Source organism: Epinephelus lanceolatus, chromosome 3, assembly GCF_041903045.1.
Source record: "Epinephelus lanceolatus isolate andai-2023 chromosome 3, ASM4190304v1, whole genome shotgun sequence".
Classification (NCBI taxonomy): domain Eukaryota; kingdom Metazoa; phylum Chordata; class Actinopteri; order Perciformes; family Serranidae; genus Epinephelus; species Epinephelus lanceolatus.
Window position 1 is genome coordinate 26,737,541 of NC_135736.1, and position 106,367 is coordinate 26,843,907.

The 106,367-nt window shown below is 40.7% G+C and overlaps 1 protein-coding gene across 1 annotated transcript; it reads left to right on the forward strand.

Moving 5' to 3' along the window:
- Nucleotides 1-5,997: 5,997 nt before the first annotated feature.
- On the forward strand, nt 5,998-95,481 carry nr3c2 (nuclear receptor subfamily 3, group C, member 2). The gene is made up of 9 exons (XM_033624305.2): nt 5,998-6,416; nt 8,009-9,835; nt 59,292-59,419; nt 68,764-68,880; nt 77,324-77,665; nt 79,516-79,660; nt 85,627-85,757; nt 94,276-94,433; nt 95,246-95,481. Exons 2-9 carry the CDS (start codon nt 8,028-8,030, stop codon nt 95,399-95,401), a joined length of 2,985 nt encoding a protein of 994 aa, XP_033480196.1. The 5' UTR covers nt 5,998-6,416; nt 8,009-8,027; the 3' UTR covers nt 95,402-95,481.
- Nucleotides 95,482-106,367: the final 10,886 nt, after the last annotated feature.

Genomic DNA, 106,367 nt, shown 5'->3' on the forward strand with positions numbered 1-106,367 from the left:
ACTATCTTTAAGAAAGCATCGTATTTTATAAAGTGATTAATTGTGTTAAATAACAGTACCTGAAAAGTTATATAGAAATTATAGCTGTTAAATGAATGCAGGGGAGAAAAAGCATGATATTTCCCTGGAGGTGCCCACTGACAAAAATATGGAATCTGCTCAAACAAGTTGCGTGCAATCAAATCAATTCCTCAGTGGGACGAACATCTGTCAGCAAACATTTGCAATGATTTTACAGTTTTAATCCATTCAGCCACCCAAACCCAAACACAGTGAAGTCTCACACACCTTTGTGGCTACAAAGTTACTTTTCAAACTGTTTTTTGATTTAAAACACACGCAGGCTGCCAATAACGACACTGTCTGAACACGGTGTATTGACAGAAGTTGTTTAAAACATTTAAATATCAATGAATAACCTGCAACGTATTCATAAAAAAAAGTTCTGTCAAGCCCTTCCAAATTTCTTTCGCAACAAAATCAAATGCAGCCAAATTTCAACACCAAAACACGCTCAAATGTACAACAATGTGATCTGAGTGCTCGCTTTTAACACACTCACCCTACCTTTAGGTGCTGCAGATTGGGGAGAATGTTTGCCAGCAGACACCAGGAATATCAATTCATAATGTACTTGACACAGTTTTGTTGAACAACACATTATTTAGTGATAATTCTCTGCATGTTAATAATCTGATCTGAAGCCAGGCTGTAGCCTATACGCAGTGTTCCCACTGAATATGTATTTCTGACTACACGGAGGATAAACATGTTATTTAATCATCAATGTGTTTTCAATCGTCATTGCTTAAGTAGGATGAACAAACCCCAGGTGGTGGACACATAGTACGAGAGACTTTCTGCAGGGAGGCAGGCTGAATGCATATCATTCAGCATTTAAACGATACGTGCCAACCGTGTAGTAGGGCAACTTAAGGTGAACGGCAGTCTGTGTCAAAAGTGGGACTGGAAGGTGGCCTATTTACGTTTGTCGAGCCTCATGAGAGACACAGGAAGACTTTGCAAAACACGGTGTTTATTTTCTATCACACTTGGAATTTCTTAAGTTTATAACGCAAATAAATGATGCAGGAATATCTCAAAGTAATCTATCTACCTATGGTGATACAGCTCTTCCCCAGTCAGTTAAATATGAAATGGTATAAAGTGTAAATTTTCACACTGACACAATCACATTTGAGTGATTCTGTCTGTAATTATACCTCTGGATGTATTAATTAAAATCTTGCAAGTTGGTTGTGTAACTCTTCCACTTTGCATATATTTGACTGCTTTTACACCAGTAATACTATATCTGTCATATTAGATGTTGCACTCACTGCTTATCTTGGATAAATAGGTGAAAAATGTAATCTAATGTGTTGCCTGGGTGAACATCTAATGAAGCACATAAATTAGAGGCTAGATTATTGATCATATTTTAAAATGTACATCAGGATAGAAAAGGAGATTTTGTTTCCTTTTGCATTTGCTGCACTCAATCTCTGTTGATGAATTAAAATGTAAAGGAGTTCATTTAAAAACAATCACTCATATACGTTTTTATTAACTCTTCCTATAGCCCAAGGCTTTTTCCTTTTTACAGTCTGCCTACACTGACCATGGCTGTAGAGTTCAGATGTCAAAACATGCTAGTTTCCATAGCAACCCTGGTTAAAATTCAATAGCATATATTTCCATGTCTGACCTTCATAGGAAAGAGTGTTATCATCCAACTGTGGGGTTACTCAGTCTGTGTGTGCCAGATACATCAGCATATACCCAGCCATGCTAAAGTCTGCCTTAAACAAACAGAATGAGACCAGGCTTCTCATCAAATAATACTTAACTAGAAAACTGTTCACTGCAGCAAATGGACGCATTTTAATGAAAGCAGGCCAGTGATGCTTGCACAGATGGGCTCAAAGTTGCCACATATAGGCATGAAATGTACCACATACAGCATGAGTGATCAACAACAAAAAGTATTGGCCAGCATGGTGGTGGTGGTGGTGGTGGTGGTGGGGGGGGGGGGTTGGTGAGGATGTGTGTGTCTTGATCTCATTCCAGCAATCTACTATGTTATTGGACAGCTGACCAAAACAATTTAGGGGGAAAAAAGCTCTTAGAGTAAAACAGGAATATACACGGAACAAGCAGTGATTTCTATTTTCTGTTTTTTTTCTATTTTAAAGCTGCTATGATCATTTTTTAAAGTAACAACTGATCAAATTAATATGTATACGTGAAGAGCAAATAGCAACATCAGAGGGTGTAAAACGAAGCAAACGCAGATAGACAAAAACTGTTGTTCTTTCAATGGCCACTAGAGGCTGGCTCCAGAGGCAAGTCAATCCCCTTTTTCACCCATGTTGAAATGCCCAACTTTACAGCCGGAATAAACATGTTTACAGCCTGGTACAAAAAGCGGTTTTGGTCTCTATAGCTAATTTCAACACTGATGACAACTGTACAGGGTGAATTTGTATAAGGCTTAAAGTTACACGTATTTATAGGGCAGGGCCGCTTTGAGTGACAGGCGTACTTACTGTGCAGCGTCGCTTCAGTCTTCAGGCCAGCTCCACAAGATCGCTCCTCCACAGCTCCACCCTCTCACCCACACATGGTCACTTCTGGCTCAAAAAACCCAAGATGGCGATGGTCAAAGTGCCAGACTCCAGGCTCTGACATCTCTTCATTTAATGCATGTATAGGTCCTGTTTGTGCATGTCTGTGTATTGTATACAACAACAGAGTGACAAAAAAATTAGTTTCCCCTCAGGGATGAATAAAGTAGTAAAGTAAGTGTTCTTGTTCTTGTAACTTGTTCTTCAATGGGTGACATTATGGTAACTTTTTATATAGTCCTGCCCTTGTAGGGATGAACCCACAGACAATTACCATTAACTCTGCAGTTCCCCTCACCTCTATAGAGCATGTTACCATCAATCTCAGAAAGATGCAGCAGGCAACTGTTTTCAGTGGAGAAGCTCTGTTAAACCTGAACTCTACCTGAGCAGCAACAATTGACAGAAAGTCACAAAGTTGGCAACTAGCAGATGAACTTTGTTAGCAGATAGATAGAAAGAAATTTCCATTAGTAGTTGGTGGGGAGTAAAACTAAGCTAAAAGAAGAGTGAATATTGGACTTGCATTCAGCAGGTGGCCAAAATATTGACTCCCTGTGAATGTTAGCGTCGGTCTGTGTCTGTGGGATGTGTAAGGTTTGCTAAAAAGTTGACAAGATCAACTTTAAAGGTGATAACTGTTGTGTTAACAGCTTGTTTTCACAGCACCCCAGTTGCCAAAAAGTGATATTGCATGTTCCAGATGTTATTTTCCCCGAGGGAAGAATTCTGGGAGGAGCACTTGATGAGTGCAGACCCCCGCCAAGGCTAAAGGCTCTATCCTCCTATGGTAACAAAAGTGAGAAATAAATTGTGTATCCGCCCCATGATTCGGATCCACAAAGTTTCATGAAAGATGGGCCAGTAGTTTTCATTAATCTTGCTGACGACGAGACAAACAGACAGACAAGTAAATGAACTGCAGATAACAGTATGTTGTGAGAATGACTTGTTAACACTGAAACATTTAAGTCAAATCAAAGTTGTGGGGAACCAGAGGGAATGGCAACCAAGTGGCTCACTTCAGGGACAGCTACATGATCACTTTATAAGTGAGTGAGACTCATGAATAACTGCTAAAGTGGAACAATAAGCAGCCCAGGGAGGATGGTGGTGACGGACTTCTTCCCTGATTAAAACTACCTCTGTAATTACCACACACGATGGGGACAGGGTCTTCTGCTGAGCTGACGAGTGTTTTGTTTCAGTGTTAACATGCTCCAATTCACCTGTCCCCACGAGGCCCAGCATGCACCTCTCTGTTTTGCCTTTGGCCTCCTCAGCTATTGGAGTTGTCTGCTGTGTGTCTAAACCGGAGAGGAAGCCCGCTCCTAATCATAGCAATCACTCATCCAAAAGGATCCCCGCCCTCTTAAAAGACAGCTATTTTTAGCCCCCATGTATATACACTGTTTTCAGGCTTGTGTGATTATCATTGATTTGACTAAAATGACGGTGCTTGAAAGCTCAGTGGGACTCGAACGGAGCTGCCTTGAATCTTTACCAATGAGGGAGGCAATTATTACTGATTTCATATCAGCCGTGTTCTGCTGTCAGTCTGCAAATTCTTATGACTCTGTCACTGTGGAAAAATCTGTGATGCAAAGCTAAATTAGATTTGCTCATGATGTGTTTGACTGGCACCCATTATATGCAATGGACAAATGGGAGCTGCATGAATGAATGGGGGTGGGAAACATTGGTTATATCTCAATTCTCCTGCTTTTTCTGAAAGCAGGTCCCCCATTCATGGGTGATTAACAGGCAGATCAGGGAGGTGGGCAGTGTTGCTTGGATGGCTTTGACTAATCTAACTGCTGCTGCCTCGCTTGGGTAATGGCTACAGGCTGGCTTGGAGAACTCAGACAAGCAATAAAGAGAAACATTCAAAACCACTGTATAAAGCTCTGCTCTCAAAGCCTAAAATCCTGCATGCACACTTTCATGCAGCCACTTCGAAACACTACAGAAAGTGACTTGCCTGACTGACAACTCCAGAGATTAAACTGATTATTGGCTGTTGCTGGAGTGAAACCAAAGTCTACAATGACATCAATGCCATGGCATATCGGCAGTAAAAATGTAAATAACAGCTTAATCCAAATAATAGAGTTTGTTGTCGGTGGTGTCACAGATAAACATGGGCACATTGTACTTTCTCATGAGTGCACCAAAAGGACATTATCAGTGAGCTTGTCTAATCTGAGTTACAGTATGCCAATGTGTCTGTGTGTTCTGATGGCTTTTAAACTAATTATGAGTGTTTATGTACTTTATCCATTAGTACTTCAGGGATATTTTGGTGCATACAGTGCCGGACCTATCATTCGGCGCCTAAGTCAAGCCACTAGCCATTATTACTGCTATAAACATTTTATATTTATTACCAAAAACAACAAGACCTAATGAGAAATAAACAACTTGGCTAACAAACACTTACTGCCTATGAGAGAATACAGTCACCCCTTTTCCCTCTAGGTGGCACCCATGGCGTCTGCCTATGTCGCCTATAGAAAGATCCGCAACTGGGTGCATGCTTGAATATTTGAATAACCTGTATTTTGCTTCAATTTTAAAAATCCAAAAATGTCTACCAATGCATACTGAAGCATTAATTTTAATGTATATGTACACCTCTCGCTACACGTCTATTTGTTTATGATTTTGGTTTCAACTGCAGATTAAAGTTTGGCCAACCAAAAAGAAAAAAAAGACAATATCAGCTGAATGTCAAATCTGTTTCCAGCACATGATGTGGGGAGCAAAGAATTATATCATAGTTTGACATGGAGTGAATGAAGTGACATCTTGACCACTCAATAGATTTGCTTTCCCAGCAGCAATAGAAATATTGCTCCACCTAGTGGCGGCTGCCGTCACACTGTTACAGGGCAACATCCTCTCCTACAGTAAGAATGACTCCTCTCTCAGTATTTGCTGGGGTTCTTATAAGATCCATGTGAAGTGTAAAAAAGTGAGGCCGGGAAGGCTTCTGCTCTATCTCCTCTTATCTAAAAATTGTGGGTGCGCGTGCATGCTTGTGCACGAGCTCCGTGTGGCAAACGCTTTCAGAGGTGGCACTAGAAAAGATGAAGGAAGAGCGCGGGGGGGGGGGGGGGAGAAAAAGCAGGATAAAGTCCGATGAGAGGAGAGGACAGAGAGACAGAAGAAAGTTGCAGAGGATATTTTAACTGAATTAAAGCAGACTGCTGCTCGCTGTTACCCTCTGAGTTTATTCCCAACATCGCTGCGCTGAGCACGGTGCCCTATTTCCAGGCGGCTCTGTCTACCTGCGCTGAGCCCCTCCCCTCTTCCTCCCCTCCTCCACCTCCTCCTCCTCCTCCTCTCCTCCCCCCCCTCCTCGGAGTTTGTGTTGCACTCGTTGCAGTAGGAGGGTCCATGTGCACAAATGACGTCGCTCTGACTGAGTCCGACCGACTCCTTTCGTTTGTTTTTATTACTCTTTTTATCTAGGGCCCAGAATCGGTAATGTGCAAATTTGTGGCCATAATGTGAGATCATCTGCCGCTGTCGTCCGACCCGTCGCTGCCGTTCGTCCTGTCAGGAGCACTGGCTCCTCGCTGTTGAGGATTACTAGTGATAATACGCAGTAGACTTCTCCAGTGTGTGTCTAGCTGTCAAACTGACAACTATGTATTGGAAAGAGTGAGGGCAGAGCGCATTTGTTGATATTTATTGACTTTGTTTTTTTGCGTGTCTTTTTTCGTCCTCTGGATTATCGCTGCCCAGCAACACGGCCACCTGACAACTCTGAATGTCGTAATTAAGGTAAGGAAGGACGGAGCTCCAGTGTTTGACTGTACATTTTAATTTGGGCGCTTGGGTCTGAGGTGATACTGAAAGCAAACTCCCCTACTGTGACTGTTCAGTCAGATAATGCAAGCATCCTCGCTCCGGTCGCCGTGTGGGAGAGACATTTAATAACTTTACACCGGGACCGTTAACCCTGGCTGTGCCTGCTCCATTATAAAAGTCGCCAAGAAGTTCATAGGCACTTTGTGCACCAACAAAAATAACCACAATCACCACCATCACTATCAGTATTTGTGGATTTTATATCGCTGTGCGCACCTGTCAAGAGGTGCTGAGAAATATCCAGTGCTGTCAAATTCTCTCCAAAAAATGAGTTAAATAATTAATATTTTCCTGCTCCTGCACTTCATCCGTCGTGCCATTTTAAAAGCTGTCAATGAGTTGACTTTGATCACAACTTAAACAGCAACTATACAGCAAAAATCTTCTTTTAGAATTTATCCTGCGCAAACGCAAAATGGAGAGATATGCGAGTTGCATGTCCTACAGAGGCAGAACAATCACGGCAGGAGCAAGACAGGAGGAATTGTCACTATGACATGTATTTTATTTGTTGTGTTTATGGATGTGCGCGTAACGTGCATGGGATATTTTGCAGGCAACGTGAATAACTTGAACTCTGATGTCTTTGGCTGCTCCACAGCTGCGAGCCCCTTTCAAATAGTGCACCGTCGCACCGCAAGACATAAACCTTCAAACACCACCAAAAGCAATGCCTTATCACTGCAAGCTGTTAGGCCAAGTGTGTGATTATATCCAGGATTTTTGTTGCTTTTGCACATGACGGATCCAGCCGCTAAAGCAACATTTTAAGTTATGTCGCAGCAATGTTGTGGCTGCAAGAGCAATAACTATTGAGTGACAGCTTTCCGACCAATCCATGAATGGGTCCGATAAAGCTGGTGGACTTCTGGCTGAGTTGTCCAATGGAGGAGCAGCAGAGGTGGGAATTTAAACAAAAAGCCCAGGCGACGTCACAGCGATACATTAACCCTTGCGTTGCAGTTCTCTCCAAGTTATCAGACTGTACATCCCTGTAGTGCAGCGATAAGGAACGTTATCTGTGAGAGAGAGGAAATACTGTACAGACTGGCTTTGAACTGCTTTATATTAACATATTGTTTACACAGCATCTAGTTTGTGCTTTTGTCTTGTATTCTTTCAAAGTAAGCCATTATAATATCAAAATAAGTTTAATCTAGTCTGTTATTTGTAGATATAATCATTCTACATCTTCACACAGCTCCTTTTTCTGTGCCCTAACTTTTATGCCTCATTAGGTTTTTATCTGCTGAAGCAGAAGTTACTGCTTTGGCATCTATCCAAAACCTAAAAGACCATATTTACACTGTAGATTTAAGATTCATTAGCATATTCTTGAATATATAATAAAGCCTCACAAGACCTCTAATCTCTGCCTGAAGGTAAATACCTTTTATGCACCTGCCACTCAACTATTGTTACGGAATCAATGCCTTGTGTGCAGCATGTAAAAACAGCTCTGTGAACTTTTCTCATTCGTTTCTTTTCTTCTCTCCATTTACCAGGTGAATCAATGAGCCAGCAATGGAGACCAAAAGATACCAAAGTTTCTTTGATGGAAGCGATACAGAGAACAGATGGTCGCAGGTCCCCGGCACCATGGAGAACTGCTGCAGCACAGAGGATTCAAGTCTGACTAGCAGTGATATCCTGATGGACATAGTCAATGTCAGCTGCCCTGCTGGAAGCCCAGCCACCGACTGCAAAGACAACAATACAAAGAAGCAGGAGCAGCCAATGCTTCGGCTCAGCCAGAACCAGCCATTTGTTCTCCCACACTTCAACAACTCTGTCCATGGTCATAAGCAGGAAATGGACTCCAAGGAGCTTTCCAAGACTGTGGCTGAGTCTATGGGCCTGTATATGAATGCTGCCAGGGAGGCAGACTTTGCCTTTAGCCAGCATGGGGGTAGTACCAGCCCTGGGAAGATGTATCCAGTGTGTGGACGGGCTCTAGAGGAAGCCCAGTGTGGTTCCACAAAGAGCCCCAAGTTAAAGCCATTTGGTTTCCCGCAGCCCAGCACCACTCCCAGAGAATGCAGTGCTGGGACTCCAGTTAGTTCAGCTACAATGCTGGCCTCATCTCTGTCCTGCAGCCCCCAGACGTCCAGCTCCATCTCTAGCCCCGGGGGCAGCAACAACATGGTGTCTTCAACCACCAGTCCCCCTACGTGTTTTGGACCGGTGTGCTCGTCCGTCAGTAGTCCTGTCAGCCAGACGTCTTGTGCTGCTACTCTGGCCCACATCAAGCGCAGGAATTCAGCCACATGTAGCCCCGTGGAGTCCAGCACAGTGGGCTCACCACCTCTCACCAGCCCACTCAACGTCATGAGGTCCCCCATGTCCAGCCCCCAGAGTATGAGTAGTGTGAGATCGCCTCCGTCCTGCAGCACTACCTGTAACATTAGGTCATCCGTCTCGAGCCCCACAGGTGGCAGCTGTACCGGTACTGCCAACAACTGCAACACTGCGAGGCCCTCCATCTCCAGTCCGGCCACAGGGGGAACCATGGCTGTCAGCAGCCCACAGAACCCCACCTCAGGTGGGTTTCCTGTGTCCAGTCCTGCTGGTGGACTGGGTTTGGTGCAGAATGACACCAACAGTCCAGAAGCAGTAGGTCTGACCAGAGATACGGACTTCAAGAACTTTGAATTCCCTAAAGTAGAGATGGTAGACGGGGAAGTGTTCAACGTCGGCTTAGACCAGATGGGCATGGTTAAGTACATTAAGAACGAGCCTGGAACTGACTTCAGGAGCATGTGTTTAGGCAGCTCCAAATGTAATGTGAGTAGCACACCTTTTATCACACAGATTAAGAGTGAGCCAAACAAAAATGAGGGATGTATGAACCAACAGCCCTACGGTGAGCAGTCACCATCTCTTGGTCTCTTTCCTGCATCTGAGACCACCTATTTGTCCCTGAGGAATAACATTGATGAATACAGTCTTTCTGGTATCTTAGGACCCCCTGTCTCCTCTATAAATGGGAACTATGAGCCCGATGTGTTCTCCAACAATGTCCTGTCTAAAGGGGTTAAGCAGGAGACCACTGATGGCAGCTATTACCAAGAGAATAACAGCATGCCCACCTCGGCCATTGTTGGAGTTAATTCCGGTGGACATTCATTCCATTACCAGATTGGAGCGCAAGGAACAATGTCTTTCACGCGGCATGATGTGAGGGACCAGTCCAACCCTTTGTTGAATCTAATTTCGCCTGTAACAGCGTTAATGGAGTCATGGAAATCTCGGCCGGGCATGTCACAGGGGTCACTGTCAGCCAGAGGTGAGGGATACCTGGGTCAGAACTGCATCACGGACAGCATGTCAAGGTAAGGAGAGTGAAGATCTCTCTATGTAGTCTGAGTGAGTGCCACTCAGTGTATCTTCATCCGATCTGTGGCTTGAGTTGTGATAAATATGAAAGAGTTCAGCTTTACATAGAGAAGCAGTTTTCATTTTTCCTAAATAATGTTTTTTTCTGTCAGTATACCTGTATAATAGCATGCCACTCTAGAGGATCAGATAGATGGAGCGCCAGTTTGTTACAGTCAGACTCATGTTGCACAAGGGACTTAGGGCGTTTGCTTTGAACTGTGCAAAAATAATAACAGCAGGGCTTGGGAAAGGCAGCGGGATGCTGGCTGGGGGAACAGGAATTAAAGGACGGGGTCCAGGTCATTGTTATAGTAGCATGTGATCACAACATCATCCCTGCTAGCACTGCCCTGTGTTCTACTGTAACACAGAGGCAAAGTTTACCTCTTATCGGGGGCCCGTGTGTATGTACAACAACAAAATTTATTGGTCTGTTATCGGGAGGTCTGGCTAAGACCTTGTGTAATGCAAATATCTGTTTTTATGGGCCCTGAGCCATTGGAAGCGTCATAAATTATAAATGATTGATCACATGCTTTTGTTGCCAAACTGATGAAATAAACAGTTGCTTTTGTGAGGGTGGGGGCTGAAACAAAACAAACAGGCCAAAGGGAAAAAAAATTATAATAGCCGCCAATCTGGCAAAGTGAAACTTTGACACAGTTGTTGTGTTTCCAGTGTATTCTGGTGTCCTAGTTGCATGTGAAGCCGAACAAAGCAAAATATCAACAACACAGTTAATAACAGTAAAAACATTATGCAGACCGTGAAACACAAGGTAACATTGTCTAAAATACAGAAGTATGTATAATCACCTAACTGTGAGAAGTGATGGTGTTTCTATACTGTAAATCAGGAGATAGGTTTGTGGTCAGGTGAATCTGGGTGTGATATGATTCACCTGACCACAAATGCTGGTTTATATTACCAGCATTGAGAGTCCACTGCTGTTCTTATAAACTACATTGCTATCTCTCTTTATGCATGGGATGTTATAAATTCACACTTTTTTATGAGCTTGTGCAAAGAAGCACTAAACCAAGTCATAAATGACTTCCTGTTTACTCGCTTGCTGTAAGAGAGGTACAGCGTTTGAGCTGCAGCTGGGATGTCTATGTACGTTGCTCCGCTATGTCCGACTGTGTGACTTGACCATGACAATGCCAGAACGACTTTGGAAAGTGACGTTGCACAGAGTCTCCGAATGGAAATTTATTAGATCAAAAGCTTTCCTGATTACATTTGTAGGAACCAGCTTTCGCAGATCTCTCTGATTGCTCTGCTGTTTTCAGTTGTCTATTTTCATTTTATTCAGCTGTTGTCATTCAGATTGCGGGGAGAAGTTTGGAGGAAGGAACTCGAAAAAAAGAGTCAGTTTATCTGTGTTACATCATCACTTGTCTATTCACGTAGGTCACCAGCCTCAAACTGATTTACTGTAGGTCGCAAATGCAAAACACTGCTGATAATGGGAGTTGTTTCACTAAACATTAATGTGAAGAGTTTATGCATCTATCATAACCTTATTATTCAACAAGATATTAGACTAAACTCTTTTGGTCAACTGTGGCTCAACTGATGACTGAATTAACTGCTACAGTTCTCCTAATTCACTGCTCATAAAAACACACTAGTTTGATTGCCCTTGTTATAGTATATTTCCCATGGCAGACATGTGAAGTAAGCATGTTTTGTGTGTGAGTCTGTATTTATTGACCCTGCATCTCACCCACAGATCTGACCTGATTACTTTATCATCAGTGTTTTTTACGTCTTCTCTGTTTGACATGTTTACTCAGCTTTATATGTACAGCACATGCGGGGCTAGAGAGTAGATAGTCCGCCTGTGTGTGTGTGCATGTGCTATAACAAGGTTCGCAGCTCTGAGGAGACTGATACAGCCCCGTTACCTTGGAGGCGACCCATATGGCAGGAGCCAAAGCGATGTTGACGGGATCACTGCCACCTTGGTCCTAATGAGATCCAGCTTAGCCCTAATGTCAGACAGGATGACAGTAAGAGGTGGGCCACATGGCAGCCAGCCAGGCAGGCAAGAAAGCAGACAGACACAAACACACATATACATACATACATACATACATACATACATACAATTACCATGTAGGCACATACACACATACACACCACACACAGAGACATCTCGGGTAGAATGCAAGAATCTAACATTTTTCAGAGGTTTCTGCCTACTTTCAGTGTCCTGTTACAGCAGTAGTATTGTATTGATTGACAGCTATACTTAGACATAAACATAGGCTTATTGTATCCTGCCTGAAATCTGAAAATGCACTGCAGGAAATCTGTGGTACTGTCGAGCTTTGGACTGACTACACGGTGCCCAGGCCCAATATTTCATAGGCAAAAATGTTACGTAACCATTAAAAAGCACAACTAAAACTCTTTGATCCGCTGAAGCCTTGGATGACAGAGTGTAAAATCCCTTGGCTCTTTTTTTTCTCACTTTGGTTTCCTCTGTAAATGGTTTTAATTAAAAATGGCTGCTCATCTGAGCAGTCTGGATTACTTTGTGCAAAAACGTTTTAACTCAGATTCACAAGAGAGGAGGAAAAGGGGGGGGAAACGAGTCACCCTAACCAGAATTGTTGTATTTATGTGATGTTTGATTTAAACTTAATGCTGAGACAAACTTAGTGGCCAGAATGGTGTATTGTACATGATTAGAGGTTTGGATGCTGAGATTCTTTTATTACAAAAATGCTAAATTCCCATATTTATTCTTCTCAACACTATTTAAAAAGCTGTGCACCGTAGTTATGAAGAAGTCTGATTTGTATGAAAAATGAAAATATGGAAATTATCATAAAATGACCTACATTTGTGTGCTGGATTATGTTTGCTCGCTGCCTAAATCTCCAAATCTCTTTTCACCCTATTTAGGGCATTTTTGTGCTGGTTTTCATAGTAATGTTTCACCAAATAGAATTACTCTAAAACTTGTCAGCCCCCTGACCTAATAATTTCATAATCTGACAAATGGTGAAGACTCAAAATAGAAGCCAACAATGTTTTTTTTTTTCATTAGATAAGCTCTCATTAATTTTTTTTGAGTGTTTTCTATAGCGATTGGAAATGTAGCACTTTGCTATAGGCTGACATTTTCCTTGCTTTAAGCTCGCAGCCAGTTGCTGTAGATCAACAGAGTGTCCATCATGAGGAAGCACCAGATTCGAGCGAGGAGAATGCTTTGCACTGGACTCTGGCCAACCCTCAATGTTCTGCAGGGGGATGAAAAGGCATACTCCTGAGAGCACACTAATAAGGCTTTAATTGTATGTTCCTCCACTAAATTAATGGATGGAAATGATTTGATTAATTCAGACACTGCTGGATACTAATATCCAATTAAATCCCAACACCAGGCATGCACAGGGGCTCCCAGTGCATTATGGGTTCCTGACTATATAAAGCAGGCAGCTGCTTGTTTGGGTTGTGAAAAGGATGTTACAGGTGAAGGTGTTGGGGAATGGCTGTGGGTCTCAGCTGTCTACACTAATCTGGCAAAGATGTTGCTTATGGTGCATGCAAATGTATTAATTATGTGCATTCCCATGTGCACTGTCTAAACTTTGTGTTATTCCTTTAATTACTACCATATATTCATCATATAATTCTGCTGAAGTTTATCCAAAGCACACATGGTGACAAACTTTAAGTCACAGGTTCACTCTTTTTACTGTAAGATAAAAATCTCTTTTTTCATTAAGTTCCTCGATTCAATGAGATTAAATTTAGGCAGCTTTAGAAAAACATACAAAAACCTTCCTTAGCGTACTCCTTTGAGTGTGTAGAAACTCTTGTTGATGATATCGTGAGTGCAGACCTCACAGTAATTGAGTATGAGTCATTTCGTGCACTCTTAAGCGAGATGTATTAATATGGTGATGGTTCTGCAAAAGAGTGTTTAACAAACATAATAAATCAATTACTTTTGTGACTGAATGTATGCGACTTCCAGTCCATATATTGATGAAGAATAATGCAGCATGGACGGCGGGAGCTGTCCACCTTTAATGAATAAATTGGGTTCAACCAGTTAAAGATTAAAGTCATCATGTGCTCACAGTACACAGCACATTCCTCAGATTGTAGTGAGGCTTCATTTCAAAAGAAGACATGAATTTATTTAATTTTTTCATTTATCAATATGTGTCTCAAAAGGTATTTTGTGAATAATCCAGACTATGTGGTGGTTTGTTGAGAGGACACTGGGTGAAAAGTTCATGTTTTTCAGAGTGATTGAAACTGTACGAGAATTTAGAACGCTCATCTCAACCAACAGTTATTTTCAATAAAATCTATATAATGTAGGTAGTGCAGAACTCAAGAATAGGGCTGTAATTAACAATTAGTTTCATTATCAGTTAGTAACTGAATAGCTGTTTGGTCTGTAAAATTGCAGAAAATGGGGAAAAATGTCGATCAGTGTTTCCAAAAGCCCAAGATGGCGTCCTCAAATGTCTTGTTTTGTCTTTTTATTGTCACAGAGGAGTAAAGAAACCAGAAACTATTCCTATTTTAGAACAAAGGAATAGGTTTCATTTCAACATTAAGGGCGGAAACATAAGAAACGGGGAATAGGGGGTCCTCTGCCGGAAAATTTTGAGCATCAGACACTTAATTTTCTGCATTCTAGTGAATTTTTCTTGTACCAATTTGTGCCTATACTGCATGAATATATGGTATGAATGTCTTCAATTTTGTCAAAATAAAAGTCCTTGGCTACTTTCATATTTTTAACAAATGCACTAAATATTTAGGTGGATGTGCCCCTTGCATCTACCCCAAAATCTAGACCTAGAATTTGGTCATTTTTTCTTCAAAATTGACTCAAAGCAATTAATGAACTATCGAATTAGTTGGCAATTAATTTGATAGTTGACGACAAATCGATTAATTGTTGGAGCTCTACTCAAAAACCCTGCAATACAATTGTGTGACACTAAGAACATCTAACTAGGAGGAACCTTTTCAAACACCATATTAGTTGCGGGATTTGCCAAAACAGTACAGCCAGAAATGGCTTTGAAATGGTCAATAAAAACTATGCTATACCACAATACACATTTAAACAATGTTAAAAATTATCAAAGTGTATCCCTTTTTACAATGTATGTGTTATACATGAATTGAAATATACTGAAAATGTCTTCTGAGCTGCTGTCATAGCACTTTGGGACAAGCACATGAATAAATCGTTGTCTGTGCACGGGTGTCTTTGGCAGTTCAAACTCTGCCTTTCAGTGCAACAGTCCAGTCCAGCAGCAAGTGATGAAAATCAGCTTGTTCTCCCAGGCACATATTAGCCGTGTTTTCACATCAAGCACGGAAACTTGTCGAATTTCAGCCTGTGAATCAGTTTAAAGAGAAGAGTGTGACATTGTCTGGCTCATGGAGGGAAGAAAAGTACTTGTATACTGATTGAGCATTGAAAATACATTTGTGGTATAATAGGATTTGTCATGCCCAAGGACAGCCTTGAAGCACCTGAACCAACCCGCTGCCTTTAACCATATCTCTTAAAATTAGACAAATAGTTGAACGAAATTATTTATATTTTCAGTGTTTCTCCTCTCGTGTGGATGGCATGAATATATGCATGGAAAAAAAGATAAATGTCTACTGGAAAAAGTCTAAATGAATAAAACACCTGAATGGATAAAAAAATATAATAATACAAAGAGCCCACAAGAATCCAGTTCTTTTCTATCTTCTGGGCAGCCAATCACTCGTTGGTGTGGGTGGATTGGAGGCTGTGTAAAGCAGAGTGGTGAGACTGTATTCAAGGTATGAGTAGTAAGAGCTGGTCAGACTGGTGAAATTCTACTGTCTGCTGGTTCTTAAAATACAAGAATTTATCCTTAAAAAATGAATGCTTGGTGATCATAAAAGCTCCTTCTGAGACATTCAAGACCTTGGCTGCAAGGTAAAAATGCTCTAGCAGAGAGAAAGACTTTTGAATTTCTTTAGGTAAGGGGGGTTAAATGGCTGCATGAGGCAGGGAGTTAGTAAACTGCTCGCAGATTGTGCAGAGATATTATCTGTGGTTGATCTTGATCTCATTAGAGATATTTTCACATTGCTCCTGCAGTGATGAAGCTTAATGCTGTTTCATAGCCTCTTATTGGAATTCAGTTTATTTTTATTTTTTTCTGGGCTATGCTGGCCAAAAAAATCAACACAAATTGATCTCGTAGACTTCCTCAGTTTGGTCAGAATCATTAATGGAACTCAGAGACTGACATACTCGTTCAATTTTTGGCATGAAATCACGCAGATCAGTCATTAGTTAGTAAAACTACACAGATCTTTCAAAATTGGGCCATTATTTAAACATCAAGTGTGCAGGATTTCGAAGGATATGCTGGCAGAAATGGTTTAAAATATTCATTTGAAACTAAGATTCGTGTTTTGTTACCCTAGAATGAGCCCTGTATATCTACATGTGGAGCGGGACCTCTTCCAGGTCCTTGCCATGTTGTTTCTACAGTGGCCCAGAACAGACACACTTGTTCTAGATGGGGCCATTGGTGTTTAAGCATCAGCCACCATAGTTCTTCTACATACTTGGCACACAGGAGAAGTTTCAGTTGGCTGCATCTGCAACCTTACTGCTAAGTAAGTATTTAAAACAATTTGTTTCCTTAATAATCTCCTAAATCAATCCTCCTGAGGAGTTGGTGGAGACCAAATCAGAGCTCTGTGTCTGCTGGATGTGTAAATAGGCATTTTTTTGCTAACAAGTTCACCACAACAACTTTATAAGGTGATAATATGTCAGTGTTGTGTTTTTACAGCTTGTTCCACTGGCCAAAAAAATCTATTTATGCAGTTTTAAGGGGAAAGTAAAGGTCACTGTCAGCATTTTGGCTTTTAGAGCAGATTTGGTTTTGCTAGCAGCTCTGTCATGCACCACAATACTGTTGTGTTCTCAAATCTTGTCCAAAATTATTCTTTTTTTCCCTCCTGCTTGAGGATAACTACAGTAGCTCAAAGTTTTGACTCATTTTAATGTCACGCTTGTCAGATTTGACTTCTTAGATTTTAACACAAGGAGAGAAGAAAGCTTAAATACGAAATGTAAGGAAGTTACAGATCTGATCTAAATATCCGACAAATGCTATCTTAACAGGTATACCCACAAGGGCACAGTGAAAGCCAGCTCTCTGTTGCAGCTTTATGAATGAAAATGTTTTTTACTGTGCGCTATTAGAGCGTAGGAGTAAATGCCTACAGTGGATGTAATCTTTTTAAAAGAACATTGTGTGGCACAATGATCGGATGCTTTTGTTGCACAGAAAAGAAACCATGTTAAAAGTCTCCACTCTGCCTCTCCCACGTAGCGCCATGCACACACACACACACACACACACACACACACACACACACACACACAAGCAAGCACACAACACGGCCGCCGCCAACAACAACAACAACAGCACACATTCTAGGCCGGACTTGACACCCCAATAAAAGTGTGGTTACTGCTGGCTGGGGCTCCTGGGATTTGAATGCGTGTCTTGTCCTCATTTGAACTTCTTCCTGAAACACAGTCTGGTGACAGAGGGCCAGATTTCCGCTAGGCCAGTCCTGCAGTTGGAGATCTACTCTCCATTACCTACCGCTGACATTCCCTTCTGTTGTTGAGGTCATTAACAAACTGCATAAAGGAGGCGGAATCTAAATACCAGAGCTGCAACAAAGCATAGTGTACGCTTCTGTTTGGTGATAAATGCCTTGATTTTTACAGTGTGCTGCTGTGTGAAATAATATAGCAGAATGGCAGCGCTTTGTTTACATTGTAGACTTAAAGATCTCTCATAAGTGGTCTTAAAGATCTCCTGAGTCATGAGCTTAAAGGTTTTGTGCGGAGAAGCTGAATATAATGCACCATCATCTAAGATGATATAGCAACATGCTGGTATCAGTAATATAGAGTGACTACAGGGAAATATGTACATATTAAATCACAAATTACAAACAATAACGGGTCACAAGAGCCTATCAGTATTGTCATAAATAAAAAAAGAATTGTTTGTAGAGCTAAATGCAGGCAGATGTCTAATTCATTGGTTGGACATTATTCACTCAGAGCTATAAAAAGCAATGAGATCTATATTTCATTTTTGGTGGAGAGGAAGCAGAGAGAACACATCTCGACTCACTCTCCCAGTGTATTATTGTCTTCCCCTTGTATCCTGATATACTTGACTGAGCAAACAAGGCATGCCTTTATCATTCATTAATTAGTTTTCCCAACTATTCATGCCAAAGTGCTTACGTTTAAACCCCCGTGTTTGTCTTGTCAGTTCCTCTGTGGAAAGGATGCCATAAAGGAAGAAATGTTCAAAAAATGTTAATTGTTCAGCTTGAAAGGTTCCCAAAGTAGGTCATGCATAGTTGGCTCAAAAAGAGTGAAGGGTGTGTGTGTGTTGGTTGAGGGGGGGTTATTCCGGGCCCTTTTACATAACACTTTTTATTCTCTCGCAAACACACGGACATGCATCCACAAACACTTTTACGTCAGCAGAACCCATGATTCAGAGAAGTGGCGCTGCCGACTATGACTTTAAAACATTAACAACTTTGTTGATAACTTAATTCATAACCCAAATGCCCGAAAGGCTGTGTAAACAGTAACAAACGATCTGTTAAGCGAATGGAAAACAGAGAAAAAGAAAGCCGGAAGTCAGCCTCTTTTATAGGTTGCCCAAATGGTTCGGAGGATTTTAATGCAGTGACCTTATTAATATTACTTTAGCAATTTAAATTTATTTTTTTTCCCGGGTTGTGCTTTAGTTAATGCATCCATTTGCTCTGCTGTCTAGATGTTAATTCTGTGATAACATTTTTTAATTATTAACTCAAATAAATTATTTAGATTTATCTAAATTGGGTCTGCTTTTAAATTACCTCTTGATTTAATAGCATGTGTAGCACTAAAACCAATCTTCTATTAAATATGTCCCACAGATACTACAGCTAACACAATGGATGTAACAAAGTACATACTATGTGTACTATATTGTATACCTTTAGGGAAAACATGTACAGTCTATCTTGCTATATATGTTCAAATCCCAGAAACGTCCAGTAATGTTCACACACGTTTTAGCCCTTAAAATGTATAATTAATTAAAAACTGTCATCATGGTGGTGACCTAGAAAACACACATTTACTGAGCATCTCCTCCTGCCCTGCTGTGGGGGAAAAACTAAATGATTTGTGGCCTTTGTAGAGCATTTCTTTTATTCCATTTAAAGACCATCCCACGGATTCTCTGTTATTTGGGGTACGGCTCCTCCAGTTCCACGCATGACGTATAGTGTCACACTGGCCCAGCAGGTAAAGGGAGGCGACCGAGGATCAAGTGACAGCTCAAAGAAAAAGACATTTTATCATACTGAACCTGACTCTGCAAAAAGGGTAAACGTGTTTGGCAGGAAGTGTAATATGATTTCTGTTTCCAGTAGAAGAGAGAAGAAAACTCATAATTAAATGGGATGTTAAGGGGTCAGCTTTCTCAAATTACACACACAAAAAACAACATACTTCTTTCTCCCTTTCTTAGGTTTCGTCTAGTCATGCAGCAGATTTTGGTTTCACTTGTCTATGTTTTTCAGACGTCAACCTCAGACTTCTGCCACCAATATAGTGGAGGTGAATGAAATTTTGTTTGTAGAATAAATGTCTCCATTACCATAATGGTGATGATATTAATTGTGAACAGCTTTCACAAACTTTCTTGCCCCCATGAAAACTGTTTTGCAGCATCCTATGTGGATCATTCAGAGTAACTATTTACCTCTGCTGTGTTGGGGCTGCAGTAGAGATCTCAAAGGCAGATAGTGTGGGATTTCTAACCTCAATATATTTTTTGGTACCAAAGAAAATTTCTGAAAACGGTCAATTACTGAAACCTGGCACTGAATGTCAGATTTGTAGCTAATCATGTTTACTTACTCTTTAACCAGACAGTTTCTGATTTAATTTTTTTAACAATTTTATACTATTTCATTGAGGCAAAGTTCTTGTATGGCAGCATTTGTTAAAACAACATTACGTGTTTCAAACGTCTGAAAGTATCATATAAATGAGTATCAATTATATCAAAACGAGGTCTCAAAACACAGCCAGTTTAAACAAACATTACCTGCATAGCTAGCCGTAGCCACCTTGATGTCACGCATTGGTTTTTGGACTGCCATTTTGAAGTCTCTAATCTGGCGTTTTAACCAGCACCATCTTAGATTTTTTTTTGAAGCCAAAGGTGACCATATTTGGGTGAGGGGGTGGAGATAACCTTACCGCTAGCTGCCAGCTTTGTTAGCACAGTGCATCACAGTCTATGGTTAACTGAGACTATGCTAATGCTAACTTATGCTAGTGAAAATAGGCTTAAAAACATATAAACAAAATGTACTCACTGGAAAAACTAAACAACTGACTCTTAAGGGTCTATTAACACAACCACTAAATAAGACTTTTTCTAGGCGACTAAAATGTTACAATTAACCTTCATGAAATGAAAACACACTGAAATAGCGACAACTACAGATAGGCCAATAAAGACAGAGTGCAATGTGTCACACTCTGAAAACTATGCCCACTGAGGGGGCTGAAATGCTAATAAAATGGTTTAGCTCGGTAAAAACATTAGATATCAGTATGTCAAAGGATTATCTTAGCACCCCTTATCTACCAGAGAAGAAAAGTTAAATTGACAAACTTAATATTGTCACTCTATCTTGCTTATCTTGGAGAAATGACCCCACTGAACAGCCAGTAGTGAAATACTTTAATATTTACAACTACTTGATCGAATCACTAAGTAAGATCATCATTTAAGCTTACAAGACCAAAACTAGGCCTTACATGGTTTAGTTAGCTTCAACCTCTACAGTTTGTCAGGCCAAATAACAAAGTACTTGCTGCACGTCGGCATACTGAGTGTCAGGATCCTACAGTCTTCCTACATATTCCTGCTGGTGCAGATTTTCTGTTGGGCAGCTTATAAAAACTTAATTATGGATTCTTTACCATGCTGGTAGGGCATCCCACCATGAAGCAGCTTTGAGGTATTTTTGTGTTGTTTGCTAGCAGACGTAAATGACAAGGGGGCACCTTCACACCAGAGGTTGTGCTAGACTTTTTCGTCGCCGGTCATTTTGACCGACAGGGTCGTAAAAATCCGGTCATAATCTATTTTTACCAGTCATTTTAATTTTCATTTTTAAATGATAATAAAGATATTCAAAGACATTTAGTTTTCATTCGTTCGTTTTTAATAAATCCAACAAGCAAGTTATAAAGTGTGCGTTAATAAGGACATGAACGAAAAGAACAGACATCCACACACCCGTGCCGCGAGCGTTTCTGTCAAGCTGGATAGAGTGGATCGTAACAAACAGGGAGTCGGACACAGAAAAGCCAATTTTCAAAATAAAATAACAACAGCACGGGGAATGTGAGGAGAAAATACCGTGTTTATAATTTAAAATAACACAACAGTGCATAACCGAACACATTTTTCAATACCCTAATCACTTCATTGCAATTTTAATTTTGTGTCACCGAGCCTACAGACATAACTACATGAATTAAATGGTCAGAACAATATGCCCTATTCATTCAGTGTTTATCCAACATGCTCAATACATGGACATTCAATGACAAATTATCATTAACTTATTATGTTATAAAAAACGATTGAAATATGGACTTACCAATGTTTAAAATGACCTGTTTAAGTGAAAAAACGAGTACTGACGGGAACAGACGAGTGGAGTCGATGTGGAGAAATGCGCTGCCTGTGGTGTGGACAGTCAAGTGCGTGGCACTAACGCGTCCGGTGTGTCCAGGCTGTTATGTCAACAACGCTACATGAAGCAGATGAATGACTTTTTCTCTGCAGTGTGAAAACGGCAGCCACTTAAACTGAGTGTAAACTCCGCCGCCAAGTGGGCAGGGGTGGTAATTGCAACCGGTCAAAATGACCGACGGCCTTCAGATTTTCCGGTCATTGTTGTAAAAAACCGGTCAATGACAGAGAATATCTGGTTATCGCGACCCCTGCTTCACACAATACAAAGTCAAGGAGGCGCGATGTATTGTTTCCCTCACTTAAATGTGCTCTGTCTCTAAACTCTGTGAATCCAGGGTTATGCTATGATTACAGTACCTAACCAGCGCAGCGTTGTCACCATGGTAACCACTTGTCCATGGACAGCACCCACCTTTCACTCAGAGCAACCATGTCCTTAATTATGCATAACTTTAAGCCTTAATGAAATTTAAATGGGTGAGTTAACTAAGAATTCTCACCCTGTACAGTTGTCGTGAACCGGGAAATAAGCTGTTTTTGTACTAGGCTGGAAACGTGTTTATATCTGCTGTTAAGTTGGGCAATTTAACATGGGTGTCCATGAAGGTTGACTGGCTTTGGAGCCAGCCTCAAGTGGTCATTTGAGAAACTGCAGTTCTTGGCACATCTGCGCTAGCTTCATTTTTTGTTTCTGTTTTGTTACATTTAAATCGACCATTCCCAGAACAATTAGCACTCACTGGTGTGCTGCTAATGGGGATCCTTTACATACAGAAAAGAAAGAAAATGTCACATTTTCAGGGTGTTCGTGACATGTGCCTTGCCATCATTTCAGTATAATGAATGGTGGGTGGTAATTGTTTCACAGTGAGTACAAATAACTTGTTTGGAAACTTGGCCTGTCTATAAAGAAATTAGCCAGTTTCAGCAGGATAACACAGTCAGACTGTTGATGGGACACTATCATGGCATCTACTCAGTGCTGTCCACAGCTCTGGGAAACACTCAGATCTGGCCATTCTCCCTGTAGAGTTTACTGCACTGTACCTGGCACAAGCAAACATTCCCCTGTTCAATGTCTGCTTTTTGTTTCGCCTGCCTTCCTCTTACTTGGCTACAGCTGCCTGTTTCACTCTCCTCTGAAAGGGAGACCATCGCGGGGCTTTTTGGGGGGTTTGACTATTAAGCAGGAGCTTTCTCTTTAATTCACAATCTTGCTCAGCTGCTGGACCTTGGAGAGATGCACCATTGTACTGTAATGTTGGACTTACAGATGAGTAGTGGAAGAGTTTGTGCACATTCATGTTGTTTGTCTAACTACAAACAGGCACATTCACACCTGCATGTCTGTTTTGTTGTGGTTAAGTGTCATTAACATGACATTAAGGTAATAAAGGAGGGACAATGAGTAAATGTAATGTAGGTTGCAAGTCAGGTTTATCCGGTGCATTCCTTATGTGTGGTGCCACCGTTGCCCTTTATACTCCAATTATCTTTATACGCAACAGTGCCATTATGTCACACAGTCACGTTAACACAGTCATAGTAAGTTTCAAAACTTAACACTAGTAGTTTTTTAAGGTTAGGAGTTTTTAAAGTCTACCTTAATACAATTTTCTCATGTTATATACATTTAAAGAATTAAAAGTTGCCATAATCACCCCACCAAGCAATTCTTAAATAGTGCTACTACGCTGTAAGAGATGATTGGCAAAATCCACCATCCTTTATATCCGTTAAAATGTATTCTTAAGTTCAGTCTAAGCTAATATAAGGCTTCAGAAATTTGAATTAGTTAGATGAAGTAGGTACCTTGGTGCTGGCAGTCATGAGTAGGTTTTTAATTGTTTTGTCCCTGCAACAAACCTACATAATAACTTTTAGGGTGTTTCCCTCTGCTGCGGCTCAGCAAGAAAACACAGATCGTGGGAGGACAATTCCTCCATGTTGCAATTTAATAGCCGTTGTAAACATAGGTGGAGATTTGGGGGGGGAGGACATGTTCCTCTCAATATTTAGAACAGGTGCATTTGTCTCCTCCAACAAAAACAAAGTAGCAGAGGACTTTTTTTTTTTTTACAAACTTAAAGACATTTAATAAAGTAATTAACTAGAGTTGGGTATCAAACTCTTTTAAGAGTACCGACCAATTATGAAGGTACTACTGTGCCAAATTTTGGTACTTAAGGGCACACCTTGGTGAAAACGCCAGATTCAAACACAAAGTGGAAGCACCAAAGCTGTCTGCGCAATTCTGTGGCCAGCTTTGGGGCGCTTCGCAGTGAAGACAGTGGAGTTCAGCAGAGCCACCAGATTCCGAAAGGAGGTGGAAGCGCCGCAAAATGCCCTGAAGCCGAGAAGCCGGTATGAAGCTTTGTCGGCTTCCCAGTGAGCCAAAACTTTTGCTGCAGCGCAGATAGTTTCAGTCTGTTTGGTTTGTTTTCTTTTCTATTGTGTTTTAGAAATAGCCCAGCATCACTGCTGTTTTGATTGGGATATTTTAAGTTACATACTCATTCCACGTATTTGTCAGTTGTCAAACACACAAAGGCAAGCAAACAGACAGAGACTTAGCTCTTTTGTGTGATTAGAAAAGAGCAGAGGTGAAGAATTGCTTGCTGACTGCAGCTTGATTGTTATTATAGAAAAATTAAAGTACCCAAAAAAAAGGGACCCTTGGGTACAGGTACTGGATATGAGGTACCAGTATGAGTTTATACAGAAAAGGTACAAATCTGTGCGTAAAAATCCACCATAATGCCAGAAATTAAGTGTCTGATGCTCAAAATTTTCTGCCAGAGGACCCCCAAATCCCTCGTTTCTACACTCGTTTGTGTAATAAACCTGACAAATGCAAATGAGCTTTTAACCTACACTTGTGGCAATGGAAGTGTATAGTATATCTTGGTATTTTATAGGTAATGCCTTACATGCATAAACATGTTGCATTCATGTAACATATTACTTCAGCATTAAACCTGCTTTCTTAAGGCCAGCACATTTTTTATGACTGTGGGAACAGTTCTTTCGCTGAACTTGATCCCTGCTTTATTAAATACCTACATCCCCTTGATGGACACCTGCCAACAGTGGTGACAAGGTGCCACACGACACGAGGTTACACCGTCTCGTAAAGGGCATCACTATCGTTAAAATGGCATCACAGCCATCTTAGTTCGGTCCTGATGTACTGTGCCCCTGACTCTGGAGGGCAAACATCTGGTTGGTATTGTTGCAGCTCTCAGTTGCTGAGGCCAGCAGTCAGAGAAAGTCTTCCACAGCTCCATTTTCTCATCAGTGGTAGGCCTGCACAATATATGCTTCTTTGTTTTTTTTAATCGTCATCCCAATGTCAACTTGAAGGATAAACACATTGTGAAAGACTGCAGTATTGCACTCAAGAATTTTTGGGTTTAGTTTAAAGCGAGTACCAATAGAAAATTAACTTTTTTAAATTGGTGCCTTTTGTTTGTTAAAGTTAGAAACAGTTTTATTTTGTTTTTTTAATCAAGCAATTTGTTGTATTTTAGCAGAATGCTGAAAGCAGCAGAAAGGAAGAACTGAGGACACTTTAATATCTGTTTATGTATCGAGCTAATACCATTTTAGTAGTATTCAACAGCATTATGGCAAATTTCCCTCATAATGTGCAGCTCGTATCAGTAGGTTATTGATTTGGGGCCTTGCACCAGGAAATCTGGACATCAGTATGATTCTTTAACTGTGAATCTAAACCACTGACCTGTGGCTCTATGCATAATTTAATTTTTCTGTTGGGCCTCTAGATGTTCTACATGTTCATCCATTCATTATTAATGGCCATTCTCAAACAAGAATCAGTTCACATCTGCTAAGAGGAGGCAAATTATTGTAGAATCTTAAAGCAATTCTATGATATGTCTTCGTCCGGTAAAAATTTGTGTGGTTTTCAAAGTTCTTTCTCTGCAACCTGAAAAGAGAAGCAGCCTTCTGTACTGGGTTTCTTTTCGGCTGCTGGTGGAGGAGGATGTTATCCTGCTTGTTGTGAATGCAGCTGACATGCCTTAAGTTCTTCCTTCATTCCAGTATGATTACACCCACTCGCTCCAGTGCCAGTGACACGTGCGCCTTGTGGTATTTCAGGCTCACCAGGAGGAAGCTTCTTATTCAGGTGCGATGCTGAATCTGCTCCAGCTGCCATTGCTTGTGCCCGACTGGCAGACTGAGTGGATGAGTCGATGGTGTCTGAATGAGTTTGATGGCGCTGCAGTGATTAGAAGAAGAAAAACAAAAAATATTAAGGAACATGATAACCTACTTAAACGTGTGACCTAAATTATAGCAGATAACCTTGGCCAATTATGTAAGGTTTGAAAATAAAGTAAGTTTATCGTCCCTCCTGATGCCCATAGAGATCTCCATGATCACCATTATGTTTCTATAGCATGAGACAGCGTTTAAAATAGCTGTCATTTGCTGCTGTAAATTTAATACAGCATGGAAAACAACTTTCATGGCTTTGAAATCACAATAATTTGGTTTTGTAAATGTTTTGAATTGATCATCTTCTCATTATAATGTAGTTTTGACATATCACTGTGAACATTAGCTTATTGTCAGTCAGCTGACATTATACATTACATACATTATAAATAGAATTTATCACCAGGAAATAATTCCTCAAACATGCCACAAGCTTTACTGTAACATCTAAGTATTTTTACTTGGTGCGTCACAGGCACCTGTAGCAGTTACTTTAAAACAATAGAGTAAAGTTTACCAAAGAAATACAACTTTAAAGCTACACTTATCAATATTTTTATATTTAATAATGGATCAAACGACTGTGTAAAATGAAAGGGAGACATGTAGATGGATGAACCCACTGCATGCTATCCCTGCTCAGCATCAGACATGAGACAGACAAAGTTAGCAATAAGCTGGTGTGGAAGGTGGAGCATTTAGCAGTTAAAGCGGCAGATATTTTTGTTAGGAGGTGGGGCAGATGAAAAAAAGTGTAGACATTAAGCTAACATGCGTCATTCGACCAGAAATGCACCTACATATTCACGCTAGCACTGAGAATACAACAAGTAATTCAGTGAGGATAATCTGCAGGTGTAGCTGTGCTGTTACTGCGCCATACAGGAAATATTACATGTCAGTAGATCACCAGGTGTCTCAATCTAAAAAAATAACTGTCAGATCAGGTACAGGTCCCGTTTTATTGTTGTTTTATTCTCTTGGCCCCAGCATTAGTTATTAGAGCTCCCATCTGTGGACTGTATTAGACAAGCTCTACTGAAGGCATGGCATTTATTTCCTCTGTGAACAAAGCTGCATGCTCATTTCATGCAATATGAATTAAGGGCCAAACACTCACAAGTGTTTCAAGGGGTGATTTCCCCTTAGTGATTACCACTGGAGAGGTGCCAGAAACTGAACAGGAGAAAATTACCATACTGTAGAGAGACGGAGAGAAAACCTGTTCAAAAGTATGGCACCATGTGTGCGTCTGGGTGTGTGCACATACAAAGTATGTATGTGTGTTTGTTACAGATGGAGGCAGAGAGAGAGGGAAAGTACAGTAGACGGGTGCATATTTCACTCTGCTGTGTGAAGAAATGTCAGATTTTTTCAAACACTTGAGAGCAGCAATGGGTGTTTTCAGGATTTTACTAATACTAATATCAGTACCAGTCAGCTTAAATGGTATTGGTTTTAGAGGGCTCCAGACTTTTTTAGTCACAATTAAAAACTGTTTTAGAGGCAGGTGAACAAAATGTATAAATGTAACAAGGTAAAGAAGCTAAAAGAACAGCTGAGTAAGTGGACGCTGCGTTTAGCATATTTACCATTAATAACAATTATAATTACGTGTACTACTGTATTTTTTAAATTAAAACCTTCTACTGAGGTTTTCTAATGGAGATTCAGATGTCCGTCGCCATATTTTATGACATCATCACCCTAAAAAAATGCTCAAACAAAATCCTCAATTTGAATGAAGTGATTCATTCGGTTAAATGAGTTAGTCTTTTTATTAATCAACTTTCTGTAATGAGTAAATATGACTTATGGTGCTGTTAGATTGCTGCTAGACAGCCCCGCGATTATTCGAAAAACTGTCGAATAGTTGCCACGATTTTCAAATAGTGTTTTTGCATGTGTTGCCCATCCCTATATTTTTTGAGTAAATTTTGACCTTTGGATGCAACGCTCTGGAGGAATTAAAAATGTTTGTCTCACACTAGTCAAAAACAGAAACAGGCGGCATGGTGGTGCAATGGTTAGCATTGTCACCTCACAGCAAGAGGGTTCTTGGGTGGGGGTGTGGAGCTTATACGGGTCTGTGCAGCGTTAGAGAACTACCCTACTAGTGATCCTTATAATGTGCCCCTTCTCTATGTATTTTTACTGCGGGTTCATGGTATACATTTCTTGTTGACTGGAAGGAAGAGAGACTCTACGTATATCTGTGGGAGCCAGATTGGCCAAGACCTAATCAATGTTTTGTTTCCAACCAACCAGGAGCCAAAAATAACTTAGAACTGGTCCTTGGTACCTATCCCTGTTTGATTACAGTCTTACCTGTTTGGAAACAACCAGTGACTCACGTTGGCATACAGGGCTTTTTGAAAGGGACTGGAATACTTAGGCTGAAGTTTTAATTGTCACAAGTCCATTTCAGAGGGCTTTTCACAACACCAAAAACTGTGTCAGTAAAGGACAAGGTCTTATTCATCTTCTGTGAATCAGGTCACCTGATGGTGACTCATTAAAACGATGTATAAATGTAGGGAATTTCTTCTCAGTTCCATTATGCTGTGTTGCACTTGCGGCCACAATGGACGCTTTTCAGCAAAACTTAAACAGTCTGCTTGAGGCCAATAGTAAGAAAAAATTATAATATCATAAATATTTTGTAATCTGTGCCATCTTGCCTTAACAATCTCAGAGAAATAGAACTGGCTGTGGGTGCCTTGCTTCGACGGTGGTGAGATGGCGGGGATGAACTACAACGTCCTGTAACTTTGGCTCCACATTTCTTCACCTGCACATCCAGTTAGGCGATGACACACACCATTTACAAAGTCCCCTAGATGAATGGCAAGACAAAATGCTGAGTCAAATGCTCAGTCTACTGCATCACGTTTCACCTCCCTTTCTCAACCCCCCTCTGAGATTAATGGTGTTGAAAATGAGGGCACATCACATGTGTTGACGCGATGGGAGAGGCACTGGCCTCAGCAGAGCCAGCCCGGAGGCTCAGTACACTGTACAAGCTGCTGTATATCCACTCTCAATGTGACGCACCTTCCTGCAGTTAAAACATTTGAATAATTGTTAATTTACTGTTAGAAACTCTCTATGAAAGAGTGTTTTCAAGAGGACTGACATCCAGTAGCAGACTTTATCAACTGCACAAGGATTTCTGTAATTGGATGATTTGTGTTACCTTTTTAAAAACTTCAGGATTCAGTTCTTCACACAAAAAGCTTCCTTTGAGTTGAATAAAACTTTACAAAAAACTAATTAAAATGTATTTATTTCAGCTTGTAACCCCTTATCACTCATTAAGCTGCATCTCAATAAACTCTTCCCCACAACTTTGATGAGTGCTAGCATGCCAAGTGTGGTGGTGTTAGCGTGGGGCTTATGGTCCTCCTGTTGTCTAGTTTACATTTGATAGTGCTACAGACAGGCTGACATGGATTCAAAGATTTAGATCCACATTTGTCGACTGTAATGCATGCTCTGCACTGGTCAGACAGAATAACACGTCCACGCAACCATCTGACAGTTTGGGGCCCATCTTTTCTGTCCCATTGTGGTATTTAACAAACATCTGTGGGCTGCATGATTTAGTTATTCCCCCTCAGTGGACTCCCTTTGGTTTTGGTCCCCTTGTGGCTCCCTTTGGGGTGTACACACATACACACAGGCAAACAGACACACATTCATGCACGCTTGTAAACAACCACAGCTGTTAAGTGGACATGTTGATATTTCAGTATGGCTTCTGATTTTTTGGCTCTGTTTTTGTATAGTTGGGTTTATCAGAACATGATAAATAAAGAGAAGGATTGTTACAAAGATTTTAGGGGGAATTAGGCTTCGTTGAGTATTATTTTAAGTATATTTACATGTTTGACGGATGGGCAATTTGTGATTATGGCTGAGTTAATTATATCTGTACAACCAAATCACATAAATGTAATTAATCTGTGTTTAAATAAACCACAAATCTCTGCCTTTGTAAGTGAAGTCTAATGATTAAATCAGGACAAAACATAAAAAATAATTTGTGGATGGACCCTGATGTAGTAGTGTCCACACAAACCCCACAACTTCCACTACTGTTGGACGGAGAGCTCGAAGCTTCACCATGCACAGCGAATGCATGACAACGGATTTCTTTTTTTAGATAGCTTCGATCTATTTTGAGAGATGGGTAATGATACAGGACAGACACTGAAGGACATTCAAACCTGTCAGCTCCTCTTTCTTCACACCTCATTGGTCAGAGGGAAGATGGCATTGATGAAAGGTCGTGGTGTCACTGATTAAAAGAGAATATATTCATCTAATCCACGGGCAGCATGGGGTAGTTTCTACTCGCTGCCTATAGATGGATTGGGTAATTGATCCGATCTGTCCTCGCAGAGTTGAGCTCGCTCTGCCTCCAGCAGCTGTTAACCCTGCAGTGTATTAAAATCAGATTAGGCTCCTCTACACAAAGGAGCGTGCCAAAGGGGAGGTTTACAGCATGTTCACGTGTGTCAACACACCTCTGTTCTCCAGTATGAGGAGGAATAAAGACAGGGAGTCAGGAGAATCCCTGTTTATTTGCTCTGGTGCCAAAAAAGCATTTTATTTCATGATAAAAGTGTGAACAATAACAAATTACTACACATAACCTCTGAATACCAAACAATTTATATATTATTCATATCTCATTGATCAAGTTATAATAGTTAAGGTGGCTGAAAGAACACTGGAATTGACCACCATAGTTACTTCAGTTTCTTGCTCAGCAGCTTATTAAGTCTGCAGATGTTCCTCTAAGCACTTTTGCACTTCTATAAAGTGACATAACAGTCTTTATAATTGGGAAAAGGGAGGTGTAAAGCTAGCAACAAGTTTTCACTTACAGTAGAACACCACTTAGCAAGCCCATGATACAGTTTACATGCAGCAGACCCTGAAATGCACAAGCAGGAAATGTTCACGTGTTAGTTGACGCTTAATGTTTGTCCAGGATCTATTTTCTTTGAGGTGTTGCATTTAAAGAAAAGACTTTCCTTTATGTCAAACATGCAAATTTGCTGTAATTGTTGTGGTCCAGTGCCCATTTTCCAATATTTACATAAATTCTCATTTACATAAAGTCACACTCTTCAGCAAAATGTCTTTATTTGTGTCTGCCACGCCAGCATTTGTTTCCCCTTCTTTCCATATACTCTTTAAGCCTAAGTAATCCACATACAAATTGCTTGGGAATTTCTTAATTCAACGTGAGCTCATTTTATACAGCTGATCTGGGTATACAGATTGTCAAGATCAACATTCGGACAAGAAAAGGAAGAGGGGAAACATCGAAATTAGCCAGATGAACACATTTGCTTTCATTAGTAATGGTCATCTAAGTTAAAAAAGCATCTCAAAAAAGATTTACTCTTTTCTGACATTTCATTCCCATTGTGTGCACAGTAGGGGTGGAAATCTTTGGGCACCTCACGATTCGATTACGATTACGATTCAGGGGCTACGATTCGATTATAAAACGATTATTGATGCATCTTTAATTTATGTATATTGATGCACTTTTTCACAACACACATTTCTTTTTGTCTCACTGGATAAGCATTCAACACTTGCAATTTTTAAAAACAGTGCATTTGTAATAAGAAAGAGTTGAATTCATTTCCATTATATTTTATTAAACATATAAATGGAAATGCTTGCAAACTGGAAAGTTACAACTTCGTTGTATGGAACCAAAGGTAAGAACAGGTATCTTAAATCACAAGATAAAATGCGTAGTTAGAGTAACAAATGATTCGGTGGCGACAGACGTCCACGCATCACATGTAACTGCGTTCCTACCTGCCTGCCTTCAACAGTGAGGCCATGACTTCTGTTTTGGTTTGATGGTAAGAGTGTCGGTGAAATAGCGTCGGGATGGGATGGTATATCTGGGCTCCAATGTATGCAGCAGTGCTCGAAATCCCTGATTTTCCACTACAGAATAAGGACGCAGATCCTTGGCAATAAATGCTGCGATGGCCTTCGTAATTCGCTTCGCCTTTTCCGATGAGGGTGGCAGCTTTCTAATTGCTTCCTCGATTGTTCTCTGGTTGGTAGCGCCACTAGTTGCCGCAGCAACAACAGCCTGCCGTCTCCCTGACTCCTCCGTCAGGTGGAATCGAGTTACATGGCTTCTCATGTTTGTTGTGTTGCCAAAGTATTTTATTTTAGCACGACACAGCTTACATATAACGTGTCCAGTTTGCTTCCACCGTCAACGTTGTAGAAGCCGAGGTATTTCCACACATCTGCTTGTAAATTAGAAGAAGCTGTTCAGCTCTCACAGCGAGGTGGGTAGCGGTCAGCCATGTTTGTTTTCCTCTGTGCACGTGTCGGCGTGTCTGCTCCAGGTGCGCATCCCAAAGTGTCCCGGAGATGACACGTACCGCGCTTCTTAGTTCCGCATTATTTAGAACCTTCTGTATTACTCTAATTAACAGATTTAAATAATCGAAATTTGGACGTTTGTGAATCGATTCAGATTCATCCACGTCCGATTCGCAATGCATAACCCTAACCCTCTAGAATCGGAAATTTCCCCCACCCCTAGTGCACAGTACACACATTACAGACTCAGCTAAAAATCAAACTTACTAATTTACTTGTCACTCTGTAACAATGTGACCTGACTTCTACCATTGCTCCTGTAATAATAACTGCGGCTGCTAATGTCAACTGAAAAGCAGCATGAGTTGTTTCAGCAGGTGACCCTGAATGACAGGTTTAGGGTCACTTGCTGATACAACTGATGCTTTTGTTCCTCTTGGGAGGACAGTCTTTGTAAATTACATTTGTGAAAAAAGACATGGCCTCAGATGAGGCGTCCTCTAATTGGTGCAGCTGTCCAAATGAACTATATGACATAACCTCTCAGACACTGGTAGAGCAGGAACACATTTCTTCTACATCCCCAATGTTTGGGAAAGAAAAGGAACGTCCTACCTTCAGCAAAATGTTTTAATTGTATCTACCACACCAGCATTTGTTTCCCCTTCTTTCCATATGCTTTTAAGTCTAAATAATCCACATACAAGTTGCTTGGGAATTTCGTAATTCAACGTGAGCTTATTTCATACAGCTGATGCGTGCATACACACTGTCAACATGAACATTTGGATGAGACAAGGATGAGGGAAACATCCAGATTAGCTGGATGAACAAATTTACTTTAATTAGTAATGGTCTTCTACGTTAAAAGAGCAATAATGTAGATTAAAAAAAATCTCATAAAAGATATATTACTCATGACATTACTTACCCGTTGTGTATACAGTACACACAGTACAGACTCAGCTAAAAATTAAACCCACTAAAATGTTAAATAAGCCCCCATTTGTCATTTATCACTGAAGCCACATAAAACTGAAGCACCGAAATAACTGCGAGGAGAGTGTCTCATTCGCTTTACGTCAGTGTCCCTCTGAGAATCTGAGATTTACAGTAAAAAGAAAGTCGAGAGGAATAGAGACAAGAGAGGCAGAAACAGATAAAGAGCTGCATGGACAGAGAGGGAAAGACGATGATCAGAGATAAGCACAAAGAGGAACAAAAGGGCGCAGGGAAAGGGCATGTCTAAGTCCCCTTTCAATTTATTCTATATTGTTCATTGCAGATGACAGATTTGGGAGTGGAAAGTCTCAATAAAAGTACCACATGAACATAATTAATCCTCACACATCAACCCACACCTCATTGAACTTATCCTCTTCTTTTTTAATTATAGAAAAATGGGTTTATCCTGCAAATGAATCAGGCTCTAAAATAATCAAAGCATTATGTTTGAAAAGATGGAACAAGGGCGTTTTCTCTGTGCCATCTGTGTAGTACAAATGATTGCAGTTGCTTTAATGAGATAAAGGTCAATTGAAATGGTCTAAATTAATTGTTGGTTTGTACTTAGGGTGCGTGTGTAGCACCAATTAAAAAGCATTAAGCCATGTGCAGTGGCTATACTGTTTATTTTACACAGCAAGGGGAAATACCCTCTACAGCGGCTGCCTGAAGGGAGTGAGGAATGCAATGCAAACAAAGTCTCTTGTCCTTCCTGTCATCTTTTCCTACTGGCTGGTGGCCAGTGACTTGGAAGACACTGCCACTAACTGTATGCATCAGCCTGGGATTTTAAACATGTTTTAGCCAGAGCCTGTCTTTCTGCCACTCCAGCTGAAGCACTGCAGGCCGAGATTTAGTTTAACTTTGACATTTTTAAGTTGAGTGTCATGAGCGTGACGGAACAAACAGCCAAGTACAAACCCAGGGTTGCACAGAGAGCAGCTGGCAATTGTGAAAAAGCAAGTTATTTAAGTAATATTTTAGTCTGAGCTCTCCTAATATCATCAGAGAGAGACAAGACAGAAAGCGGATACACGGAGCGACTGTTAGTCTGCACATTGAACACAGCTCAGAGGAGCGACTCTGCTGCTTGGAGAGGAAGAGTGAGTAGACAGACCAGACAAACTTGGCAGGAGGACTGAGCTCACACAAGAACGTAGAGGCTTGTTCCAAAATCAATGCAGCCTACTAATATTTGATTCTCTGAAAAATTTAGGCTTCCATTGGCAGACACGGTGCGCGCACTCACTCACTCACACACACACACACCACCTGCAAAGACTGCTATATGGTGCATGAAAGTGCCCTCCATGAATGAATGTTGAAATCAGTTACAGGACGAACTCAAAGCAACTAAAAACTAAATTAACTTGTTCAAGTTCACCTTTAGAAGAATGAATGAATGAATCTGGTGAAAGAGTAAAAAAAAAGCAAATGCAGCTGTGATGATTACTAGAAGGAAAAACAGTCATTCAGTGCAATCCAACTGTAACAGCTGTTTAGAGGTTGTGTAATACAAGGACAGAGTTTTCCACCAGGTCTACCCAAAGCATGAAATCATCCATTTCCTGGAGATTTGGACAATAACATCATCTAACGGCACATTATGTGTGCTGATGTGACTGATTTGTTATACTATAACGTGTGAGATTCAAACAGTGATTTGCATAGATGTCATAAGATGTAGGTTGGTAAAGATGAAGGTTAGATTGCTGCAACAATTGTCCCTTTTTTTTTTCTTAGATATTTTCTGGGGCATTTTTAGCCTTTATTTGATAGGACAGACAAGCGTGAAAGGGGGAGAGAGAGAGGGAGTGACATGCAGCAAAGGGCCACAGGCTGGAGTCGAACCCGGGCCGCTGCAGCAACAGCCTTGTACATGGGGCGCCTGCTCTACCACTAAGCCACCAACGCCCCACAGTTGTCCCTTTTATACTGCCTGTTCAAAGCAGGAATATCACACTGTTACGTTACCTCGCCGCCTCGCCGTTCTGTTTATAAGATACGATCGAGGAATGGGGGGACAGAATTGTCTCGCCTCTGCGCCAGGAACAGAAGTAGTAACAGCACCTAAACGATATCCGTATCATACAGGGTGGCACGGGTGTGACGTTTTGACAACTTACTATGCATGCAGTGCACCACAGGAGATTTGAAAATAGCTGTTAGCAGTTAGCGGCTAACTCTAAGAAGAAGAACAGTGGGCAAAAATGTCCGCAAATTGGGAAAACAATGAGGTCTGGGAGCTCCTTACCCTCCAAGCAGAGGATGAGATCAGTTGCCATGTAACAGACAGTCATTCATTATTTTATTCACGTTATGCCATTGCTATTGTTTATAAAGTGCTGCCGACGTCTGTGTTATATGCCACACTAGAGGCCAACATCTTTTGATGCCATGATGCTGGGTGCAGTCTAAAGTTACATATGGGAGCAGAATGATGCCGTTGTCATTAAGTTCTGTGTAAAAATGCAAAGGCAGCATGAAGAAGGGACTTCGTAGCAGCCCTATAGTGCAATCTGTCTAAAAAAGGCTAATAATACATTGTGGCAAGTAAGTAAGATCCCTACTTTGTGTGACAGGGAGAACTAAAGCAGTCTGTTCTTATTTACAAGAATTTTGCATCATCTTCACTTTAAAAAATAAATAATATGGTATATGTTAACAGGTAAATATGTGGTTAGTATTAAAACTCTGCTGTCTCTGTTTGCCAGATTTGACCAGATTCTGAGTGACAACATCATTTGTCTGTGTCGTCCAATAGCGTTACAAATCACTCATGACAAAATAAATGAGCTTGATGATGTAGCAACACTATGGTTAAAGGAATACTATGTAGGTATCGCCAGGGAAAGTGGAAGCCGCCTCCAGATTCATTTGTAATTGCTAATTGTATATTAACGCATTTTCTGCACTGTGTCCGTGATATTTGTGGCTTTCTCTTGGATGTGTGCAGATAAATACATCACCACACATTTCTAGTGGGTCATGAGAGATAACTGAGAGAGATTACATCTCTATGATTCTCTGACATTGTTCTTTTTTTGTTTGTTTCAAGGAAAATCCTGCATAGTATACTGTCAAAGTTAGGTTAAGGCATAAAAACAAACTGGTTAGATTAAGAGAAAGGTTGTGGTTTGAATTAAAATAAGTACTCAGTCAAGGTTAGAGGACATTCATCGTCATGGCTACCATAATAGACACGTAATTAAGGTTAGGGAACAGTTATAGTGAACGTTGAGTGAAACAGGAAACAATCAGCAGACTCGTGTTAAAGTGTGATGTTTTCTTCCCTACACTGAGTTTGTCAGTTTATGACAACGTCACCTGACTTCCTTCTTTGCTCCCGTCGTAATGACTACAGACGCTCTTGTCACTTGACCCTAAATCATCACTTCACATCATTTAGGGTCATGTGCTGCAACGAGACCAGAGAGACCAGACCCAACGAGACCAGGCATTCTTCTTGGGAGAACAGTCGTTGTATATGACTTCCGCAAAAATAGGCATAGCTTTCAGATGAGGTGTCTCTTGGTTGGTGGAGACGTTTTCCTGCAGCCGTCCATTTCTCTGTTATCCTCAATGTTTTGGAAGAAAACGGAAAGACCTGAAGCTGATACCTGACAGCTAACACATATTCATACCTACAGTGGAGTCATCAGTATAAAAGACAGTATGCAGCAAAAAATATTAGTATCTTAGTAGGACAAAAACCCATGCACCCTCTTTATAAGTGCACTATGGTTGACTTTGTGTCCTCACACCACACCCAGACAATATTTACACAGAATAAAAAAGTTTTCGTTCAATTTTTCATTACAGCCCGCTCATTCAGTTTAATGAGACCACCAACTTTCACTGCAGTATAATGCAACCTTACCCCACAATGCACTGAATGGGCCAACCAAACCCATGCAAGTGCATGCACGTTCCTGGTGAATTACATTGTACGTGAACATGGTTATTCCCCCTCTTATCTTGCTATGACTCAAGATGTAGGATAAAATGATTGTTTCTGTGATAATCCTTTCACATAACATTATCACCTGTCATGCAGCATTTTGGCATCTGATAAGCCAGTACCTGAAGCGAACACACCCACTATTGCAGCTGTTTTCAGTCTGAATTACGGCTCAGGACCTCACACAATACACTGAAACTACACTTCTTTTTTGTGTTAGATGGATTAAGCTGTGGAAGTTATTCTAGTCACATCCTATAAACAAAAAAGTCTTAAATCTCTATATGAAGGTAGAATATATTCAGCTGTCTGTCTGTGGAATGTAATAGTCAATAAGCCACAGAAAATGATTAGAAATTATTGCTTTTGAGATTCCTTGAGACTGCCTTCATTACGGCTAATTGGATTGAATGGTGCCCACTCATTGGCCTACATTTAAACATTTACATCGTATTTAAGGCGCTTAATCTGAATGGCACAGATATCATGAGACTGACATTTAAGCTCTTAAATCCGGAGGATGTCATAAGGGTTTTAGAGAGAGGGAGAAAGAGAGTGAGGGGGAGGGAGACAGAGAGTGGGGGAGACAGAGGCAGGGAGAGAGGGTGAGGAAGCAGAATAAAGAAACCAGCGAGAGGGTCTCGGTGACTGTGTGCTCAGAGAGACAGTAAAGCAGAATGACAGTGCAGGGCTTTTGTTCGAAAGACTGCCAGCATGTCAATTCCGATGTAACATTTTTATCGACACCCTCCTCACCACAACCTGACAGGCGGGCAGGAGCTCAACTTTTACGTTCCACACCAGAAGTTCAGGGTTAGTGAAACAGGTTCCCTTGGCAAACTTTGGAGGAAGTCTTTTCTTTTTTTCCCTGTTGTCTGCTGCTTAAGGAAGTATGCAAGACTGGCAATGTTTATTCACTTGACCTAGAAAAAGCTCTTGGTGTAACTGCACACATATTCTGAATTCTAAAGTAATTTTTGATTTTATAGTGGAACTGCATACATTGTGGGGTTGCACAGTGTACTCTATAAGCTATTTACTGCATGATTTACTGTTGTTTTAGAGGATCTCAGGGGGAAAATGGTTTGTTTTTTGGGTTTGTGGGCTTCTTATCCGTGAATACATAAATATGCTTACTCTAACCTCTCATTAGTACTCTTCCCTGACTGGTGCATGAGCTAAATAGCACCTTGTGAATTACAAAACGAGTAGTCAGTTAATCAATTAGTCAAATTACAGAAAAGTAAACGCCAATAATTTTTAGAATTGATTCATCATTTGAGTTTCTTTTCAAGCAAAAGTTCCAAAAAATTCTGCTTTCAGCTTTTCAAATGTGACAATTTGCAGCTTTTAGCTCTGTTATAAATCATTAAAAGGAATAATATGTAACAGTGATCGTGCTATTTAAAATAGGTGCATTTACATGAACCCTAATATTAAATAGTAGCCCAATTAGAATAAAAATACTCCGTGTAACAACCTCTATCAGAAGATTCTGGCCCGATCCGGCCCAGTCTGAAGGAATTTTCAATTGGACAGTCTGCTCAATGGGAAATATTAGCACCTAATAATCTTGTAAATGCTTAATCCAGTCATTTCTCTCTGGTTGGAATAAATATATTCTTTCAACATTTGGTGACAGGCACCAGATACAGCTGTTTCTATATGCACCACCTGCATATTTTAACAGAGCATCATTCAAAAATTAAAAAAAATATTAAGTACTCTGCTAGTACGACACTGTTTTGTGAGTGCTTTTTTGATTCTGAACCCTACCCTTATGTAACGTTGTTGTTACAGGCTGCAATGTGGAGTACTGGACATAACAATCGTCTATCTACTATGATTACTAGTAGCAGCGGCCTGCATATGTGATGTTTAAAAATCATCAGTAAATTGTATCTTCTACTGGTAATCTGCATGTGTGGTGTTTAGGGGACATCTGTAATTTGCAGCGACGGAAAATAACCTGGGTTACACTGATGTTACCTTTTACTAAATTACATTAACAGGCAGAACCACTTCTTCTTTCCCTGTTTTATGTTTTGGATGAACTGAATTACCCCAGTAAAGTTGGGAAAAAAATGTCACCTTCTTCTGTTATATTTCTGGTTGTCTGGATGCTTAACAGTGGGTGGAACCATTTTGCGCAAGTCAGAAAAATTATATTCTAATTTAATGCTTTGGGGCATATAAGTACACATTTTATCAGATATTTAGTGTCCATTAAAACAGTTCAGTCTAATCAGACTGATTTCAAATTGAAGAAATATTGTCCATGTAACTGCAGCTAATGATACATTCGTCAGCAGTGCAAATTTGCACGTCACAGTGAAATTAATTTATTTCACAATAAAATTGACTGGACCTTTAGTCTTTTTGTGGGGGGAAAAAGGAACATGATAGAGTTTGGGACTGTTAGTTTATAAGACAAGACATGTGAAGAAGTCCCCCATGACTTTGGGAGCCTAAAAAATAAAATTTAGTTGAGACTAACTAGTGTAACTTTTACTGGAATTCATTTTCATCATTTTCCGCTCACTCAGTTTATACTGCCTCTCAATGAAGCGGCTGTTATATTTAGCCGGTTTACAGCACTACCTGGCTGTAAACAGGAAGTGCAGCAGATTACAACACAACTGTCCATCTGGACATTAATACACAATAGAAACCCAAAGCTATTTCACTGGCCACAGACAGACTGTGTTGTTCACTGCTGGGCTCAGTTTAAGCCTCGCGACATACATTCATCCAAATTCACCAGACTGAGCAGGACGGGGAGTGTCTGCGTGGAGGGACGGATTCCTTTGATGTCTAATAAGCAATTATTGACGTCTCGTCACAATTTCTTCTTAAACTCTCTAACCCCGAACACAAAGTTGTTTGACGGCTTTATTCACTGCTAGTACTTGCTTTTGACCACCTCAAATGATGCAAGTGTTCCATATTGATCCAGCGCCTTGTGTCTTATGTTTGTTTGCCGATTGCTCAATAATCCAATTATTGCTGCGCAGCTTTCTCTGAGCCCCTGTGATGTGTAAAGAGACACTTCCTTAGCATGCAGGAAGACGGTAGTGAGAGAGGAGAAGAGAATGAGAATAAAAGCAGGGAAAGGAGAGGAAGCTCGCAGAGCTGGAGAGACTGTGTGAGATAACCTACGTAGGGGAGAGAAAGAGACAGGGAGAGGCAGAAGGGGAGAGTGAACGAGTGAAGGAGAGAGAAACCACTGAGGGACTCTGCGGCTGTGTGTGTGTTCATGTGAGAGAAAGAAAAAGACAGAGCGGGGAAAAAAACAGAAGACAAAGTCGCAGGCAGAGCCAAAGTTACCTTTATAAATGCACTGACCTTGTGCACTTCACATTAACCTCCCTCTCCAAGAGAATTAGTCTGTATCATTCACACTCTGCTGTTCCTAACTGCGCCAATTGATTTCAGTGGACCAGAAATGGGGAAATTGAATCTCCTGCTACCCTGGACAAAGACCAAGGGAATACATGCTAATGCAGCACAGACAGACCTGAAACAGCCTATGCTTACTGTTAGTCCACTTTTGTCTCTCTGGATAGATTTGGTGTGACTAGAATGGCTCCCTAGGGTGCGAGACTGTTGGAACAGTTTCATAAGCTGTGGCTGCGAGGGATGGCTAAACTCTTCCACTGCTTTCTCCCTCCTCTCCCTTGTGCATCGAGTTTCAAATGCAGGTAAGGAGAGAGAACAAAAGAATACAAGAATGGGCCCAAATAGTTTAAATGACATGTAGCATCATAGCATTGTACTGAACTATGGCAGCCATTCTAACCCTATTAAATCAGGAGTGAGCATATTACTTCTGATTGATGGCCGAGGGCAAGGAGCTCAGACAGATTCATTTACGCAGCATTTGCTCCTCGTTAATAACAACTGATGCTATCACAACAAAAACAAGTTTTCAAATAGTGCTTTGTACGTTCAACCCAGGCACAAAAGGGCTTTGGGGTGCAATGAGTTTAAAGAGACAGTTCAACTAAACATGTATTGATTTTTTAAATGCCTCCGTTATACAATAGAAGATGTAAGTCTCCAGCATGAGGCTAATGTTGATGTTTGGCTCCGCGACGGCACATTTTGCCTTCTGCAACAAATGGCTTTAATCCACATAAATTAGAAGAAGTTGCTCAGCAGGAGGCAAAGATTACAGGGATAATACATGCAGTGTGTGTGTGTTTCGGGAAGGAGGGGAGACATGATAGAGCGGAGAAGCTCTGACGAGTCGGCTGAGAAAGCAGGAGTGTTGACAGAGACACGGTGTAAGAGCAGCAGCTGGGGTAAGGACCTTTCAGCAGCGTGCCAAAGTTAGACCTCAACATAAAAGAGGTGGCACAAGAGGAGGGTTGAATCAGATCAGCAGAGAAGGTAGAAGAAGGAGCTCAAACACTGTGATGAGGTGGTTAAACAGCTTTGTTTACTCAAAAAAAAGTGTAAATTGCTCTGAGGAAACATTTAAAGAAGTATTTCATTGCTGGAAAGATGGTCTTTTCTTAAAACTGGGCAGTTGAAAGAGGCAAATACTTTTGAAATTGGTGCTGCATGACCAGAGAAAACATAGAAAAACTACTTTGGCAATTTGCATTTGCTCAAGAGGTAGAAAACCTACAACTACCAGAATGCACTGCGCCACACTTGACCATTAAACGCCACTGCTGGTGGTTGACGTACTGCAGTTTGGCTGATTTGACACAGGAAACAATATGGAGTCTGAATAGTAACAAACATTCTTGAATTACAGTTATTTTTAAAATATTTCAGGCGACATATAGGGAACTCAGTAACAGAATCTTGGTTTATATTTGATCAGCACTGCCAAGTTTGACCGTTTGATTTCAGTATTTTCAGCCAGACAATACAGGAAACAATATGGCGTCTGCTTCTAGTTCACACATTCCCATACTACAGCCAAACAGTGCACTAAAATGTATTTCTGAAGACATCTGTAGTTCGATCAACAGCCCTAGCCCAGCGGATTTGAGCTGAGAGATGAGCAGGGCACTGGTAAAATGGAGGGAAGTTTACCACAGTTCATTTACACAAACTACCCACATTGTTATGCTACAGAGCTGGTTGAAAAATCGGCAAAGTATCTCTTTAAATATTGTTGTAAAGAACACAATTTTGTAGATTTTCTGAACAGGAAGGCATATAGATTTTGCTGAAGTGGATACTGTGAAGACACAGCGACACAAATAAGATCCAAGCATGGGGGGAAAAAAAACACAACGTACAAATCCCAGTTTTTTTGTACGTGCGCCAAGTTGGCCAGTTGCTGATTTATTTAGAACAGCAGAGAATCCTTCATCTACAGCAAAGCAGCAGGGCTTTCGGTTTGGGCCTTATAGGCTTCATTATTTTAGGTTATAAAACACAGAAAAATATGCTTCTTTTAGATATAATTTACACATGCAAGGCTATAAACCACAACATGTATGTGTAGGAGCAGTAGGTGTTAAATGGAAATTATGACCTCTGTTTCCCAAAGGGATTCGGTGGTGACAGATCTGTTCAGAGCAGCCTGGCACTTCTAGTGAATTTACAGTAGCCAGAGTTTGTATGCTTTGGCCAGGCATCCCGGTGAAATGGGCATGCCTCACACTGTAACATGGCTGTTATGACAGGCTTTCTCGCATAAAGCTTCTGTGGACAGACAAACCCTGGGGGCAGAGTACATAAAGAGGAGTCGGTGCCACATTGAGAGGCTGTCAATGTGCTCCGCAGTATATGGTGTCAGAAATCTGGATGTAGTGTGCCAGTCAGGTCTTAGGTAGAAGGTATATGCTGGGATATGAGATGTACAGACATCTTTCCACCGTGTCTTTGTACTGCTCAGAAAAACCAATTACGCTCTATTTCCTCTTATAAAGCCACTCATTAGCGCAGACGGGTTTCGCAACATGAAGCAGAACAGTGAATAGATAGAAAATGTCGGGCTACAAGCTGCTTTTCTGCTGCACAAAGCCCGTGTTTCAATAGGGAATCCTTTGTTCACTGTGTAAATCCCTATGGCCTCCAGTTTAAGAGCTCTGTATGTCACTTGAGACTAAACTCCTGCTCACAAAAAAAAGTAATTAAAATATTTTTTAAAAATCCACTCAGGTTGGACCTCAAGTGGTCTCCTCTAAGAGAGAGATCCATCTCCAGAAAAGCCAGACTGGAACTTTTTGTCTTGATTTTTCCTCTTCATAACCAAACAATCACCTTCATACACCTTTCAAATAAGATACTCTACATACGTGAGATATTTCTCCTCCCTTCTCCACCTGAGACCTGTCTCCCATTCTTAAATATTTATGCCATAAGCTCAAGATGTCATGTATTTTCCCTAATCTTCACAGTTTCATACACTTCAAACAATGAGATTTAGTGTAAACACAAGGCAGCGAGGGGAAGAGCAGCAGAGAGGGGAGAGAGGGAGGAAGGAGAGAAACCTCTGAATCGACAGTATTTCCCTCGGATGGAAAATGTGGGAGATACTCTGAGCCCCGGGAGTATTTGGTTGGGCGAATGTTTTATTTGAACAGGGCGTCTTAGTGGCAAAGCCTGATGTTATGATTTATTAAAAGTGCAGCGTGAAGGGAATTACAACGTGGTGAGAAACGGTACGTATGTGTGTGAGTGTACGCTGCCTGCAACTGTATGTTGATGAATATATTTGTGCCCATGTGACTGCGAGCCTGAGGAAAGAGGGCAAGGACAGTTCAGTCAGATGATGAGTAGAACAAAACATTTCATTTCCATGCATACCACTGTTTTTCTTCTTTGACATACTGTATATGTGGTAAAGTGAGGTGACATCTATATGAGGACTTAAGCAAGTATGACGGTAATTGAATTTTAAGGCTGCAGCTAGTAATTATATTTATAATCAATTGATTTGCGGGTTAATCCTTTGGTCTATAATAGGAAAGTGGGATATTGGATTTTGTGCCGATATCTGACATGCTGCTATGTAACAACTCATTTGACTTCTCACCACATTAACATCATATTATGCATGCATACTCTTATCGTGATGGAGATGAAGCAGATGGAAACATGAAATGCAATACTTTTTAATGTATGTAATATTCGTTCACTGTGCAAAATAAGAAAATTCTGATTCTGATAGTTCATTTTACAGCTGATATCGGCCGATACCAATGACGTACCAGTATTGTCAGCATGTTGGCCGATTACGATAGCTAATTATAAAGCCAATATCAGCCGATACAGATGACGTGCCGATATTACCGTGCATCCCTAGTCTATAAAATGTAAGAAAATAGAGAAAAACCTGAGTTTGTCACGATCAAATGACATCGTCAGATGCCTTGTTTTTTCAGACCAGTGCTCTAAATCCCAAAGATATTCAGTTTACTGTTACAAATTTGCAAACCTAGACCCAGGAATAAGAGAATATTTGCCATTTGTGCTAAAAAATGACTTTCTATGATGATCAAAACAGTTGCCAACTTATTTTCTGTTGAGCAGCTAATTCATAAATCTGCCAATGGTGTCAGCTTTATTCAATATAAACATTTATCTGCTTACCAGAATAATATCGTGACAGTATCATCCAGTGCTGTAAGTAAAATTTTTCACATATTCTAAGGATTAATTAAGGCGAGACACCCCCAGGTGAAAACATAGTGTTTAAATGCACTGGTCAATTTTGAGATTTTGGGTTATTTTGCCTCCATTAATGTATTTTTTTTTTAGACTAGTGGAAAGAAAAGCTCTAAAATACACATTTAGGTGTTTATTTTACATCAGATTTCTGTTCTGGAATTGTATGCACAAAGCGCAGATTTAATTTTTTATCAAAAATAAAATGGCTTAATGGAAGTAATCACCTGGGGACGTTTAATGGTGTTATCCATACACTACAGTGTTTTCCTTCATCACCTGGGGTGTCTCCTGTTAAAAGTTTAATCTATAAAATACCAAAATATGAACAGATGGCTGTTAGTTCCCAGAGCCCAAGGTGTCATCCTCCAATTCCATATTTTGTCTGGGCAACAATTAAAAACCCAAAAGGGGATTCACATTAAGATGATATAAAACAAAGAAATGTTGCAACTCCCTAGACTGATATAAACTGTAACCTTTTTTATGTTATCCAATATATAGTCAAACAAAAGACCAATAATTTTGGCACTGATATGAACATTGCATGTTATTGTTTTACCAAATTCTGTCAAAATTATGACAACAGCTTTATCTGATGCCCTTGATTACACTGTGTTCACTTGATTGAACACCAGTTTGATTATTGTATGTCAGATGCATTTTCCATATTGTTATTGAAATAATTTTATCCATTTCAGTCATATTGCTCAGCCCTACATGCAGGAGACAAGCATCAATCATTGTCTGACTATTTCACACTGACTCACGTCACTTTCATTGTTGTGTTTGGGCAGGATCAGTGTGTATTATTCTAATATCTTTTGATATTTTATATATTTTGAAGCCTGTCAGAATCCGCCAGCAAATAAGTCAGTATATTTGGATGTGAGAATACAATTTAAATATTTCCTCTTGCTTCCTCTCCAGCCCTGTCTCAGTCTGTCCTTTGTCCCCCTTCTCTCTGTACTCCTCCAGTCTGCCTCTCCGTTGCTGACATCTCTGGAATTGGCCGCCCAAAAAGGTGACATGGGCGCCCGCTCTGAAAGGGCAGCCACATGCACCACTGCAAATCTTTCACCTTATTAAATATACATCAATAGTCAGCCATACCTGTGAAGAAGCTCTCACCTGAGCCAAGGTTGTGATGACTGATGTTATTTTTAACCTCTTGTTTTGAACAGGAAATTATGTCACAGTCTATAATGTGTGATGCATAGAAACAACAATAATGAGACGGATAGGTGAGAGGTGACAACGGCTGGTAAAAACAGCCTCTTTCGCTCTTGTTTTTTTATGTTCCCGTCTCTCTCCCTGACTTCCTGACTCCCCCCTCTCCTTCTCATCCTCTCTGCACATGACTCTTTGTGTGACACACAGAAAAAAAAACACTTTGGTGTAAGGGCGAGTCTGAGCATTGTGTGGTGATGACCAAGACCTGATGCATGCCTTATGATAGAGATGCAGGAGGCAGACGTGCAGGAGCCACAGACATGACATCCAAACTGTTGCATTTGTAGAAAAAAAAAATCATCTCTCTGTATCCTTTTTCAAAGCAGCAGTGCTAACTGACATCAGTCAGTACTAGTGTTTCTTCTTTGTTAAGGCCAATCTGGTCAAATTTCAAGGGGTGTGTGACTTTGTCTGAAATGAAAATTGAGACACGTCGATCAGGTTTGTCGGGTTGCACCTGTTCGGATGACAGTGCCGGTGCAGGCTAACTTCATCACTTCAGTAAATAATATACAGTATTTGATTTCACTTTACCTGTTTGGTTGAAAACATTTTAACTGCATAAACAGCAACAACAAAGTAAAACTGCTTTGCAAACAAGACACTAGATACTTCGTTGTTGCTATGAGTGCAGGTTCAATGTGCAGAAAGTCATAGATTGCACCTTTTGAAGTCCACATGAAATGAAAAATACATTTTCCCAAGTTTTAATTTTGTGTTCCTGAGTTTACTGATCATTTATTTCTTGTTTTATGCCAAATATATGTCAAGAAAATCTGGATCAGAGCATTTTTACATCAGAATCCCTTTCTTTTCTTTCGTTTACAAAAGTTCATCTAATCAAATAAGACATTGGCCACTAGCTAACCACAGTGGTCACATAAAAACACACTTCAGCATTTGTGGGTTATAGTAGCTCGCTACAAGAGCAATACGGAGGGAGATAGAAAGAGATGTGCGTTTGGATATCAGCGGGCAAAACCTTTGTCTTCATTTCCAAAACAATACGGCTGAGGTTCAATTCATTCATCTCGCCCTCATCCTCCTCCTGATCTTATTGTGAGGTAGGTGTGTGTGGAGCCAACAGTTCCCTCAGCAGCAGACTCTGCTCTAGCTCCATATTCCCATTGACTCTAAGCCCGCCCACTTTGTAGCGGTCCAATCAAATGCAAAGGATTTGATTTAAATCTTTCTTCTAACTGTAGACCGTGCAAATATTTTGTTTCACTAGGAATCAAGTCACAGAACAGAAGCTAAAGATGCTCTAACTTCCGTTTCACTTGGCCTTTAAGATTTAGCTTTCTATTCTAATAATTCAATCTCATTATTTGGACCTCAAACTAACTTCTCTTGCAAATGAAAATATACAATTTTGTCTGGCAGCTTACAATCAGACATTTCAGAAAACCACTGTGTCTATCGTGCACTGTGAGGACAGACGCTGACTGTAGATGTAGTGTAGATTAAAGGGTTGGATATTCTGTGGTTGTGGTCAGTGTTAGATTAGCCATGATTTAGAGTAGTTAGCACGTACGTAATGTGTTCCTTTGATAGTTCATCACTGAGGTTTTTCTTTTTGCAGTAGTTTTTTTTTTTTTTTTGTGAGGACCTAATTGCGCTACGTCCCTCAGCAGGTGTTGCATTGTTCATCCAGTGGCCATCTGGGCCTGTAATCCTTTGGAGGTGAACACACTGAATTTGAAAAAGGTCATTGCACAGACACATTTAGTTTGGCCTGAGATTGTGTGTGTGTGTGTGTGCACGCCCGTCTTTGCCCTCTAACCTTATTTTTCTTGTGCATTTTGTACCGCTTGTTTGGGACGTTTTGTACTTTCAAGGTCAGAATCTTAAAGTTGACCTTTTAGAAAAAGAATGTTGAGCTTTACAACGAGCAGGCCTGATGCTGCTGGAAAAACTGTAGTCATAATCCTGGTGGACTGTTCATTGTATTTGCTCTGGGCTGATGGGTGTTAACTTCCTATTTAGCAGCACTGGATCATCATAGTGGCAAAATATTTTGTGGTGTTCAATTAAACATTTTTCGACTAGAAAAGTGCAGAATGCAGATCTCTGCAAGGTGGCCGCCCGAGCTGATCGCAGCCACTCTAGACAGTACTTATTTCAGCTGAGGCGCAGCAGCACGTTTCAGAAGCATCTCAGAAGCTAATAAAAATACACATCTCGTCTACTTTTGATGGAGCCGCAGCACGTTGCACAGAGCAGATTGAGTTCTCCTGCTAACAAGCACTGTATGTGAAACAGAGATACAATATAATTATGAGGACCAATGTATTTTTAATAACTTGAACACAGCCAGAAATCTTTGATCCATGTCGTTCATAACTAGACTTCGAACGGTATTGGCTTGTCTGCAGGCTACAGCGCAATAAAGTAGTAAACAACAATAAACACAACTAAAAAAGACAAAAAAAGGAAACCATTATATAGCCAGCTTACTTACTTACGTTGTAAGCACAAATGTCAAGGAAGAACCACCAAATTAACAAAATCTGCAAGTCTACAAAATAAGGCAGACAAAATGCTCCGCTTCTAAAACTCTTTGTGTAGCTTGACGCCATGCAACAAAACTTTGGGGCAGCTGCGGTTGGTGCAATAGTCCCTCCCGGCTTCTTTCCAGTCCAGATGGTGGTTAAGATAACAAAAATGGGGATTTATTTAGCTCGTATCATGCCTAACTTTAGTGGATCATAACATATCAAATATGGAAGTTATCTGCAGATGCCCCAGTTCAAAATCAGACAAAACATTTCTATGGATGTTAGTTTTGAAGACACAACGAAGGCGGGGTGTTGGTGGCTTAGTGGTAGAGCAGGCGCCCCATGTACAAGGCTGTTGCCGCAGCAGCCCGGGTTCGACTCCAGCCTCTGGCCCTTTGCTGCATGTCACTCCCTCTCTCTCTCCCCCTTTCACGCTTGTCTGTCCTATCAAATAAAGGCTAAAAATGCCCCAAAAAATATCTTTAAAAAAAAAGACACAACAAAGGCCAAAATGTGTCATGCAACAGACTGTACGGCTTGTTGTTTTTAGCTGAGCCGATTTCCAGAAAACTTGCGGCCACCATCAGTCAAGGAGTGAGGAATCAGCAGTCAGTGACGGTATAAAACAGTCAGTAAAACAGGTTTTTCGACAACTGTAAATAACCCTAGGCCCTTGAGTATACAGTCATAAATGTGCACACAAAATATGAGGCTGATTGGTCCGGTAGTCTGCGAGATTAGCTGCGGACAGACGGATACACACATGCATGCACACAACCAAACACATAGTTCTCTCAAGGCTTACACCTGCAGAGATAAAAATATAATTGTAAAACAATCGAATGTGAATATAGAGCTTTAACCAGTTCTCCACCTGCTACAAGGATTTAGGTGTCGATGTGCTATTTAAACAATAAAATATGCAAAAACACTGCTGAAAGCTTCTAAAAATCCACTTTTCAGTAGCTGTATAGTTTATGTTTCATCGGCACATTTTGGTTGATCACCTGATTGGCTCCTGATAGATGCTGTCAGCAGCAGTTTGGACTAAGTGGCTGAGCGCAGGCAAGACTTCTAGCTGGGTATACGGCTGCTCTTCTGCTGTTGAACCTGTCAGATACTATAGAGAGGCTGACTGGAGAGCAGTTCTCAGCAGTTCTTGAGCTAACATGCAGAATGTGCTGCTGTGGTGCTAACCACCTGGAGCTGAGCCAGCCAGAGACTTGGCTTTGGCTCTCATGCAGAGCCCACTTCTTGAGGTTGTGGTTTTATACCCTATGAATTTAGGGAGCCACTATAAAGTATACATACAATAAACACTCGGATCAGATCCACTTGGCAGCCTCACGCCTAGCTTTATCCCCTCAGTATGTATGTTAACGTATTACGGTTTGTGTGTGCAGCGTTTCCTCTTTGCACACGCTGGACTCCCCGCCTGCTCTTCCTCCATGTTTGTCCCGGCAGAATTGTAAATGACTGGTGGGTGGTGAGGATGATCGCATGTGACAGCTAATGCGTAGGGTTGCTGGCAACATGTGTCAGCGCCAGTGTACATTAACCTACATTCAGAGTGAGGCCTTTTTGAATCACACAGAGAAGGAAAAGGTCGCCTTTTGAATAAGATATTTTTTGGCGTGTTTAATTTCTCTGGACCCAAGAGCTTAGTTCTTTAAAAAAAAAAACTGAATATAAATGCCAGCGTTTAGCATGTACTATACTGTAATCCTGTTGACTGGACCCTTCTTGCACTTAATAAGGTGAGGGTAAACAGGAGTTGACTGTGTGTTTAATGTTGCTAGAAAGTGGTGAGCAGAGGTAAGGAGTACGTGGCATGGAGGTGGCTCAGGTCAGGGCTGATCCCTTAAAGATAATCTCCCTCTCTAGGGATTTGTTTTTCTCATTTGTCCCAGGGCCTCTAAGCTGAGTTTGGAGGTCACCTGCTGCACAGGCAACCGTGCCCAAACCTGGCTAGAGACACATTTATAAGGAGCCAGGTATTGCACAGAGAGAGCAGTGGGAGAAAGCAGAGTAAGCAGCAAATAGAGTTGAAACTACACCAGGGGAGGCCAGGTCTAGAGTTCATCCATGCCACTGAAATCAAAGGATTTGGGTCAATAACAAAACCAGTTTTAGCAGCGCAGCTTTGAAGTGGTCCATTTGTGTTTATGTTCGTGGCAGTCGGACAGATTAGAGTAAATTTCAAGCAATGTTTCACAGAGGTGGTGAAAATAGGCTCCTTTCTGTGTGTTTAGTTAGATTTAAGCCAACTGCCACGCTTATTTTTGCTGTTATCATGTAGGTTTATGTTCAGCAGGGAAATTTGATTCAAGTCACTGAGCTGGTATTTCGTGTTTCTTCATGTGGCGAACATTGTTTTTTATCACCAGCCTCTTGTTTGCATTATTTCTCGATTTCCCATGCCTGGAAATCGACCTGATGCCCGGCGATGTATTTCTCAACATGTCAGCTGTTTTGTGGCTGTTGCTGTTTTCAGCAAAAGGATCTTGGAAAACTTGGTGCTAAAAACAGAAACTTTGGGAATCAGTAACAGATCAGTGTGAGGAGCACATGAGAACCAAACTGCTTTAAGGCAGTAAAGACACTTTTGTCACAGTCAATCAAAACAGTGCTGCAGGACTTGCCATGGAGATCTGTGGAGGTTGCCACAGAGCTGTATAAATGAATAGCATGGTTGTTTTCATGGGGATGAATTAAGCATAGTAAAGGCTGTAATTGTGTCATTTTCTATTGTGATGTTTTTTCTGTTACAAGCGCATTTTTGTTGTTTTGCATTACACTGCATTTTAAAAGTGTTTTGTCCATTTCTAGCTTTGAAAAATGTCTGTCTAAATGGAGAACATTTTTGAGGTAACCAAGTTAATGTGTGAGATTTACACCCATTTGCACGCCGTCTCCGCTTCGCACAGATACATTTTCTCCAAAGCTCAGATGCAAGATCCATCTAAATTGAGTTCCTTGCAGTATTGGAGATCTTTGGCGTGGTTCATGCTTTGTGTGTAAATGAATCCTGTGCAATGCATATGGTCAGAAACGAACGAGTGGGTGTGTTGACCCCATAAACTGTATAGGATCTGTTTATTTTTCCTGCTGTTGCATTATGCAGAAAGCTGAACTTCAATACTTGAGAGTTTTTTTGTTTGCAGATTGAAAAGTATGAAAAACTTGCATGCCAGCATTCATTAACAGCACGTTAGCGTCCACACACAGTTCAAGTATGCTGTGCTGCAAAGAAACTATGAACGTAGCTCTGGGCACGCAGTGGCACTCCATGCCTAATTTTATGCTGCATGGATGTGATCGGTCCCTCGCTGCCCTTGACAGGCATGAATTACGGGAGTTTCCAGCCACTATAATCCTCCCCACCAGATAATAACACCCTGCCACATCTCCCTGAGATTCATGCCTGCATGCTTTGTGACTTAGCCAAAATATCTCAGGTGATTAATTTCATTCACTATGTGTGACAGTAATTAGGTGGAGTAAAAATGGTCAAACAGCTCTGGTTAGTTAAAAGCAGCTGAGTTACACTCCTGTTGACCTGAAGGTAACCACTGTGTCCATAAGACCCCGCCGGCTGCACACTGAAGGAGAGGGGAAAGGTGAAAGAGTGGCTGTGAGGCTGGTTTATGGAATTTAAAGTTAGAGAAGGATACAGCTTCAGACATGTTGAGCACAAACTGGATACTGCGTGTAGCTCAGAATGACACTGTAGTCTGTTTCCGCCCATAGACCGAGCCTCTATCAACCCCCTACAGAGTGAGTTTGTGTGTGTCTGTGTGTGTGTGTGCATTTCTTCGACTTGTCTCATTTCTTTGTTTACACTCAAAACAGTGGATTTATAGGAGACAGATAATCATGATTCGCTGTTATGGGGAAGGTCACTTAAAGTTTGTAGGCATAAGCCTTGGAGGGGAGACAACACAACAGCTTGGAATTTAAAACAGGGAATGCAATCACAGCCAGGATACCAGATTCCATCAGAAAGCAAATTTGCCATTTCTGCTAGGAACTACGTTTTATTTGACGGTGGGATCACCTCATTTGCCCTGCATTTTAAGTCTTTATCCTTCATGATTTACTAGAAAATACGAGCAAAATGATAAACTTTGAGATGAAAAATGACCGTCATGCATAAATGTTTAAGGTTCTGATTTTTTTTCTTCTTGACAACAAGAGGCAGCCACTCAGAGTAGATTATACTGTAACCTTAACACAAGTGTAACAGAAGCCCGACAAAGAGGAAATCTCATATTTCTGTATGCTCAGGTACTCTGCCCAATGCCAGGGTCACCTTCACCAGGAAAAATAAATCCCTGGTGGCTCTCTAACACTACCCATAAGACCTCTCTCCCTTTGAGAGGCGGTGAGTGGGTGTCAACCTAATGTTTATACTGTCTGCTCATGGTTATGTAAGCCATTTTGTCCTCTCTTTCTCTTCCTCTCCCTCTCCATCTCCCTCAGCTTGTTTAAACCAATCTACCTTTACCTTTCCAACATGCCAAGTTGTGTGTTACATAAATATTCTTTGAACCGGGCCTAGCTTAAGGTTTTTCAGCATGCCAAGGTGTGTATTACATAAATATTGTAGGCCAGACTGTAGAGACGTACTGAACCGTGGAAGCTGTGCTTTTTTTTTTTTTTTTTGCAGAGTCAAGGATGCTTCTCTTTCATGAGGGGTAGGTTCAGGGAGGCTGTGGTACTTGTCTGAACTATCCCTGTGATAACAGCCTCTAGAATGAACCAGTCGGTGTGTCTGCTCAAACACACACACACGCGCACACAAATTTATCTTTACAGTGGGCGGCTGGCTCCGCAGCAGTGTAAATACAGTACAGTACAGTACAGTACAGGAGTGTGTATGTGTTTGTAATAGACCGTGTAACATGCGTGAGGAGGACATTGTTTTTCTATACAACAGAACTCTGTCTGTGGTTCAGCTGCTTGTTTACTGACGCTGTCATGCTAATGTACTTATGTGGGTCACAGGGTTCATTCTCACCACGTGGCTCCTCCATCATACAGCCATCTCACGGCCCATTATTCACCCATAATGATGTTATCTTGATAACCTCAGAATAACTGCAGCCCCCTTGACTTCCCTTGTATCGCTAATTTGTCATTTTCCTAGACTTCATGCTTTGTTTATATGGCAACTAATTGTTCTAGTTATGACAAGCTCTGGTGACTTCTGACCTTCTCTTGTGACCTGTGTTGACCTGTTTATGAGTAATGTAGATTATGAACTTAGATCTAAGACTCTTTAAACAATAAAGAAAAAAAGAAGAGGAAGTTTGCTTCCAATGACCGCTGTGATTATTAAGTGCAATATTTCCGGATTCTGATGAATCTTCCTCAGCCATCCTCTCTGGTCTTAGCTCTTGCTGATTTAGCATTCCTTCCGCAGCTGAGAGAGGGTGGAGATATCTGAGCCATTTGGAGAATGCTCCCAGTGTGACATCCGAATTACTTGTAGAAAAGCATGAGGCCAATTTTGAGCCCAAACATCTGTCCTGTGGTTTGGTCCTCACACATTTTAGTGGGCACAGTGGGCTTCGCCTGGTTTCAAGCTCTCACATTTATTTTCCTTTGTCGTTTCATTAATATCTTAAGCAGCATGTCGGTCTGGGAAGCAGCCAAGAGGGCAGCGAGCGTAAGAGAGAGAGATACAAATTTCTGCTTGTGCGTTTTGGTGGGAAGAAACAGGCCTTGTGTATTCGCACACTCATCTGTATCCTCATGGGAAATAAACAGCAACTAAATCAGTTGTTAGCTTTGTGTGTTATCTTTAAAGATGAAAGGACACTGAAAACAATGAAACCGCTGCCCTGGGGTTTCTGTAGGAAGAGAAAAAAGCAACAACTGGAGCGAAGAATGAGACCTTTGATCCGTGCAGTCAGTCCCATTGAGTTAGTCTGAGATTGTACCCAGAAATAGAGAAGACAGGGGTCGAGAGAAAAAGTCCCAGTTCACAGAAGTAGCCTGCACACGACTGCAGAACTTTTATGAACATTATTTCAGAGATATTGGTGATGGATTTTTTTTCCCCCGCAAAAAATGAAAAATGTCTTGTCTTTAAGGATTAAGCGGCACATTTGTTGTGTGTTATACTGTACATTTCAGTTTCCTTAAATAAACATCCACAAATGTGCTTCTTCTGCTTTCTCGCTTTGTGTTTTCAGAGTGAGATGGAGGTTGACACAAGGTCTTGCATGCAGGAATTAACAGTTTGAACTGCCGGCCTTAGCAACAACGTTACATCCAGTGGTACATCATCATTTAAACCTTCAGCGAAACAGACAGAAATTGCAACCTTAGAATATTTTAAGCAAAGAAAATGACAAGCCAAACAAAAAGAAAATTTATTTGTCATGTCCTCGTGGTCTAGTGGTCAAAGGCGCACACCACTCAACCACAACGTCCCAATTTTAAATTCTGACAGAAGACCTTTGTTGCATGTCATTCCCTTATTCTCTCAGGCTCATTAAAACATATTTCCATTTTTAATCTTGCACAAAGTGCATGCTGACAAACTGTAGGCTAACATGGCTGCTGAAACAGGCCGATTTGGGATTGTCGGGTAGCTTGTGTTTAGTTTTGGGCTACTGGCAGCCGTTGGTGCACAGTCACTGCAGCCTGGCCTGTCTGCTCTGGTTTCATAAGCAGAGAGAGTGAATGACCTATATACTTCTCTGAGGGAGGGGAAGTCACCTTGTTGGTGGACCAGCAGGCAGGCAGGCTGGCACGCAGGGACAATGTTTTAATGTGTGGCGATATTAAAGGGTGGACCACTGACTGCATATTAGAAGCGTACTTTAGAGGGGCCGCTCGTACGCCGCTCGTGTTGTTCTTGGCCGTAAACTTTCTGGGGCCGTTTCTCTTGCTGTGGATTGCTTTCCTGTTAACGGCGCTTTGTATCGGTGTGAAAAGGCCGATGTATGGGGGGGAATATTTAGCAGATTAACATGCTGAAAAACACATCTTGACATGGCTTGGATTTGTGCATGCACACACATACACACACACGCTCACGCTCACATTAGCTAAAACCATGGGGCTCGGTGCCAGAAAGATCTAGTCAGACAAACACCTCACCAGAGACTCCTCTAAGCGTCCTAACAAATTGAATGTGTGTGTAGATGGACAAGAGGGAATTAGATCAGTGGTCCTGATTGTATCTGAGTGTGCTGTTGCTGTACCCCTTTCCAGCTAGTCCCCTGGAGGAAATGTGTGTGCATGAGAGAGCGTGCAAGGTAGAGAGACGGAGAGAGGAGGAGAGCGAGTGCTTGGCAGCTGGTTTGATGAAGGATGTAAGGAGAATGTTAACCAGACAATCACCTTGCATGTTATTGATTGAGATGGGAGAGAGGTAATTAGAACAGAAAAGAAGGGGAAGCTGAGGCCACTTTTAATGTTTTGATACAAGGTGTTCTCTCTTTGTACCCATCTACGTGTTGTGTTCTTTGTGTGTACTTGTGTGTGTGTGAGCGCACATGAAGGGAAATGTTTTATCAAAAATTATACAGTATACCCTCGTTTTGTGTAGACCTACATGTAACCCCAAATGCAGGAAGCTTTTAATCTACTCAAAATGTAAATGTATGTTGAATTTTTTATCACATGTGAGAGCCAACTGATTCAGTGTCATTCCATTAATAAGTAGCATGAATAAGTAGCATACCCTAATATAATGGGCCCATTCCAATTTTACTCACATCATTCAGCTCCATGCTTTTGTGAGCGCACGGAGCCTCATCCATAGGGCATTGCTAGCTCTGCAAACTGATGAAACAATGTCATGTTACAGACCAGACTGCACCGGGTGGCCTGTTCAAAATGTAAGCCTGCCTGTCACCCTCATTCTATCTTTTGCCTTACATCTCCATTTAGCAGAGCCTGGTTTGAAAAATACATTTAGTATTAATGTCCTTGAATATGCATTGGATGGAAATGCTTAAAAAGCTTAATATATGGCTTGGCATTGAGTCTACATAGAGCACACTGCCCAGAGCCCGAGGCATACTGGATTTTTGTAGCCAATACTGATGCTGACATTTGAGAGTTCTAAAAAATCTAAATTGAAAATATTCCTTGTTTTAACATAAATACAGAACATAAACATTTTGATGAGGATTCCATAAATGTGGTTATCTAAATCATTGCTGCCAAAAACACATTTTATACTGTAAAACTTCAGTTGAAAGCCTGGTCCCAAATAAACACCTAGTCCGTTTTATTAGCTGGGTCTGGCCTCAAGTGGAGAGATGTCAGAGTGGGGGGGCTGCCCTTGGTGAGGTGCCCCGAGCGGTTGGGGGGGGTTCGGTGCCTTGCTCAAGGGCACCTCGGCAGTGCCCAGGAGGTGAACTGGCACCTCTCCAGCCACCAGTCCACGCTCCATATTTTGGTCCGGACGGGGACTCGAACAGGCAACCCTCCGGTTCCCAACCCAAGTCCCTATGGACTGAGCCACTGCCGCCCCACCTGTCATTAACAACAAAACAGCCTCAAAAATAATCTTAAAAAAGAAGCATAAAACCAGCATTTGTTTGCCTTTTTTTTTTTTCCTAAAAATTGTTGTTGCAGCTCCAGACTATGTTATGTCATTTCTGCACTGCAATTTCATTTTATTTAATGGCCAAAGCCTGTGTCGATACCGACATGCAGTATCTCTGGGCTACACTGCTGACACTGTGCAGATGCTCTGTAAATCTGTACTGACAATAAACATAATTTATCAGTGACATTTTGAATGCCTTACTAACCTAAATTTGCTTATATTGCAAATTTTAATAAACGTCTATAAACTGACAAAACTACTACGACAACGAACTACACCCAAGCAGAATCTAACCCAACAGCCCAGTACCTTTTGACTGGTCATACAGTGATTAGACAGGACAAATGTATCAGCAGTAAACCCATACAAGATAGGAAATACATGTACTGATTAAGGTGAATCTGATTATTTACCCTGATAGTAATTTTAGGTCATACTGTCCACAACAGAGAAATCAAACAGCTCGCACACTGCAGAGCTCCAATGCTCAGTCGAAATTTATTCAGGTAGGTAACGTTTCGAGCGTCAGGCTCTTCATCAGACTTTTTTTAGACAAAGGGTGCCGCCATCTTAAATACACACATGATGTGGTCACATGATGCAATGATACGTTACAGGCCCAGAGAAAAAGGAGGAAAAACAATGACCTCCTGTTAGAGATGTCCGACATAATATATATAACAAATAGAAAAATCAACATGCAAAAAATAGACATGCAAAAAATGGAAGACAAGATGATAAGTACATGTGCCAGTATGTACACACAGACACACACAACCCCTGTCTGTGAATGCACAACAGAACATACACAAATCAGCAGACCCACACATACACAGCTTTAGTGTACGGACACCAGTGCTGTACACTAAGAGATACATCACATCACAAACACAAGCTACTTGGAGCATCAGTGTGAATATATACAAAACACCACATACAAAGATGCCGCTGGAAAAAATATTTAAAGATAACTCTCTTAAAAAGGCATATCAGAGTCAGGCATCAGTACCAGACATCAGGCTGTCAAGCCGTCATAAAAGACAGAAAAATCAACAGAAAAATCAACCGCCTTAACAGAGGGGCCCCCTCTATGTACTGTCCAGCCTTACTTTGTGTGCACTCAAGTCAATGTCAGTTCTTTAAACATGGTAGAAAACTGCTTTGAATGTGCCTCTTCTATCAATAGATGAATTATACACAGACGTCATCCATTACTTTTAATCTTAGACTCATATTACCACTACCCACATTTGTAGAAAGAGGTAAACTGTAACTAAATGTAACTGATTCTCCCATTTAGCACTGCATGACAGAGTAAGAAGAACATACGGTTCATGCTGAGCTTTAATGGTCATGTAATTGTAGAAATCAGTCAGTAGTGAAAGCAGTAAATGATGCCAAAGTAAACAATGCCTTGGATCAGAAAGAACTGTAGCAGACTGTCAGCTATGCTGTTGCCTGTTGGTTGTTGCTCAGAGTAAATAACGACACATTGACATGCTACGTCAGTACTCATTCTCACCTTTAAACTTTGACCGTGAACTGGTTCCACAGTTTATACTAATACAGTTAAATATTTGCTCTGTGGTGGTTTGTATTTTTTTCCCCCTCACTACTAAATACTTTTTCCAGTGCCTCGGACTTTTTATGCCAGAGAAGGGGACAAGTGTTTTCGATCTTACTTAAATTTGACATCCTGCTCTGTGTCTCTCTGCTTATTGAATTTAAATAATCTCTCCTATAATTCTGTCATTGTCATCTCTGTGAGCCTGGTGAGGCTATAAATCAGATGAGCGCAAAGCCTTCCTCTCTTGGTTGGCAGACATCTTTATGGCTAGCCACATTGTGCTGCTACTGTACAGTGGGTCATAAAAACCCAAGAATGTTTCGCAATGTGTATCAGGCAATAACGCTGTATGGAAGGGGACAGACTGCCCTGGCTTTGTTGTTGACTTTTGAGAATTCTTTGGTGATTTATGTCTCATCTGAAAACTCTTGTGTGTGTGTGTGTTTGTGTCCTTTCAGCTCGCCACTGAGACAACCGTCCTCAACGGCCAAAGTGTGCCTGGTTTGTGGAGACGAGGCATCAGGATGCCACTATGGTGTCGTGACATGTGGAAGCTGCAAAGTCTTCTTCAAGAGAGCCGTGGAAGGTATGGCGTTAACTCATGTTCAGACAAGATATCACTGGTTAGGTCCTCTGTAGGCTGACTGAGAGAGTTTAAAACACTGCAACTTAAAGGCAGACGACGCAAGATTGACGGTAACCGTAAACACAGAGTCACTTCCTTTGGGGTTTCACCCTACACTATATTTGTGGGTGTGCCTCTTGGATGCCTGTTGCTTACGTCTGGCTCCTGGTAGCTACCTTTTTATAAAGCCCCAACGTCACCTGAGTGCTGTGAGGGTGCACACCCATAAACATCCTGAACACAGAAAATAAGATGAAAATAAGAAAACACAGGCAGAGGGCAGAGTCTCAGCAGAAAAATACAGCACCACACACTTCTAGTGGGTCATAAGTGATGACTGAGAGGGATTACGTCTTTATGAGACTATACAGTATATTGTTTTAGGAAAATCCTGTATAGTATATCTTAAAGAAAACACGAGAAAATGAAAATATACAAAAACCACTTCGTCACCACTTTGACTAAACAGAAATGCTGAAGCAAAACAAGCAAATTAAGAAACACATTGCCAATTCCACAACACAAAGGCAGCACAAAGCAATGCACTCTAAATACAGACAACACAAGCAAATAGAGAAATGCTGCAAGTCAACCACAACAATGGAATTAGGTTACAACACAATAGAAGTCTCCGTGCTAAAAATGATGATGAGCATGCTCGTAATTAATAAAGACTGAAGCGAGGTGTGTAGCCAATTTCTCTTGTAATGCTGGAATTGTGCAATCGGAGTGTTAGAATTCAAATAAATTGATCGCTCTTTCGTGTGTTTTCTATTGTGGCAGTGTGTTGAGCTCTCTTGGCCACTGTACTTTTCCTCTACTGCCTGTTTCAAAAGAAGAGAAAACACCTCTCTTTTTTTATTGTGTACAGGAGAGTGACGTATGTTGTTTAAACGCTAATCCTAATGCTAATACTCGTATGACTGTAAGAGGAGAGCGCTATTGTGCGAGTGTTAAACTATTATTCAGCAATTTATCACCTGAACTCACAACTTCAGAGTTGTTGGTGGATACTCTTATTAACTAGTAGTGCAGTAGTTGGTTGGCAGTGCCTTATGCCAAGTATGTTTTAATTTGTGGTACAAGCTTACAGCTTTTCCAACTGGGAAATGTTAATGAGAAAATGTGTGCAAATACAATAACTAAAGTAATTTTCACATTTTTAAGTTAATGACTTTTTTCCCTGATAGAGCACAGTTTGAAAAGCTCACTGAGACGAAGCAGACTTGAAGCAGCTTGTTATTCCCATCTAGGCAGCATGCAGCAGTGCTGATCATTTTTGCAAGAGTTATTAACCAATAGAGGATGCTGGTTTTTCACAACACTGTTTTACAAAACAAACTACAGTTTAATCTCAGCAGACCTTGCACTGCATATTTATTTTTCTTCTAAAACATCATTAAAATGACTAAAAAACATTTGGTACATTACATTTATAGACTGTGACCAAGTTGAGTGGCACGTCAGGGGGAAAAAAAAAAGCAAAAACATTCAGTAGGTAATTCTCCTGCAGCAGCCCTTTATGTTATATTTAGCTCAGGAAAAATCAGCAGCAGCCATAATGTGCTTTTCATTTCGTGCCTGTTGCCTGAGGCGTTGGCCTCACTCATTAAGATGAGTGTTTGAATGCAAAACACACTCTTACAGAGCCAGTGCAGACAGGAGAGAAAAAAAAATCAAGCAAACAACCCTTCCTGTCAGCCATCAGGCCCTCTAGGTGTTTTCCTGACCGTTGGAGGAATTGCACTCATTCCCAATCAAATCATGCCTTAATTTGATGATATTTACACACAGTCATTACAGCGACCTGAAACCAGATTACGTGTCAGGGGTTATCGAATCAGACATGCCACTGTTCTTGCTTCAAGCAAGGCCAGCAGAGAGCCGGTGGCAGATGCGAGAGATCTGACTTTGTGGGAGAGTGTTAGCCAGGTGAGGCTTTGAGAAGTGGAGATCTCTATAGGTTATGTGATTAAACCCTATCTGTCGCTCATATGAAGTATAATTATACTAACATGAACTCATTGTTTAACGCCCCTCAAATCTAATGCAGCGCTCTTTACTTTACGAGGATCTCTCTGATTGGAGCTTCCTCTTGATTCTGCCAAACAACTGCTATTGTGCGAGCTATGACAGCATAATAAGGGCAACCTATTCGGCAGTGTGATGTCATCAAGGTTGCTCGCGACGTGTGCGCCCTTCTGATGTGCAAAGCGAGCTGTTACCTCACTTGACCCCTCCACAGCTGCTGCTGAGGTGGAAAGAGAGAGGTAAGGTAGAGAGGAGGCAAAGGATGAAAATAGTGAGAGAAGGATTTTGCAAAGTGAAGAGAGATAGAGGACAGTGAAACAGATACAGTGAGCGAGGTGGGGGGGGAGGAAGGACAAAGAAAAAGTCAGACGCAGACAGAGAGATAAAGAGAGGAGGAGCCGAGAGAGGGAGTAAGAAACAGGGAGAGGGATGGAAAACGATGTGTCAGCAGTGAGCGCTGGAGAGGTGTAAGTAAGGACGTGAGAAGACGTTTCACTCCTCCCCTCTCGCAGTATTTCCTCCTCCTTCTCCTCCTCTTTTCTAAGTTAAAAACTTAGACTTGGCATATGAGATATAAAAGAAGACTGCAGAGAGTGGGCATCTGTAGAACGGGAATAATCCAGCCCATGCTTAATTTCTTTTGGCACCGCCTGCCTCGGGGGACAAAACTTTTCAGTCGTCTGTAGCTCATTAGATGACTAAACTGGCTCACAGCCCTTTACTACAGAGCTAGTTAGCATTCTGGAGTCATCAACAAATCACATGAAATCCTCTGACTGTGGAGGGTCTGGTTTCCCCTTTGTACAAGTCAGTCAAGTCATAGTTAGGTAGCTTTATTTTACATTACCGAAGCTTGGCACTGTTATTCTTTGAAGTCTACATTTTAGATTTACATTCAGACCATCTGTTTGGAATATCTATTGGCCACATGGGCCTTTTACTGTCCAAATCTGTGCACTTACAGTCCTCCTCAAGAGGACAAATATTCATTTAATTTCTGTCATATCTACCAGAAGGCACAGCCAACTGTGCAGCATGACGTTTATAACCATGGTCCCAGGAAACATATAGAAATGCTAAATTATGAGCCAGGTACCGACTGAGAGCTTTTCAAAATGCCCTCAATTCATTCTTTAAGCATTCACATGCACGCACATTTATTTCATAAAAGACACATTCATCCACCTGCTCTCCTATTCACTGCAAGTCAAACAGTTTATCTTATACAGTATGGCAGCTCTTATACTCACACATTTTATTTACTGTCATATAAACAAACATAGAAGAAGAGGGGTAATAACTTTTATAAAGCTCACAGGTTTTTGCAGTTGTGCTGCTACTGTTGACTCAACTGTCACATGCAAGCATGCAGCCAATTTATAGGCTCCATTGAAATGAATGGACTCTTCGGTGTAAACATTTATCCTGCACTGCGGGAAAATGCCTTCTGACACAAAACAACAGTTCCTAAATATGTGTTATGGCCGCTAATGAAATGTGGAAATAGCTGAATGCATTCATATGTGCTTCTCTCCTCATCCACTCCACTAAAGACTAGTTTGTTGATACAAGACAGCTGCACTCAATAAACGGCTCCATGTGGAGCGCATTTGAAGAGTTGAACGCTAGCTTATTATTCACATGTCATCAGTGGCTTGGCATGTCTGCACTTTGCAATAATACTAGGCCCTGCTTTTAGCTCACTAGCTGTTTTTTGCTGTTCTCTTATTGAACGGAGAGGTTCACAGAGACATTAGTCAACCTTGTTATGGCCCCACTGTGTTCTGCGATGTGACTGGGTCGTGGTTTCCATGGCGCTGGTGTCAATCTAAAAACCTATTCTTTGGTACCGCCTCTGTGGGAGAGGTCATCTGAGGACAATTCTCGCGCTGTTTCTGCTCTGAGTGGCAGCTCTGCCGTCCAATCATATCTTTCTCAGCGTGGGGGCCGGGGGAATAAAGGCCTCCCTCCCGTGCCGGAGTGAATGCTTCAGGTTGTGTGTGAGAGGCTCATGTAACAACGGCTGGAGTGAAGCCATGTAGCAGCGCTGCCTCGATTTCCAGCTCCACAACACATGTCTCACATCAGAGCTTCTTTGATCAGAAACTGCACAAAGCATTCGCACAAACACAATCACAGGCGGAAACTAACCATGCACACATGTATGGACACTGCCTTCTTCCGAAGTGGTATAGGAATTCAGGTGCACAGCACTAGGTCGAAATTAAATCTGCAAAGCTTGCTCTAAGTATGTGTGTGCCCCACATTGCTAATAGGCATTTAGGTTGGGGAATGCAGCCTGAGGAGGGGTCTCTTTTACACAACCTGGATACATTTACTGTTACTGTATATGTGTGCATTTTACATCCTTAACACTCTAAAAATACACACCGAGCTTATAGTATGTTAGGGCTACAACTAATGATCTTCTTTTTTATAAACAACAAATCTGCCAGTTGCTTCTTAATTAATCAATTAAGTATTTAGCTTGTAAAATACTAGGGGAAAAAGTCTATCACACTTTCCCTGAAGCAAAGTTCACATCTTCAAATTGCTTGTTTTGTCTGACCAATAGTCCAAAACTCAATTTCTTTTAAAACAAAGACACGCAACAAATCCTTACATGTGACAAGCAGGAGTCAGCAAATATATATATATTTTTTTTATCTTTATAAATGACTTAACTTGCTACATTATTTTATTTCTTCTTCAAGTGATTAATAAATCATTTCACTGATTATTTTGGCACTACGATAAACACTATTCACAGCATTCTGCCAACATGATGCCTGTCGTAACAGGTACGCTGTATTTGTGGTGCACGTATGATGATATAACACGCTCATCCGTGCCCACACTACTTCCTCTGTGCCCTCAGTTCAACTGGCCTTGGCTGACCTGCAGGCCTGATGGTTCTTCAGTGGATATAATCTGACCTCCATCTCTTCCTGCTCCCTGGTGACACCTTTGTTCTTTGACATCAATGCAAAAAGGATCCAGTGCAGTCGGAGGGTTACACCTTTTGTGTTCAACCAAATAAGCAGTGCTAATCTGATGGGCTTTATCAGTGCCTTCACTGATGATTGCTTTATTAAAGAAACAGTATACAGACAGTTGTGGTTTACTCTCTGACGGCTTCTTAGCCTTTTCAAAGTCTCAGTGTGGCACATAATCTGCTGTAAATGCACATGTCAAATGCACTTCCTCTATACATAAAAATGACATATCAAGTTGCTGCTGAAAAAATAAAGTTATGATGATTTTTCTATGACAAGCATCTGAAAAACTTTAATGTTACATAGTCGATAATATACAAACAGAATTAAGTGGAATTGTTTTTCTTCAAAATGTAAGTTTAATCTTTCAGAGAGGCCTTCAAGTAATGTTTCAATACACAGAATATTTCATTTTCAAACCAGCTTTGATGAGGAAGGACGTACACAGTGGTGTGCATATTTCTGTTGTAACGCTTCAGCCTGAAAAGAAGTCAGCAGCTAGCGCGCTTTGATTTGTGTGATTTGGAACAAAGTCAAATGTGTTTTTAACCTCTAGTTTTAAGACCATAAAAATGGTAATACTATCTATATATAAAATAAAAGACTGGTTCCCAACCTGGGCTTCCAAACTTCCACTATGGGTCGCCAAGGCTTCACTGAGGGATCGCCAGGCCTTTTTGATTTTAAAAGGGTTAAAGAAAGCTTTTAACAATTTACAGGAGCCCTATATTTCAGCATTTCATTCATTTTTGTAAAGAAAACCGAGGCTCCAATGTCGACCTGAACACAAGCCTTCTCTCGCTGCTTAACAGACTCACCCTACGCTAGAAAAGCATGCAGTTAAAAAAAACCAAAGAGTTGATAGAACAATGGCAAAGCATCAGGAAAAAAATTGTTAAAATTGATAGATAGAAAGACAGACGGCCTCTGATGCAATAATAATTGGAAATAATCTGCTCAAAATGTATTAAAATCACTCATCTTGCACAAACTTCCTGCATTTATTGTGTTCACCATATGAGTTAAATGTACAGTTTATCAGTTGTTCTGTACTGTTATGCAATGAATATATTATGAAATATCCATAAAATATGACACTTTGTCATGGGTCATCAGTCGTACTACTCAATGATATAAAAGGGGTCCCCTAAGGATTGTGGATGAGAGTACCGTGAGACAGATTTTGGATTCTAACTGCTTTTATCATAAACGCTGCCATAGCTGACTGCTTTTTTTAGACACCTCCAAATACCATATTAAGGCCCAAAATAATGACTAAATGCAGTTTGTACAAAGGCAGCAGATGGTGAAAATCTTTGTGAGACGGAAATGCACAGGACAACAATTTAGAGATATAGCAGATTATTATAGGAGTAGAGAGATTAGTAAACAAAATAACAGCTTCTATTTACTTCCCCTTTTTTAACTTCTGCACCCTCTTTTTTATGATGATCCAGACAAGGAAACTTAATTGTGCAGAGCCCCATCCAACACAGCTGTTTGTGTGTTGTCCAAAGAGCTGGAGTAGCAGCGCTATTGCAAGCCAGTGATTTGCATACTGCTGGCCCAGTGGTAGCAGCAATTACATCTATGAGAGGCCTGTTTTTTCAGTTGTTTGGTATTTTTGTTTGGCTATGTAATTTAGGTTGCATAAATACCAATGAATGACGATCACAGAATTCACCGAATGCTTTGTGAGTGGATAATTAAATGGCATTAGTTTATGAGAGTGACATAGTTTCCTTTAGTTATATGCCATCTTGCGTCTGCAGGACTGGCTTACAACTAAGAGATCTGCAGCCACTACTAAATGCCATTCAGAGGAGCACAGTAGTATTATTGATGTGGGTCAGCAGCCACTGTATCTGAGAGGCTATTTACACAATCGGGGGCCTGACCACTTGTGTCTAGTGGCTATTCAGAAATGTCAGGTTAAAGGCTGTATTTTAAGCAAAGGCCCGAAGTCTGTGTGTGTTTTGTTTGTAAAGCGGATTCACTGTAGCTGGCAAGAGGACTGCAGGGCAGATTACTCTTGTTAAAGTGGGGTCCCCATAGGAAAGAGTATTTCCCTTTCAGAAGAATGTCCTCATAACTGATGTACGCTGGAGCTGACAGACAACAGAGACGACTCAGCGGGTTGTTGCCAGATTGTGAGATCATTAGCTAAAAGTAGACGTGAGTGGACTCCATTAAAAAACTCTTGGGGTTGCCATGTAATGGAGAATACTGACAGAGTGTGCATTGTACCAACAGACAGGAGTTATTAGGATGATGTCAAATTCAATAGAGTATCTAAGGGAATCTTCTTCATGGAGTATTGTATGAAAATATCTTGATAGGATATGGCATTATTGAATATTTTGATTGTACAAACAGAAGTTATAGATTTATGTGGAAGATGCACATGAGAATATCAGTCAAAATTACTTTATATATTTACCATTTTCATTGGAGATGAAAGTTTTATATTATGTTTTCAAGGTAAGCCTGAAAAAGTATTATTTATCAGTAGCCCACCACGTGCCAGGTTGATAAGCAAATGCACATATTCAGAGGTAAACATGCTGTGCGAGGCCATGTGAGTGCATGCACACAGTGCATAAATAAACAACTTCTCTCCCTTTTCAGATACACACACACACAGTCGCGCGCATACACACCATCGGACTACCACTTCGCCTGTCTCATAAAGTGTATTTCACTCCAACAATTATTAACAAGATTCACGGGAATGAGCAAAACAGTTGACAGGAAGACTCCAGAGTTTTCAGAATTGCCATTTGGTCTGGCCTATCCAAGCGAGAGTGTGTGCCGATACGCACGTGTGTGTGTCCGTGCACGAGGGGGGGTGGGGAAGGGGATGGCTGCGTTGTGTTTCCTGTGTCGCAGTTTACTGTTTTTTAGAGCAAGAAAAATGGGCTTATGTAACGGTCATGTGATTTAGCCAGAAATAGTGGTGGGGCTACAGCTGCTGCCTCTCCTCCTGCAGCTCGGTTCCTTGGCTTTTGGCAGCAGCCAGACAGACACACTGCGCACTACTCCTGCTAGCTCAGAAAACAACTTCTGCTCAGTCCTACACACAAATACAAATACTGTACTGTAGATGCAACAAAAGGCAGTGCGCAGAATGTACATGTTTGGGCAAACTGCATGTAATCAATGCACAAGCTCTCATGCTAAAACACAAGTCTGTGCCAGAAATCTTTGGTACTTCTGAAGAAATAAATGATTCAAGACAAACATATACACATAGATTGATGTATATTGACCTGCAAGCATGTGCATGCACACAACCATACACACCATCTGAGATTTACACACAAATTTAACATCAACCCTGACAGAGATAAGCCATGTACCGGGGTCATTGGGGTCACTACGCCACACTATACCACTCCATCTGGGTTGTGTCGTGATTTCCGTGTGTGTATTTGTTTGTGAAATCAGATACAGCATTTGCAGTTTTTTTGTTTTTTTTCAAATTGCCAAGTGGAGCAGCTTTGGCTGTGTGTGTGTGTGTGTGTGTGTGTGCATGTGCGTTCATGTTGTGTGTGTGTGTGTGTGTATGTATGGGAGTGAGAGAGTGAATGACTGTATGTGTGCACGAGCATGAGCCTGCCTGTGTGTGGGCGTATGGCGCTCTGAGGCTGGCGGACGTGTGGAAAAAGGGAAAAAGGAGGAATGGAGACGCAGGCGTAGAGAAGGAGAAGAGTGGAGGAGGAGAGGAGCTGTACAGTGAAGAACTAGTGAAGCGGAAGGAAGCGCTCTGAAACGGGAGATCATTGGGTTTAGCTAAGGGCTAGGCAGGAGGCAGGAGGGATTCTCGCCATGTTAGCATCACTGTCAGGAATAGTCTAGCTGCAGCCAGTGTCCTGGTTCCAGCGAATATTAATACCCCCATGCCATATACTGTAAAATACACCATTAGTCATGCTTTGTAGAATGTGAGAGCGGAATAATCACAATTTCAATCAGTTTCACAGTGATAATCATGAAATGTAGATCTCTGATATTGCCAGACATTTCACGGGTTTCTGTGTTGACCTACATTACAAACACCGACAGAGATTCTACAGTGAATCAAACGTTTACTTCTGTTCACCGAATCACATTTATACAACTATAATTCAGTACTGCATCTCTTTTGTCTTCCTCTTTATTGCTCTTTCTAATATCTCTACTGCACATCACTTTGAAAATATCACCTCTGTCCTGTGTCAAACTGCATGTACTGTTCAACATCCTACTGACGCTGTGTCTTGTCTTGTCTTTCTGTAGGTCAGCACAACTACCTGTGTGCCGGGAGGAATGACTGTATCATTGACAAGATCCGAAGGAAAAACTGTCCGGCATGTCGCGTACGGAAGTGTCTCCAGGCCGGGATGAACCTAGGAGGTGAGGAGTCACACCCTCATTACAGATTCGCCCTGTCACGTGTCCCCGATGTGACATTTGAGTCAGCTGCTCTCTGCTTATAAGAAATGATAGATATGGAAAAGTAGGTCTGGCTGTAGTCACAGGAGGCCCGAGGATGCTGAGTCATAGGATGTTTCTGTGTATGTGTGTGCATATAGTATATCTGAGCACAATCTGCATAATGCATCTGCAGAAGGCGTAGATCTACAGTACTCTATACGATGCCAGCTGACAAAGCCTGCAGACAAGTTACAGTATTGTATTAAGAGGAAAGACGACACTGTGGTTGAGAGGGATGTGGAATCAAATGTATTCATTTATTGCCACTGGCTTATTTCAATTCAGGGTCGCGGTGGCAGACACAAGGCTAAAAGCACACTTGATAGGTTTTCAGTCCATTAGAGTTATTGAAATTACAAATTGTATGCTCCCTAAGGAGGCTAAATTTAAAAATGAATGTGAAATTACATAAAAACTTGGATGTGCTGTTACATTACCTGAGAAAACAAACGGTGGCCAAAGGGACAAAAACACACACACACACACACACAAGCAGTTGTTGCTGTTACAGAGAGCAGCCAGAGGTATCTGCTCCGTGTTTTTTTTTACAATTACAGTTATTTGTGAGTCCTCTAAATTAATTCATTGTGAAATCTTTACAAATTGGCAGAGCTGGGGAAGCTACTTTGACAGCAGAGCTTTGCAAGCTACCAATTATTTTACAATGGAAGAAACTGAACTAAAGCAAAGCTACAGAAATCTAGTTTGGATAACTAAAGCTACTTAGAAAAACTAGTTCAAACTACTTGACAAAAATGATCAGATTAACACTGTGCAAAATTCTAACAAAATATAATACAGTCGAATCAGATTCGGCCCCGTATAAAGTTTTAAAGTTCAAACAGGGCTCAGCGGGATGTTAAAGCGGCATTTATATGGTAAACAAGCTAATTGCGCTAACGACAGATCACAAAAGAGCAACAGCATTTTTTTTGCTAGTGTTAGATATCAAACAAACACCAGAGACTGTTTTGTATTATGTTGATGTGAGCTGCAAGTTCAACACTTCCAAACAGAAGACAGAAGATAATGTTATCTTGGAGGCTTACAGTGCAAAGTTTCTCTTCCTTCGGGCTGCTGCATCACCTCTGCAGCTCCCTGTACCAAAGAGTAACATGGAAGTAAAGGGTGCTCACTCCACAGCAAAGTCTGGGGGCCAAAACGTCCCCAGAAGTACACTAGACAGCACACTGACCAGCAATAAAAAAAAAAAGAAGAAAAAAAACAACTGTTCAACTTGAAGCAATCTCAGTCGACTGAGGTCTCCGACTGACAATTTGAATCTCAAATTTTAAGGGGCAGCTCTACTAAAAATGCCACCACTAAATTGAACTTAATGGTAAAAAAAAGTGACGGTTTTTCACGTCATACATAATCCAAAACAATAAAACATCCAGCTTTTTGTGGTAAAGTGCAAGGAATGTTAGCTTTGGTTTAGTATAGATTACTCAGCCATTTAACTTCTAAAATAGAATGCAACAACTTCTCTGAACATTTGTTAATAGATAACAATAATCAATACTTGACTAATTGTGGTCAAAGGGTGTTCAATTACAGTAGAGAAGCAATTGTAACATAAAAATAAAAAATAAATAATTTCATTTTATGGCCAAATTGTTTGTCGTTTTAGTAGTAAAAAATTGCAAAAAAAAACCTACTTGAATCACTGTGCAAATATGAATGTAGTTGAACTACCAGCAGGCAAACTGTTGTTAAATTACTACTTTCATTACATGTAGTTCACCACTCCCCAGCACTAAAATTTGGACTATGTATTTATAGCAGTGGGGAGAGGAGTTAATGAATGCCCATGGAAAGGTGCTAGGACTTTAAATAGAAAAAGAAAAAGACCAACTTGGATATTTCAGACCAGCTGTTCTGCTGTGTGCAGCAGTTTCTCCTTGACTTGCTGTCAAAATGAACCATTTACAGAAATGACTATGAAGTTGTTTTTCTTAATGATCATCACCTTATGCCCATTATTTTTATCTTACCCAGTGGCACATGATACAAATTTGTAGCATCTTTGTGTCATTAAGTGTTTAGCGATTGTATCTATTTGGATTTGCCAAGAGATGGAAGTGTAAATGCAGAGAACACTGAATATTTAAATCCTTTGGGATATTTCAGCGCTTTAGACAGTGACTTATCTAAAGTACTGTGCAGTACTAGGCTAGTGATTTATGAAAAGTCTGTCATGTGGAAATGCACTAGATCTGTCCGCTGTCATGTCAAATCAAGTATAATTGTATAGCCCAGTATCACATTAAAGATCTGAAGAGCTTTACAGGCCCACAACAGCAACGGCTCCAAGCTTCACTCAAGCTCAAGAGAATCATTTAAACACTCGTTGTTATGCACAATTAAATGTGCAAGGAAAACCCAGGTGTTTACAGAAAATAAACACATTCAATTAATGATGCAACGTTGCAAATATGGGAGGACTACTATTATCAATGCAGTATGAAATGTGTTTCATCTGGAGGGATTTCTAAAACAGCAGTCAGATTGCTTGGTTATTGTCATAAGGGCAACGATGACTAAACATTTCAGAGGTGAGGGTACTCCTGTTCACATTTTGTTCAAGGCCCGTGCCTTTGAAAGTTACAGCTAACATATTTATCCTGGAACCAATCCAAACCTCTGATAGTACAACATAAAACAAATGAGCCCTGATTGTGAAAATCAATTCCAGAAAAGCACTTTATGATACATTTTCTGCACTGTGAATGTGCAAATGCTTATTTTTTATGGCCAATTTGACTTGCTTGTATATATTCCAGTCAACAAAAATAATGTGGAATGGATGTACTGTATTATTGAGTGAATACAGAGTTTTAAGAGTCCATTTTACTTCGCTTTGACATCATCGCTCCTTACAAGCATACACAGTGTCCATGCACAGAGAATATCAAGGAGTGACTCTGATAAAGTCACTCACACGGGAATAAGAGTCTACAGGTGGATGCTGAGATGAAGGGCAGTCTTATGAAATGCTATATGAGCGGCAGCAGCAGTGTTGAAGTGGTGTTTGGAGCAGTATACAGGCAGCAGCAGCGGAGCGGAGCAAAAGAATAGGCTCAATAAAGTCAACTTAAAATAACACTTCATTCAATAAATGATTATTCGTATATCAATTTCTCGCCTTGTGTTGCGTTGAATTTGGGAAGACAACTTTGTTCTTCTTGCATGCCTCCACAGTGAATGAAGAATCCAAAAACAAAACAGTTACTTATAAACTGAAATTATAGTATTACTTTATCAAAACATCTATTTACAAAGTCTCACATAACTCCCGCAGTATAATCCACGTCTTATTTAATCAGTCATGTGCTCAGTATATCCCAAACACATGAATTTTTACGAAAACCGTAGTATTTCACTTCCTCATAACAGTCTCATGCATGGATGCGTAGTGCACCTGCACTGTTTATGTATACGTGTTTTCAGTATTACAGTTTTAGCAAAAATGCATGTGTTTGTGATCATTTGGGGGGGCGAAGTATTCCCTTTAATAGACCACCCTAGGTCACTCAATCACTCATGTATAACACTGGCACACTATAAAACATACACCAAGCTAAGCACTAGAACTGGGTATTAGTCCTCGATACCTTGCAGGTATCATCCAGAAGAACCCAGTATTAAGTAGTACTGATAGTAGTACAATCCTTTTTGTACCCAGATCTAGGAAAACTCTTGGGTTTTGCTAACAGCCAATCACTGCATGCATTCTTGGATTTAATGTGACATGTGATTGGCCCACTACTGCAGCAGCTAAGACCCGTATGGTCTGTGGTGTGGTGTTGAGTGCAGTGTATTTCACGGAGCTGGCAGTTCAGCATGCCAAGATGCCGCCAAAGGAGGGGTGGTGGCATTTTACACAACTGAATGCTTCTGTTCACATGATGGGTATTGAATGACGTCAAAAAATAGATATCAAAAGAAGCACTGTGTTGGTATCTGTATCACTTTAAGAGTACTGGGATTGGTCTCGTCATTTTTTAATGATGCCCAGCCCTACTTAGCACAGAGGAGACTGAGGAGTGATGCCAAAAAAAAGAAAAAGAAAACCACATTAAATACAGAGCCTGACATTAGCTGTACAGCTGTAAGTGATATTTGGGGTCCAGACAACATAAAATTACTCTATGACGATGCACCTCTGACAACTGGGGGGTGATAAATTTAAACCCAACAATCCACAATGTCTTCAATCATATGTAGACACGTCAACTTAGCAGCAAATAATTATTAACTTGAGCATATTACAAGCACAAAAACATGACTTGGAGTAAACACATCTCTTTCTAGTGAAATGTTATGTAGTGTTGAAAGGCAGCAGATGACCATGAGTCATGAATAAAACCTTAAGGTTGCCAATGAGTGTAGCTGCATGAGTAGCAGCCGCAGTGTAACCCACTGAATGGAAGCTCAGCTGTTTAGTGCTGATTTTGATAGTACGACAAGCAAAGAAAACTGCCAGATTCCCAAAGGTAAAGAATAAAAATATGCATCTAATGCTAGCTGAATATTAAGTATGTGGAGAGAAGTGAGTGAGATCACCAACCCCAAATTTGCCTTGAAGCCAACATTAAAGGGAAATAATTTCATGAATTAGCTGTGTAAAGGAATAGGCATATTCCCTGAGGTGGAAAAAGTAGGGCTGCTAGAATATTGTATCCAAGTGAATGTAAAAGTAGATGTAAAAAGTCAGTCAGTTAAAATGTATTCTGAGTAGACGATACTGCCTTACGCATTTAAAAGGGAAGGGGAGAGACATATTTAGGCAACAAAATAAATTGTAAACACTAGTGTAACTTTATCAGTATTTGATTTCTATAGACAGCACTCTGCAGCCTGTACATACTGATTATCATTTGTTTAGCCTCAAATGAGACAAAACTCAGACAAAAATGACCAACAATAAAATAAAGAGTATATGAACACCAGTGGCAAGTACCAAAAACAATATTAAGCTACACAAATTAAAGGTTAAGTTTGTAGGATTTAGGGGCATCTATTGGCACTATCTGTTTTCATTGATTTCTAATCACCTGTATATAAGAATTGTGTTTTTATTACCTCAGAATGAGCTATTTATATCTACATACGGAGCGGGTCCTCGTCCACAGAGTCTTCCATGTTGTTTCTACAGTAGCCCAGAATGGACAAACCAAACACTGGCTCCAGATGGGGCCAACTGTGGTTTTTCGTCAGCCATTGTACTTCTCCTACACACTTAGTACCAAGCCCCCCAGGAACAGCACTGGTGTTTGAAGCCAATTTTACATAGTGGCCAAAATTGGAATTACACCGTCCAGGGGTATAATTTATTTAAATTTAAACATTGCATATGCACAAATCGAGGACTGAAAGAGCCGTACGCCACTTCCCACGCAAAAGTTGTGATCTATAATAACAGACATGATGGGAGAAACTTTGACACATGCTTAAGAGCTGGGAAATTGGCGATGCAGATGGTGAGGTGGAAGCCTGATTGTAGAAATTATTTAATATTTTTTTACGTGTGCCATTCTTGGCTTTTGCCCGTACACACATTTTTAGTATGGATCCTACACATTGTTATATAAATGAGACCCCTGGTCATTCACGTAATGCCATGGGGCCCAAAAGACTCTTTCCCACAGACACACACTTACATTGTGAAAGAGACATCTGTAAATCAGTGGATACATTTTTTGATCTTTGCAATCCCTGCAAAATGACTCGTTTCACAATCTGGATTTGATTAATTCGGTTCCAAAACATTCTGAAAGTCTATTAGAGCCACGCAGTTAAATTATTTTATCCTCATTTGAGTTAGTGGACCGCTAAACCGGAACGAAGTGGACCGCCATATGTCTCTAGTGTGCTTACTCTATGGGCCCCATAATGCGGTAATTTCCCCGGAAATAGAGCATTTTTGGCTTCATGCAATACAATACTGTATCCAGGTCTCTTAATACATCTATGCTTGCCACAGAGGAGAAGGGTCAGTGTTGTAACCTCACCACCAGATGTCACTAAACCCTACACACTGTACCTTTAAATAACCTGACACCTTTTACAGCATCAGCAGCAGGATAAAGCAACATTAACTTCTCAGTGACTGCTGGCAATGACATTCTAGATACAGCAAAGGAGAGACTGCACAGTTTTTGCACCAAGTAGCGCACACTCTGTTGTTGACATTATCATCTGGATGGTGAGTGAAGAGTTTGTTGTTGTACTCACCTGTCTGGACGTCACTCTGTGAGCCGTGTGCACCGCGAAGTCATCCTCAACCTGCTTTCGTTCATGATGAAAGCTGGCCTACTGCTAGCCTCTCTGCCCCACTGCGCTCTCAAAGTTTTCGGACATATTGAGCTGAATGCTGTCACATCAGGGATTATTGTCAAAACAGTCGGCAGACTCCACACATCTCACCGGAGATTAAAGTTTCTGAATGTAAGTCCCGCAGACGGATCCCGTGAGCACGTTAGCATGTTAGCAAGTCAGGCTAGTTTGTACCTGCGTCACGCAACATCGCAGGTGTGTTTGATTTGCGCCACTTAGCGTGCTTGCTGGGCGGAGCTTCAATTCAGTAATTAATTAAGGTAGATACAACGTTTATAAAATATGCTGAGGTATAATAATCGTAGCCATAAATACAGGTAGCCACAGCCCGGGTGCGACTGACGCTCCGCATCCTCCCCAGCTGCTGACAGTCAGCCGGTGACCGTTAACATTTGTAACTGGTATCTCCTCCAGAGTGTCAGCTGAGTGCAGTGTCACCTCTCTGAAGCTCTGCCCCCCTGCGGCCACAGACAAACCTGCAGCTCATTGATCTCCTTTCTTTTGTCCCATTCTCACTCAGTTTGTCAGGACCAAAAATAAAATTAAAACTAAAATGAAATTGCTACAGTAACAAAAGTAATTGTAATTTGTTACTTCCATACCTGGCCAAGATATACCAGTAGCCTATCATCTACCAGTGGTGGGAGAAGTAGGTTATTCAGATCCTTTAGTCTACCTGAGTAAAATTACCAATATTACACTGAAAAAGTTCAAGTCCTGCTTTCAGACTACTTAAGTAAGTAACGGATAATGCCAGACAAGGTGTCCTCTTTTAAGGAATTAATGGGCAACAGGAAGGCCGGAACTGTTTGATTCTTTTAATCTATTAATTCCTGATGATGGACACCTTGTTTAGCATCATCCTCATGGATGGATTATGGTACTATGGGCCCCTGGACACAGGTATGCAAAAGGCCCCATCACCTCTCCTACATAGGAACGAGACACAAACTTTGAAGTGGTTTTGCGTCTTTTTTTTTGGTGTTGTTTTGCATCTCTTTGTAGTCATTATGGATCTTTTTGGCTGTTTTGTGTCTTTTTGTTGTTGTTCTGTGGCTCTTTGAGGTAATTTTGTGACTTTTTGGCTGTTTTGTGTATTTGTAGCCATTATGGATCTCTTTGGGGTTGTTTTCCCCCACATTGTAGTTATTTTGTGTCTCTGTCTAGTTCTTTCGCATCTCTTTATGGTCTTCTTGTGTCTCTTTGTGGTCTTTTTGTGTCTCCTGGTCAGTACGTGTAAATTTGAGTAACATTTTGCAGGTTAAGGCCGGGCGGGGCCCCCGACACTTCTGTCCCCTGGACCTGTGCCCGAAAGGCCGTTCAGTAATCCCCCCATGAATATCACATGTTTAAATGAAGAACTGCAGTTGTGTGCAGGAACATGCAAAATATTGTCCAAAGGGTGTGCAAAAGTTCCTAGCAGCAATAAGCCATCGAGAAATGTGCAATGTGTCAAGATGATCGTAATCCAAAAAGAAGTGTGTTATTGTAACGCATTGTGACAGACAGACGAGTTAGGAAGCTTTGTTTATTAGCATGTATGTATATATCTGTTATGTGCTTGTTCATCATCCCGTAAAGATCTGAAACATCTATCTGTGTATGACAACAATACACAGGAAATTAAACATGATCATTGTACTTGTATGTGCTCTTGGTTTTACGGGCCTTTATTTGAAATGGACACTCTCCAATTTCTGATTCGCATAATAACATGTAGAGTTACAACTGAAACTTAACTTCCTGTGGATACACAGATGATAAATTTCCTTTAAAATTGCACTGTATACATTTTTAAAAAATGACATTGGTTTAAAATTAAGCATTCAAGTGTCAAGCATTGTTAACATTTACAGCAGATGTGAATTTTTGCACCCAAATACCAGGTATTATACCTATATTTGGGTTTTTTGAATGACACCTGCACTGCATCTGTCACATTGTAATTATAACCTCATGATCATGAATGTAAGAAATGCCACCACCAACAATGTGTTAATGAGGGCTGTTGTGTTCCCCACAGCACGAAAGTCCAAGAAGTTAGGGAAGCTGAAGGGTGTCAGCGAGGACCTGCAGGGCTCTAAGGACAGCCAAACTGCCACAGGTGGCGTTGGCGGTTACCTGTCCTCGGAGAAGGAGCTTAACGCCAGCGCTGCCAATGCCCTGGTGCCCCACGGGCCTGGGGTGGTCACACCTTTTCTGCCGCCCTCCATCTGCAGCGTGTTGGAGCTGATCGAGCCTGAAGAGGTGTACTGTGGCTATGACAACTCGCAGCCTGACACCACTGACCACCTGCTGTCCAGTCTCAACCGCCTGGCCGGAAAGCAGATGGTACGCATGGTGAAGTGGGCCAAAGTACTTCCAGGTTAGTGACCAGTCGAGCTGTGGGCTGAGGCCTAAATGCTGTTTAAGAGAGTTTTTTAAGCCAGAAACTGAAAAAAGTTGAAAACAAGCCCTCGGAGATATGTGCAAAGAAAATAAGTTGTGTAAAGTTTTACTTTGTGGAGATGTAATGTTACTCAAATTATTTGTATTGATATAGCTTGTAAATTCAATTAACTGTATATTTTCAGTACATGCAATGTCTTTTGTCATGCAAATTGACAATTTTTAAATATAGAATGTTATATAATGATGAATTTATTTTAAGAAAAGTTGAAATTTAGTCAATTTTTATTCATGGATGAGTCAAAGAAAATGCTAAGTTTTAAAACTACATGTCTAATAAATCGGGGGGAGTGTATACTGTAATTATGGGCCAGGGTTTTAATAAAGATAACATGCCTTCATCTTCACTTCTAATCTCTACATTTTGAGAATGCAACACTGCTAGTTTTGTCAGGGCACCCAGTTTTAATTTTAATTTCAAATATTAGGTCAGGAAATGATCCTGTAAAGCTTCAACAAGATTAGGAAGGGAATCCTATTTTACCATTAAAATGAATCAAGATTAAGATTTCCAAACAGAACTCATTTACATCGCCATCATCAGATGTTATGTTAAACAGGAGAGCTAATGTCTATCTCGTTCATTTTTACCCATAAACCACAGCGCTGGAAGAAAACAAAATGTTTGAAAAGGGATAAACAAGTTCCCCCTTAAAATGCCAGTCAGTGGGAGACATATTGAAAGATGCCTCACAGGTAGCTCTTTGAGGCTGTTTAATTTGCTGTATTGCAAATATTTGATACCTCCACGGTGTCTGCTTGCCATATCCGGGCGTATAAATAGAAGGGGAGCCAGACAGAAGGGTCAAAATGAGTACCTTCGACTTTCAGATTTGCCACTGCCTGCATTCAGCTAACATTTGGATGTGGCAGGTCTAACACACAGGGCAACATGGAGCAATATTGTTGGCACCAGCGACACAGGGAAGTCGGACCTGTTTGTCAATAAGGACTGCATTATTAACACATATTTTTCTGGTTTCTCACTACCTGTAAAATTCCCTGAAAAATGATATCAAACTTTAGTTGGGGCGCCCACTAGCTCAGGTGGAGCAGGCACCCCATGTACAAAGGCTGTGTCCCTGCTGCAATGGCTGCAGGCTTGATTCCAACTCTGGCCCTCTGCTGCATGTCATCCCCGCTATCTTTACCCCCATTTCACGCTTGAGTTTCCTATCTAATAAAGGCACAAATGCCAAAAATATAATCTTAAAAAAAACTCTACTTAGTTGATATTTTAATCATCAGCCCGCCCTGTACTGAGCCAGGCGTTTGATACACCTTTTCTACAAATATATTTTTTCCAATTATTGTATTTTGCAGATTGACACGCATGTTGACTAAAGTAGTCCCTAAGCCTTGATAAGTCACTTGCGTGTCCTCAGTTGGCCTATGTTTTGCATGAGGAGGAGTTTGTTGCCAGAGTTTGATTGAGAGTTTGGCAACTTTCCTATTCAACTCTATTTTTGGAGCTCCATAGACAACATGCCAATAACCGGAGGCCTTGTGGGATTAGCATAAAACAAGAATGGGTGAATACCTCTCGGTCGTTACCGTGTCTAAACAAATATTGCCCAAAAGAAAAAAAGTGTACTGTAACAAAGATGCACGTTACGAAAATGCACATAAACAGACACATGCAGCTAAACAAACATATGTAAGTCCAAATGCTTTAAATCAAACGCTGAGTATTGTTAGCTACATTTAAACACTTTGCTTTCTTCTCATCAGCCTCATCTGCCATGTGTTTGCTTCTGTGTGTGTTAGGTTTCCGGGGCCTGCCCATCGAGGACCAAATCACCCTGATCCAGTACTCATGGATGTGTCTGTCCTCCTTTAGCCTCAGCTGGCGCTCCTACAAACACACCAATGGACAGATGCTCTACTTTGCCCCTGACCTCATCTTTAATGAGTAGGTCTACACTTCTATATCTGCAGTGTAACACACGCATCGTGCTGATTTTATTAAAGTGTACTAGTCCTGACATTTAGCAGGGGCCCAGATATTAAATTTTTTTGTCACACACAATCTGTACAATCTTATTTTCAAAAACATAACAGAGAGAGGAGGTCACCCCTGTGCCATTTCATCTGTTTTTATAGTGCCAAGCACCAAAATTTAGCATTTCCATGAATAGAATACATATAATATAAAATGCATTTGATGTTGTCTGATGTCCTGCGGGATCCCCAAAACACAAACATGTCTACTACAGATATTAGAAAGAATAATTTGTTTTTCAGAGTATATAATTAGGAGATACAGTAATTGGTTGAACAGTCAGGCTTTGTCTATTAATGTTTGGTAGCTGCTGTTATTTTAAGCTGCTCTTCAAATGCAAATTTATGCATAAACATCGATTTTGCAAGAATTTGGAGAGAAAGAAGAAGTGTGTTTTCCTGCTGTGCTATTCTGAGCATGCCATTAACATTCATTGAAAACTATTCAAAGGGCCAAATTTAGTTTTCGCGGTAATGACGTTGTTTTGAGGAAGTCCTGGTGTGCTTTAAACAAGGTCATAATCTTGTACCTGATCTGTGGCACTTCACATGGAAACACTTCTGTACCTTTTTGTGGTTGCTTAATTACGTCAGGCACAGACGATCAAAGCCGAGGAAGGGCAGTCAATGGTCCACTTGATCTGTGTTAATATGTCTGAACAGGAGAGCAAGTGGAGAGGAAGTGTACGTGGGCCTTTTTTGCGTTGGAGCTGTGCTGCATGGCCACTGATGAATTGAATGTTACAGAATTAATCAAAACTGAGAATAGCAGCCTCTGTAGGCAGCCGGCTGTAGAGGAGCGGGTTCAGTCAGGGGCAGGTTTAAAAGCTCCAACTAATAGCTTGTGTAAGTCAATGTCAGTGGGTCAGTTTGTCCCAAATAAACAAATAAATAAACAGCAGCACAAATGCCATTGTGCAACACAGCTCCAGCCTCTGTGAGCCTGTGTTCTATCACTGGGAGCTTAGTACAGTTGGTAAAGCATTAGATTGCCACACCAGAGATCCTCTGAACCTCTAATCAATTTAGTGCCAAGTGGATCACAGTTTATTAAGAATTATGTGTTTCCTTCTGTGAGATGACAACAGCTTTTGGAGAAAATCTAATTTTGTGATAGGGACTTAATGGTTCGTGTCATTTTGGCAAGTTCAGTTTGGAGTAAGTTCTAACTGAGAAGTGCACATGCATTTATATGATAAATGAAAACATATGCTTTGCAGAGAAATTAAGGTATATATTGAACAGTACAGCATGCTGCAGTTGCTGCATGTGATGCATTTACAGCACTGACTGATGGGCCTGGTACTGAGCCTGACGGAGGAGATGAGATGTAGACCGGCGGGAGATGATGGCGGCCTGGATGTTGGTCACATGCTCGCTGCTTTGTGTCACTGCCAACCCCACTGTGTGTTTTCAGACCTGTTATGAGGTCAAGGTGTGTTGCTCGCTTGTTGCCAAAGTACAGTAGTCTCTGTTGTTTAGTTCATTGATAACTCTGTCAAAAAATGAGGACAAAATCGGTCCATAATTTTGCTGAGTCCACTCAGTCTTCAGGGGGCTGGACAGTGTACACTTGTTTCCATAGCTACTTAGTGCTTATTGACTCAGAGCATTAAGGCATTTATTGAATAGACTGTCTGCTCGCTCAGCTATTAGAGTGGATTCTGTCACTGATTGAGCGTAAATACTGCGAAGACAGATGTGCATTTTACACTGAAGACAAAGTAAGCCTGCGTAATCTGTGTCATTTAGTCTTTGATGTGCAAACAGATAAACAAAGCTATTTCCCTAAAAGTTATGGGCGCTCCCTCGCTCATTTAATTAATGTTCATGTTAGACGGGCAACATTTATCTACTATGTGTGAAGGTAGAATTAAAATGCATCATATTTAAGCAATGCATCATCTCCCTGTTTTTGTCATTCATTCATTTAACCTTTATTGAAATCTCTAGGAATCACTGAGGACATGCCCTCATTTACACTGATTTCAACTGATTTAGATTTTAACAAAATACGCACAAATTAATTAACTGATGCCTCTACAATCAATGTACTTTTATATATTTTTTATACTTAATATTGCTTATGTTTTTTACCTTTTTTTTTTAGTATGCACCATTTGAGAATGACCCATTTGCAATTTCATTATGCTTGCATAATGATAAAGTTCTTGAATCTTGAATCTAGCCAATCACTTGAAGGAGTTAATAATGACTACAGGTCCAGTTTAATAAAGACACGATGTAGGACTTTATAAATAAATAGAAGGCAAAGCCTATCACATCTTACCATTAGAGATGACCACCAAACCTTTTCGTATTAGATGCTATGATAAGTAGAGTAATGGTGACCAGTAGATAATCTGAGGGCAGAGTGATGAACTGAATCTAGGAAAAGGAAGCAAAGACATGTCTATAGATTACTGTAATCCAAGACAGACAAGAGGATGGCTTCAATAATCTGCTTCCTACTGAGCATGGGAAAGCTAGTTTCTGTACACATATTCAGTGTTTGTCGTAGCTTGTTGACAAGTGTGTCAGTGTGAAATTTAAACGTAACTTGATGTTTGTGCCTCTGCCAGTTAGGGATATTCCTCTACGACCAGTTTCCCTAAATGGAGGTTTAAACATAGATTAATCGACTAATCTAAAAGTTAAAAAGAACACTCAGACAATAGTCCAAATTTAGCATAATTTAATTTATCATGGTAAACACTGCCTATAAAAATATGTTACGTTATATTCATATTACAAGACCCATTTGAAATTGTTAATCACAGTTTTCATTAACCAAACTGTATTTCAGATGCCACTGAAATGCGTAGCACTTCGCACCATGCATTAAAAACATTGCACATTATCTTACAACACATGACAACAACTCACTAAATAAAACGTAATGAATAACATTTATTGAAAACAGTTTTCTATAGGAAAATTAATCTTTAGGAAACATGCCTTATTATTACGATGGTATTTTCATGAACAAAATTGCATAAAATAGTAATTTTTATAATAAATTTAACCAACTTTTCTGGTGCCAACTAGCGAGTGTATCACTAGTACCATACAGTACACTGTTGGTTTTCTGTCTATGCAGAGAGCATTTTTTTAATATAGCAAAACAAATCCTTTTATTCTAATCTGTGTCTTACTGTCACAGACGGCAATCTACAACTGCTGACGACACAGACAGCAACCATCAGTGAAAAGTGCACTTTTAATGTCACTTTTTAGACTAGATAGCTAATTAGCTCGTCAGCTTTAGCACAGTGAACAGCTACATTTCACCGTCAAATGTCAATGTCAGTCAGTTCAGCTGCTATATAGATGCTATATAGTCTTATTTGTCAATACCACTTCTAACACAACACCGTTGTTGGCTTGTAAACTGCAGTTACCGCTGCATGATGATTTACATTGTGTCACTGTCTCCCTGTAGGCTCAGCTGTCAATCACAGACACACACAAACACTGGCCGAACCACTCAGAGGTTTAAAGGCTGAAGGAGCATTTCTGATGTAGCTAGGGAAAAAAAATCACCTTTTCACCATAAAATATAGTAATTAATATGTTTTTAGGATAATTTTGTCCTAGCCACTTATTTGACTATAAAAGAAAATAACTAAGGCCCAATACCAGTCAGCCCTTACCGCTCCGTTTTGCCTGTTCACGTCTATGGGTAGGGTGTCCCAGTTCTTGTTGGGATCATGGGGTATTATCTCAGTTCAATGTCTTTTATGGTCCTTTTCTTTATATCAATTACAGCTAAATAAGTGGCTAGTATGCCAATGTCTTGGCAGCTAACTCACTTGCTAGCTAACATTACATTGTTATTGCTGATCTCTGTATGAGAGTTTCTCACTTTGACATATGTCCATGTCTCATTCCACCCGTTTGATGGTATATGATTCCCAAAATTTAACTTAAGTTTGGCAGTGAAGTTGTTGCACTTGTTACCGCTCCTCTAATGACAGTGCAGACTGGCAGGGTAGGGTTGCTAACATTAGCCTACAGAGCATCGCTAGCGATAAAATCGCGAGCATCCTGACAACTGCAAAAGGCTGCCTGTAGCCAATGCAAGAGAAATCACCACTGCAGAAGGCGGCATATTTGCAATGTCCGGCACCATTCATGCATCTGTTTATGCATGTTCCAGCGTATCGATGACGTATCAGGGTCTTGAATGGTTGTCCTATATCATCGGGGAAGATTTCAACCACTGCCCCTTTTAACTCTGTTCCCAGGGGCAAGGTTGCACTTGAAATCGAGGGGTGAGGATAAAAATCTGAAATGGGATTGGGTCCTTTAATTGTGATTTCAGTCAGACTTTGAGCAATTTGTTTGGATACACTTTTCTCAACAAACAAATTTTGTTGGCCTCTCCCAGCCAAAGGTGAATCTGAACTCTCCCTTTTCCTCAGTTGTGCTTCTCTCCTGAATCTTTTACCATAGAAACAGAGAAATAGAGCGAGTTCAAGACTGAGAGAGGAGGGCTGAGAGAGAAAAAGAAGTGAGAGCAAGAAGCAGACAGAGAGATACAGAGAGATGAGAAAGAGAGAGGGAGAAGGTGGGAAGGAGAGATTTCTGCCAGTTTTTTTTCTCTTTCCTCCCCAAAACCAGCAGCTCATTTTGGGCAGTGATTCAGCAAAATTGATTTCAGGAAGAGAGTGCTAGGGAGAGAGAGAGAGAGGGAGAGAGAAAGAGAGGGAGAGCAACGTGTGGAGACTTTAGAAACTCCAGCCCAAAGTTGTATCAAATGATGTTATGCTGCACTTTGCGAAACTGCTCACATACACAGTGCTGCTCAGCAGGGAAACGGGACTGCTCCTCTCCCAGACATTGTCACAGTTTATCAGTTATTTAGTCGGGCCGACAGACAGAGCTGTACAGTAAATACTGTAAAATCCATCTTATGCTTTGATGGGAACATTATGCACTCGTTTCCAATCGGCTGCCTCTGGTCCCCTCTACAAAATGTTTAGTCTAGTTGTTATCAGAGTGAAGTCTCCACCCTCACTGCCTATGTAATGATGCAGCTCCACTGTATTGTGGGTAAAACTCCGACCTCTTTCAAGTCAAGCCACACCACTTGCATTTAATCAATGTAGCCTGGATGTGATGGTGATTTATAGCAAAGAGAAGTGGCATCTAAAGCCAGAGATTCCCCTGAATCTGTGGCATCTGCAGAGCACATTTCTGATTGGCTCATGCTTTATCCCTACTAATGTTTCTTTCCTGTTTTTGTGAACTCTGTGACGTAATCCAGATTATTTTGCTGATAAAATGTGTGTGAGAGAGAAGGGGAGTGACGAGAATGGCATGCACCATCGACGTGCGCTCTCAATGATGTATTTTCGACACATCCATGCACATAAACCTGTTTGGTAAACATGCACATGCCAGTGTGGTGAACATATGTTCATGTATGTGTCATTTCTGTCGATATAAACATGTTGGAAATTATACATCCTTCCTGAGTATGTTTCTATGGTGACTAGGGTTAGATATGGGGTCTCTCGTAGGCTGCCACAGCCTTAGAAAAGTGGTGCATCTGTGGTGTGATACTGTACGCAGCATTCTGCAATCTGGGGGGATTTGGTATTCTGCTCTTAGCTCAGACTAGCAGGATCCTCCTCTGCACTGTGTGGAAATATTGTTTCACTAGGCTAGTGGTAGGAAATGAATGAGTAAGTTACATAAAATTGTGATTTAAAACCACAATGAGTGAGTAAATGAATGAATAAATGAGTGTGTGGATGAGTGAGTACTGAAGGTGGACTGTAACTAATAAAGGGGTTGTGAAAGACACTACTTTGTGTGAATCTCAAAATCCCTATGTCGTCATCCTCTCCTCCCTCCTCCCTCTGTCTTCAGGGAGCGCATGCAGCAGTCAGCCATGTACGACCTGTGTCTGGGCATGAGGCAGGTGAGCCAGGAGTTTTTACGACTGCAGCTAACCTACGACGAGTTCCTCTCCATGAAGGTCCTTCTGCTTCTCAGCACAGGTAGGCAGTGAAGCTACAGGCCCTGCAAGAACACTTATTTATTCATTATATCCCCACCTGCTCACACTGCTTTTTTTTTCTCCCCACAAGCACAAATTACTAACTGCATAACAAAATGGCATTTGGAATTAAATTATTTAAAAAATATTATGCAGTCCTCATCAATCCCAAGCATAATTAATTGAAATTTCAGGCTATCCATAACTCAGACAGACCAACGAACAATAACATTAATTCTATAATTTAAAAGAAGTCCAGACACCACTGATAGAGAGCGCCGTTCAGAACCACTTAATATCACCATTGTGCCTGGTAACAGTGAACTGCAGTCCCATTTAAAGCGGACCATATAGACATCTGTTTTTTTTTAGTAACTTCCCAGCGTGAGGTGAATGCTCCTTTCTTCAGATGCATTCAAAGTCATCCAACAGTGTTCATGTGGGATGATTCAGTATGTTTTTGATTGTAGAGATCATAACTGCCAGGTCGTTTTAAATCTACTTCAACGCACCAACTCCATGTGAGAACACGTTTCCCATGAATGGACAGTCTGCTGCTGTGATACACATCATTTTAGTGGGGCTTAAACATGTGCATTGGCCACTTTGGCTGCACCTCGACTCAACCATTATGGGGTGCAGATGCAAGAAGGATTCATCAGAATCAACGGTGCAGATGTTTTAACTCCACTGATAATCTTTGGTTAATTGAGAACTAGTTTGATTCACTAAATGTAGGCTGTGGGTATAAGCTTGATATTTTAGACGAGACGTGTAGAGCTGCAGCGCTAACGCAACACTGATTTCGAGCCCTGCTACAAGACCAGGTTGTAGTGAATAAATATGAGGCCAAGCAAGGCAATAATCCACTTAATAATTGATTATAGATGTGTGATTTACTTTAAATGTAAAAAGCTGTAGCCTTTACCCTAACACTTACCTGAACTGCCTCTTATTGGCCTAACACTTCATAGCTGGCTAAACGCTAACGTTTCCTCAGGGCTTCCACTTGGAGTGGAGGGGGCTGATCATAGACTGACTTGTGGGTATAGTAGGCGGGTCATGTGGCTGGTGGGCAGGTCACTTAGCTGCTCCACCCGCAGATATACCTACTTGTTTCAGCCAGCATTCTCCTCCCCTTCCACTATCTGCATGCTACCATTTTGCAAGGACGCCATCGTTGCATCCTGAGCTTAGCACCCCTTAAGACGATTGCAATTGGGTCAGGGCAATACAAACAACCCAGAGCCTTTTTGCCCCCTATACCAGGATAATAATAGGTGCTTCCAGACCTTTCTCTACCTCTGACACAGCGCTGTGGAAATAGGTCTGGCTACACAGGAGTTTCCGTCAACAAGAGAGGTCCTGGAGTGTTTGTCTGCCTCTACACCACATACAGGCAAAGGTGCAATGCTTTTTATGGCCTGAGCCACCCAACATCTCCCACATTCCTCAAACCAAAAGACTGCCTGTCACAGAGGCAATGCATTGATAAGATGTTGTGTGTTTTGTTCCATCCACCGCACACCTTTCAGACTGTTTTGGCAGTGTTTGTACCCGCCTTCCTTGCACCCACGATCGTGTCTTTTTAAAGTCTGTTAGATTATCATTCACGGTAATCCGTTAACATGCATAACAAGCATGGAAATAGAATTGATGTTGCATGCACCTGTTTGTGTAGCAGCACAGAGTGTATGCAAATGGAAGAAGAGAGCAAAGCTTTCGTCTTTGCGTTCCCCCAAGCAAAGGCTACTCTGTTTTATATTATTTTATTTACTTTAATTGCCCATGGTTGAGCAGACGTCTATGTCTATCACTCACTGAAGGAGGTCCCGCCGTGTTGCCACTGCGCCCACAGGCACTGCAGCCTCACTGAGGGGACGTGTTGGACCAAGTTACTCAGTTGGAAACTGAAAGCACTGGTTTTTCCACCACCTCAACACCCTGTGAGCTGTTGCTGTCAGTTCAATAGTAACAATTAAAGATTCCGTGGTGGCAGCTGTGTCATAACTCCACCGTCCACACCCACTCACAGCTATTTAAAAAGATCACCGCAAACCTTAAAACAACACTGGGACTCACAAGACCTGCTGCAGTCATATATTTATGCATAAGTCTAAGCGTGTGTTTTTTTTGTGTCAATAGATGTTCGATATTGACAGAGAGAGAGAGGTGAGGATGGCGGGGGGTAGAGAGAGAGTCATGGCGATCTATTTGAAGAGTGTGCATGCTGGCCAGACTTCAAACTCTTTGAACTCCAGCACCAGTGCCAATCAGTGGAAATATTCATTGGCAGAGTATTTATTTTTCAGTTACTGAGGCCTCTGAAAGTGATGCGTGAATGCTGGACTCAGATGGGCGAAAAACACAACCATGGTTAACTTAATTTCATCCTAGCATCTCGAGTTCTTCCATTTTGTGTTTACATTTTGGCCAATTAACTATCACACCATTATCCAAAATGAGCTATAATGCATTTAACCATAGAAGAAACTGAAAGTTGTGTATCATTAATATTACAAGCTATCAGAAGGTCAGAACTGCTCAGACGATGTAATAGGTATTTTTACTGGCTTTGAGCTAATCATGTATGATTGATGACACAATTTTAATAAGATTTATTTTAAAGTCTTGACAGAAAAAACTGCATATCTCACGGTTATCAAATGGCATGTGAAGGCCTTAAAGTTTTTGTAAATTGGCTGTAATCCTGATCCATTTTTGTAAAACAAAAAAAATATCAGACTTCAAATGTAGTCTTGCAGTTTCTAAGCCAAAATATGAAAAGGTCTCCAGACTTGCAAAACTGCAGTCCAACTATTTTCAGTTTCTAAACCCAGCCATAACTAATAAAAGGTATTTTTCTGGTGAGTTGTGATTATTAAAAACTGCAACAATTAAATGAATACTTCACCCACAATATGATCAATTTGTTAATTGATAAGTGATGTCGTGTTAGGTTGAATTCATCAGGAAAGCTGTTTTCTGTGTACTTCCCAAACACATGCTTTTCCACTGAAACCTTACTATTTAAAACTGAACTGAAAGTAAAACTCATCTGTCCTCTCTTCAAAGCCAGACAACAAAGACGTTTTTTAGTGAAAAAGCATGTGTTTGGGAAGCACTGAGCATACCACTGGATAAATGAGACTTGGATTATTCTGCACGAGTTGTGTGAGAATTTATAAACGGATGTTTTGATATAATTATGTTGTTGGACAAGGTCATTCAATTGACAAATGGATATTAACAGTTTTCTGTGGAGGCATGTGAGAAAAAGTTTTCTTTACAAATTTAAGCTAATACGGCATGACTGACAGATATACAAATGGGCATTTTGTGAGTAACATATTCCTTTTAAATACAAATTTAGAAAAGAAAAAACAAGATTCTGTCAGTAGATTATTAAACATACAATATATCCCTGATCAATTGTATAAGGTTTGGCTTCATAGTACAGTGACATATGGAAGAGGCGGAGTGAATGCATTTCCCTGACATAAACTCAGTGTTGTTGAGTCATCTGTAAGCAGGGGAGCTCCAGCCGGACTTCTGCTATTGGATGTTTGGAGGGATGAGGAAGAGAGATAGAATACAGAGAGGATGAGAAACCAAAGGGGAAAAGGGAGATTTAAAGAGTGAAATCAGACAAATGTTGACAGTGAGAGCTTGTGTTGGTGAGAAAGAGACAGGTGCATAGCTATAGGGAGAAAGAAAGAGAATACAAAGGGGGGATGGGGGGCGGTTGGCAGAGCCGGTCCTTCTGTTGCTGTGGCCTCCCTCTCCTCTCCTCCCTGGTCCTCTGGAGGTTTTCCAGAGAGCCCTGCTGTACTTAATAAAGGCCAGTCAAGCACCAGGCAATGCTCCAAGACCTGCTATTTTTCTTTACTTCCTTCAAACCCAGGGCTGGAATTTTGAAGGAGAGGGTGCGGATGAAAAAAGCCGGGATACAGAACTGAAACAGGGAATTTAAGGTGCTTCAATTTGCTGTGGTTATTGGATTTGGTGGAAATAAAGCAGTAAAATATGAGAGATGGGGAAAGAAAATTTCATATTTCTAATGTGCAGCAGATAAATTCCTGTACCTGTGAGCAAGCGTACTGTATGGAGCTTCGACAAACATTTCAGCAAAAGCACTTGTGAATAATATTTTTTTTTTTAAAAGCAGTCCGTCTCTGGATTTTCTGAGGCACTGTAGCAAGCGCTCTTCGTTACAGTCATTCAGAGGTAATGCTAGGGCCTCGTGGAAGGAGTAGCAGCAGAAATGTTTACAGAGGAGTTGTCAGAACTTGTCAGCTGAGCAAGTACTACGGAGTCAGTGAGTGTGTGTGTGCCTTTGGGCTGGTTTGAAAAATGTTGTGTTACATAGAGAGAGGGAACGAGTGAGCGAGTGAAAGAGAGGGAAAGAGGGATAAAGAGAAAAGAGAGAAGGGCTGTTATTCCTCTCTGACCTTGGCTAAGGTTTCATTGAGCCTGCGGTGTCTCATGACCCTGTTTGGATTTGGTACAGGAGCAGTGGCCTGCTCGAGCCAGTTACACTCCTCACCTCTGCACAGACATAGATAGTATTGATAGATTATCTTGTTCATTTTGGTCTCTCAACAAACTGCCTCCTTCCAGGTGGGACAAATGTACAATGTGTTAACCGAGGTGATGGGTGCGTTTCGTGTGACACATTTTCTAATTACGCAAAAAGACTGATCATAATCATTTTCACTCTAACCAGTCATTAATCTACTTGTGTGATGTTAAGATATAAATTTCCTGTTAGACAACACCCTGAAGCTTCAGTGAGTTGTTACTGCAGAGCTAGTTATTGAATTCCCTAATGAATAGTAACAGGTATTAAATCTTAACCAAGAGACACCCTGTCAGTTAGGTATGTACCAGCAACCCAGAGCAGGAGGCTGCATGTCCTTGAACGACACATGTGCCAATAGCATCTCCTAGCTGCATGAGTTTGCCTCTTTGTGCAGCGTGCATCAGACAAAAGAGCTTTCCTGGGCTTTTGGTGCATATGATAATGCAGCTGCATGAAATATGGCCTAGCTGCGGAGGCTCTATACCTGCAGCGAAAATCCATTTGACACCAATTACGGTGGTATAAATGCCCTATTTTGGGGACAGTCACGGTAACGCCCCTAAATGCCAGGTCAGTTTCTAATCAGGGCGTATGAGGGTCAGTGGGAGGAAAACAAAAGGTCCAAATGCGGCCCTGGGTTTTAGCACATTCTCATCATGTCAGCCAAATAAAGCAGAGAAATCACAGCCTCTGCACTAATCTGTTTTCATATCTGCCCTCCTTAGCCTCATGTACGTCATGCTCAAAGGTGATCGCACATCAAAGTACAATGAGGAGAATCACATAGAAAGAGACAGAAAGAGAGGACGTGATGAAGCCAGACAAATGCTCTCAGATTTATTGACCTTCAATGATCTGTTCTCAAAAAGATGCAATAATAACTGACAAGAAACAGGCTTTTGCTTATGGCTACTCATTCTACAGAACTCAAAACAGACCCTGTCAGTCGCTGCTTTATGCTAGTGCCGCTACAACTGGCGACTTAAACATACTGGAGAAAGCACATAATTTAGTTTTTAAAGGGAGGTCGTTTAACCCATTAGGGCTCAGAATTTCATATCCTGCTGTAAAAGATATTTTCGTGAGGTTTCAAAAACGCTATAAAAGTTTACGAGACGTTGATACCATTGTCTCTTCTCGACATGTTTAGCCATGCTGCGAACGAACAGGAGGTCTGGTTACTGTGCCTGTGGCAACTGAATGAGGTACCATGTTCTGTTACACGCATGTGTAGAGCTCAGTCCTAAATGCTCCACCTTAGAGATGCAATGATTAGCTGATTAATGAAGAAGTCAATCAACAGAAAATGAATCTGCTACTCTTTTGGTAATCAATTATTTGTTCAAGAGTTTTGATTGCTTTATATTATGCAATTGTTATATGAATATCTTTGGGCGTTGGTCAGATAAAACATTTTAAGAAAAGAAAACAAAAGATAAGATAAGAGAGAAATCACTGTGCAGCAGTTACAATAGAAAGTTGGAAGAGTACAATATACCAGGACTAAAATATCATAGCAGAAAAAGCAGATTTGCAGATACAAAATACAGTACATAGCAAATATAAAAACTATGTAGAATTATTATCGAGAAAATAATCAACATTAATTGATAATGAAAATAGTGGAATGAAAGTTGCAGCCCTGTTCCTTAAAATAATAGTAATAACTTTTGTAATTATTGACAGAGGTACAGGAGACAATTAGGGCCACATGTAAAATGTATTAAGGCCTGAGTTTAAAGTCAGAATTCTGACTCTCAAACCTAAATACATTTTCCCATGTGGTCCTAATCCTCTTTCACACACAGGAGTGGGAGTGGGGGATGCGGATGAAATCTTCCGTCATCGTATATGTAATGTTATGTCAAGTTTCTAGAAAGTTAATTGAGAATCTCTTTATTGGTAAATAACCAGAAATAAATGTCTGTTTTTAGCAAATCCAGCAAATTAATTTAAAGAAAATCCTATTGCCATAAAGCTCATTGATTTGCAGTGTTGCCTCAGATGACCTAACACACCCACAGCTATTAAAGACGTAGCTGTCTTGGTATGAACGGTATTGCAAAAACTCTGATAGTTGAAGAAGTCACATGGTGTACTGTATATCGTAATATCTCAGTCTCGGTTGAAGGACAACTCAAGGCGTTTCCTCAGACTGATTTGAGGTGTGCTCTTTGAGAGGTGAGATGTTTCTTAATCTGGTAGCCAGCAGCTGAATATCATTTAGGAGCGTTGGCAGACTTCCATATCTGTGACTTTGTTCTCCTTCGCGCATGGGGAGGGAGAAAGTGCAAGAGAAAAAGATATTGTAGACATTTTGATGCATCCTCATGGCGCAGTTACTCTATCTCATTCCTCACATCTGTCCGACTCTCTCCCATTACACTTCCCTTTTTATTTTAAGTGCATCGATGCCACCATCCAAATCATTATGATGTGAATGAGGGTTGCAGTAATTTAACAGCTCTGGTCATTGAACAAACTGCCTGATGAATGAGGTTTGGCTGACAAAATGATTAAGCTCCTTAACAAACACAAGCACCGTTGTTCCCTTTTTCGCTGTCACTGTGGCTGAGATAACTTTTAATCAATTCCTTCCAGTATATCAGTGGTCTTTCATGAATCAGTAGCTACACATGAAAACTAATTACCTCTTGAAATGGTGAAAGTGGTTGTAATGAGTCGGCTTAAATAGGCTTAGATTGTCAACACAGGAAAAATGTCCAAAAAAAGGCAACTGTGTGGGAGTCAGAGCGTAATTCACAGAGCACCTCTAATTACCCTTTACACAGTTACACATTTCTACATTAAAGGAACATACCGGTGGTTGTGCATGGCTCGGCCCATTAACTGCAGATGGGGTTTAATTTGCATTTTCTAAAGCGTACTATACATTTTCGTTCCTACATTGCAGTCAGCTATTTCGCTCATTTCTGTATGGTGTTAAAATCAGTTCAGAGCGACCTGAAACTTGAGAGACAGTGAGCATTTAGTAACTTTATTTTTTGTCAAAGTCACTCTATATAATAAAGGTTTAAATTATTTTTTTTTTAATGATTAATGCACTTTTTTCATATTCAAAGAAACATTGAAAACTGAAAATTACTTTTTAGAATTTATTTTAAATTAATGATTTTATAAATTAGGTAGTCTAAACACAAACACACAGGTAGACAAGCAAATTAAAGCCATGAACTATTTTTCAAGAGAAATCTGAGACCAAAAATTCAATTCAAAACAGAGTCAGAGAGTTATAAAAAAATAATAGTTCCTGTTTATGAGTGCATTAAATGCTTTATACAGTATATTTAATTCTGAATTGTAATACTGATGTATATGAGATGGGAATGTCTTTTTTTGTGTGTTTTTGCTAATCCAATGAGTTACATACCAGGCAACTCAAGGTACCTCATCAACGCAAATTAATACAAAATTCCAATATTGCCAAGAATACTTCCTGCTTGTTAACGTTGCTCACAGTGTCCTCAGTATAAACAGTTAAATCTCTGATGGTTGACATCATCTCACAGTGGTCACACCGCCCAACTCTACAGCCAACTAAATGCTCACTGTGATGGATTGCAGTCTTCCACATTAATCAGTAAAAATTTGGGAAATGTTCAAATGAATAAATAAAAAAAATAACAACACTGATTCAATGAGGAGACCAGTAATCATTAAATATAGTTTGGAAATGTAGCAGTAATGTGAGGTATGCAAAACATGCAAAGCTGCCAGTATAGTCCAATAGCACATAAAGACTTTTGTAATTTAAGTCATATTCTCACTAATTATGTCAAATGACCAACAGGTTTTAGTCATTTCTAATAAATATGCCTGGTATCCACACAAGTCTCGTATTAGTTGTTCTTTGCAGTATTGGGTCGTAACATCATTAAATCCAGTCGATGACAGGAGGATTTGTTTTGTTTCCCAGTTCCCAAAGAGGGTCTGAAGAACCAGGCGGCGTTTGAGGAGATGAGGGTTAATTACATTAAGGAGCTCCGGCGTTCAGTGGGAAAAGCAACCAACAACTCTGGCCAAACCTGGCAGCGCTTCTTCCAGCTCACCAAGCTACTGGACGCCATGCATGATGTAAGTACCCTTGCCCTGTCTGTCTGCCCATGCCAATGGCCTACAGTACAGCACAGGCTTCCCTTGGCAGCCTCTCGGTATGCCATGCCTTCGCACACACAGAGCGAGGTGTCCAGTGGCACATTGGGCCTTGGATATCTCTGGACATGTTTTGAGAAAAATGGCAGCATAGTGGATTAGGATAATGCATTTACGGTTCAATGGCGCTGTGGCATGGAATAAGGATTATTGCATCCCAATCTCTCCCTGAGGGGGAGGTTATTTTGGAAGAGGCGGTGACCAGCCTGTATTGGTGAATGGAACAGAAGGGGATCAATGCCAGCTCGCAGTATATTGGAGCACAGTACACAGTTGTCACTGCAGCAAATGTGCTATATCACTGCTCTTTCTTTTATGAACGGGTCAAGCTGTATGTGGCATAATGACAGTGCAGGCGCATCCCCAAGAAGTGAGAGTCAGCAAGCGAGAGGTCACAGAGATAAATGGCCAGAATTCAGTGACCCAAATGACTGAGTGAATGGGGTTAGTGCTGAACGGATGACCCTTCTTTACAGGAGGGTTGTCTAGAAAAAAATCAGTGGTGCCCCCAAGTGGTGAGCTGAAAAGACTTGTAAAGGGGTCAGTGCCTCATCAGGATGTAAACACACCCATGAGAATATACAGCAGTTTGCTTATATTCTCACATATAGTGTACACATGATTTATATTTTCCTATTAAATAATAAAAATCCTTTTTACCAGCCATTAAAGACGCACTATAAAGCTACACCTATTCCATGTTTCTCATCATATTATGTGTCTGTGTTGTCCAGCTGGTGGGGAACCTGTTGGACTTCTGTTTCTACACCTTTCGCGAGTCCCAGGCCCTGAAGGTGGAGTTCCCCGAAATGTTGGTGGAGATCATCAGTGACCAGATACCAAAGGTGGAGTCAGGCCTCACTCACACAATCTACTTCCACAAGAAGTGACTCACTTAACAGTCCGGACAGAAGCGGCATTAGGTAACTGAAAGAGAGGAGGAAGACGAAGAAGTTCAAGAAGAGAAAAACGTGCGAGAGAAGGCCAGACCAGTTGGCCCGCACCCGGTCGCCCAGTATGCCAGCGTCCTCGTCTAGGATGGGAAAGATAAGTGACGTGGTGACGGGAGTTAAAAAAAAAAGAGGAGAACTGATTTGACACTGCGATCACCACAAGCGGGTCAGAGCTGTGAATAGTTCGTGGAGAAAAGTGCGACACGCCGAGGAAGGACTTTAGAGAAACGTGACAAAGCATCCCGAAGTAACTCCCCCTCCCCGCCCCAAAGACGATAACAGTATTTTCTATGGAGATAAAGCCATACATTTCTTAGATGCGCTAGATACATTCACTGCGCACACACACATACACATACACAGACACACACACACACACACACACGTAGAGGGAAATTGATACACATGCCGTCCACATGCCTTCACACAAACGCACAGATGCACTCCACATGCACTAAAATCAGATTCCCTTACAAATCTAGAAAGAGTTTTTGCAAATATTAAATGTGGCTTATGCAGTCTTTCACAAATAATAGCACTACGGAAAAAAAAATGCCAATACTTAGATTTCGCTTTGCAGTGTAGCAGCATACTGCAAGACTACAGGGCAAAGGACATAATGAGGAGGCAGGAATCTTTAGACTGTAAGGTGAAAGGTCTATTTGAATATAATCTAAGGGCTATACAAGCATCATCATAAGCTGAATAATTACTTTAAATCTAACAAGTCCAAGTTTGAATCTCAATCGGTGTCATAACAGCCATCATTAACATTCATATACTGATTTTTTTAAATTAAAATATGTAGTAAAACAATCAAAACTAATATGCAAAAGTCCAAAGCTAAAGCTGTTTTGAAATAATAAAAAAAAAAGAACGTCTCTCTTGTGTAACGAAAAGCTTGCACGTGAAGCTCCCATTTCATAAAGTCACTATTTTAGGCATTGTGGTGTAGAATTAAGACAATACTGATGAGCGATTTTACCTTTGTGCGAAAATGGTCAGGAGTGCTGCAGGATGGAAAAACATCATGCACTTACGGAAACGATTTCGGTAGAGTCCGCTGGTAATGGATTTGACTGAGGTGCATCCATAGTAATTGTGTTTTGTGTTATCTCCAGAGCAGCTGTCCAAATGTCTGTTTTTACTCACAATGAAGCAAAACCAGCCCTTTGTGAACCAACACTTATCTACTCTTCCCAGAAATAATAAAAAGCATTTTATAAAAGTGTGTTGCAAAGGTTTAGTTTTTTGACAAGCCAGTCATTTTACATTAAGGTGCTTCATTTCTACAAAGCCAGGCAAAAGCATAACATGTACAGTAACGCGTAGACCGTCCATACAATACACTATGTGGACATGCAGTTTAAACACACATACTCTGTAAAGTTGATATAATCCAAAATGCAGTGCTTACAGCAAACGGCTAATGTATCAAAAACCAGGCAAATGTGTACAGGTATTAACAACTTCTTAAACACATTCTATTCAGCGGTTGTACAGAAGATGTTTTGAGGTACATGTCGACGAATGCTTGATGAAGAACTGTTGGTATGATCACCTTTTCCTAATTTAGTTTGTTTCCTTACTAGTATCTTTGGGCAAAGTACTACTATTTTAGGTATGGCAGGCCCAGTCATCTGGACCATTAACTTGTCTCACACCCCACTGGTTTCTGGGTGGTTGTGGAACACTACTATGATGCTACTGAAAAGCGATAGAGCCGCTGGGAAAGAAAAACAGTGGGGGCGTGTGATTATTTGTTTCTTTTTTTTTTTTAATGTGCCCTGTGAGTGTGTATTTACATTTGTGTATGGAGCAAGAATGGCTTAAGTTTGTGTGTGTGCGTGTGTGTTTTTTTTTTTTCTTTCTGGCAAGCATGTGCATAGTTGATCTGCTCTTTCAGTGTGGGTATTATGCATTTATGTTATAGGATTAGCCATATCCTATTTCCACATTTAGATTTGCACAGAGGAGATACAATGTGAAATGAGGCATTAGTGCAGCTAGCAGGAATTGTCTGTTTTGATAAGCAACTGTGATGATGCGGGAAAAGACTTTCTGCATGGTCACCCAGCCTAAAGTTAGACAACATGACATCATTAGCACAGCCGGGTGCTGGTGTAATATATTTGTGGCCTCAGCTCTCATAATGACGGCGCTGTGCTACACTATGAGGTCTCTTATGTGGCAGTAATTGTGTGGAGATTGGTGTACAGAGATGGCAGTGGCATGACTGTTGTTAGGGACTGTACGAAAATTATTCGGGGCGTACAGAAACGGGGGAGGGTTATGTATTTTTAATTTTGGCTCAAGGGATCTGTATTTGATAGAGCAGGAGGAGGGGGTTTCAACTTATTATCATCCCAGAGTAATATTTTTTATTCATTCTAGGGCAGTTCTCATAAGGATTTTTCAAATCAGATGGCTCATTAAATGTTTTTTTTAAACCCAAATGTTTAGCAGACTGGCTGTTATGTTTCCCATGAATATATGATTTTGATTTATTGGGAGGGTCCAAAGAAAATATTAGCTATGTTGTGTAGGGTCTGACTCCTTTATAAAAGAACATATAAGGTTCAGTCCCCCTCCCCTACACAATCATTTTCATACAGTCCCTTGTCAGAAAGGCCTCATTTTACAATATGTCTTTGTTGTGCATTATTGTGTTCAAGTTGTGAAGGACCCTTACGCTATTCTCTCACTGTTTCTTTATTTTGCCCCTTTTTTTGTCCTTTTTAAAGAATAAAAAAATGTCAAAAGGTTCATAGGATGAATGGGAAAGTATTTTTGAGAGAATTATATTTTGCTGGAAAACAATATTTAAGTACTTTGTCTAAAAATGATATCCTTTTTGTAAAATGAAATGTTAATGCATGCTTTTTGATGAGATGTTTACATTGTATTTAAAAAAGGGAAACTTGTGCCTTTTTATCTCACCTGATTTACAATTTTACAGTATATATTGTAAATAATACGGCAAGTCCTTATGTTGAGTATAGTATAAAACATTTCTACTTTAACCATCTTGTTGGAATATTGGAAAAAATGTGTGTTTCCCACTCGCCATGTTCTGTGTGTTGGATCACAGAGAAGAATTTACAGTAAGGCTTGGCACCAGAGAGGGCCAAATAGAGAAATGAATGTATCATACATTGTGAGAGACTTATGGAACTTACTACCTGAATGTTAGAGAGAGTACATTTATCTTCTTATTAAGTAAAGTTATTTGATTTTGCAACTTTTTTTTTTTTTTTTTTTTTTTTTACTTTTTGCATCATTGTCCAAGTGGCTCAAACAGAAAAAAAAAATAATAATAATCAAAAAGTATTTCTTATTTTGTAACAAGATGTATCAAGTGATGGATCCTTGAGTTGTTGCTGTTTAAAAATGATTTCCTAACCCATGGCGGTATTGTTGATGAGCACCACAATAAAATCAAGAAATCACAAACTATTGAACCTGAGACACGTGAAAGAAAGTTCTTGACTTTTTCGGTTTTAAAATAGAAACTTTGCGCACTCACAAAATGAAATGAAATGATGGATGTAGACACTGTAGACCTGAAATTTAGCCAATTCAAATTTGAGTGTTTTTTTAAAATAACTGGACATATTGCACTAAAATAAGTTTGAAACAAATGTGTCCCAAAGAATGGTAATGTAAAAATGTTGAAACCTATACACATAAGATTCCCACAGTGTTATCGGTAATGTTCTCATGCCACTGTATGACCCTTCTGCACTCCAGAAATATAGGCTTTGACTGTTGGCTATTTATTTTGATATGGAATTACTCGACATTTTGGGAAATACACTTACTCATTTTCTTACTGAAAGTAAAATAAGAAGTTTGACACCACTCTCATGTCTGACGGGTGAATATGAAGCTACAGATCGGAGACTGTTAGCTTAGCTTAGCTTCGCATAAAGCCTGGAAGCAGGAGGAAACGGTTAGCCTACCAGCACCTCTCAAGCTCAATAGTTAACATGTTTCTCGTTTCTCTTATGCGTAGTGTTAAGATGACAAGTTGTAGTTTTATGGGGAGGTTATGTGTTAGACTGTTAAATCAATGTGCTATCACAGGAAGTCACTGTGCTTGGCCTAGAATTAATCTAGCATATAACCCCCTGTAAAACCACAACTTGTCATTTTTAATTCTGTTTTTGTAAATGAACATATAATATATATATAACGTGCTAATTATTGAGCTGTAGAGGTGCCGTCTAGCAGATTTTGTTACCTTTGTTCAAATCCAGGCAAACTGCTCTCGTGTTTCCAAGCTTTATGCTAAGCTAAACTAAGCTAAGCTAAGCTAGGCATGGCTGTAGTTTCCAACACTGTCTTACTCTCAACTCGTCAAATACCGGCCTTGCCGTCAAATACGGACGCACAGGGGTACCCTTTAGCAGAAGTATGAGACGCATAGGTTGGCAGCATTTTTTAACGCTCTGAGCAACTGCTGTAGCATAAAGAGCAAGAAAGTCTGCATTGATGTACGATGGGTCCAACAAACTCATGACTTTTACCCAGGAGACCACTGTTCATTTCACGTATGAAACATAGTGTGCCAGTTTGTGTAGCATACTGCACTAGTGATGTATGTCACGTGACATATGCGATGTTACGTTAGCAATGTTTCTAAACCTAACCACATGCTTGTCACCTAAACCAGTGGTTTCCAAATGGTGGGTCGTGATCTAAAAATGGGTCACGGATCCATTCTGAATGGGCCACTAGTGGCTCTCAACTTGTAAAGTTTGTAAAAAAAAACACTTTATTTTGAAGTACAGTGAATTTCCAGCACAGAGCTTTAATTTTGAAGTGCCGTTTCCTGCTGTAGATTGAGTGACCAACGAACAGCTGCTTGACAGAGACAGCAAACTAGCTTGACAACATGGCCAAACGAAAGTATGACACTGAACATATTAAGCTGTGTGGACCTTGAACTAATGACTAAGGAGAAATCTGGACCCTGTAGCTGGAACAGTTGGGAACCACTGGCCTAAAGCTAAAAACGAAGTGCATTCAATAAGGAAAAATTGTACGTTTACTGTGAAAACGGAAGTTTATTTTTAAAATACACAGGAACGTAACAAGCGTACATTGACACACCGTCCCTGAGCATCCAAAACTGACACTGGAGGGGTACCTAGAGCGTCTGTTGGGAGTCAGAGTGTATCACAGGCAGCTTCATATTCACCATACGCACATGAGAGTAGTATCAATCTTCTCGTATAATCCTCCACAAAAAAAGCAAATAAATTTGTTTCCCAAAATGTCAAACTATTCCTTTAAAGGAACAACACTAATGAACTGTTTATTTATTGGTCATCAATCAACACCCACTGCAAAACAAACAAAAAAACCTTTCCCTCTACTCGAGGGAGCAACGTTATCATCAAACCTGTCTCCTCCTAAATAAACTCCTTTTAGGCATGAATGACTCAGAATGTGTTGGTACACAGTACACTATCGCGTCACTGTATGTGGAGTCACGTCATTGCCATTTTCTGTTCACGGTGATGAATCGGGTGTAGAGAGACTAAGCCATATCTCCACAGCCATGGCAGTGCATTTCTTATTAATATATGAATATATACAAAATGCTTTTTTTTTCCAATTCCAAAAATGACTTTTTACTCAGATGCTTTGTACAATATTTCTCAGCAACTATCCAGTAAACATACAGTAGACATCCTTCACCATAAATCAATAAAACCAGTTACTACTGTATATCTTGATGCAGATATTGCCATACATGTGTTTGCAAAACTATTGCAAGATTCTAATAAAACTGTTAAATTGATCATTTGATGTAATTTGTCTTGTTTGTGTATGTATATATGAATGTGTGGTGTGAATGTGTGTGCGCGGTGAAAATCGTACCATGAGACAGGAGCTGGGGAAACGTGCCCTAAAAAATGGGCTGTTTGATCTGGGTGAATTCGAAACAGCTGCATTTGGTGGCTGGGGAGGATAATGAGCCAAAAAACACAGAGTTAGCATGGAAAAACAGAAATGATGTGGAGCAGCAGCAGGTACGGCAGTCACAGGGAGAGGAGATGAAGAGAACAAAGAGGAACGGAAAGAGAAGAGAGTAAAAATGACAGAGATAAAGCGTGCGAGGATGAGGCTTTTACAGTAAAACGGCGCCTGTGGAGAAAAATCACCATTAACCTTGTTAAAGGCTGATCTGAAAACACGCCTGCTTTGCCAGACTGTAGAGCAGACAGTATTACTTTTTTGCTCATTTTTTTTTTCTCTCTCTCTCTGAATCCACAGCCTTCTCCAAATCTCCCCCAGATTTCCAATTGCTTTCACTTGTAGTCGTGCCAGATAAACAGAATCTATTGGATCAGGCTGATTTCACGGCTGCGCCCGCGCACATGGCGGCTTCTGTGGCCCACTCTCTGAGCTGAGGTTTTTTTTCCCTCCACATTCTCTCATTTATGTTTGAAATTCACTTTTCTCCAAATTTCCACTCAGTTTTCACCCCCAATAATACATCAAGCCGTATTATGATTACATTTCAGAAGGCTTTGCACTGTGAAGGAACCAGATGAAGACACAGGAATGTATTAACTTAGTGTTACCTCCAGACGCACACGCTCAGGAAACTCAGACACATCTGTGACACTCGGTTCAGCCGTTCGCTCATTGTTAGAGGTAAACTGCTGTAGGCTTTGATCTGAGCTGAGTCACGGTGCTGGACTATGTTTTGGGGGCTGAAGGACACTGCGTCATGGGAGGCAGAGGACAGCTGGCACAGAGCCAGGACTCTGGGAAATGAGAAATGAAAACGTCCATCTGGGTTTTTTACTCAAACACACCTACACCTAGTCTATACTGACACGGCGACACCGATGTCTACATCGTATCCCAGACTGATAGACGCTGATGCATAACACCTGCAGAGACACAGACATCAACACAGGTAACACAACCTCAGTCTCAAGTGATATTAAAGGAATACTTCGCCCACAAAATTATGTTTTGCAGTTAATTTAATCAGCCCGTTACGTTGAATGCATGAAGTTTGTTTTTCTAACATGCCACCACAGTCAACACAGAATGAGAAAACTGTAACACTCACACAACTCGTGCAGTATATTACAGGTCTCATTTAGCCAATTGTATGCTTAATACTTCCCATACACATGGATTTTCGCTCAACTGTTACTACTATTTCCACTTAAAGCACCTCCGTATATGAAAAGTGCACCTGGGAGAGTGTGTACATTCAAATGCCAGCACTTCCCGAGTTGCGCTACTCCTCGCTGTGTGAGACTGTTCATGTGGAAGTGTTTTGAATAAGTCAGGTTTCATTGAAAATGCACATTTGGGAAGTACTGAGCAAATAACTGGATAAATTAAACTTGGATTATACTGCGCAAGATATGGGAGAGTTTGTAAACAGATGTTTGGTTTGGCTGTTTAACGTGGATCCTTTCTGTTTTATATTCTTTGTTTATTGTGGAGGCATGTGAGAAAAGCAAAGTTTTCTTCACAAAGTCAAAGTAACACGGTGTGTATTATCAATACACAAATGATTAGTTTGCAGGTGAAGTATTCCTTTAAGACAGTGGTCCTTTACCAAGGATTCAGTGACCCCCAGGGGTCCTTGGGGAGTTCCAGGCAGGTTTATTTAATTCACTATACATGTGACCACAATGTACTGTAGGTGCCAAAGTAAGAGTCAAAAGCATAAGCATAGATTTTCAAGGCGTGGAGGAGGTGGGGTGTGTGCATGTGTAAGCATTACCCCATTAACCCTTACTTTGACAAAATGCTAGAACTCCACTCACAGATGCAACACTGCCTTTGGTAAAGTAGAGGGGCTGCAATATCCTCTTATGACCCGCTCTTTAGTTTGGTTTGCATTTCTAATTTCTCCTAGCTATTTGGGATCAATAGGACCTGATAAGTATAAAAAACTAAACATCGTCAACAATAATTAAGTCCTCAAATGAGTACTTCCAAATTAAGTGTCCGTATCAAACTACAAACATTATTTATCATAAATAAACAAGTTTTCATCAATAAAACATGAGCAGGTTTTGGACTTTGTCCATTTAGTGTTGAGATTAGCTAAAGATTGACTTGGCAGAGGTGACTGCCATCTTGTTTTTACATGGATTAGTGTATTGTGCAAATGATCCTTCCACATGTTCACCGATGGAAATCTTTTCTTTTTTTTTGGATAATTTTTCTGGGCTCTTGCCTTAAATGTACAGGACAGAGTGAAATGTGGTGAGAGAGAGAGAGCGGGGGGTGACATGCAGCGAATGGTCACAAGCCGGAGTCGAACCCGCAACCACTGCAGCGAGGCATCACCTCTGTACATGGGGCACCGGCACTATGCTACTGATGCCCCACTGATGGAAATCTTGTACTTCCTCTATATAGTCCAGTTTGATTGTCTTTTCATTGCTCCACCAGGGCCAATAGATGGGACAAAAAAGTGTCCATCAATAAGGACAATAGGTCAAAGTTAAGTAGAATGAAGTGCACCCAAAGTAAAGCTGACATGTGAAGTCCTCAAATGAGGACACAGGGTCTTAGGAGGACATGCAACCTTAAAAGCAATGGTTGTCTACAATGTCTGTTATCTGCCATAAAACAGAAAGATGAAGCAACTATGCCAAGTTGAAACAAAAGTACCATGACATTTGCATGACATTTCCATATACTGATGCAGAAAAGGCACACAAGAATGCAGGAAATTATGTGTTTAATGCACAGATTTTCTTGGAGGAGGACCCCCTGAACCTTCACTTCATGTGTGTGTCCTCAAATGTTGAAAAAGAACCTATGGCCTTTGTCATAATAGTGACTATTATGATCATAGGTTTAACTTCCTCCACGGTAATCTCCTCAACTGTAGCTGACAAGTAAAGAATTCAGATCTTAATCATATCTAACAACCAAAATATTTTCAGATGGAGGTTCCTGAAGCCAGATCTTATCAAATGGAGGTCAGTGACCTAATGTGTATCAATTCAGAGGTCCTTCACAAGGAAACAGTTGAAAACTACTGCTTTAAGACAACACACAGGCAGATTACAAATGTTCACTGAGTCATATTCACACATTTAGGAGGAAAGATAAATAAGTGGATAAACAAATTACATTTAGACCAAAGAAGAAGTGGAGCGCTGACTGAGGAGCAGAAGAGGAAAAAGGAAAATGAATGAAGGCAAGGAGGAGAGGAGAGAAGAGGAGGAGAGAGACAGATTTTAAAATCCTCCTGAGACGCAGACAGGTAGGCAGAAGAAAAAGGAAGGCAGATAGAGCAACATGGCACGCTCTCTGACAGACAGTCCAAAGCAGAGTGAGAGGCAGGCAGGGTGGATGTCTCTATGATTCAGCAGTATTCTGGCAGAGGGAAGATGATGATGATGAAGGGCCCCGGGGGTGGATAGTGGTGGTGGTGGATGGTTGTGGGGGTGATAGTAGGGGGAAATATTTTTGCCCATCTCATTAGCTCTGCCTCATTTCATTATGTAATCATTGCATTGCTTCGGGGAGCTGCTGGACATATGTGTCGCACTGAAACCACGGCTCCAACCTTTGGTATTTTCAAAGCAGACTAAATGTGTGTGTTTATGCTTCTAAATAGCGCAGCCACACACTAACTGGAGGTCTAAGTGTGGTGGTGGTGGACTGTCGGTAATTATATAACTGAGGCCAACACTCCCGATCTGGAGGCCATTTGGCGTGTTAATTAATTACACAGATGTAGTCTAAGAATTAACATGCGTGAGGCTGAGATGTTAATGGATCAGGGAGGTAAATTAGTGTGTGTTTTCCTCTGTGAAAGATTAGCATCTATTTTTAAATCCTCTTTTGGAAAGTTATTTTGGAAGTGGCTTTTAGTCTGATGGACCAGCGCAGGTCAATATAAAGAGGAAGGCTAACATTACACTACATGGCCCACTGTAACTGTGCAGGCTGCAGAATGAATCCTCATTTCACCAGTCACTTTATTCTTAGACTCTGTGGGAAACTGTGGGCCTTCTCAATGACACAATAGATGAGTCATCACAAAATTAGACAGAGTGCTGGATTTCACATTGGTGAATTTCCCCAAATACAAATTTGACAGTTATTATATCTCTCAGTCAACAAAATGTGCCCATAAAAGCGGCTGCAGTGCTTTCCTTAATTTTCTTGCGTCCCCGGAGTTGATATTTCAGTCTAATTTTGGAAAACAAATGTCTCGCTGTCTAATGAGTTTAATGGAACTACTGTACATAAAATCAGTGCCTGGGATAAGATTGTTTGACTATTAAATAAATGCTTTGATAAGACTTCAATCTGTTTTAAATCAGCATTAACCACATTTATTTCATCCAAGAATACATAATACAGTAAAGAACAAAAAAAAATCTTTATTTGTTTAACATTGATCAAGAGGATACCCAAAGGTATATAAAAATGAAAGAAGACAAGGCCCTTTACAAACATCATAAATCAATGTCTTAAATTAGCGCAACTGAAAACACAGTCTGCTGAACCAAAGCTGTCAGAGAAATTAAAGTGTCATGTTGAACAGCTGAGGGATGAATTGTAATAGGACATGTGAACATACTAAAACCAATCCGAGTGAAAACATGTCCATCACTTAACGGAGACCTGTAAAACATACTTGGCACTTAAAACTCTTTCAATGTTTAGGTTATATACACTGACTGGATGTAAAACTTTGAAATACTGCATTTTGTGGTGTTACTGATGATAAAACGGATTTCCAATCACTGAAGATAAAATAAAGCTCAACTTAAAATTTCAACTTTGTGGGAGTGTCTCATTTCTATACTCAGAAAACAAACTGAGCAACGTTAAAAATAAGCTTAAAAAACAAACAACAAACAGAACGTTTAACAGGAAAAACACTTGG

Bases quoted from the DNA above. Each gene is read 5' to 3' on its own strand.
- nr3c2 (XM_033624305.2), top strand. From the start codon at position 8,028: ATGGAGACCAAAAGATACCAAAGTTTCTTTGATGGAAGCGATACAGAG. The intron at 68,881-77,323 runs GTGAGGAGTCAC...TGTTCCCCACAG, and splicing joins GGCCGGGATGAACCTAGGAG to CACGAAAGTCCAAGAAGTTA. The intron at 79,661-85,626 runs GTAGGTCTACAC...CTCTGTCTTCAG, and splicing joins CCTGACCTCATCTTTAATGA to GGAGCGCATGCAGCAGTCAG.